The following is a 144179-nucleotide window of genomic DNA, read 5'->3' as shown; positions in this document are numbered from 1 at the left end:
AAAATCAAGATTGCGCCCGGTGCGCCGTATATATGTTTTTTTATGGGCACGGCACATATATCGAGCTTCCCGCCAGTTTGATAACATAACAGTTATCTACAGTGTTGCCACAGTTGAAAAAGTAATCCGACTACTGCTTACTCCCTGAAAAAGTAACATAGTTACTTTACTGACTACTTGAATTTAAAAGTAACTAAGTTACATTACAAGTTACTAGTCAAGTTACATTTCAGCTGACTAGAGTTCTCATCGCCTGAACGATATCCTTTATGTCGATTCTGAGGTTGGAGTTCATGGGGGTCCAGTGTTTTCCCATGTTGTTATATGAATGTAGAGTCAATGTTTTGCTTTGACACACTCCAACCTACTGCAGCGAAAATCACTCACAAAAAGCAACAAGCATGAAAAACAAAACAGTGATATATTGTCATTGATATAATAAAATGTAGGGAATGCCCCATTATATTTATTATTGTATTACTTGCTTTTTGTAAACTACAAGGCAGAAGTTTAAGTGTCAGTGTGTCATGTCTCCTGTTGGCCACCTGGAGGCAGTAGTTGCACTTCAGTGGCTGCTGTTACTTGCCTCTATGCGCCGTCGCGCCGGAGGATGATTTTATTTCTGACTTTCGAGGGAAAATGCAACATCAGTAGATCACATCAGTCCCGTTTCTTCTTGCACCAAATAAAAAATATCATAAGTGACACATTTGCGAGGCGACTTTATTTCACTCTCTTTAGCCGGTGATTTCTGTGCGTTGCTGCAGAGTTAATACTGTCATCGACAGTAGACACTAATTCAAAGTCGAGGCTGTATTTTCAGCAGGAAACCTGCGTCTCTCTCCTCACGCCTGTTATTTACTGCAGTGTAGCCGGTAGCTTGACGTGAGTTGCCTGCGTGTTGAAACAGTGAGTGGCGTGTCCTGCACAAGACGCAGTTGTAGGAAGCGATTGGTAATATTTCGCTTCCCGACAATAGCAACAATAGTAACACACGGTGACTTAGAAAAGTAACTTTACTTTGATTACTTTGTTTGAAGTAGATTACTCTTCCTGAAAAAGGTTGTGAAGAGTAACAAGGCGTTACTGGCACCACTGGTTATCTAGCTATTTGGAATCAGTTTGACAGAATAGTTACTTTTCCCTGTTGAAGACGATGAAGTCTCTCTGGACGTTGTCCAAGCGCTGCTGCAGCTGACCGTTCTGCAACACAAAACATCAACAAACTGTGAGGACAACAACACAATCGGCGGTGACTGATGGCTTTCGCGGCGCTGGAATTGCATTAACTTAATTAAAAGCAATTGAACTTGTGTGAACCTGCTCAGAAGTGGGTCCCAGAAAATTGGATTTCACAGAGAGTTATCCACGCTGTCTTCCCTCTTTCATAAGTTTGCAGGGGAAGAAGAGGGCCTAAATCTAGAGGACACAGTCTGGTACTCCCACCTGCTCATTCATACTTGACCCACTTAATCATGTTAGAGCATCCAGCTCTGTCACGCCAGGGCGTCCTCACACTCCCGAAAGTGCCCAGACAAGTAGACAGGTGCTTATTCATTCTCCCAAAGAGGCAGTTAGGAGAGAGATGATAGATCCATCATCATCAGGACAGAGAGTGCAGGAGGAAAAACTCTGAGAAAAATCATCGGTGAGCCGCCTGTGAAGGAGACAAAACAGTCGGGGGTTCGCCTGCTTATTGTCTTGAAGCCGACGCAGCTAATATATGGATTTTTACAGGCTAAAGCGCGTCACTCTGCCACAATATTGAGCCTTGTCACATCAAACTGATGAAATCACAGGTGTTTTATTGACCTTAAAGAGCTGAAAATGCGCTGTTTTCACCCTTGTGTCCACAGTGCCGCCCACAGAGCTGATCTCCTGGAGGACCAGAGGTGAGAAGCAGCAGCTGAGACCAGCGGTGGTGTCTGAACTTCGGACATGTGGCTGAAAACAGTGCATTTTCACCGCTTAAATGTCAATAAAAGATGTGAGGAGTTCAAAACACTGTCCCGTTTGTTTCATGAGTCAGTCTTCATGCTGGACCCTGTTTTCAAAACCAGTTTAGAAGTGATCCTCATGCATTTTTTAAGCCTTTCTACGGTGCACACAGCACCACTGCACCCTCAGCTTATAGACCGTTGCGACTTATGTGCGAACAATCTCTATTTTCCTTCTTAAATGTAATGGGCGTGGCTAATATTCCGGTGCCTTCTATTGTCCGGAAATGGTGTTTGTTCACTAAAACTCAATGTTCTGTCCAGCCAGAAAATGATCTCGAGGTCCCAAATACAAAGCTCTCTCTTTACTACTCTGTATGCGTTCCTGCTCTCGCTTGTGGTCACGAGTGATGGGTGAGGATCGCAGATTGAAGAGGACTTGAAGGTACAGGCTTGGTTATCAGCCCAGCTCCTTACTGGTGTTTCAGGTGATATATAGTCAAGAGTGACGTCGCCAAGGTAAATAGTTAAGGAGGATACAAGAGGGACCCAATGTGAGTGACACCCCAGACACTTATACTCCTGTGGAGAACCCTTGCTGTTTTGACAAAGGCTTCAAGAGAAGTCAGTTAAGGTGGCCGGGGATCCTGCCGGGATGCCTCCCGGATCACTCCCTAACTAGGGGTTACCGACATGTCTAATGGGGAGGACGCCTCCGGGTGCACCCGGGGCTCTTCCCAAGGAAAGGCACGGGAGGTTTCGTCAGAATATCTAAGGTGCATTTTAGTCGCAAAACTGTGAGAGTTGTTGGCGCCATTGATTCGCGTTTCGGAATGAGCTTTTGATAATAACTTGACTTGTCAGTGAAAAGATTCCCCTGTTCTGGGATGCCACGGTTGGCTGATGTTTAACTGCCTCAAGATTGAATCAGACCTTCCTCTACGATGTGTTCCTTAATTAAAACGGGTATTGACCGCGCCTTTCTCCATGACAGGAGCATCCAATGAGCTGTCCGTCATGACGTGCCTCTAACAAGTCCATCCCTCCACATTGACCTCACCATTGCATCTTCCATGTCTGCATCTAAACACGCTAAAACACACCAGTGACCTTGTCGATAACAGGAAGCGCTGAAGCCCTGTTAACTGTTGTGAGGTTGCTTCTGTCCTCTTATTTAATGACTCACAAAATCACACTTTGGGAGATAATTGTTTAAACCGCTAAATTGAACTTTTAATGAGATTAGCCGACTGGGATTGTTTAGCTGGGCGGGGGGCCAACAAGGACGTTTCTCTCTGTCCTTGGATGGGTTTACTTGTCTTCATGTCCAAGGACTGGGATTTGTTTTTCTCACTTCAAGAGCAGTGCTCTCATCCGATCGTGAGCTCCACGTGAACTCTTCACAGTACGCGCTTGTTTACACACGCGTGTGCCAAACTCTCAGGGTTGCTTATATGTGGACTAACTTGGAAGTGACTCGACCAATTATGAATCGAGTGCCGTCATTTCAACTGAAAAAAAATCTCAATGTCGGTGAGCAGTGCGGAAAATTTGAAAATAAAAGTGAATTTGAAATGAGTACTAGCTGCAGCTGGTACTCATTTCGACTACTCCACTGCAACACCAGCTACTGTTGCTAGTATTACTTCCTCAGCAGCAACATTTCACTACACTCCAATACTACAGTACAATGTTTTGTATTGCTGATACTGTACAGCTGGTACTACTACTCTTCTAGCTTGTACTGAATAGTATGTACAGTGTCAGTAGTGCAAAGACTACCATTAGCATTGTCACAATTATTCTGTTTCTTCTACAGCAACAATTCTTACAACCACTGTTCACAGTATTATTGTAGCTCTGTTACTGTTGCAATGCATAACTTATCACTATAACTTCCGTTTCGAGTACCACTGCTCCCACCACTAGCTAACTAACTAGTCAGTCTACTAACATTTACCAATGGTGCTGTTCCTACTTTGGACAAAGCTCTTAGAATACCTTTCCTACCGCCAGGATTGCTGCTTGTACAACAACATTTTTTCACTTTACGTAAAATAAACCTTTTCTTCGTTTATTTTATCTTGATCAGCTCAAGCAGGTTGCACAAGAAGCTTGATCTATAGTGGCCTGAAGTGAACAAAAAGTCTCACTGAAGAGGGATTCATGAGAGTAATATTTACAGAAGTAAAAAACAAGTGATATTTGACTTAAAAACATGAAATGAGCCTGTGCAACAGATACTTTTATAGCAGCCTAACACATGTACGACATAAATACTTCTGTCTCTAGTGGTATTTTTACTGCTAGTGATGGTGACTTGGTATCAGAGGCAAATTGCTCTCAGATTTAAGAGGTGAAGTCTTTTTCAAAAAGCCTTCGCACGTGTGGTGTTTGATTCCCGCAGCATCACTACTAACCCCTGCTGAATATCATCAGGGATAATTGGGAGAACTCTGCGCTCTACTCTCAGTCTTACGGCGTCTGCAGAGGAGAAGAGATAAAAGCAAAGTTTGAAAAATGGATGAGAGGAGGCGCGTAGCCTTTGTGACAGCGTGACATGCAGTCAGCGCGGTGGAGGGAGTCTAAGGACGAGGCGGATATGCAAGAAGCGTCAGCAGCAGCGGAGTCTGAACCTGGGTGGGGCACAAAGACGGCGAGCTTTGCCTCATTCACTATTGAGCCGTTGTCCTCCAGAAGAGCTGCGTTTCAGTCTGGGGCTCACGCACATCCATCGCTTGTGTTGAGTTTCATCACCTCATCATTACTGTGGTCTGACTCGCTCACGATACATGAACTGAACTGTTGGTGCAGTTCAAACTTTTCGCCTGAGCCAGGCTCCATGTGAGATCACACCTCGGTGCGTCGCTCCTGGGATGAGGATCAGCGCCTCCACATCGATGAGTCAGAGTTACTTCCTGTCTGTGACTACAAGGGACTCTAAGATTTGTGCGAGTCAGCAAATGAATGAGTCATCCAAGGACACGAGTGAGTCACGCCATCTAAAGCAACATCTGTAATCCCAATCCAGGTGATACAGAAAGAAAATAATATTCTGTGTGTGCTCTAAATAACTTGCCGCAGAGTCTGAAACATTGTGTGTGTCTCCCACGTCTCACGCGACTTGGCGGCGGCATTAACCTCCCAGCACTTAACCATCACGTACCCAGAGGAAAAGGCTTGATGTATGCAGCCCGAGTAGAAGTCTGATGGAGTGGAGATAAAATGGCAGCCGAGAAAGCGCTCTCTGGCCTTTTCAGTGTGAGGGAGGACAAAGCTCTTAAAAGCGTGTCCTTCATGTTCTCAGTGGCACTTCAGACGCCGATAAAAGGCAAACTGAAGACCCACTTATTACCTGTAAACGGATTTTTTTTAAGGGCTATTGATGAATGCGAAAGCTTGGTGGGCTTGTAGTGGCCACTGGGGGCGCAGTAACATGTTAAGTTAAATGCTTCCTCTGTTGGCAGGCCAGGAGTCGTACCTGAGGGGAACCGTCCGATCCTTGGTCCCGAGTCTTTCTGGCAAGTCTTTTCTTCTTCTTGTGAAGCGGCTTGGACTCCAGGATCATTTCCTCCAGTTCAAATGTGGGGTCACAGTTCAGTCTCCTTTTCTGTACAGAGCAACGGAAACGCTTCGCGTTATTGTGCCTCATGTTCTTGACATCATATTGCTGAGCTCGCAAAATGTTTGGAAGTATGCCGAGTTGGTCAGAGTCACGCATCTGACTCGGAATAGAAACTGTCAAAATGAGAAGCAAAGCTCATCCCAATGACTGGAGTGCAGTTGCCTCTGAGACGACAGGCTGAATTGAAGCCCCGATGGAAGGCGGCCATAAACAACCCGACAGTCTGAGCTTGGGGATATTAGGGAATAAAGCACAAGTGCGGAGGTCTCCCTTCGAACATAAATAGTCTAGAAGGGACAATAGGAAGACCATTGACGGCGAATTAGATCAAGAGACATTGTCAATTGCCTATTGATTCCTGTCTGCTGCGCCTGGCAGACTGACAGCGCAGTTCCAGTCTTTTACTGGAATTAGATGTTGTGGTTAAGGACTTCTGAAAACTGACATGATCGAGTTAAGTCAGCGACTCATCACGACTACAGCGTAGTGGCAGTTAGCTGACTGGAAAATTATTAGCGTCATCCATCATCTATTGTCTGCCACCTCATCCTGAGGGAAGCAGCGCTCGAACCTGGGATCATCAATAGGCAGAGTGAAAGCCTGGCAAGGCCTCGCGGAGCTGAGGCTGCCCCGTCCTTGTCTTTCACTTCACTGTAAAGGCTGTTCTTGGAAAGCCACTCTCGGAAAGGGGTGGAATACTAAAGGGCTGCGGTGGGTTGGAACAAAACTTTGCCTGTTCTAGGGTACGGTGAAGAGAATGGTTTGGATGAGGCTCAGACTTCGGCTGGACTAGTGTGGTAGCATCGGGAAAATATTCAAATGACGAGAGAATAGGTGAGACATATGTCAAACAGTTTAACCAGGCCAAAGTGCTTGCGCTTCGGTGGGAGCAAAGGGTAAAGACTGACGTCTTAAAAAGATACTTTGGTATTTTGACTTGAACGGAGTTAAAGAATGAATGAATGATGAATGAATGAATGAGAGGGAGCCAAGTGGACATGTGAAGTTACAGGATGTAGAGATAAAGAAGGTGGGAGGTTTGAAGTACTGAGGCTCAACTCTCCAGGGCAATGGAGTGTGTGAGAAAGAGGTGAAGAAGAGGGTGCAGGCAGGATGGAATAATTGGAGAAAAGTGTCAGGTGCAATGTGTGACAAAAGGGTGTCGGCAAGGATGAAAGGGAAAGTGTCCTAAAGGGTGGTGAGGCCAGCAATGTTGTATGGTTTGGAAACAGTGGCACTGAGGAAAAGACAGGAGGCAGAGCTGGAGGTAGCAGAGATGAAGATGCTGAGCTTCTCTCTGGGAGTGAGCAGGATGATGATAGGATCAGATGGACAGCACATGTGCTCAGGTGTTTAGGAGACAAAGTCAGAGAGGCTGGATGGAGATGGTTTGGACATGTACAGAGGAGAGAGAGCCAGTACATTGGTAGATGAAGATGTTGAGGTTGGAACTAGAAGGTGGAGAGGAAGGAGATTGATGGAGGTGGTGAAGGAGGACATGAGGTTTGTAGGTTTGAGAGAAGAGGAAGCAGAGGACCGGGTGAGATGGAGGAAGATGATCCTCTGTGGTCACCCCTGAAGGGAGAAGCCCAAAGAGAAAGAAGAAAAGTTAAAGAAAACTTCAGCTAAAGTTTGATCCTCCATCCAAAAGCCTTGCTGAAAGCAGGTGTGTGACTGGGACCTTGGCGTGACAAATTGGCTGATCACTTTTTCGCCAAAATACCATCAATGAGCAGATATAACCAAGTGAAAGATGAGCCATGGAGCTGCAGGGCGATCGGTCTTTTGCATTGATGAGACATTTCTAATCTAGACCCACTAGGGGGCAGTGTCTTAAAAATGTCCTGAAAAGGTTCCATTGCCTTGTTTAATGCTCCATAAGCTCTGGGGTCTGCGCGACTGAGCGAGGGAGAGCTGTCTGTTGCTGACTGAAGAGTCCTCTCTGCCTTCATACTCACATTGGGAATAAAGCCTGGAGAAAGGCATTTGCTGAGCACAGCATCCCAGTTGACATCTGACATGTAGTCCAGATCCTGCAGCTCCGCCAGACAGGAAATACGCTTTTGGGCATCAATGCTGAGCAGCTGAGGAGAGCAGAAAGCGAGATTAGAACCAGTGGGGACGAAAAGTTAGTGGCTCGTCCTGCTGAGAAACAGACCGCTTGTCTGAGAATAAGGACGCAGCGCTAATACGTGCAAACATTTGAGGAGAGGAGGCGCGACGGAAGGGTGGGAGCTGGATTAACCCACATGCATGGCGATGAGGGGACCTCAAGTGATGTGTGAAGGATGAAGGACAAATATATTGAGCGAGGAATTCTCCCCCCGAAATTCACTTTACACCAACCCCTCTCTCTTTAGCACAAACCCCTTCACATGCCGCCAGAATCCCAATGAGCTACGAAAAGTCTGAGCACGAAGCAATGCAACAGTTTGACTGCAGTGGAAGGCTGCCAGAGGAAAACCTGAGGATGTCGCCACTAGCATGTGCTACTAATCCGTTGCACCTTGTTTACCAAATGACCTGCTGCTGCCCGTATTGATGGATGCATTTAGGCACTCAGCAGGCGGCTGTTGCTCACTGTCGAATGCTCTGTGACGTCACCTTATATCACGTTGCTTTCTGGTTACCCAATGAGTTGCTGGTTAAACCAGTCACCATCAAGTACAAGGTTATAGATCAGTCCACCTGACCCCACCTTGTTTGAAAATGATCAGGAGGAGTCGAAGGATGCGAAGTGGCAGGTGGATATTATAGTCAGTACCTGTGAAACTGTGTGTAGTATGTAGAGAGGGGGAGACCGACAGGCTACACATTTGTGTCTTGAGATGGCAACGTCTCAGTGACAAGCACTTAACTCCCTCTGTTCACGCCTTACCACTCGAGTTTGAGGTAAAACATGCCCTTCATTTCTCTCTCAAGTCAAAGATGTTGCCTGACTTTCAGGATTTTCATGCCAAACTCATCACCAACACATCCTCACTCCCATATTGATGTTGGGAAAATGGACTTTCAGAATCAGCTTTACTGCCATGGTCAGTGGGGATCCCACCAATGAGGAAGGTGCGTCGGAATGAAGTGCTGTCAATAAAATAAAATAAAATAACAAAGGCTGATCATGAATTCAACAGTCTGACGGCAGAGGGTAAGATACTGACGCTAAAGGCAGCCTGCCGCGTTGCATGTTGATGTATTAGGTTTGCAAATGTTACGCCTTCTGCGGCAGTACAACACGTGGAAAAAAAGATGGGGGTTTTGGTTATGTAAGGTGGCGCTGCATTCATTCTACCCCCCTCAACGTGACGTCACATGGGAAGGAAAATGTTTTTTTAAATCCATTGTAATGCCTATGTATTAACATGCAACCGTGAAGGCTGCCTTTGTCGTCAGGATAGGACTTTCTCAACGTCAATATGAAATGCCATGGGAGTGAGGATTTGGTGCTTGGACAAATGCATGTCGCCAGATGGGTGTCCCTTATTTGGGTTTGAATTGTGATTTGGAGGAGCTCTTTCTAACACATACTTCAAGGGGCTAAAATTTAGAATGTCACCGGTTGAACCAGGGAGAAGGGAATGACAACCACTATGGTGCGATAACGTTGGACATGAAGAGGATAAATGTGACTAGGAAGGATGCACAAGAGAGGCTGGCAACCACTGATGGGAACTGTCAAAAGACAAAGAGGTCGTGGACTCTTGTGGATCTTGTGGAGCCTCTGGAATCGCTGCTCATGGGCTCTATGTATTTGTGCTTGTCTCGACCACACAGAAGGCTCAGTCTCAGTTCACGCTCCATGATACAGTTCCATTCTGAAGGTAAAGCACTGGACCATCACCCAGATGTGAGTGTCAGGGCAGTGGTTGCCCGGACCAGTGCTCCTCGGATCATCAACTCTCAAACAGTACTTTCTACATATTGGCCATCTTAACCTTTCTGAGAAGAGACTTCATCTCCAAAGACCAGGCGGCTGGAAAGCTGAGATGGACCTTGTGGAAGGTCTGAAGGATCTCGTTGGATGGCGTGCTGGATCTCATCACATACGGCCTCTGAAAGCAGAACAGAAAAGACCCATTAGCCTGGATTGATAGTGCAGACACTCGCCAGAGGCAGGCGGCTAAATTAGACGTTGTTTTCGTCCACTTGTGTCTTTCTGACGTTTAAAAAAGGACAGAGACTCAAACGGGCAGATTTCCTCTTTGTGATAAATACTTTAAATGCCAGCTCCGCTTCAGAGGGGGAGCAGCAGATGAGCGAGCAGCCGCTGAGCGGAGACTGTTCTTCATTCTTATTACATCTCTTTGAAACGCATGACAAAGATGCATGAAGATGCGTTGAGAATTAGATGACGCCGCTGCCGATGTCCAACATAGAGAGACGCCCTTCATTTGATGTCGCAGGCAGACGGCGATTATGGCGGAAACTGCTTTATTACAATATATTACTCTTCTTTCAGAACCTTGTAATGCATTTTCTCATTGAGGAAAATGGAGGCGGGATGGGAATGGGGTTTTAACATACTTTTAAGAGACAGAGAAATGCGAGCACCTGGTAATGGATTTAGAGACGCCTCAACAATAAAGCGAGATGTTTCTATCGCTATGGCTGCTTGTACTCTGATGCAATTTACATCATACTTTTACATCTACTGCAGTCATATCGTTCTCTGTGTAATGAATCAAACATATCTATTGTTGTCGAGTCTTGTAAAAACAAAGCACCTGGAATTAAATTCTCTGTCTCAGTCGGAAGTACATTGTGTGGTAAAGCGCTGGCAATTTTGCCACCACAACAACTGACACCAGGGAGTCTGGGTTCTGATTTGGTTATCGTGACCCAAATGCCCACTGAAGTCCACCTCGACTCCAATGTGTTGCCGTTGCACCCCTCGAGTCGCAGCGCTTCCCCTTCTCCTGTTGGACCGCGTACCTTCACCCTGACAACACAACCTCATGTGGTTCTAGTCGTTGTCCTCTTTCGACTGAGCAGTCTGATAATCGGTGTTGCCACAGTTGAAAAAGTTATCCGACTACTGCTTACTCCCTGAAAAAGTAACGTAGTTACTTTACTGGCTACTTGAATTCAAAAGTAACTAAGTTAGATTACAAGTTACTTGACAAGTTACATTTGGCAGCCGACTACAGCTCTCATCGCCTAAATCTTTTATGTCAATTCTGAGGTTGGAGTTCTTGGGGGTCCAGTGTTTTTCCATGTTTGTTCTCAGTTATATGAATGTAGAGTCAATGTTTTGCTTTGACACACTCCAACCCACTGCAGCGAAAATCACTCACAAAAAGCAACAAGCATGAAAAACAAACGTATTTTTGTTTTACTTTTTTGCTTTGGTGGAACCTGCAGTGTCAATACCGTCATCTATAGCAGACACTCATTCAAAGTAGTGGCTGTATTTTCAGCTCCTCACGCCTCTGTTATTTAGTGCCGTGTAGCCGGCAGCTTGACACGTGAGCTGCCTGCGTGTTGAAAACGTGACTGGCGTGTCCCGCACATGACGTCATGCTCAAAGACGCAGTTGTAGGAAGCGAATGGTAATATTTCGCTTCCCGACAATGGCAACAATAGTAACGCCGCGGTGACTTAGATAAGTAACTTTACTTTGATTACTTTGTTTGAAATAGAAACGCCTTAGATTACGCCTTACTGAAAAAGTTTGTGATAAAAAGTCTGCATATAAATCATAACAGAGCACTGTCTGATCATGTGGGGAAGTGTGGTTCAGTCGCGGTGGGGGAAGCTAAATGTCAAAATGTGAAAAGGAATTGTGAATTGAGTCCTAAGAAAGTGATAAGACGAGGTAAAGACAGGGAGGGGAATATGAATGTGCAGCACGTCGGCACACCAGCCCTCCATTTTCTATGCCAAAATAATGTCTGCCCAAGCAACGGGCCGTTTCTCAGCGCCGATTTATGCTTTATAGATGCAGTTGAAATGTGGCGGCGAGAGCAGAGGCGTTGAAGGAAGCCCTGCGGAGACAGAAGGATGAAGTGAAGAGAATTGTCTCGGAGAAAGTGAGGGAGATGAAATACATCCGGGGGGTGGATTATGAGCATGAGATTTCAGGGGATTTCCCCCCGCCCCAAAAAAAAGTGATAAAATGGTTTAGAAAAGTGGGCAAAGTCTCGGCGGAGCTGTTCTGCTGTGCCTTAGCGAAGGTGAGCGATGAGAGTGAAACAGCACCGAGCGCGTTTCAGCAAGCTTTAAGGTCAAAGTGAGGATGGAGTATTTTTAAACAAGGAGAAACGCCAGAGGGAAGACTGAGGAAGTTCCGGTGTGGGATCAGAGAGAGGGCAGGATTATACTTTTTAAGCCCTGATGGAAAATTTGACTCTGAAATAGAACTTTCAACGGTGCGGACGACTCACAACGTAGACAACATGGGCAGAGGCTTTGAGCGATGCTTCTGTTAGCAGTTACTCTGTAAGACAGTAAAAATTGTACGTCAGTGTTGCAGACTACCTACAAACTATTTGTTGGAAGGCTAGTGTCAGTTTTAACAGCCTCTCAATGAACTCGAATGAACTGGAAAACACTGCGAGAAGCAACACATAACGGCCGACCAAACCAACAAAATTGTTCGGGAATTTCCGATCAGGCTTTAGCTTCCTAACTGCAGCCAACACCTGCGCTTCTGCCCCAACACTGAGCCACAATTAAAAACTTTCATTCGCACTCTGAAATGTACGTTTTCGACAGGTGAGGCAACAAACTCTTATTCAATCAGCCGCATCTATTCCGGCCTTCACTTCGGAATCCATCTCCTCCAGATGGGTCGGGCCGGTAATTAAATAAATGAGAAAATCTATTTCAATTAAATGGCCGGTGAAATCTTCCAGACGATATTTCCTTCCCCTTCCTGCGGCGACCGCTCTGGCGCTGTGACTAAACACTTCATCGGAACTCAATTACAGCTCCCTTCCACGTTGTTTTGTGGCTGCAGCCGAACTGGCAGGTGACGGCCAATACCTGTCCTCGGAGCAGCTCGTACGCCGTGATGCCCAGCGACCACCAGTCCACCGAGAAGCTGTAGCCGGGGTGAGAGCCTTCGAAGACCTGGAAGAGCTCCGGAGCTGGAAAAAGTCAAAGAACAAAACAAGCCTTTTCAGCCTTTTTTAACCAGTCATCTTTAATCCCGAATCTTTCCCATAACTTTGCATTCCAGTACTGAGGCAGCCATTCCAGGTTTGCCCTTGGTTCAACCTGGATCTTTTCTCAGTGGAGTTGTGCTCATTTCCGCTCAGGTTTTCCCCCACAGTCCACAAACAGCGGTTCATTTATGACTTGAAATAAGCGAGTCAGTGTGTCCCCAGCTGTCCAGAAGTGACTTGAATAACCGTGACCCTGGAACTGCAATAAGTGGAGGGAAGTGAACCTGATTTCTTTTTTTTCACCTTTTGTTGTGTTCTCCTTCAGCTGAAAATGTTGGTAGTTTTGTTGTTCACAGTAAAATACATGTTATTGAATTCAATTCATTCTTTTTTTTGACAGTTATTGACATTTTTTTGGCCGATACCAATTGGCGATTTTTTTGAAAGTCCCGACGGGCCGACACAGATTTTTTGCCATTTTTTTTTTTTTTTTTCATTTTTTGTCTCCTCAACTAAATCACACACAAAAGTCACTTTTTCTTTTTTTTTTTTAGATTTATTACATTGGTTTGCTAAACAGCATTATCATTGAACAACACTGTATATAAAACACTGCAACTTTTAAAGCAAAAAAATAAACAATAAAAAGATGAAGTGCTTAACATGAAATACCCTTTATTCCCTTTCAATGAACAATGAATAGATCAAACTTACAAACAATAAACTCCATGAGCATTGGTTTTGCCTGCGGTTAGCTCAGGTTAGCATTGTTAGCATGTTTGTTAGCTTACGTTGACAATTATTGGAAAAAAAAACATCAGTATTTTACTCAAACTACAGAGTCCAAGTCTACTTTTGAAACATGTAATTTTCCATCTGCAATGTTGCCAATGTGTGGATTACAATTCCTGCTTTATTACACATTACTTGCAGAAATTGTGTGAACACGGATCCACACTTTAGGAAGCAGTCCTGCCTCTCCCAAAACAGCCCCTCTCTGCCTTCTTAAATCACTTTTATAGCGTCTTCAAACCAACTGATCCTTATTCCTCAAAAGAGCTCTGCTCTTATTTTGGTAGGAGAGTGGAAGAGTACTTCCTGTCAGTGGTCAGTCAGCCTCCACCTCTACATGTCGTCATACAGCCACAACTATTAAACTCCCTGTTACTTATGATCCGCTAGAACATTATGACCACCTCCGTGGATCTTCATTCGAAGACACCACGGAATCTGAGTGACTCCATGTATCACGGTCATAAACAGCCATTTACCTCCTATTGAAGGGACAAACGTCGTTCACTCACCCATATATGGTTTGGTCCCTGCGATGGACGTCGCCTTCAGATCCTCCTTAACTATGGCAGCGATGTTGAAGTCAGTTAAATGGACGTGTCCTGCTCAAAAAAAGAGGATTGAAAGAGCTCAGTGTCAAAAGCGTTGATATATATTTATAGAATGAAGTCTTCGCCAATATCTAACGCTCCTTTCTTTCCACATGAGTGAATAGTTTTTCCAAAAAACCTTGGCTTTGTCTTCCATCATACTTTATTAGCGTTAAAATAAATAAGAACTTTGTCATAGCAATTCACCTATGATTATGACCAGTGGCACATGATTTATTATAGTAAAGTATATTATTCAATTCATTTGTTTTTTTACCACTTTTGCCATTTTTTTGGCTGATACCAATTGCCGATTTTTTTGAAACTCACAACAGATTTTTTGCCAATTGTTTGTTTTTTTTTCATTTTTTCTCCTCAACTCCTCACACTCAAAAGTCACTTTTTCTTTTTTTTTTTTTTAGATTTATTACATTGTCTGCTAAACAGCATTATTATTGAACAACACTGTATATAAAACACTGCAACTTTTAAAGCAAAAAAATAAACAATAAAAATACAAAGTATGAGTGAATAGTTTTTCCTAAAAACCTTTGCTTTGTCTGCCATCATACTTGCGTGAAAATAAATAAGAATTTTATCATAGCAATTCACCTATGATTATGATCAGTGGCACATGATTTATTATAGTAAGGTACAGTTTTATATATATATATATATATATATATATATATATATATATATATATATATATATATAATTTTTTAATGGACGAAATAATGCTTTTATTCTTTTATTTCTTGGTTTTGTGTCTCAGAAAAGAAGTTAAAAATATATTTCCATTTAACTCTAACACACAGGTTTTGCTCAATGATTTCAAGTAAAGCTTGGATGAGAAGCCTAAAAGTGACTCCACTTCTATTATTAACCGCGGCTAACTTGAGCTGAGACTATCATCGTATGATGATCCCAGTATTTTCTCAGGTTGTGGGGGCAGCAGCGGAAGGACAGAGACCCAAACCGCCCCCCCCTCCCCTCCCCTCTCCAGGGCTCCATCGTCTTCCTTTGCTCATGATTCTGCATCAACTCACCTCCCGCATCAGGACCAGGTGGTCGCGCTTCACCATGCAGAACCCAAATCAATCCCTGAATGAAATTACTGCTGCGACCTTGTTCAAGGTCTCAGCCTCGCTGTGGGAGCTGGAGGCTCACAAACACCACAGAAAGTGTGTTGCATCCATGTTTGCTTTTCCTCACTTCAAGATGAGGTGTTAAAGAATGAGACGACAAACAGAGCCTGGGGCAGCTTGAGCTTCCTTTTCTTTCGTCTCTGCTTCAGTCAGGTCTGACGTACGATCTACAAACATCAACGAGTTTGCTTTTATAAAGATGTGGAAGACTGCAGTAACAACTACTGTCCTGTAGAGCTTCTCTCTCATGTTGCTGGTAGTCGGACGCCACAGTCATCTCCACCCCACCTGCACTCTCTTCCTCGCCTCCCTTCACCCTGGATGACAACTGTCATTCTAACACGTCTCTCCCCCCCTCCACTCCAGCTCCTTACTCTCATGACAAATCCCTATATCATCCGCAAACATCAGTCATTACTCAATAAATGATTCTCATCCCTTTCTGAAGTACTTGGCTCTATCATCTTGTTCCCTCACAGAAGACTTGTCTTCAGTTCTGACTGCTATTTCTATATACAACTCTCTGCACCTGAGTGACATCATCATCATAATCTCACTGTCACTCAGGGATTATCCGGCAGGGAGGGGGGAATCGACCCCGGGGTGATATCACGCCGCTGCGCTTTTTTAATCTCCTGTAGTCCGGCACTTAAAAGCAGGACAATCATGCAAAGAACAGCTGCAACATTATGACCACCTGTGTCTCTACACTGAGCCCATGGAACCTGCAGCTGAACATCTTGTCTGGTCATATTGTTTCACCATCATAAATTGTGTATCTATCTATCTATCTGTCTATCTTTCTGTCTATTTATCTATCTGTCTGTCTCTCTCTCTCTATCTGTCTATCTTTCTGTCTATTTATCTATCTGTCTGTCTCTCTCTCTCTCTATCCGTCTATTTATCTGTCTATCTATATATCTTTCTATCTATCTATCTATCTATCCATCGATCCATCTATCTATCTATCTATCCATCCATCCATTCATCTGTCTTTAATGCGAGCACAGAACCTATGCATTTCCTCTATAGCTCAGAAGGACCATGTGGTCATAATATGAAAGCATTTTCTCGGGCTGGTGCTTGCGGGCATCATTACAGCGGCACGTGGCCGCTCACATGGTGCGAGCGGTCGGGTCTGCGGGTCTCGCCCCTCTGGCATCCTGGGGCAGCCATATGAGACCTCACACATGCATGAGTAAACTGTTTTGTTGTAGATGAAGCTGGTCCCGCAGGGCCAACTGGAGATCAGGTCGATTGACACAAACACCTCTGACGTTCAGGATGACTCGACCTGATGCTCTGAGACAGAGAGAGACGACACTCTGGGGCTTCTCCTTTAAAAGCCTGATGCATATTTAAAACAGTAAAAAATTGGAAGGCAAGATGCAAGCTAGCAAGAAAAAAGAGTTACAGCATTAGCTATTTTGAGCTGTGGAACTATGGGCTTGCTTTTTCATCCATCTAGTTGCTCTGTTTTGTTATTATATATCGTACATATAGATTTATCCGTCTTTCTTGAAGTTATTCTCTTGTCGTATTTTGTTTGTTTAACAAAGATGATTTTATGTATTTATTTATTGTATTTATTTATTTTTATTTTTCTCCTAATTTAGTTTTTTTATATCTTTTTTTATTAAATGTTATTTACTCATCTGTATTTATTTATTAATAGATTTATTTAAAGCACTTTTTTTTTAAATTAGTTTCAATATTTTTCAGAGAATGAATGAGTCCAATTGATAGATATGTATGCACCGTTCTCGCTGAACATAAAAGGGTTTGCCACCATAAATGAACACCGTCCCAGCTATTCATTTTCTTGGTCACACTGATATAAAAGCTCGACTGATTCAATTGAATGAACGGCTGCGGGATGATTTACATCCACTTCTTTTCACTTGATTAAATTATTTCCTCCTGTATTCCACCGACACACACACACACAGATGTGTGTTTGGCGTCTGCGGTGCATTTTCTGAATTGATATGATCATGTGCACTGATCCCGGTATCCCGGTGCAGGTCTGAGCATAAATCAGCTGTGTTTTTATAGGTGATGAAAAGCTTCCAGCAGTTTGCTTGAGCTCTCGGTGGTGAAAAGCAAGCTCGACTTGTCTCACCGTGTTCGTCCAGGAGGATGTTGTCGGGCTTGATGTCTCTGGAGGAAGAAAACACAAACACACAGAATGAGTTCGGATGGTTTCAACATTGTTTTGACAAAATATCCAAGTTGGGAACAAGGACGATGGTATGGTACATAGCAAGACCGTGACTGACAGATCAGCAGCTCAGGTTGTGGTGAAGGAACCCGACTGTGTCAGTGCATCAAAGGCAATGCAAAGTAGCTCCAAAAACCCACGCCTCCGGTGGCCTGCAGCGTGATTCTGATGCGGTGACGGATCCGGCGGCGCCGGCTCAGGTGGGGGGCGAGAAAAGGTCAACCATGTCGCCCTTAATTAGCTGACATTTTCTGAACGCCTGGCAGATGATCATGTGACGTGTTATGATACGGGACTCTTTCTATCGATGGAGCGGCAGACTTCAGCCATCACTGACTGATTCAACCATGTCTCTCAATCCTGAGTCAACACTTCTTTCTCCAGTGCACTTCTTTCTTTCAAGCCACTTTTTACATAAAAAAACAACACAATTTATGTCCTTATTTTTTTTTTATTTTATTCATTCTATTACTTTCATTTTTCTTTTACACCAAATTTACACCAGTATTTTAATTCTTGACTCATAGACTAACCTTCTATCAAAAAAAAAACATGCCTTTGAAAAAACATTTTAATTTCAACTAGTCAAACCATTGTCCCATAATTATTTTATCTATTTTTATATTATATATTTTTTTCTATTTTTTAATCTATATTATTTATCTACTGTTTTGTTTTAAATCATTTGCATTGTAACATTAAATCTGTTTAATTTTAATCACAATCTTTTATCTCTATTTTTTCTTTCTATATTCTATTATTATTATTATTATTATTATTATTGGATTTCAACATTCATAAAAACCAGTAGCTCTCATTCATTATAATTTCATTTATATATTTGTTCATTTTAATTGATTTCTGTCTTTATTTACATATTTATTTATTTCATTCATTCTAGGATTAATTTATTATTTTTTTACACCAAATTCAGTATTTAAATTTTTGACTCATTGACTAACCTTCTATTAAAATATATTTTTATTACATAATTATAATTATTGAATAATATAGTTTTTTGTTTTAAATTTTCTACAATATTTTAGTAAATGAATTGCTTATATTTTTCATGTATTTATGAATTTAATTTATTTTTCCCCTTGTTCTTCATTGATTTGTGATTCATAACCACATTTAAAACATTTTCGTGGTTACTATACTTTTGTTAATTTTATTTCCATAAAATGTGATTTCATTTTACATAATTATTTATAATTATTTTATAATTCACTTTCTCCCCCCAATATCTTGAGCGAATTCATTTCTAATATTTTCCATTGCTTTAATTCCTTTTCCCCCTTGTTTGTTTCATAAACAGTTCCTCAACTATTACCAGTATTATTATATTGCTTTTTATTCACGTGGGATTGACTCGGTTGCTCCATATTTAATGACTCATTGATTTTTAAAGTGACTGGTCTCGAAGTGAAGGAGTTAAAGCGGAAAAACAAAGGTGACGGACGGCTGGGAAGGAGGCGAAGGGCCAGAGAGACTCGACGGCGATGAGTAGAGGAAGTGGGTTTTAACCAGTCCTGACGTCAGCGGAGGGGCGCGGCAGTGGTGCGGTCAGTGGAGTGACAGGCCAGAGCCCAGTCCCAGACCTGGTGTAAGTGGAGCCGCCCACGTGCTCTGAAGCTTGACTGCTCCAACAAGTCATTAGCAGGATCTAATGACCTTATTACATTAGAACCATCAGCGCTGCAACCAGAGCGGGTCATGTGATACTCATGTGACACTGGAGCTGGGGAACACACCTGAGAGACCAATTCACACACACAGATCCTCAGAGGGGAGGGGAAACTCAGGGCTCTGCATTGCTTTATCTTCATTTCTTTGTATTTATTTTAAGCATAAACACCACTTTTAGAGGCCAGAATGTACCGTTTTTAATTTCCTCTCCTCTTATTTTCTCACAATTTGTCTTTTCTGTTGGAGAATATTTTCTATTGAATTACTTTCCCTTCTTTGTTTTTTTTTTTAATCTAATGTATTTGCGCTTGTGATCTTCGTCTTTTTATTTATGTATATTTGGTTATTTATGGTGCAGTACTTTCCTTTCCTTTTCCCCCAAATATTCATGAAGAGTATTATATACAATTTCTGTAGTAACTTTTTCTTAGAACTCATATTTCAGTTGACTTTTTTTGTTGTTTAAAAATGTTAAACTGTGATGCCCATTTGGCCTTTTCTAATTAGAAATGATTAAAAAAAGTTTTTATTGCACTTTTTTTTATATTATTTATTTATGGCATGTTTTTATCTTATTTATTTATTTATACATTTGTTTAAATCCCATCTACAGGACAAGAAAATTACACTTAAATATAAAAGAAAAAAAAATCTTTTGAGGTGCTACATTTTATTTGAAATTATTTGCATTAGAACATTAATTCCATTTAACTTTATCTCTATCTTTTTTATTTCTACATTCAATTTATTTTTTTTAACTATTTTTTTATTTTTTATTATTATTTATTAATGGTGTTAGCTTAAGTTCCATAAAAGATAGTTAATTTTGCTGTTACTTTTTTGGAAGTTTAATTTTTACATGAATAATTTTGACTTTCTTTTCGCCTCAGGGGTTTTGCCTTTTATGAAAAATGTCTCAGGTTGAATCAATAATTTAGGTCTTTTCTGCTTTCATGTGGTATTAAAAAGCCTGAACACAATAAAAGAGATTTGTGTCGCACACGCACTCTTTACTCCAAAAACAAAAAGAGCTCAGTTTGTCTCCGTTTATTTGAGCCGAGCCCAACACCGGCAGCAGTTCTCCCTCTCTCTCAAACACATGGAGACGCTTTGAACTGAGCGCACAACAACGACAGAAAACGCCTCGTGCCTCCTTCCCGTTTAAGTAAATCAGCTGTGACAAGTGTCAGATGTGTGTGTGTGTTGACTCAGAATGTGGCGAGACTGTGACTATTTATCATCGTGAACTCGGCTTTGACAAATCCCTCATCACATTTGTTTCTTTTTTAGGGCGCGGCGGAATCAGACAACACTATTTCAAGTCTTGAATAATTCAGTGAGTCAGAAACAGAAAGAGGACTCGTCCTGCCTCCTAGTCAGAATCCCTCATGCATGTCAAGCTCTACTCCGCATCTGTCTTCATTTACCACAACCAGGAACCTCGTTGGTTCCTCTTCCCTCCGTCGCCAACATCCTTTGGACTGGTGAACAAACAAGTAGGAAATAGACTCGGAAAGGCTAATAAGACTGAGCTGGACTTGAAAGTCAGCAAAAACAAAATGAGTGCCAGTTATCACCACCACCTTTTGTGTCCCTTTCAAAACCTTGCCATACTTCAGGAACACTTTTGTCATTCACCATCCCATCCCACCTTTGACACCATTTGTAGGGAAGAGCTTTTGGCAAGCTCATCTTCTAACCTCTATAGAAGCCAACACGGACCCTTTCTTTCAGTCAAGGGGCCCATTAAGGGGACTGAGTTGGAGACCATGTGAACCATGACAAGTGGGCTCCACATCTCCGTGGGTCAGGGAATTGTTAAAGTGATAACAGCACTTGTGACTCAAAGAAGGGTTTGTGTCTCAGAGGAACGATATACCGTACCTAAGGCAAATACATGACCTCCAAATCTGAGAGTGGAAATAAAAGGAATTGGAAATATTAGACGGATTATCATCTGTATTGCATCGCTCTGGCTCACAGAAAAAAAAGTGTCTACGACCGGTGGCTAAAACCAGTCGCCAGCATCCGCAGAGACCTTCGGCCCGACTCTCCCATAATGGAACTATCTTGTATATCGACTGGTCTTTCCATTACGGGGGTTCCGGGCGATTCCAAAATGCACTGGGAGTTCGAATTTAGATTGTTGTCGTCAGAGACTGACAGCCAGACGCGCGCTAAGACACACAGCGACCTTCTACTTGTTTGGACAAACCTCTCGTCCCAGAAGACGGGATCTTAATTGAAACCTGCTCTGCTGTGAGTAATTCCAACTCTTGGGGGAGCTTCGAGTTAAAAACAGAAAACGGTCACCAACACCTAACGCGCCGTATTCTATCGATGATTCATATGAATGTTCCCGGTAAAAAAAATATTGACACTTTAAAAGAGGCTTGACATTTCAACCCCAATTAAAACTGCACTCCATCGCTGGAATCAATTCAAGTCGGCGTCACAATCCATGTCTCGTGTACGAAGCGCGCTGATGACACGGGGTTAACCGCTTTTGTTGAAGTCATCTAAGTGATGGAAAACGCTGAACTGGCATTTTCAGAAAGTGTAATGTCCATTTGGTGAAGAGTCAAATGGAGGACCACCGGCTCTGATCCGACAGGCCTGTGATGATGGTGAGTGCTTGGCAGAAGGCTCAGTATCTCCTGCAGCACCACGCTCCCTGCTAGCCGAAGAGGTCGCCCAGAGGCTTGACATGGCTGAGTATGGCGGAGGGTGTTTTAGCTGAGAACTGTCGCATTGTCAAGACCTATGCAAGACGCAGTGTCTGTGGCGTCAGGATGTGCCGCGGAAGGAGGAACGTGCTTCAATTGAAATTGTGTCACACTGAAGACTAGAGTCACATGAAGAGAGTCGCTATTGATGCTAGGGGACTATGCTGACGTCAAGGTGCCCATTGCTAGCTGGTAGGGATGTAAGAAGATATTGATACACTCCAATATCGCAATACTTGATGGCAGATATTGTATCAATATTTTGAGTGTGCAACACTTCAATTGCTGCTTCTTAATAAATACCTGGATATGTTTATGTTTTTGATTGGTACTGAGTCTTCCGCGCACCTTTCAAGCCCTGGATCGATCGAGTCAGCGTTAACTCACGTCCGTAATGTTCAAATCTGAAGAGATAAGAATGGAATTTGTGGAATTCAAAGGACAGTGAAAACATGAGCTGTTTGATAGATGTACCACCCGAGAATCAAATACTGTAATTCTCAGACTATAAGCCGCTACTTTTTTTCTTTTGGTCTGAACCCTGACTAATATTTTTTTTTTTACAGATTTTTACAGGCTAAAGACAGGCGTTTTATTGACCTTAAAGCGCACAAAATGTGCTGTTTTCACCTAAGTGTCCACAGCTCCGCCCACAGAGCTGATCTCCTGGAGGAGTGGAGACGAGAAGCAGCAGCTGAGACCGGCTGTGGTGTCCGAACTTGGGACAAAACAGCGCAGTTTGAGCGCTTTAATGTCAATAAAAGATGTGACGACTTCACAGTCCAAGCTCAGAACATTGCACAGTTTGTTTCATGAGTCAGTCTGCATGCTGGAGAAGTGATCCTCATGCATGTTTAAGCCTGGTGCACCAGGCCTTTCTACAGTGCAGACAGCACCACTGCACCCACGGCTTATAGACGGCTTATGCACGAACAAGATTGACATATTTTCCATCTTAAATTCACTAGGTGCAGCTAATACTCTGATGTGCTTATATAGTCTGGAAATTACGGTACTCATGGAACAAAATAAACCTGTGAGCTCAGCGCTGCAATGTCATGTGACATGTTTATCAAATGGAGAAGCTACTCAGACAACTTTGGAATGAATATTGCTAGTTTTCTGTATTTGTTTTTTCCCTCGAAATAATGTCTCTTATGTAGAAATAAAACAGTATATCGCCGTACTGACTGTGGTGCAATACATCACAATATATTGCATCGTCACATCCTCATCGGGACACGTATCGCTAGATCCTGCCCATACACAACCCCAGTATCTGGGGAGGCCAACAATCACTGGAATGTGTGGCCAAGATCAACGTCTTTACTCCAAACTCCACAGATGATTGAGGGAAACTTCCATTTCCATATAGATGAGATTCACCCTTGTTTCATTTCTGGATCAGATCAATGGGGATTGAAAAGATTTAGCCCAAAACAAACACGCTAACGTCCTCACTCAAGACCTCCAACACCTCACTGAGCTATACAGAGCCAAACAGATGACTCAGCAGATTAGGAGTCTTGTGGCGCCTCATGAGTTCCGAGCCAGCGGCCCGTGCCACTTTAACGGGTGTCATTTGTTATCTCAGGTGTTGATGAATGGGGGTCACCTGCCGCCGCTCGGGGGACCATTAGCATGCAGGTCCAGGCAACAGGAGCGATGGAGAAATAAGAGCAGGACAGGCTCAGCATTTGACTCCAGAGATTTGATGATATATCTGGCTGGTTTCAGAGGGTTAACTGGTGGACACTTGCTCAGATGAATCGGTTTGACCTGGAGCTTTGGATTAACCTGCGAGTCACAGACCTGATGACTGTTAGACCTTCAGGATGAGGAGGAATCATATGCTTTCTAGGGTCAACACAATGGGAGATGGGTGGAGACGAGGACGTTAGACCCCGACACAAGGACAGGATGCAGAGTTTGGAGAGTCAGAGACGAAGATACGGAGGTTGTCATTGGCAGAAAGGACAGGATCAGAAATGACTACATCAGAGGAGCAGCTCTTGTGGAGGAGTTTGGCGACACAGTCAGGGAGTGTGGAGAGGAGAGGCAGCGTTGGACCAGGAATGGAGACTAGGTCAATGAGGATAGGTGCGACTAGAGTCGGACGATCAAGAAGGTGGCGACACGCCGTGGAAACCCCTGATAGGAAATAACCACGAATGAAGAAGTGCCCTCATTCTGCACCACCAGGCAAATATGAAATACGACTTCTGGTCCGCTGCCATGGGATTCCTGGCCAGCGTTGGCTTGGTCTGCAACTGCAGCATGAGCTCCTGCCTAAAAAGCACTTAACATGCTTTCTAGAAATGAAGCACCCACAAACAACATGGAGGACAGACGTGTCCATTTTTGCCCTTCAGATCAACAATTATTTATATATATATGTAGTTCTGAAACGACATATATATATATATATATATATATATATATATATATATATATATATATATATATATATATATATATATATATATATATATATATATATATATATATAAATCTCCAAATCCGTGGATGGAGTTCAGGCAGTCATACACAAATGCATTTAATCCTTGTTTAGTTCCTCTATTGCATAACTGCGATTGTGTTATCTCATCTCTAAATGCAAGTCGCTCCTTATCTCATGGTTAGTGCTGAAATGCATGAATCCATGCTCCAATAGCTGGAGCACAGCGTCAACAGAGTGTAAAGGTGGACCTCTGCCACGGTTGTCCACCGTCTTTCAATACTCTAGATCATCCTCGCAAACACAATACACCCTTAAACCTTCAGTTTTCAGCATTTGAGTCACATCCCTGAGCTTCACTGGTTGTATACCTCTTCTTCCATTGTCACATTCTCCACTCTGCATGTCTAAAACACACGAGACGTCCCTCTGATATACTCATGTGTGATTTAGTCCTAGTTCTGGTCACCCCACAAGGACTCACATCTCCGACTCCTCAGTTCCATACATCTCTTCTTCTTCTTCTGCTGACATTTCCCACAGATTCGCAAGTCTTCCACCTCTTGCTCTCCTCCTAACATTCTCTGTTCAACATCTTCCCTGTCTCACCTCTATGTTTGTCCAAACCATCAGTCTACATCTCCAAACTTTGTCGAAACACAGATCTGCCCATCTGATATACCTGTTGCAGCTCTCACACCTAAAGAAAGCATGAGGATCTTCATGCTAACACTGCCGCTGCCTGCGAACAAGACTCACTGCTATCCCACAAAGCTTCTCTTCTCTCTCTTCTTTAGATGATGAAGTGTGGATCTGTCAAATATAAAGAAGCTTCTTACCGGTGAATGATGCGTTTGGAGCGCAGGTAGCCGAGAGCCAGGGCCAGTTCACAAATGTAGAACTTGACGGTGCTCTCTGAGAAGTGGACGTTCTGCTGCAGGTGGTAGCGCAGATCTCCACCCAGCAGCAGATCCACCACCATAAACATGTCCTCCTCGTCCTGGAAGGAATACCTGGGGATAGGGACAGGCTTTGTTTGGACTCATGTCAAATGACTTTGCCAGTCAGTAGGACTTGTATTTACATTTCAGACCGCGGAACAGATTGGAGTGGACTGTGCAATAACCCTGGGGCCACGTGTGAGACGCGGCGGACACTTCTGACAGCAGGCGCGGGGCACCCGACTGTGGCTGCTGCTCTTCCCCCAGGAGCATTTACATTATACATGAAACCCCTAAAAAGAAGACGGAGCAGCTCTTAACTGAACGCTGACCTCGATTTTTTTGCTTTTAATGCTGCTCTGCGATGCTACTTTTTTATGATCATATGGGTGAGAATCTCTGGCAGCAGTAGAAGAACAGCACGTCGAGTCAAGTCGCCCGAGTCCAGTAAATCATTTGAGTGACTGAGGTCATGTGATCCAATTTTACATTGACGTTAGATATGGATGAGTCCCACAAAACTGGGTCGCAGGAAGTGTGTCGGAGTCATGTTGACTGTAATTTAATGTTCAAGTTTTAAAAAATTCAAATGTTTTCAGAGGGTGTAACTGGATGAATCAGTCTCTCCAAGACCTTGAGTTGGACTACATACAATTCTAGTCAAACACGTTCTGTGAGCCTGTCAAGATGTGAGGGGCTCAGCGACTACGACCCACTTGCCCTTGAGCAAGTTTCATTTCCATTTTGTGAGCCTCAGCAGTTTGTTGTGACTCACCCATCTCCTCCCCAGGAACTTGAGCCTCACTAACTCAATCATACATGTGGGACTCAGCGATGCCATGACTTGAACCCACAGTCTATGCACCCTCCCAGATGTATATGACTCAGTTTGGACCGGGTTCCTCAGGTCACTTACTGTCTATGATGTGGAGTTTCACTTTTTTAATGTTTCAAAAGAGTTAAGATATTTACTTCCTGTCTTCCAACTTGAGTGACTCAATTACGTATGTGGGAATCAGCAAATCTACTTCCTGTCTGGTGAATTGATTCACCTGGACTGACTCAAAAATAACTGAGTCACTATAGAGGGCGAGAGCCATGAACAAGAAGCATACACTTAACCGGACCTAAGAAGGATCCAGCCCATTTTCACACCTTGTCCTTTTCTTCTATTTCTCTCTATTCTCCTAAGGACTTGATGCCTGCTGCAAATCACAGCAGTAAACGGAAACGCCAGGAGCCAATTGCGCTCACGTCAACGCGCTGAGGCAGAGTTACTCACACAGAAAGTGGCCGCGACCTCAACAAATAGTGACTGACGGTAACAAACAGGCAAACACCTTTACACTCAGAGTTTCCTCACACTATATCACCGACTGAATCGGGACATCGGCCAAAGCACATTTCTGAGTGTAAATGAAAAATGAAGAGAACTGTAACAGGCCAGAGGAAGCACTCGTCTGATGACAGGGAAGTCAGCACAAGTCAGCACACAGTCTCTCACCTTGAGATGTGCTATTTGAATCGGCACACAGATCATCGGTAAACCACTGAAGTGCTGGAATCACCGGCCACTGGCCAAGAGTTTAATGAAATACATAATAAACTATTTTAATTCTTTGCGCACCTTAGTCAACTCCCTGTGTTGGTAACTCAATCCAAGTCATTGAGTTCATTGTCAGGTGTTTTTGGGGAGGAGTTTTCAGTTGCGTGGATCTGTGTGATTGAGAAAGACTCACGTTACCAGACAGGAAGTGCTTGAGACTCACTCACCGTTCTATTTGGCTTAGCTATGCTACGCTATATGACTCACTCAGGTGTATTTGACTCATCAATTCCCTAAGCTGCAATAGCTTCTTGACCAGTGCTAGGGCTCTTATTGAGTTTACTATGTGACTACACAATGACTTGACAATTCCTGCGACTGTCTGACTCGTGAATAATGATTCCACTGCACAAAATTGCAGTACCGCAACTCCGGCCGTAACCTCACCTTGAATGATGTCTGCCAGCCTTGAATGGGGCCACACGACATCAGAGAAAATCTGTGTCATTACATTTGTCATAACAACAGATTAGATATTTTAGGATGTCACGTCCTCACGCAGCTGCTGAACTGGGTCAGAAAATGCATTTGTGTTTGGCTGGATTATCTGGCCACTTTTCCTGGTCCAGCTTGTTTCAGGGGAGTTTCAACACAGACTCCCAATCAGGCACTTTGCCAGTGAGTCAATGACATGGAGTAAGTGAGGCATACACACCTGAGTGAATCTCAGTGACCCAAAAGCATGGAATCACTGAATCACCTATGAATCACAGAAGAGTTGGACCCCGACACGAGTAGATGAGTTTTTGAGATTCAAGATACCTGAAAGTACCTGAGTCACAGCATCACTGAATCCCACAAATCTAAGCGAATCCCTGAAAAGATGGACCCAAACAGCGGAATGCACAGTTATGATTGGAGGCAGGTCCAACATTTCCGGTCGAGTTATTGAATCAGACTCGATGATATGTTGCCAGGCAGCTGCACTTCAGAGTCCCACCATCAGGGTCACATTTCCCAGTGAGTCCCAGTGATCACCTAGATCTGGTCTCTCTCTATGGCGAATCTGAACCCAAGTCCCTATTTTTCAGTCCCTTTGACTGAAAGCAATAGCAATGACATGAGTTACACTCACACTCAGTCCGACTTATTCAAGCAGGTCCCTTTACTTTTGCAACAGTTCTGACTCATGTGGCTACAGAGGGTAGCAAGTTCACACCCAGCTTGGTTGGACTCTTTGTGACGAACCCCAGTTCTTTATGGAGTTTCAATCTTCTCCAAATGTTTGTGTGGGTTTTCCCTGGGCCCTCCAATTTCCTCCCACTGTCCAAGAGTGGACGTGTGCCCTGTGATGGGTAGAAACCTGTCCATGGTGTACCCTACCTCTTGCTCCAATGAGCTGGAACAGGCTCCAGTAGGAGAATTAATGAGTGAATACGTGAAGAATGAGTGAATCTTAGCACATGCTGGTCAAATGCTTGGTCCATCCGACAGTAAAAGCAGTGCTTCAAATTGTTATTTGCACACAAAAGGCGATGCTGGTTGGGGGATTCTGGACAGGGTTTCCCAAGCTCTCAGCCTGATGCGACCCTCGGACGAGATTAAAAATGTATAGTGCTTAAAAATATCCGCACAGGATTCCAGTTAGCCACACAACGTCGCGGTTCAGCAGCTCCAGAGGATCCCGGGAGTTTTCTGGCTGCAGGTTTGTGCCACGCCACTGCGCCTTCCTCCTGGTTGCCCTTCTCTCTGCACTCACAGGGATTGATTGAGGCGACTCCGACCTGTCTGCCGAGGCTCAGATAATGCTGAGACCACTTTAGCTGCAGGAGTCCTAAGAGTGTGGAAAGACTATCTACGTCAAGTCCCTCTTCAGATGATGAACACGTCGTGAAAGTCAAGGGGCATCAAACAACGTCCTGGCGTTTAACATGTTTATATATCTAAAAATGAGGTCTGTATGAGACTCGACGACTGCTCACAAAGATCGTGTGTCAAACGCTTCAAGGTTGAAGGTGCGACAACTCTGCAGACACCTTGGTGACTCATTGTCAAAGCCTGTTCCTAACTTGGACAATATTTTCTTGCTATCTGGCAGCCGCAACATCGCAGCCATCGCTGTTTACTTAAGCCTTTTCACATCCTGTCCAGGCAAATGAGAAATCTTTACCTTTGTTCAGAGAGAGAGGAGCCATAATGAGAAGTGACAATCCTGTTTAAGCTCCGCCAAACACCTCACATACCGAGAGATTACCTCCACACACAGATTCACTTATGTGTTGATCCAAACACTCAGGCTGCCAACAGACTTCTATACGATCCATCGTCAATTCTCTGCGGCATATTAATACAGCGGAGGTCGAAGCTGTGGACAAACATGTGCAGTGTTTATTTGTATTCTGTCAACACCAACAGGAAGTCCGCTGCATCTTTATGACTCCGGGAGCAAATTTACAGTCTGGACAAAGGTCGTGTCACCATAGTTAATATCCAGGCCTCTCTACTGTACACCTTCCGTGGTCCGTGCTTCAGATATATATATTAAACTGGACAACAAAACCTTTTTATTTTGCATACATTAATGATTTATTTTTATTCAGCACCACGTTTTCCTCACAAGCTACTTCCCTTAATCACCGATCCCCTGCCCCCCGCCACTCCAGTCGGCCTGCTACTCAAAACAATATTTTATGCTGATTCAGCAATTTCCGAAAGGGTAAATTAGTCCCCTGTGACAATAAAAGTCAAATGGGATTGGGATTAGCTCGCTGCCCTGCCGCACCTCTGACACCGTCACGCGGCTCAGTCGCAGCTGTTAGAATACAAATTAATTTTCTCTGACCTGCTGCTTCAGTTCACTTCTGCTGATACGGTCGTTGAGCGCTGCTAAGTAGGCCGACTTTATTGAGAGGGCAGCAACTGAAACTGTCTGCAGGAGCTTGCTTGCTGTTGGTGATACTTCCCTGTGTGTGCTACCGCCGCACGTTGGGCGCCGATCAACCTGCCACCGTCAGTGCTCAGAGAAGAGGCAGCCCAGTCGCTGCCCTCTGCTTTGCAACTTGCCACTGCCCATGGTGCCATCAGACTCTGTCCCGGGACGTCTTCCGCTATGAATCACACACATCTAAATGATCATTGGGAAACAATCCCGAAACACTGATTCTCTGAGTCACCCTCATCTGTTGAATGCACAATGTGTTGTTATGAGAAACCTACTGCAGTTGCCGGTAGTACTTTCTCCTTTCACGTAGCTCGATGCTAATAAGGACCATATTGTCCGTGGGTCGGTGTGAGTCATCTCTGGATGCCACAGCAACATGTATGTCTACTTGCTCACATATCAAAATAGACTAAAAGCCCAAGCAGAACTCTGAGATCCATTTGCGGCTGCAGCAGAAAAGCTTCTGTGTCATGAGCCGAGAGCCGCAGTTGTCTGTCGATCGGCACCTGGACTTACCGACTTGTCATTAACCCCCTTGACATGAAGGCTGCATTTTCTCCAGATGGCTTTTTGTCCTTGCTCTCAGCCCCTCTTGTCCTCTCGCTGTCTGTCTTTGTCAGTGTTTTCTGATACGCAAGCTTCTGAATGGCCCACATTTATGGGCCTGCGGGTGGTCAGTCCGAGGGGAGAGCAGCCGGCGCGTATGGCTTTTAGTGGCCAGTAATGGAAGTCTCTGGAACCCTCCAGCTCCAGCATCTGAATCGCTCTTTAAATTAAATCTGCCTCTGCCCCATTAAACCCGATCACGAGCTCCCTGTGTTGTTTTTGATGACTAAAAATAGACAGGGAGGAAATCATCTAGCAGTTGAACACTTGCTGATAATGTGCTTTTTACCACCCGAAATGGACAACTCAGTCAAGTGCACCGGTGAAGTGTCAGGTCGATAGAGGCAGCCTTTCCTCACACGCCACCTCCTTACACCTCTGTCTGACTGACAGCTTCCATCAGTCAGTGTCTGGTGTCTTCAGAATATAAACGCTGAGGCACAAGAGCAAAGGCAGAAAAGATGATGCTCAAAACCACCTTAAATTGACGTAACGACACTGAAAACAAGTAATAACCATTCAGCAATATGTCGCGTCAAAATTGCACCCTATGCTCTCATGTATTTTAGGACAACCAAGACAAACCCTTGTGATTTAGAGGGGGATATCCTGTTATTGGGATCCAATGTGGATGCAGAAAGCCATCCATGGTCCACTCATACTTTTACATCAACTATACCTTATGGAGGGTATCTCACCTCTATAGGAGGAGAAGTCGTGGTCTAGTCGGACTGACCCCAAAAGGGATGCCCAATCCACGTTGGCCAAACTGAGGCTCACATGTTCTCAGATGGAAGAGAAGTACATTATTCCGCCAGGACACTGAGGAACAGGATCTTTTCAGGCTGACTCTTCAGATTCAGGTCTATCCCGGCTACACTGCTGAGTTCTGTATCTGGGATCTCTAGCTGGGAGAGTGGCAGTGAATGAATGAATTTATCCGAAACCTGTCATTCTGTGAGTCAGACAAGAATGTTTACACAGCTATAACAAGTGAAACAAACCAGAAGCTTTTCTTAAGTAGCTCCATCACCACACGTTCCACTGCACACGTATCACGAACAAAAGCGACTCAAAACCCGCCTCATGATACACAGATACACAGCGAACCTGATTTTTCCTTCCCTCCCTGGAGGAATATTCTTTTTATTCTGCTGTTGTGGGACATGGTGCCATTACACTCTCACTCTCTGAGGGGAAATTTCACATGAATAGAGAGTAATGTCTCGCTCCGCATGGAAATGAAAAGCTATTGTATTGAAACGGAGCAATAGCCCGATGCCTGCAAGCAACGCTGCCTTTTACTTTAGCAATATCTCAGGCTTGTTAATGCACGACGTCTTGTCGTGCGACTGTGATGCAGCGACTTTATTAAAGTGCCATTTCATTTCGTTCTGTGGGTAGGTTGAGACTGATGCTAGCAAATGAAGGCAGGACTTTTGTTGCAAACAGGTGACCAGGAAAATGAGAAGAAAAACATGTCAAACTTTTTGGTTCTTGTGTGTAACTCTGTCTTTGTCCATCATTGCCCTGATGATCGCTCACACACATGAGGCATAGTGTCTTAAATGACACTAAAAAGAAACAGTCTCAGACTGTTTCTGAGACTGTGTTTTCCTATTCACTCTGGACCTAAACAACTTTGTCATGAGCTTGTTATTATTGTGCTCATGAAGAACCTCACGGCCTCAGGCTCAGATGGACTAATCCCAAACTGCAGCTTCAAACACAGAAACAACCGCACATTAGTGAGACTTAAGTAAACAAGTGACGTTGTGTACATCAATTCTTGAAAGCCGTCTGGCCAAGAATTCTAATGGATTGTTAATGTTCCTCACATACTAACTTCATAAGAGCCGAGATAGAAGCGGTGTAAAGGAAATGACATCACTCCATCAGAACCCTGTAAATGTCCTTGCTTTATGTCAGATAACTGACCCATGCCTCCGTCCCTTGTGTTGGTAAATTTCAAGAAAGCAATAGCTGCGCTCTGCTGACTCGGATGTCCATTACTAACACCCCCCGTCCATTTCCTCCCTTGTTTATCCCTGGCACACACTTCAATGAAGGCTCCGCTTACACAGAGGGAACTAACACTTAGACGGGCATAACACGCCGTCCCACAGGAGCTGGCACATCAGTAAACTGACTGAGTGGCACGATTGGTGCCAGAGGTTGTGCAGTAATACTGTTAGAGGTCAAACCTAGTCAGGAAGAGAGGATGTTTATAAGAGCTGTCTGCTCTCAGTTAATCCTTTAAGACACATAGGAAAGTGAGAAAACAACAAGGATGCTGCTTGAATGAAAAAAAAAAACAGTGGCTGCCCATAGTCCAGTTTGTACCACTCGCTTATCCCAACCACTGACTAGCTCCTTACATGCCAGAAAATGTCATCGGGAGGACTCGATTAAAGAGGGCGGAGTTTTGTGGAGCAACTTTGTCCTGAGACGTAGAGGAGACGCATAGACTCTCTTGTTGATGATTAGAGTAAGGAAAGACCTTACACCCCCCTTCCTTTTTTAAGGAAGGAGCGACTACCCCACTTTCCTAGGCTTGAAGCCAAAAGGTTTTTAGAAAGGTGTTGAATATCCTCTTGATGTTCAAACTTTTGTGGAGCAGGACAACAAATGGAAGGTTCTTCTTTTGCCAAAAACAACACAAGTAACTTGTGTCCCATTACCCAACAGATCCGGACACTATGGGATCTCCCTATCCTAGCAGATTTCGGGTTATAGGGTGTGGCCTTAGGCAGACTTCGGAATAGGGGATACATTTCTGACACTAATAAAGGACTTCCCTGGTGTCCGAGCGGCTCCACTATCCACATTACTTTCCTTGAAGCCTTCTTGGTTATTGACCCCAAATATCAATTTCTACATGTGATGAAACCGTGTTCTCCAGATGATGGGAATCTGCTTCAGTCGTATTTTTGAGTCTTCAGAGCTGCTTGTGTTTTGCTCATTTGTGCCGCCTTGGTGATTTCCAAAGGGAGGCAGGACTAGCAAAGCTATAAAAAGAATGGACGCACAAAGGCCGAAGCACAAAAACGGCGAGCGAGCGCCAGAGGTCGACCAAACTAAAAGCTCATTTTCTGCATGGACTTGGCTCGGCGCTGTTCATCTGCCTCCAGGTAATCTCTCTGTTTCTGACATTGAGCGCTTACCTCAGGACAATCTAAGCTTGCGCCAGCTCAACACAACACCAGACACAGAAGAGCAGAGAGAGAGAGAGATTGGGAGCGTGGGCAGCGCTGACCCAAGCACATCTCTGGTGGAAATCACCCGTCCAAAGGAGCTTCACGCTGCATTACCCTCCGATATTTTTTTTGTCCAACACAGCATGCAGTCAAGCAAAGATGAGGGGATTGCCATTGTTTGTACACTGCAGACTTTCTTCTCTCTAATGAGCCTCCCTCCTTTACTTTTTAATTCCTCAAAGCAGTAATTAATAGACTGCTATAGCTTTCCATGGAGGCGAGGCCAAAAATATTCCACCAATAAATCAGCTTTAAATCATGAATAATAATGACTTACATTTATACAGCAGTTTAATGACACCTAAAGCGTTTTATAGAAACCATGAATCATACAGTGCCACAGTCCCACGCGTGGAGGCTAGCTAGCTGTAGCTGCCTGTAGCCACAGCCCTCACACACATTCACATGAGGCAAGGTAGTCTTGCTTAGGCAAAACACTCTTTTACTGTGCCACTGTATCACTTTTGACAGTACTTGTGTTACAAGTAAACGCTGCACAATGGTGGCCCTGTAATGGAGCCATTCTTGACCAACACATTTCCACTGTTGAGGCAGAGCATATTGACTATCGTCAACTGGACTACTGTGTCCAAAGGCGACTCAGAGGTCAGTCTTGGATGTTGCATGTTGATGCACAGGAAATTCAAGTACAAAGAATAGAATACCTTATGTGCCCATCAGCGCCACCCCATGTTCTTAACCCTTATCCCAACCTTTCTTTTTTAAATGTGTTGCACAGCTTGGTGATAAAGTGCCTACTGCATCAGGTTGCGGCAGTGGAAACGTGATCCAGCACGGAAGGCTGACTTCTGCGTCACCTTAGTGACCCTAGTCCACAAAACGCTCATCGATATTTGACGTCTTGTTGTCTGTTTCCTGAAACACTTTTTCCAGCTCGATGCCGACTTTTGGAACATTTTATTTTACGCAATGAAATCGCAACATTGATTAATAATACGAAAAAAAACGCAGACTGAAATGTTCAATGAGGCTTGGCTCGGGCGACAAGAAGATTTCATGTAATTGACTGCTACTTTGTACCAAACAGTTCAGTAGTAATACACCTGAAGTTGCAGGAGAGTAACTGTCAGGCGTATAGATACGACACACTTGGATGGAGGACCTCAGACAGCCCACACGTCACCCTTCAGCCGGACACTGGCAGCGATGACTGGTCCGTTCCTCTGCTGCCTCTCCGCTCAGGAGAAGGTGGCTTTCCTCTCAGCAGCAGGCGAGTGGGAGGCCCTATCAAGATTGAATGATGCCTTTCAACCCGGATCTCTATAAGCAGAGCTTATCAAGAATCTCAAGGCTTCCTGGTCCTCAGTCAGCGTCGACTTTCAAGTTATGACTGAATTACTTCACCGTAGCTGATGAGTCATAGATGAGCTCCCACTGTTTGTGCAAGGTTGTTCCGAGGAAAGGGAAAGTCCTTCTGTCCATAACACCTGATCGGTGAGCCATTTTACGTCGCGCAACATGTAAAGTGGGTGGATGATTTAATTGTGCTCTTCACCGTCATCCCTTCGCTCTGGACTCCAACTCTATCCAGAGTGAAGGGTTTAATGGGCTGATTCTCCGAACAGTCTTGCTTTCATTGTCAGGAGGCCGTCACCATAAAAGTCAAACGGGTGGCTCAGACTGCACTTCAGAATCATCCAGCTGGTTGTTAACGGTGGTAAATTCGGGGCAGGAATCGATGACATCATGCTCCAGAGAGTTTCTCTTTTTACATATTTTATACATGAGAGCGCATTAATAGTGAAATAAAGTGAATGTGAGAGTTTTGGAGGTGGGAGATAAAAGGTGTATAAGAGTGCGAGGTGATCGAAACCAAACAAGCTTTGAAAATAGTCTGTTGTATAGAAGCAATGACCATAAACATGCATCAATCGATTGGAGAAACATTTCACCAATATTCAGGATCATTTTACTCAGAAAATAAGCTCTGTTTTCCCATCGCATTACTGCTTCAACGTCCTTGTCTGAGAGTAGAAACTAGGCTCTGAAGGTCAGTGGAACATCCACATATCTCGTATGGCTTGGTCAGGTGACATGATCTTTACGTTACGACCATAGCCTCTCTGCATTTTGGTCGGCCGAATGGCCAAAATATACTTTTTTTTCCACTGTTGGCGTTTATGATTTACCATGTCACACGGCGTCCGAAGGCATGCAGTTGGTTGTCACAACAACTGTGTCAGCCAAGTTTGGGGATTTGACTGCACAATGCATTTGGGACTTGCCTTCACGGAGAAGAAGGAGGCAAAAGCACGAGCCTTGTGCAATGACTCCGCTATGTCCGCCTTTTTCACTCAATAATCTTCTCATCAGATTTGGATTCTGCTTCGACATATTCGTAAATCTGGTCTGCGTATCTTGGCTCCACCTTCCCTCCTCTCTGGGCTTCTTTGACGTGTTCGTGATCTCCATGGCAACGTCAACGGTGGAACCATCCGACTGTACCGACGTAACGACAAATGACAGGTCGGGAAGGATGTCACATGACACAACTCTCTCCCTGTCACTCTGTGCAACTGTTCGAAAACTGATCTGATGTTTGGTCACGACAAATTTGGGGAAAAATCGGACCGATGTCGTGTAATCTGACCAAGACATAAAAGCAACAGGTCGGGGTATAACTCTCCAGTCCTTTTCTCCTATGATGATAGTGGAGATGTGTCGGAGTTTGAGGGGGATGGCGGGTGGGCGGAGCATGACACCTTCATCGTCAGACCAGGAAGTGGAAGATATGCTTGGCAAATGACCTGAACATTGCAACTTTGCCACTCTACATGTTTTGCATGTTGTAGAAAACTCATAAAGAAGTTACTCATTTACTCATTAAAAAGTTGTAAAAAAATCTGATCCAGATGTGACATCACCGCTAGGACACATTCCACAAGCGGACACAACGTGTACCTACGGCGGCAGAGTCAAACTTGAGAGGCCTTGTGGGTGACTCACCAGAAGTTGACCAGGAACGGGTGCTCCAGGTTCTGCATGATCTGCAGCTCTTTCAACACGTTGCGCACTTCGTTTCGCTCCACACACTTCAGCTTGTTCATGTACTTCATGGCGTACATCTTCTTGGTGTCTTTCTTCTGAACAATGCACACCTGAGGGAAAAATGTATTTGAAATAAATATGCCGACCAAACCATAAGTATGAAGCAGCTTGATTTGAATCTCAATAAAGATGACAAACTCTGCGATACTAAACAAAAGCACGAGGTGAAATGAGGAGGGCGTGAAGGCTGCCAAACAGTCTATTGATCAGTTGTTTTTGGAGCACAACAGGTCGATGACTGGAGTTGGTGTGTTTTCTCTGAGATTTTCCATGTTCGACCGTCGTCTTCTGAAAGCTGCGATGATCTGTGGAGCAGCTGGCTCGGTTAATCAGCAGAACCTTGATCACATGACTCCTCTGTCCAACAGCTTGTCGGCGGTGATTAGATGTGGAATCTGCAGCTGGATGGAGCTCACGCTGGGAGGGTGTGAGAAAGTGTGTGTCCTGACAATGACGACGCTATTATTCTAGCTCATGTGTTATTCACCAAGCAGATTTACCGTCATGTATTTCCATATATCCTTGTATTTCTCTACTGTACACGTTCCTTTCATATATTTTCTATTATATACTTTACTTTCATTTTTCACTTTCTTTTCAACTTACTATTCTGCTGTTGAGCTCAACATTTGTTTCCACTTTCCATTGCAAGACTTTCTATACTTTATTATTTTTGCTTTTTTTTCCACATTTAGTTCTTTTTCATCCTTAAAATTACAACATTTCTCTATGGACATATTTATTTATCTACATCTACATTTTCAGACAAACAAGTTTCCATTTCTATTTCTATTATTTATTTTCATTTTCAGTCGTGATTTTTTTTACAAAATCTTGGCGTTATAGTCATTTTTTATTCATTTCTTTTTCTACACATTTCATTTATTTATTCACTACAATTGACTTCTCTTTCTGGTGTAAAAACTTTTTTCTTTTTTACGTACAAAATTGTCATTTTGTTGTTATTGTTATTAATTTTGTCATTTGGTTATAAACAAACCCGATTGTGTTTGGGTTTTTTTTCTTTTTCAGTTAAGATTTAACTTTTTATAGTTTAAACACTGACAAACTTTTTTACTACTAGCACTGAGCAAAATTCTAGAATTTAAGTCTTCAGTCTACAGCATAATCATTGTCCCTGCAGTTCAGATGTGCCACTTAGTTTCACATTTTTGAACATTTGTGTCACGTCTCCAAAGCGGAAGCTATGGAATCCTCAGTCGTTTGAGGCCAACAAATCCAACGTACTTAATCTACGTGGTGTTTAAAATGCATGCTGTCAATGTATGTCGCCACACACAGATTACGACAGTGGGATTAGTGAAACTGTGACTCACTTTTCCAAAGCTTCCTTTTCCTATCGCCCTCAAGATCTGGAAGTGGTCGAAGTTGACTGCGGAGAGAGAGCAGAGACACAAACATGACCGACTGTCAAACATCCTATTCGTCCTATCATGCTGCTAGCTTGCTGCTAGTTCTACTCTTTTATCATGTTTTGGAGCGCAGAGTCTCAGACTTTGCTCTCCCTAGCCAGTGGCTAGCTTTGCGACCATTGTTAGCATTTAGTCAGCTACATATTGTTATCGCATTTTTTGCCGCCAATTCTCACAATTTTTACTTGTAGCACTTGTAGCTGTTATTGTGATTTGCATATTGGCTACTCACCATTGCGCTTCCTCTTATTAGCACCTGTTGCTACAACATGCTACTTGTGCAACCATGCTCACAATTTCAGTTGTTGCTAAAATGACCAATAATGACGAATACATTAGCTACAATTTGTGTTTTTCAAGTGAAAACTTCTTGCTTCTAGGTAAAAAAAAAATGCTAATGCAATATTGTTAGTGTTGCTAATATTGCTACTCACATCAACAATTGTAATTTTGCTAGTTTCTTATATCACTTCAATCACTTTTGGGCACTGAATGCTGTAGCAACTATTGCTATGATGGCAGCTATATTAATAGTGCGCCAGTATTACTTTATTATTTATTATTATTAATGATTGAAAACAGCTAAACTATATACCGTATTTTTTTGTTTACTTTGAGTGGCTCAGTCGTATAAGGTGAACTGGTCCAAAATAAAAAAAATGAAAAGACATACTTAAGACGCGCTTCACTATAAGTCACATTTTTGGAGGGGAATTTATATTTAATCCGTAGCTTGAAGCAGTAACATCATGAAGGTCGTTCTTATCATGAAGGTCATTTGTATTCATCGCTACGAAACGTCGCCCTGAAGCGAGCGAGACTGACAAACAGGGAAGCAAGGGGGTTCCATTTTTTAACGTTACTGTCACTGCCATTTTATTATCACAATGTTTCTCTCTGGATGCATTTTAAAACACCAAAAACCGTCATCTAATCCAATTCAGTTTCCTGTTGTGATGTTTTATCGCATGTGAAATTTTAATGTACAGCAGTCGCACCTGACTCTAAGGTAGGTCCAGTGAAACTGTGACTTATAGTCCGGAAAGTACGGTCATGACTCGTCTTGACACGCTGGAATTGCTACGGTTGAGCGACTCCCGGTGGGAATTGTCTTTGAGCTCATCTGAACATCGCGACTGTCAGTCTCCGGGGCAACGGCAGGTCAGGGCTCCAGTCAAAGACATCTTGGATATGAAACAGATTGTTGCGGGTCATTTCTATGTGGCGGCACACACCACCTTGGTTTCTGTTTATTGCCAATTCGTAGCGGATAGAGCTGTTTGTTTCTGGTCGCCATGGCGACCAGAGCCCCAGGTTTTCCCCCGTCACCGTTGCCTTGAGGATGGAACAGCTGCGGCCCACTTTCCAAACTCATCCGGCCAAACATGTTGGATAGAAGTGGCCGTACACAAACCTCCAGCACTTCCCGGGGATATTGGATGTGACAGATGATGCCGCGCTCTGTTAGTCAAGAGACACCGGCTGGATTGTTTCCATTACTACTTTGATTACAGCCATATGTTTAGAAACTCTCGCACGTGCCTCGCACATCCATCATCTTCTTACTCAGCCAACCTTTACTACACAATATGAGCAACCTTCCGTTCATTGCCACAATTCCGCTCCCATCTCGACTGCCATTACATCGTAAAAGGATATTTTAATACTAGTTTTGGAAGTGCTTCGTATTGATCCAGAGAAAGTGAAGAGCGAGAGCGGAGCGAATGCCAGATTTAAACGGCGGCGTGGACAATGTTCGGTAATAGATGGTGGGCACTTGAGTGACAGAGCGTGAAATGATTGAAATCCGTGCATGAAGGGAATTGAATCATCTGAACGGGAAACTCATCTGCTGGTCAGTTTCGACATGACACTGTTAATCGGCTTGTGAGGAAGCAGACGCCGATGTTAGGTGCGGATGCCTGAACTGGTGCTGGAGCGACACTAGGTCTCCCCAGGTTTGGCTATTAATGGATGCCAGCGTGAGGGTCATTACCGCCACCAGGGGTAATTACGTTGAAGGGTTTCGATGAAAACATGAAGGAGAGTGATGAGAACTGGCGGGTGTTGAAGTTCACTGGACTGGTCTGGGGAAATGGATGGTGAAACCTCTCACGCACACATGAGCAAACATGTACAATGGATGAGTGAAACCTCGAGCTAGAGAGATCACGAGTGTCCTTCCTCCATCCTCAACCTCAAACCTCAAAAATGCAGGAGCAAGGACTGGCCCAATTCTTAGGAGGTTCAATTCAGGAACAAGACTGAGGACCTCACTCCGTATTGAGGAATACCCAGAATCCTTTGCATAGGATCAAAGAGACCAAGCTACAAATGTAAGTATTTTCTTGGTTGATGGAGATATAAAAGATGAAAGACATAAACACAGCTGTAGACGGCATTGATCCTGTCAATGCTTCTTGCTCCCCCCCTTCTTGTTCTTGTTCTTGTTCTTCTTGTTGTGGTTCTTCTTCTTCTTCTTCTTCTGAATTGACAGATGGAACGGCACTTTGGCGTAATGCTGCCACCAACATGCTGGGGATGTTGCTGCCTTAAGGAGTGTTGAGGGTTGAGGAATGAATTACAATTCACCCGAAGTCACTTGATCGCACATGTATGTAAATTTAACACGTACACTGTACATGAAGATTGTCGTGCACACACACCCAAAGCTTTGAACACACGTGAATCATTGAGCATCATGTTTGTATTTGACTCTCGTGTTCAATCCTGAATCGCACATATTTCCTTTACGCAAACAAAACCAACAGCACATGTATTCAATCCCCTGTACTCACAAAACTTGTCGTACACACATCTATGAAGCCTGTCACATGCACACAAACATTAGTGAACAGTTAGCTAACACACTCACATGCACACAATGACAAACGTGTATGACGTTGCCAGAGATATCACAAGTCCTAGTCACTTGTTCGCACATACATGTAATTTAACCACACACATACACTGTATTAGAAGACTGTTGTGCACACACACCCAACAATGAACACACATGTGAATCGTTGAGCATCATGTTTGTATTTGACTCTCTTGTTCAAACCTGAATCGCACATATTTCCTTTACGCAAGCAAAACCTACAGCACATGCATTCAATCCCTTGTACTCACAAAACTTGTCGTACACACATCTATGAAGCCTGTCACATGGACACACACATTAGTGAACAGTTAGCTAACACACTCACATGCACACAATGACAAACGTGTTACGTAGCCAGAGATATCACAAGTCGTAGTCATTTGTTCGCACATGTATGTAATTTAACCACACACATGAAACCTCTACTTTTGAGTATGTATTGCGCACGCACAACTTTTTAATCCACCCTCTTGCACCCACGCTTGTCAAGCAAGTACTCATATGTGACTACTCTTGCAGCCTTTGCAACCTTGCACACTTTGAGCACCGAATCGCACACATTTCATTTACACATATGAAACCTAAAGTACACGTTTTATCACCAGCAATCACAAAACCGCACACAAGTCGTACACAGATGCAGAAAACCTGTCGCACACCTATGAAACCAAGTGAAACCTTTCGTGCACACAATAAAATCTGGACACGCCTGAAACCTCTCTAAGACAATGGAAACCTCACATGCACACATACTCATGAAAGCAGTCACATGTAAACTGTTGCACTCAGTTGCCTGGACAACTCAGACGCAGAAAAAGCCAGCTCAGCAGTAAACACAGCACGTGGTATTAACAAGTCTCCCGGCTACACCAAAGTGAAACTGACGTGCCGCACGAGGGACGTTCGGTCCTCTGAGGAGAAAGACTTGTCTGGACAAGGTTCGCCCGCACGAGCACACTTCTGTGTCGAGTTATTGTTATTGACTGAAGAGAGATTAGAGCTAAAGGATGTAGAAGTGATCTCTGAGTTCTGCAGACAGAACAGTCGCAGGAGGTATCCACACCTCACTCATCTTTCAAACCGCAGAATCATTTAGCTCATTACATTTTTGTGCGCGCGCACGAGGTGCTGCTCTGCATCGGGGTCAACCATGAGGAATGGTCTGTTCGTGGTTGTGGAAATGGATAAGTGATGGGACAGTTGCAATGAGAATGGATGATGTTTTGAGGACATGAGGTCAAACAGGAAGACATGGATGGATTGACTGGAGAGAGAAACATTTTGCTTCCAAATAATATATATATTTGCTAGTGACTTTATATTTCATATTCATGTTGACTTTTCTTCAACATATATATATATATATATGTTTATTCATTTTTATTTATTATGTACAGTTTTTGCTGAAGTCCAGGTTATTGATTTTTTTATTTATCTGTTTTTCCCTAATAAGCAATATGATGATCAATAGTTTTTGTTTTAACTCTCATATTCATTTTAAAATACTAAATTCAATTTTATCTGTATATTTATAGACTTACTATTTTTTGGAAATTATTTAGATTTGAGAGGCCAAAGTGCTTCCTTTTTTTCCCAGCTTTTTTTATTATTATTTTTTATTATTTAACATCAAGAGTATTGGCTTTTACCTTTCAGTTCTGCTGCTTCGACCGTTCAGCTATGGCTAGCTACCGCGTGTGACAGAACAAAGATGGTCCACGGTGAGGAGGTTTAACTCTCCCATTAAGAAAATTGACAAAATTGTGGTCAAATGTGACTTATAATATGCCACAAAGACTATATTCTGAGATGCTCAGTCGTTCTGTTTCACTGCATTATCAGGTGCAGGTCACCACGTGTGCTGATATTAGGACGATTGTGCTGCACCACACCGACAGAATGACTCCATTTTAGTGAGTAAAGTTCATAAAAATCCTTGCTTGACAGTGGTCACTTCCTCTGGGCGAAGGAAATAGGTGGGAAATCCACTTGTGATTAAATTCACTTTGACTTATTGTTGGACGTCCTCCGGGAGGCGCCAGCCTGGAATTCATTTCCCAGACTGATTCAGATCAATAAACAGAGGACAGAAGTTTGAGAGAGACTCACCCTCGTCTGAGTCGTGAGTGACCGGAGCCTTGCTGGACTGTCCGAGCCCCATCTTGCTCCTGGTCAGATGCTCCGTCGGCTGCGCTCAGTTCTCGCTCATCTCACACTCGGGGACTGGCATCTACAGCTTGTCTTTCGCCGACTTCACCTCTCGCATCATCTCTCTCTCACACACATACACACACACAAACTAGGCTGTGAGTTTCTCAGCAGCGGTGGCAGCAGGCAGACGTGCGTCTGTGGCGGGAGGGAGGGCGATCTGCCTGTGACCCTCTGAGGACTGAGAGTCTAACCTGCTGCCACACAAACATGACACCACACACACACAGGGAGGGAGGGAGGGAGGGACAAAGAGAGAAAACACAGCTCTCAAGACTTGAACTGAACCACCATGCAAGGCCACTCAAAGCTGTCGGACTGAAACACACCTTGTGCTAATGGGCCCCATGGCATTCGATCAGGGGCCAGTGGCCCCCACCCCAGTTTATGTGTCTAGTTAGTCAACTCGAGGTTTTGAGTAGGTGCTTGTTTGTACTCCCCATCCTTCTGTCAGCTTCTCACGGGCACTCAGGTTTCCTCCCTCTGTACTCATATTGTGGATCATCAATGACTCTCACACACGAGAGTGTGTGTTATGATGGCTGAGAAGTGCAAAACAAAACTCATTTCTAAAAACACAGACACAACAAACGTACTATCACAAAATAAAACACACAATAACAGAAACTAAATACACATTCACAGAGCAAAACAATCGATCGATTTTTGTTTTGTGATTGTGTCTTTTGTTTCGTGAAAGTGTGTGACATTTTGTGTTATGTTTTGCACCTCGCAGCCACCGTAGTATATGGTTGTGTGTCGATACACTTCTTAGCTTGGGCTGGAGCGCTGTCCAGGGTGTCCCCCACCCCTCACACCAAGCAGCAGGGACATGGCAACCAAAGACAGTGAATCTCTCGCTGGATTAAATTTTAAGTGACAAAAACAGAAAGCAAAATCTCAAAACTGTGGCAAAGTGCACACAGAACATGAGGTCCAAAATATATATAATATAAGCATCATGCCAGATTCTTTCAATTGAGACTAGTGGTTGCCTCACTCACGTTTTCGTCAATTATTTCAGTGAATTTTTTTTAGTTATTCATGTTGCAAAAAACACAGGAAATGTTTCATTCTATGTTTTATATTTGGTAATGTTTGGTATATTACGTGACAAATATCTTGTGATTTTTTTATCAGAAATATGTAGAAATTACTAATGATCATGACGTTCAAGCAAAAATACATTGGAATAATATTTTTCTAAATATATCTAAAGACGCAATTGAGTTGGGAAATCCATTCAATAAAAAGTAACACTGCAAAAGAAATTTTAAAATATTATCAGAAATATTTTGGACCAGATTGGGGCACTCAAACGGCCATCTTTGGCCCATGATCCAGACGTAGCCCTCCACTGATGAAGGTGTTTTACGAGTTTTACACTGACTTGAAGTTTAAATCATTCTACTCGACTGTTTTGATTCAGGAGTAAAGTTCTTTCTTCCCATCTGAGAGGGTTTTTTTTCGACTAAAGTGGCGGTGGCCATGGCAACCCTCGTCACTTCCCGCCGCTACTCTAAGGTCACCGCTATCATCCGTGGACCCGGTGAAGCAGTCGAGCTCCCCGGAGAGCCGCGGTGCTCACCTACCTCTGGACGCAGCTGGCTGTCCGAACATGGGCGCATCTCCAGCCGGGCTTTGCTGCAGAGAGGAAGAGCAACAGCCACTTGTCCGAACGCCGGACCGGACCGGCTCAGGCGACGCGGATTCCCCGCGGATCCCAGACGGTGACAGCTGATGCGGAGATGGAGAAATGAAAGTTGGATTTTAGGGAGGAAGAGGGAGCGACTGACCTCCACGTTCCCGCATGTGTCCGCCACTGCAGGCGCGTTCACACGCAGCCAGACGGTGGGGGCTGCCCCCCCTCACCCCTCTCTCCCCCTCCCTTCAACTATCAATTCTTAAAAATACGACCGTTCTCTTTCATATTGTTGCGTCACACTTCCATTCCACGCTGGGTGTTGCTCCGCATTTCCTCCCGAATGTCAGCCCTAAGGTAGAGACACGTGATTAAAAAAAAAACAAAAAAAACAAGAATCGAACATCCTGCTGGAGCCGCGTTTTAATTCACGACTACAGCATGAAACATTGGCCATAATTTTGGGCAAAATTCGTGCAGAATTTGAAACTCTGCTGGTGTGACGGTTAGCTGGCCGACAGCTCCCTCTGGTGGTGGCATGCTGGAAATCACCGATCAAATTTTCTTTTTTTTTTTTTTTTTTTTTTTTTTTGCTAAAATGTATTTTTTTTTAATCATTTCGAAATATTACCATACACACATAAGGGGAAAAATGAATTTCACACAAACAAAAATACGATAAAAATAAAGGCTCTACAATAATACAGCAATATTAATTAAATGGCACATTTTTATCAGAATTAAAATTAAAGTTAAAAAAAATCCATAGACACAAACTAACATCAAATATTGAACAGCCACCCCATTGCTTCTCATGCAAACTTCAGACAAAAACAAAAGATTGTGGTCTTTACCAAGTTACAAAGTGCACCAAGAAACTTCAGATATGTGGAAAAGACGACTTGAAACTGCATTTGAGTCCCATTCACATGTGTACTTCCAAGTCTGAATCTTTCACAAAACATTTAAAAGGATTCTTCATCTTTTGAAATGTATTTTTCTTCCCTCTTAGTCCATATGTAATTCTTTCTAATGGCAAACAAGAGAACAATATTTGTATCCACTGGTTTATTTTCCACATTACAGCAATATATTCTTTTGCAACCAAAATATCAAGATCGATAAAATCATATCATATCATTATCATATTTAGGTTTTCCTGGGTAAAATCCTAATATAAATAACTTGGGACCTTTGGGATTTTTTTTTTTTGTAGAATATTTTCGAGATGATTTTTAAAAAATTTCCTCCAAAAACATGTGAACATTTACATTCCCAAAGACAATGAAAAAAATCCCATTATTAAATCCCTTTATTTAAAAAATTCCCATTATTTATTTTGTACTATTTTTTTTTTGTACTATTTTTTTTGTACTATTATTTATGTGTGTGTGTGTGTGTGTGTGTGTGTGTGTGTGTTTTTCCAGAAAAATAAACTGATATGTTTAATCCGTATATCGAAACCATAGAAAAGATGATGCTCACATCATCTGCTCTTCATTTCTTTTCCCTCTATCCACTTCCATGAGGAGATAAATCGCCATCACTGCCTCCAGAACAGCAGGGAAAACGTGAAATACTGCACCGCCTGCACATCGTTCATTGCGGCGTGACAGTCTTCTCTCAACCTCTGCCAACACAATTAACCTGGAGACGGAGCTGAGAACGAGGAGTGCAGCTCATCGCTGACTTGACTGATGGATGGCGACACTTTGTACTTTAGAATCCGTAGTTCACTTCAAAAATAAATAAATAAATATACGAGGGACATTTTTGATTGAGTATTACTGTATGAAAAACGTTTACAAATCATTCCTATTTTTTTTAATTAATCAGAGGTTTTGTCTTTTAAAAACAAACAAACATGCAAAACAAAAGTGAAGAAACTGTAAAACGAAATAAAATTATGTAAAAAAAAAGGGCGTGTAAAATATTTTTTTAGTCATATAGTCAGGCCTACTATATGTTTTTAGTTACTTACTAAAATATACCTTCATTGCTTGTCTCTTCATCCTGTTTTTATTTTGGAAGTAAAGCCAAAACTAAAAAGAAATAGCTGAAAGCAACAGTTTAAATGTGTAGCAGCTGATTGTCTAGAACAACAGAGGGCGCTGTCACATCAAAGTGCACTGACGATCCATTGTTTTTGACATAAGATACATACATAGTGGAAAATTATGTACATTGAATATAAAAAAAATGTTTTGCTGATAAAGCCACGGTTTGTAAGATACATTCGTTTAAGAGGAACGCAGTAAAAGTTGTCAGTGACGTTAGTGAACGCACCCGCAACACAAACCCGGAAGTCCTTTCCCTTGCGATAAACTACATTTCCATTACAAGAGAGGTGGGCGTCTGTGACGTCACGGCGAAGGCGTGTCTTCCGCATGCAGAGTAGCAACAAGTTGCCAGGCGCGAGTCACTTCACTGCTCCGTGTTTTCCTCCGCAGGTGCCTCAGCACGCCGTCGCGCCTCGCAACATTCTCAATGGAAATGTGACTTCTCCGCTTTGGAAGCAGAAATACAACCGAGGAATGGACGAAGTTGAATGATTTACCCGAGAAAACCAACGTGTCCGGGCGCTGGGAGGAATGTAGCGACCAGTAAAGACTCTTTCTTCTAAGTAGTTTATGATAAAAAAAAAAAAAAATGGCGCTCGCAAGGTTCAGCAAAATCCTTCGGCTACCAACAATTGAGATTAAGAAGAAAGTGAAGCAGTACGAGCACGTCCATCGAGACATCAACCCCAACGACTTGTGGGAGATAATCGGCGAGTTGGGCGATGGGGCGTTTGGGAAGGTTCACAAGGTGAGTGCTGCTGCACCTGTTTGTTCAGGACTCGACCTTAATGCTTTAATTGTGTTGACTTTGTTAGTTAGGAAACTCAATTAACCTTCAATATACAGGCTTGAATTTTCCTGACGACCGTGGTATTTCATTATTAATCGACTTAATTTTGGGTGTGGTGTAAATATATATAATTGGCTCCCATCTATTTAATTGTTTAAATTTAAATGTGTGATGCATCAAAAATGTTCACAGTGTTATTCAGGTACCTGAATGTTCTCACTGGATTGTCATCGTTCAATTCATCCTGTCAACCAAATTGCCTTTTATAAAAGTGGCTCACGGTGACCTGACTGGTAAAGAACTGTCTTCAATATGCGATTTACATTTTCCTGGCTCATATTCTGATTATGATAAACAAGAAACTTGAAGATGAATTGCCCAGTTGTGAGTTGCTCGTGTTGAAAATGTCCCATGGCTGAGCATGAGTTTGTGCAATTGTTCCCACACTGTGTGATATCAGACACCATAATAAATAGACAAACTAATGAAAATTTCACATGGTGCAATAGTTTTCTGTATTTTAAAACTTCAACATATTTATTTAGCTTCTGAATCTAAAAGAAATGCAGCCTTGTTGATCAGCAAGTGAAAGACAAACACTCTTCTACAACAGGAGTGTGTTAGTGATCCACATCATCCAGTGATGTAGCTTTATTTGGAATGACAATGTTTGGTATCTTGTCTGAGAAACTAAAAATTCTCTAAGTTAAGGTGCTTATTAGAACCTACAGCATAAATATGACTTATGCTTCCTGCAGCCCATGTATTTATCTGTATAATTCTTCAGAAATGTGGGTCCTCTGGGTCTTTCTAATGTTTGCTCCTACCAGTTCATGCTGCCTGTGATACCCAGGTATGGACCCAACATACCTGAAGCATCCAGTGTTATGACTAGTCCATTCAAATGACATCATCGGTGGATACACCGTTTCATAAATTTTAAGTTTGTCAAACACCCAGTGGTTCGCTTGTCATGTGAATCCATCCTCCTGGAATCCCAGTGGCAGAAGTTTGGCTGAAACAAAGTTGTTTAATCTGGCAGTGTGTGCTGGTCAGTTCCCTCTGCGAGGCGTGGCACAGTCCCTCTGTGTCCACACTGGCCAGCGGAGCACAGTGGACGTCTTTGACACCCTGCGGGCCTCACTGGAAGAAGTGATGCATGGCCCCAAAGTGTGCACAGAAACAGAGCATCCACTCTGTAGCTGAGTTTCCATGGTCTGTGTTGGCTGCGGCTGGTCCATCATAAAGTTGCTTCCATTACCTAATCCAGGTGTGTCTGAAGTCTTATCTTGGAGATGTGGCGGTGAGTCGCAGATTGTGGGGGCAGCAGTTGAGGTAAAGAATCCCAGACTTCTCTCAGTTGACTTGGCCAGTCTCCAGTCTCCTGCGTTTTTTGCCATGTCACTTTAATGTGCTTGAGCTAGAGGCATTCCTTGAATTTCTATGACCAACACCTCTCTCAAAAACTCTGAAATTCTGCAGGTAGCAACTTCCTGTCGCCCTGACAGGCTTCTCTTGCTCTGAGTGAAAACCCCTCATGTGGTCTGCACTTTTCCGTTGTTGCGTGGGGTCAAAGGCTATCGCAAGTGAAATCAGCTTCTGATCATACTGAAGGGGAACTCTGCTGCCGTCTTCCTTCCTCTGCTGAGGTTAGAAGCTGCGTTTTGTTAGTGGATGAAGGTTCAGCGTGTTCCTGCCAGCCACACTCTAGAGCAGAGGTGGACAATCCAGTTTCCTAAAGGGCCACCTTTGAAACGGTAAATGTTGTCAGGGGCCATCATCAAAAGAAAGGCAGTGATGACTACAAAACGTAACGGAAAAATATCCAAAATATCGACCTAGTAACAAGGACAAAATGAACCTAAAAAGTTTAACAGTAAGTAAGGATATTAAGAAGTGTAAATATGCCATGAACCCTATTGAAATATTTTATTTTATATGAACTTAATTTGAATATAAATCAACATAACTGTGGACAAAATGTTCAAGATAAAAAGGCAATTTATTTCCAATATTTTCAATATTCCTTTTGAGGAACAAGAAAAAACTCACAAAAATGGCCGATCAAAAGAAGAAAATTATAAGAACATGCTATATTTACTGTTGAAGCGGTGAAATTACAACATATCAGTTATAGTTTTAGTCTGACGTCAAAAGGGCCACCAAAGACAGGCATCGGGCCGCATATGGCCCCCGGGCCGCACTTTGCCCGGGTCTGCTCTAGAGGGTAACAAGCAGCTCCGGTCAGCTCAGGAGGACGACTCTGAATGTCTTTACACGCCGGGTGAGCAGGGACATGGTGAAAAATGGATCTGGCGTCGTGCGCTGTGCTTTCCTGACAACGCCACTGCACTTATCTGCGGCTGACTAGTTCAGCTCATTCAGCTGCTCTGAGAAATGCTGACTGTGCAGAAGTGTTCCCAAAGGTCAAGGTGTTTGAAGAAGAGATAAAGCCATTTAGTCTTGGCAGTTGATGCCCATGTTTTCATGTGAAGTCCTTCGAGTGCAGTGGATACGCTCAACAAACTCAAATCAAACATTCAGCATGGAAACTCTCCGCATCTCGACCAGTGCCGTAACGCTTGCGTAACGTAACGTTTATACCTTCAAAATAGCATATAGATGCATCACAAAACTGAATATGAATTGCATGAAAATATTAAATCACCATGTCATTAAATCAATGTCAGCCCTGCAACGAGACGGTCCCGTCTGGGAGTGACAGTAGCGACTACGATAAATCCATATTTCAAGTACGACTCCTAGTATTGTTTGTTAAAAACTTTCTTCTTCTTGGAAGTCGTATATCTCTTCTTCACAGAGCAATATTTCAAAATAAAAGTTGTTTTCAACATAAAAGATCCTTCAGACTCAGATAGAAAACGGAAATAATTATTTCTTGTTGGGCCTGGTACCAATTGATCCACGGACCAATACCGGCCCCCGGCCCTGGGGTTGGGCACCACTCACCTAGTGTGTCCCTCATGCTCAGTTTATAGTGTGAGTTTGTCTCGAATGTTGCCACAATGATGCTAAGGTGTTTGGAAATTCCCACTCATTCATGCGGTGATTTAAAAAGATGATAAACTTGCTTCACAAAAGCACTTGGCGAGGAGATGAAAATGACATTCAGGTGGCGCTAGCGTGTGCTCTGTGGTCTGTGTCGAGTGTCAACGCGTAAATAAAAGGAAAGTTAGGGAGGTCTGGCTCCAGCAGAAGCATGGAACTCGGCTGTTGTATAGTTTGACTCACTAATTAATGGGCCTCATGCTGCTGAACACATGGACCTGCTGCCGTCGGACCGGTTCCATAGAAACATACACACCGTGGCAACATAACACAGAATGAATGGGAAATTGTCTTGATGAGTGAGATGCTGATCTCCATCCTTGTGAGTTTGCAGACTGCGGGTAGCGGGGAGACGGTGTTGGACCAGGAATGTGGTCAGTGCAGGTCAAGGTTGACAACTTCCTGTGGCAACAACTGATGGCACATGACCTGAGGTTGACATAACTAGAGCAAGAAGACTGCAATATCATCATTTATACAAAACTTACAGGAAATGTAATGTTGCAAAATAGTATATTTATTATATATATTCTAAAAATGTAAATATACTGTAATATAAATATAAAATATGTTTTTATATGTTGAAAAAACAGGATTTATTATATTCACAATATGTAAATATTATGTAAGCTACAAAATATGCATTTATATTACAGTCAATTAAAAAGAGGAAATTACAAGAAATATGTATAAATAATTCTCTTTATTATAATGTTTATTCTGTTCACTTATGACGCTTATGATGGAAATAAACTACACCAAAGACAAAATGAGACGCAATTGAGCAAAAGAAAATCCTAAAGAATACTTGAAAAACAGTCAGTCATAAATGATTATGAGTGATGAGTGATGAATGATGAATGTGAGTGTGAGAGAGTAAATACTGATGTTTAGAATGTACAGAGGTGCTTACTGTGGTTAATCTGCTGGGACCAGCTGGTCACATGGAGGCTGATAAGAGAGCGGGGGGCGTGGTCTCATGTGTTTGCTTCGACCCAACAGTTGCTCAACACTTATTTCTTTTAATTTGTCTTAGATGACGTGCAAAATTATTGGCTGGAAACAGACTCACTAGATATTCTGTAAACAGAACAATAGATTAATAAAGGAATATTTGAGCAGAAAAGAGTTATTACACACCGGTTTCCAACATTGCCTGGAGAAAGAAAATCAAATACGTTTTTGGAATATTTTTGTAAAAGATGAAATATTTTACGACCAAGACGATCTGAGGGGAAAGAAAGCACCTGCCATTTTATGAAATATTTTAAGATTTCTTATGCAAAAATGAGTGAAATAATGATTGGGCTATCTGAAGTCTTTTTTTTTTTGTTGTTCATTTGAGTGTGTTATTTAAGAGATTTAAATGAATAAGTTGTTGTTTCAAAGGTTAACACTGAAATAATGGCATTATTTGAAACACTTTTGAAATGTTCTTTTGGAGAATTGTTTAAAAATACTCTGATGTTTATAGAAAATATGATTCTGAAAATAGAGTTTGCAAACATAAAGTTAGAAGAAAGGTGAATGTCAGAATGAAAGCAACAAAGCGGATGCATGCATTTTCAGAGCAGCATTTGAAAACCCAGGGTGTGAGTTTCAGTATGATCACACCCAGTTACATTCTATAAGCGCACAAATTCATACTTTCGGTCAGTCAGCCGGTTACGCAAGACGAAAACAAGCTTGCTGCAGTGCTGCCACATTCTTCTTCGGTTTGGGGCCTTCTTCCTCTTCCTCTTGAGCAGTTTCGAATGATCATCATGTCTCTGGAATTCTGCTGCCGTTTGTGTTTTGGGGAAACGGCTGAGACTTGGATGCCTCATACTGCTGCCAGTTGAGGGGGCAGGGAGGTGGAGGATGTGGGTGAGGGATGCCCTACGTGCTGTTTTGTGGGTTGCTGGTGTAGGAATCCTTTTGAGTCATGTTTCTTGACGTGTATAAACACGGGGGAAATGACAGACCCTCGTGAAAATCTCAGTGGAAGCAGGACTTCCTGTGACAAGTGTACGCCACACACTCTTTCTTCACTATTGGCACAGGTTCAGACTTCAGCTGCGATTGGTATCAGGTGTTGGCTTCTCTCTTTGGTTTGCAAGTACGCAGGGGTGTTGACAGAGCTTTGTGACGGGGCAAAGGTCGGTCATGGCTGCATTCCCCTGAAGGGAGTTGTGGGCTATTAGAAAAATACATTCCAAACATGTGGTTTGTCCATTCAACCTGAAAGTCACCGACCTCCTGTGAAGGGTCTTCCTCAGGTCACCTGGTCCAGGTCACCCGAGTCTCATTAATGGGGCATTATGTTTTGTTTTTATTGACTCCTCAAGCAAATTTAAATCAAAGTGATGAATAAGTGTATAATGAATGAATAAGCATATGCTCTTCTCTGAGCCTCTGATGGTTGCCTCTGTGAGAATTAGTATTTGAGATTTGTGAAAACAAAAATATGAGTTGGATTTGTGATGATGACATCATAAACACAACATAAATAAATAAAAAACATTGTAGAATAAATTTTATGGATTGTGTATTTCACTGTATTGGGGAGAAAATGTTTTTAACTTTAGATCATTTTTTTCAGAATTATCGTGACAGTTTAATATCATAATAACATGAAAATATTTGCTGTATTATTTAATTTGAAATGTATTGACTGGTAAAAAGCTTTTATTTTGATGGTACATTTTTGCATTGAAAACAAAAATCACCTTTTCACCAAACGTGCAGAAACATGGCATAAACACGGCTTAGAACAGCTGAAAAAAAAAACATTGTCAATGTAACAGATATATGATAGATATATAAGAGTAAAAATGATGTGATTTTAGAATAAATGGTCAAAATTCCTAAGAAACAAGTTTCATTTCCATTTCCACCTGGACCCACGGGGAGCCTTGCTCATTGTCAGGGGTACGTGGCCCGTGTTGCTTACTCAGTTGTGTTACATAATGTTGTATTGTTACATGTTGTTGTATTGTGGAGCAGCACTGGACCTGCTCCTCTGACAGAGACTTTGACCTGCAGACAGGAGTGACTCAGGACTGGAGATGCAGCAGTGTTGTGCAGGTGTGAATGATGAATTTGAAGCGATGGGAGACAGAAAATGGCTGTAAAAACACTGTTATAGTTTTGGAATCGCAAGTTCAATTTGATCCTGCCATTCTGCAACATAACCACTCGGGCTTTGAACCCTGCTTGTGGATCTCATGAAATGACCTGCAAGATGGAGGTAAAACAAGTCTGTCTTGTCGCCTTGGTAACCAGACCCCAACAAAGACCCCTCAACGGTGGTCTGAAGGAGCAGAGGCGGAGACACAAATGAATCTTGGGATCCGCAACTTCTGTATGGACTGGATTGTTTATTTGTTTGGGTTATGAAGTCATTTCCTGGACAGTTAACTTTCTTTATACTGTAGAATAGTTGTGTTCAATAGTAAGGCAGCGTAGGTTTTCCTCACCCCTGATAGGATGCACACACGTGTGTGTGTGTGCTGCGAGGACCCTCGCTGACGTAACACATTCCTAGAAGCCTGCAGACGACGCAGCAGTGCATGGTGATCATTACTCTCTGTGTACCCAGCGTGTCCACTCCCCCCATCCATCTGATGGCCGGAGGCACATTCCAGTCTCCTTCCCACTGGGATGAAGGTGTGTTTGTGCGCGTGTGAGAGAGGCAGGGAGCGCCGAGGGGTCGACTCTCTTGGGCTCAAGTCCTCACCGCGGCTGCACGTCTTGCGCTCAGCTGACTCTTGATGTCTCTATTAACTACACATGTACCGCCGAGTCGACTTCACGCTGAAAGGTGGTCACAAAAGTGAAAGTTTTAACGCCGCGGATCGACAACTGGTGGGTGTTTAGTGGACCTCAGAGGCCATGGTGAAAACATTTTTGATTTATTTAAATCTTAAAGTCTTTTTAGTGATTGAATGACACTTTATTTTTAAGGTTTAAACATATTTTATTACACATTTTTACCCACTAAAGAGACTTGTGGATCAGTCCTGCCTGGAAAATAAGTCACTTGCTGATGATGTCATGGTTCTGTTGTCTGAACAGATTCATACCAAAAGTAGAATAAGGTTGTTGAGTCGTGTCATCCTGTCACCATCGACTGTATAAAGTCGGTTCCGGAATCACTGGGTTCGGTTTGTAGACAACCATTTTTGCCGACTGAGTCTGTACATGTAACATCCGACTTACGGTCGTGATCGGTTCCGACCAACCGATCGTAAGTTGGATTGGACGCAAGTCGCATGCCATTCAAAGTACCCGACGCGAGTGTTATAGGTGCTACTGTAGTGTCGTACTGAACTGTGGTGGACGTAAGTCGAGCAAGTCGAGCAAGTCGTAAGTTGGATTTTACGTCTACTGACTTAAAAGTTTAAAGTCTTAAATTGTACCGTTCTTGACATGATTCCATGGATGATGTCATCAGTCTGGGCCATCCCTACCGATGGAGTCTACCAGATCCTATGATGACATAACTAGCCCTCCTCCTTAACTTTGACTTTGTTCTGGATGCCACTTTTATTCATTCAGTTCGGTCGGTTTCCGTATGTTTAGCGAACACCAGCTTGTTGTGTCAACACAGCAAGAAGCTGAGACCTTCACAGCGGCGTGAAAGTGTGTGCGTTGACTGTCGCCGCTTGAGAACTGACTGATGGTCCTGCGGCTGCAGGAGACGGCTTGTTGACTCGCACCGTGGGGTCACCCTGCTGGGGTGGATGTGTGCTGAGTTCGCACGCTCGTGTCCAGGACAGCAGAGTGTTGTGAGACGAGTCTGTGTGGTGTTCTATTTGTTCAGATGTTTTCCCGCCGCTCCTGTAAAGCTGTCAGACCACACCAGACTCTTTTGTAGGTCAAAGAGGGAACCCACATTCTTGCATGCAAGAACACACAAGGGCATCCCGACATTGCTCAGCATTCAGGGCAGCAACTAGCAATTATTTTGGTAGTCGGCTAGTCACAGACAACTTTAATGGTTATTCAACTAGTAGGCCATGCCGCCACGATTGTAGGGTTGTAAACAGAATATAGATAAATGTACATTTTAAAAATGTACCTTAGTGTACATAGTTATAAAGACTTAAATAGGGTTAAACACAGTTTTGAAACTGTATTTTAATTGCTAAAAATGTATGTCAAAGATATGTGTCCTTTGATGTTTCCTACAATGTGTCCTTTGATTTTTGACGTCGTACTTCCAATGTTTTGGATCGCGATGGTCATGTTCCCTTAGCTATTTCTCCTCTTACTGCGGATTGAGAATGGCCAACGATGACCCCACAACTAGTCGACTCATGAACCTGCCCACGACTAGTTTAATAGTCGATTGTAGTCGAGTGTGTCGACAAGTCAATATACTGTTTTATGCTTCATGATTCCTTGTGTCATTCTTCAAAAGTTTACGCAACTCAAAGCTTTTGATGCCGAAGAATAAATGAGCGAGGGCCAAAGGTCCAGGTAGTTTTTTTCCAAGTCTTTGCTTGTGTTCAGGTCCGTTCGGAGGGTGCAGCCACATCACTCTGAGGTTCAGATTGTCTCCTGCGAGTCAGCCAAACAATCGTGTTTACAGTCACCATCTATTCTTACTCTGCTGCGAGGAATGCTCCTTGTGTTTGTGTGCTGTCGCGTGTGTGCTGTCGCGTGTGTGTCGGTTCAGCCAAACTTTTGTGGTTCCTCCTCTTCCCCCCAGATGCTCGTGAAGGGTGTGGAGGTTTCCTTCCTGTTTTCTCTCCAAACGTTAGTCAACAATTTTGTTTGCTTTCAAGTGGAGTTCAGCTGGAGGAACAAATGAATTAACCTCAGCTCGCTTCAGGATTTGTGGCTGATAAATCTTTTTTTTTTTTTTTTTTTTTTTTCACTGAACTGTTGAACAGTTGTAAAAGTTTTACAAGGGTTGTTTGTGTTCTCAACAATTTCCCTAAATGAAACCTCAACTTTCACTTTCACTGAGCAGAGAATATGCTCAATATCAGAGAAATTATTTAGCAATTTGACATGCGGTCCCTGACAACTGAGGGATTCATGAAAGCAACTTCAAATGTGCACATTAAATTAGTTTTAATAAAGGATATTCATACAGACATTTGTTAACGTTACACCCATTTATTTCTCACCTATAATATTCTAAACTGTTGGCGCCCCCTACAGGCTCGGAACAGGGAGACGGGGGCTCTGGCTGCGGCCAAAGTGATCGAGACCAAGAGTGAGGAGGAGCTGGAGGACTACATGGTGGAGATCGACATCCTGGCCAAATGCAACCACCACTACATTGTCAAGCTCCTGGACGCCTTCTACCACGAAAACAAACTCTGGGTGAGTAATGACTGTGACGCCACATGTGCCTCTCACTTAGTCATTGTCTGTTTAATGGAGAAAACATCTGATTCGTCACTGTGACTGTCTTCTTGTGGGGTTGTTTCCCATCAGGCCACTGCACGTCCTCCACCTCAGTCCTCATTCTCACACCCATCTTCCTTATGTCCGTACTCACCACGGATATTCCTCTTCCTTCCATCTCTAACATTCTTACTTTCTATTCTACTGCTGTCCATCTGGCCTCCCTGACTTTGTTTCCAAACTTCTCATATAGCTGTGACTATATGAGTGGTTCCAGCTTTTATAGCTTCTTTATTGGCTTTTAAAGCCATTGCAAATCCAGGAGCTAAAATTACACTACATGACGAAGTGCCACATGTTGTATTTACGCTGTGAAATACACAGCTTTCAACAGTATATGCCTTTAAAAGTTGCTGTTATCGTGGAGCATACATAGTCTTTAGTGGTAAAACCCTATTGAAAGAAGCTAGTTATCTTTGTATAATAATGAAAATTGTGATTTAATTTGATTGTTATTGTGTATTTACTGATGTAATTTACTTTAATGAATTAAAGTTAAAGTGGTTCAATGAAGATGCTGTTAAACAGTCTGAGAAATATCGAATAAAACACACTATTTTAAATAGACTTACTTAAGCTTTGGAATATCGTTCTCATCATGAAGATTTCTATGTAAACTGATGGCTAGCTTATTGCATAGAAAATTGACACGTTTGATTTGAGCTTTTCTTACAAACAACTTGAAAGAAAATTCATAGGACTTGAAAATCCACAGCATAACATGACAATTGGGCCTTTGAAAGCTGAAGCTGAAATGCATTTAGTATTGGGCTGTAATCTTCCTATTGTGTCACCGGAGACTCAGCATTTCTCACCAGACTTACTTGTCAAGTTCATGTTCATGACAAGATGTGACTTGTTCATCTTGTAACAAAGCTCAAAAGCACATGGAGACATTGAGAATTCTTTTGATAAAACCAACAAGTGACACACAACAGCATCATTGTTTCACCCACTCATGATTCCTCCCTGCGCTTTGCAAAATCAAAACAGTCTTAGGTCTGCTTTTGCCAAAAAAATACACAGAAAGTAATGCCTAAATATGGATGGATCTCTCTCTCGACACACACGCGGCTGGACCCAACTTTTCAACTCTCCATCTAATCTCTCGGTTTATGCAGCCAAGAAAAATAGTGACCTCATGCTGGACCCTTGACCCCGAATAACTGGAGAATTAGAAAACATCCCTCAAGCTAAAGATAGATCTGCTCATGGGCGCTGGCCACTGCTGGACTCTCTCTGTATTACAACAGTTTTTGGACAGGTCTGGCTTTTCATTTTGCTCTCTGTGATGCATTCAAGGTAACGGTACAATGGATAGCTGTGGGCTGGTCATTAGCTGGTCCGACGGGAGGAGACCATGACTATTTGAATGGAGATGAACATCTTAGCTTAGTCATCATGTGCATCATGCTGCAAAAATCACTTGGCAGATAGTTCTCCTTGTCACGGAGACAAGATCGTGAAGTGAGATTTTCATTTCCTCAAACTTTGAGTTGGTTTTCTTGTTTTGTATCTAGATGATAACCTTTAGCTGCACTTAGCCAAGTCTCACACTTTGTCCTCGTTCTGTGGTCTGAAGTTTGAATACCTCTTTGAATGTCGCGACATCACTCATCTCTGGATGTTTCACTTGCATGCTGACTAACACCCCCGCTTTCAAACCACATGCTTCCTGTAGGTGTGTTTTTTTTTCTCAGTTTTATTGTCTCGCTATATCCAGTCGTTCATGTTCCCTTGTTGCTTGAAAGATGTAAAGATATTTATTATAAGTATTTTGAAATTATGCTTTGAAACGCCTGTTGAACATTATTTAAACTAAAGAAATTACAATAGTGGATCAATAAATATGTATTTATTGGTGTATATATGCATAGTTAAAGCATGTTTTTATGTATTTTTGAGTAAAAAAAAACAACATTCATACATATACGCAAACATCTCAGACAGCTGACTGGAATGTTATGCACATGTTAAGGACATGTATAAATGTGAAGATATTCAGGCCAATATCCAGCTGGACTGGACTTGATCAGCACAATCCAATTTCACATGTCCATGGATTTGTCCCTGAGAAAATATTTGTAAGTAAAATTAACTTCAACTTGGATTTTTGCACTTTCATTTAAGAAGTAAAGTTAATAATTCTGATTGTGAAAGCATACGTGTCTTACAGTTGTCTTGTCTTGTTATTTAATGGTGATTTTAACTGTGCTTTATGTCAGCCATTCAGTCCCAAGTCATCACACTTTTAGAAGTGCTTCAGTCATTCAAATGGGTTGAAAATATTGCCTAACTCTGAGCGGTGTGCATTCCTGTGTCGACCTGCCCTTCCCCGTCTCTCAGTGCGGAACAAGAGGACGGTGAAAACCGGAGGGAGAAGAGCTGTTTGTTCTTCTTTTAGAAACGCTCTTGAGCCCGACGTGGCACCCAGTGTGGGAAAACGGCGGCCTTTACCGTTTTAGTAGCAACGCTGACATCGGCATAAGAAGATCAGAGCGAATCCCGGGGTGAAAAATAAAGAAGCACATGAAATAAAGCAGCTTTGGCATCTGAGTTCATCTGTTTGTGTAGGATGAGGACGATTCCGAGTCAGTGGAGTCCAAGTTTTCTCTCTGCCATCTTTAGTTTCCTACCCAAAGCTTGTGACCACAGCTGAGAGAAGGATCAAGACTGTCTTTTGGCTCAGCTCTGTCGTCACCTCGGCACAACCTATTGCTCCGTTGCTTGTGACGGAGGACTGTGTCTACATGGTCTTCAAGTTTACAAAGACAGACTGTAATATCAAAGTTCAGACGCACAAAAGTAACTTTTTTTGGTTCTCCTGAAAGAAAGTTGAAGTTGAAGGTGACATCAGTCAGACGGAGGCTAATAAAGTGCTATTAAACTCCCTCACTGCCGACTCAAACGGACTCTACTTGCAACAGCTTGTCGAACATACAAGTCTTTCTATGCTTGGAACAGTGCTGAATAGAGTTTTAACCAGCTATGTTGTAAAGCTCGAGGACTGATTTGGCAGGCCAGAATTGGCCCCGGGGCCATGAGTTTGGTACCTGACATCATCCACTTAGATGTGTTGATGGGTCGGAAAGATTCCGGTTTTACTTGGGTTTGGTTTGGGAATTTATCTGTCCATATTAGGTGAGGCAGCGAGCGGAGACGACCAGGGTCGCTGCTGTGTCGACCGTGACCAAGACCGCTCTGCTCCTAAACAGCCTGATGCAGTTCATGATTAAACAACACCAGACTTAAACACGTGATCTGAAACTAAAACAGTCACTCTGTTTTACAACAATCCCTGAGAGTTAAGAACACAATCACCAGTGTGAGGTTACAAGCTGAGAAAGGCCGGCGAACCCGGTGCTCAGATTAGTGTATGAGAGTGAGCGGTTCAGCCCAACGTGGGAATGTTTAATATGAAGCTTGTCCTGTTGCTCCGCATTCTTACCTGCGGTACAACACCTTTCAATCACCTGGAATTCCAACTGGTCTAGAACACTGTACGCTTGCAGGTGTTGCCTTCTAGAATAATCATAATCTGTTCAATTATAAATGGGTCAGTTAAGCAGCGGACGTTAGAAGAAGTACAGTGGTACCGGACCTGCGGTTCCCAAATGCTGGGTCGAGCTTTTATTTCATTAAGCTACAATTACACTGCTGTGTTGTGTAGTATACAGTCACTTTACTTCTTCAATATAAGCTTAAGTAAACAAAGTCTTATTAGTTTTCTTGTTCCTGATGATGCCGTTTCAAATAAGCGTGTTGCGTGCGTCCTGAAGACTCTGGTTTAGTCGACCTATATACCACAGTAATTCTTTGCCTATTAACAAAACAATGGAAGGAAAAAACTTCAGAGTCAGTGTGGTTCAGTTTTATTTCCTTATTTTTGGAATGAATGTAGCCTGGCACACTCTCCAAATTAAATGTTTCATTGCAGATATAATTGTAGCCTCCTTTCCAGTGTTCCGTGATGTATTTGGAATATTTAAAAAGTGCGCCTGCTCTGCCAGCAGACAAAAGGTTATGTAGGTCATCTTACAATAAATGCAATTTAACTCTATCAGAACTCTATTTAGTGGCATATACTTAAAAAAAGCAAGATTCATGTGTATAGTGTATTGATTCAAAACAATATTTAATAGAAGAGAGTGCTCTATTATTTATTTTAAAATACTTCAAGAGGTCAAAATGAGTCTTTCAATTGCCTGAAGACGATGTGTGACTTCATACATTCTCGAAGTCATGTGTTGAACTGGATGGTGTTGATGGGTCGTGACTCTCGATTCCTGTCGCTTCCAACGGTTACGTGAACTCTGGCGTCGATTGTTTATGAGCCTCCGTGCCACTGTCACATTCATCTTTTTGACGGCCTCATCGAACTGGAACTGCGGGGCTCACCCCGCCGTTTGACTCCGACACGTCAGCGGCAGCCGCTTTAGCATGAAATCATCTGACAAGAATGCGACAAACCAGTTTTGTCGTTCTGAGCGATACAGTTCATGTTCATTAGCGACTACTAATCAACAGAAGCCACTTCCTCTTCTATAATAAAACTTTATTAGCCAGACAGTCATAATGCAACAGCAGGGTGTGTACAGACGTCTAATTATTTTAGTTGACGTCTGCTGTTGATTTTTTTTTTTCCTGTGCATCCATATTGAATTATGTTTTGTTTTTTCCAATACATTTTTTCTTTGTTTTTCTGATTTTTTTCTTTTTTTTTCCCCATTATGAAGTTATCGTTCTTTCCATTGGTATATTTAGGTTGTTTATTCATATATATATATATATATATATATATATATATATATATATATATATATATATATATTTGTTATTTATTTTGCTCTAAGTTGAAAATTGAGTCTCCTTCTCTTCCCTCTACAGATTATGATCGAGTTCTGCCCCGGAGGAGCCGTGGACGCCACCATGCTCGGTACTCACCACAAACCTGGACACACCTGTTCTTCCGCTCACTGTCTAAACATACAGTCTTCCTCAATTGTGTCCATCCATCCAGTAGTGAGAGCACTGGCGGTGTGGGAAACCCCCCCCTTTCCCCCTCTTTTTTTTTTTTTGTAATCCACATCCTCATAACTCAGTTCCTGCGCTGCAGCTAACCAAACACAGACCCGCTTGAGTAAAGTCTGCAGAGAAAATGTGTGTCAAATCTTGTTTGGTGAAGCTCTGTGGAATCCTGCGCTTGGCAACGTTCTCTGATCAAAATTAGCGCCCGGCTTTGTCCACCTTCTTCCTTCTCAGAGTTGGACCGCGGGCTGACGGAGCCGCAGATTAAGGTGGTGTGTCGGCAGATGCTGGAGGCGCTGACGTACCTGCACAGCATGAAGATCATCCACAGAGACCTGAAGGCGGGGAATATCCTCCTCATGCTGGACGGAGACATCAAGCTAGGTACTGATGTAGAACCATGGAGGAGGCTTTAAAAATGGACTTGTCACCTTTTATCCAAAGGTCAGAGAGCTGTATTTGCTATTATGATCTGGATGAAATAGACCCTACACAAACCTGTTTTTTGTAACCCATGGTGGTGCACCGCCACGACTTAAGTGAGAGCTGCCTTCAGATGAAATCTCAAGCGTATTAAATCGAAGTGGGAACACTGGAACAAGTGCATAACACATAACACATCATTGAGCTGGAAGTGTTTATGGTTGTTTATGGGGAGATTTTAACAAAAAAAACAACTATAAAATAAACATTATAATAATTATATGACAAGAAAACCTCTGTTGCTCGCAGAGATCAATGACCTGAAGTAATATTGGGGCAGAATTCGGTCATTCCACTGCTCTCTAACTTCGAGGACGCAGTTGAATCCACCTTAACTGATGAAGGAGAACATAACTCATGACCATGACCATAACTCACTGACTGACAATACTGTGAAGACCGGAAATGAAGTAGCTGTCAAATCTGAGCCTGTGTGGCTACAAACGCTACAGTCCTGTTTTCCTTGTTTCACAGCTGATTTTGGGGTGTCTGCCAAAAATACCAAAACCCTACAAAGGAGAGATTCCTTCATCGGAACGCCATACTGGTGAGTGAGGCCTTTCATCTCCGCAGTGGTCTCCAGTCAAGTTTGGTATCAATAATGTAGAGGAAATTTGACTCGGGAAAAGAATTTGTTCGTGACTGGTTTATCGGAAATGGGTGAGATGCGCCGCGTAGTTGTGAATCTCTGCGATGCCTTGAATGTTCTGGTTGGTCGGGAGGTGGATTGTGACATGAAAACAAACTTGCTTACTTGATGATGCAGTGAAATTCTGTGGAGTTGTCATCTCAACGGGCTTGCTGATTTAGCTTGTAGCATCTTCCACTGACCTCAGCTGCAGACGACAGGTTTTCACAAATGTATATCAGCTTTCAGTTCTCTTCCATCCATCCGGTTTTTGCATGGTCCAGATGAATTTACATTTATAATCTCCTGGCTGGGGTCGCAACTTCGACATGCTTTGGTTGTGATTTGTTTTTAGTGATATTTAATTGAGTATTGAATTTAGTTTGAGCCAAGGATTCCGACTTCAAACTGTTGTGGGCCACTTACTGGGTCAGATTTGGTCCCGGGGCCTTGGTTCTCTTGGTTCTCTCTTGGTTGGTTGTTTCTGGAGCGTTGTTGCCAGTGGTCAAAGTTTGGTCACGAGCGAGAGAGTTAACTATTACCCAGAACAAGTTCAGCACCCATCAGCAGGTTCCTCCCAGCGCAATAAAAAATGCCATGTTACACAACACTGCTGACAGCGGGAGGAATGCGACTCGACAATTTAAGTCGATGTAACTCTTCCTCTGAACAAGAGCAAACACCCTTTTTTCTGGGTCTGACTCAATCAGGTCTCTTCAGATGAGAGATTTTCTGCAAACAAGAGTCGGCTTTTGAGCTTAGAGGGCGCTGAGTTTTACCGCCGCGGCACCTATCGCGTGCGCTTTTAATGATTAGCTCTTTGTTGTCTGTGACCACAGATGCCATCATACCCAGTCCAGAGTCGATTCAAATCTGTTTAACAGGTTGGTGATGTTAAAGCTTCCAGCAGAACCCAGAACAATAATTGGGGTTGGTGACCTCAGTCACTGCCACTTCTCACTGGAATGGTTTGCATCTGAGGTCTTGGTTCTCAGGGTCAGTGTCCTAACTTCAGCTCTAGGAACTGTCACGGTGAAGGAAACCAAAGCTCTCATCTGTGATCTTGTAGTGGCCGAAAGAACAATCAGTTGGACTCTGCCTTAGATCTATGGTGAGGAGCTTTGACATCAAAGTAGAAATGTTACCTGAATGTAACTTCAGTTCTAGGAATACTTGCAACACCCTCTAACTGGCTTATGCATGTATGGCATAGAACCACTGCTCCAAGACTAAAGTGAATTTGCTGTCATGAATTACTGTCCAATAAGTTGCTCTGGGTATGGTCAGCTGGGAGGAGGCCCTGGGGCTGATCCATGACTTGCTGGAGAGGCTGTACCTTGCAGTGAGCCTGGGAATGTCCTGGTTTCTTCTAGAGGATCTTCTGATCAGAGATCTTCTGCTGGATCTTTGGCTGTCTTCTGTGAAAATGTGTGTTTTGACCATCAGGATGGCCCCGGAGGTGGTGATGTGCGAGACCATGAAGGACGCCCCGTACGACTACAAGGCGGACATCTGGTCTCTGGGAATAACGCTCATTGAGATGGCCCAGATCGAGCCGCCGCACCACGAGCTCAACCCCATGAGGGTCCTGTTGAAGATCGCCAAGTCGGAACCCCCCACCCTGGAGCAGCCTCACAAATGGTAAGCCAGCGGGGACTCATGATCTAGTGAATGAGTCATGGCCTGTCCATGTAAACTGTTATCTAGCTGGCTATTGGTTATACATTCATTGAACCAGAACATTTACACAACGCCGTCCTGCTGCCTGCAAGGAATCGCTCCCAACGTTTAATGGAAAAGTTTGCACTAAGTGATGCTACTGAATGGCTGACCAATGGATCACGAAGTTCTTTCATGTTAATCAATGACCTGTTTAAACAAGTCACTCAGTTCACTCAGTCACTGCAAGGCTGTGAGTACTGCTGCTTTAATACAGTTTTTTTTTTTCAACCAGCCGTGAGAGACTGTCAGGTGTGTTGTGGGAAATGATCCAGTTTCTTATTTTAAATAGATAAATCATGATGTACTTGTGTCATATTGTCCACCCCTTCTGGAAAACGTTTTAAACACGTTTTAAATTTTATTCCTGCAAACAGCATTCCATAATCACAGTGTGTCAGTTGCTACAATTTTTCACAAACTAAAAGGGGTTTTTGTACAGGACTTACGACTGAGCCCTCAATGAACGAAGTGTTCTGTGGCTTGAAATAGGTGGAAAAACAGTGGATTCATGTGTAGATCTGTGTGACTAATGCGCTAAACACTAGGCAGAGGAACAACAGGTGTCAAAGCAAATACAAGATACAGATTCAATGCACCAAAGTCTGGAGATGTAATTGCTAGAATCGATGATCTGGATCTCAGCAGGTGCTGGGAGCGGATCTGGGCTGAGCAGCATTGCTCTCATTCCTCACACAGCTGCTCCCAATGATACCCACATCAAGTATTGCCAATTCCTCTCTTCAGGTCAATGGAGTTCAAAGATTTCCTGAGGATATCGTTGGATAAAAACCCGGAGACCCGCCCAACTGCAGCGCAGCTCCTGGAGGTGAGCGAGGAAGTGTCGCACTTTGATACACGACAGAACAATGTCCTCGAACCGGCCTTATCTCGCTCCACCACATATTTGGAGCCCTTTTTAATCTGCTATTTTAAGATGTGAATGGCCTGCTCCGTGGGGGCGGGCAGTGCCCGCTGGCCCTGGCCGAGACAAAGAGGGCATGGAACACGGCAGCTGTGGGAGCAGGGCTGGGACTCCGATGAGCTCAGAAGAGAGTCCAGCAGCTGAGTAGACTCTGTCGTCCTGGCGCTCATGGCTGCCAACTTCACCGAAGAACGTCCTGGGAATCCTGCATGTGCTGTCCCCTCATGAGGGTGCGGTTTGCTTCTGCATTTCTGCCAGTCCTAGATGTTCTGTAGATGCAGAAGTGTCCGCATGTATGAGGTGCTGGAGTCCAGAGTGATGACAGTGGAGCGCTAAGTTTGGGGCCGCGGTGATAAAAGTTCCTCTGGCTTCCGTCTGATTCTGGGAATGTAAACACAACAAAATGACACTGCGTCAGTGGCTGCTCCAGAACATCTGGTGGACTCCCTCATGCTTTACTGGTTCCCACCCGTTGTCTCGTGGTTATCAGGGGCAGCAGCCAAAGTGAAGAGGCCCACACCTCCCTCACCCCAAGGTGTTCCCATGGAGACACTAGACCAGCATCAGTGTTTTGTTTTGGAGAGCACCGACTCGCCTCTTCTCACCCCTTTGATTTGCCAAATCGAGTCTTTAAAAGGCAGATAAAGTCTCCTCCACAGGTAACCGGGCCCCTAATGGGTTCACATTTAACCTTTCACATCCAGCCATGCATGGACCACTTGCTTTCAAGCAACAGGAGACCCAAAAAACAGGACAGGCGCGCCATTGTTCCTCAGCTGAACCTGCTATCTGGATATGAAAATTGGTGGAATTCTCGCTGCCTTGAAATCAATAATTATTCAGTGAGATCATTTTATCACAACCAGTGTATTTGTATATAGTATTGAGCATGCATGAATTCCTTATTGGATATTATTATGAATTACTTTATTTTAAAAATGTATATAAATTTGATATCCCCAGCCAAAATCAATTCATTTTTCTAAATTAATTAATTTAAAAAACACAATAAAATATTTTAAATTACATATGCCGACTCATGATATTTTATTACACTTAAACCTGCGACTTTTCTACTTGCAAATGTCAGTGACTTCATGACGGCGGTGCTGAGAAACCATCCAAAATGTCAATGAGGTTCTTGCAGTGCTGAGTCATGGTCATCCGTCCGGTCCTCGGGTCTCGTTCCACTTGTGCCGAGCATTGTTTGGGTGCTTCCTCCTCACCTGGAGACCGTGGTGGCGCCTCATTAACGCTCCCGCTCGCTCCCCTCCGTCTGATCCGCCAGTTATTCCGCCCTGCAGCGCCTCAATAATTGATGATCCCTCTTTTATCTCTGCTGCAGTCAACTTTTAATTGAACTCCTCATCCTCTCAAGGCCAAGCAATAAGGACGGTTATTTTAGGAGCTAACATCCAGCGGGACGCTAAGTGCAGCGCTTTTATTGCATCGAGCCGTTTTATTGTTGTTGCGGTTCAGCAACTGATAAGTGGCAGATTAAATTTCCTCTCAGCGCCAGTGAAAGTCGCTTCCTCTCGTGTGCTCCTCCTTTCTCAAGTCTCTCTTCACAGTCGCGTCCTCCTGCTCCTCGGTCTTTGCTGGTCCTTTTGTGACGTTTGCATTTCTTCCCCGCAGCACCCGTTCGTGAGCTCGGTGAAGTCCAACCGTCCGCTGATGGAGCTGGTGGCCGAGGCCAAAGCCGAGGTCATGGAGGAAATCGAGGACAATAGAGAGGAAGGAGAGGAGTTCGACGCCATGGAGCTCACTGTGGTACCAAACAATTTCATCTTTTAGAGTCTAGAGCAGTGCAGATGCAGCATGATGGCCACTACATGGATGAGGATGAACTTCTTCGACAGAGTTTGAGCTCAGAATTTTTGGATTATATATCATTTTAATGTTCATGACCTCAAAGGAGCCATTGAGCTTTCCATGTTATTCTCACAGAGAATGTTAGCCGTGGTAAATACGTCCCATTTTAATGTTCGCCGATATGATGAATTTATTGTTATGTCACAGTTGAAGGAAATGTTTCTTGTTTTGGAGATTCAAATCTGCACCTTTTCATTTGCTAAATGAGCGAGTGTGGTTCAGTGAGGATGCCACTAGGGGGAGAATCTTGAAGAAGCCTTAAATCCATTCACTGCTGGCTCTTTGAAACATCCCTGTCTGTGGTGCTGGAGTTTCTTTTTAACTCCTCATAAGGTCAGCCGTCATCTCCGCACTGCAATATGCAGTTCACTTCCTGTGTTTGTGCGGCTTTGGCTCAGTAAACAACCTTCCTGCACGAGTGTTCGAAGTCCGTCCTCTGATGATTTGACGGGGCTTTCGGAGGAAAGTGTAGTTTCAGGGGGAACAAAAGAACAGTGAGCGGAAGAGCCAGCGCTCGCCGTCCCAAGGTCGCGCCAGAGCGCACTTTCCTCGGCGCCGACTCCCATCCAGTTAATAATTTAGGATGATGCGCTGTTCTGCTGCTGCGCTTATTCTGCAATGATCATCCACCAGCTGCTCTCAGCCAGTGAGGACCAGCACAGGAAGTTCATATCCGGTTACGAGGACCTGGACAGGAAGTGTGAGAGTCCCATGTGTCGGTACTGACCCTGTGTCTCTGTCCCTCCAGTCTCCCGATCAGGAGCCTTGTCAGACCAGTCAGACCAGTTTGGAGGGGGACCACTTGTCCGACTCGCACAGCCCCACCACACCCTCCTCCCCCACCTCGCTGTCCATCCCTGAGAAGGAAGAGCAGCCGGAGACGCCGACAGAAGAGCAGCCAGGCTCAGCCATGGTCGCCCCAGTGCCCCTGCCCAGACAGCTCCTCCCTCCCCGAGACCCCATCGTGGACGACGGAGGCGACACTCCTGAGACGGAGAAGTGCGGAAGTGAAGCTTCTACCAAGACCTCCAGCTCGGATTCTGGAATCGAGGATGGGAAGATGACCCCGACCTCTGAGGAAGAGAAGGTATGTTAAGGTCAGTCAAGCCGACGGTGGGCTGGATCTAAGCCTCATCTCTCCTGTAGGTGACGGTAGAGACCCCACTGAGCGACCACCAGACCTCTCTTGCTCCCTCTGAGGCGTCTGACGAAAGTGAAGACCTGTCTGTGAAAGAAGAACCGACGGTCCAGGTGACCGAGGAGGAACGTAGCGAGCCGGTCAAGAGAGAAGAGCCCAGTCCTCCTACCACTCCAACACCTTCTCCTCCATCTTCAACTGCTGCTACCCCAGTCCCTGCTTCACGCTCAGGTCTGGATGGAGACCTGACAAGGACGTCTTCACAGAAGGAGCGGACGGAAGTTCCTGCTGAGAACGTCTCCCCTTACATCAACGGCGGCATCATCAACAAACGGTACTCGAATTCCAGCAGCATGGTGTCGGAGAGCATGGATCTGTCTGGGAGCAAGGACATCATCAGCCTCTCTCCACGGGTCAGTGTTCACTCCTCCGATTTCATACGAGTGAGATAAACTTTGACTCATTTATACATGTTAGTAGACTTGTTTGGTCACAAGAAAGAACTATTTTTTCCCCAAGCTTTTTATTATCATCATTACTATTAGAAATATCTCTGTTTTTATGTGGCGATTTTGACTTTGCGTTTTCTCTTTATTTTCCAATTTGACTTTAAGTCTTCTACTTGTAATTCACATGTGTACCGTGTATATAACATATAATACTTTTTGTACTCTTGTCATGATTCTATTTTTTTTTTAACTAAAGATGATATTTTTAATTCCTAAATATTTCAATTCCTCAAAATTCTAAAATCATAGTTTTTCAAATAGCATTTAAAGTTAGTATTAAAAATATAACAAATATATTTTAATAATTGCTTAAATACAGCGTGGGACCTAATTATATATATATTTTGGAATAAATAAATTATTCTGCATTATTTCATTTTTTTTCCATTTGAAAATTATTTTTTTCTTCATTTAATATTACAATCTAGATTTTTTAAAAATAATACATTTTATGTATTATTTTTTCATTATATATATTATATATTATTATGTGTACTATTTTTGTTCCATTTAAAATAATCCTTAAACGACCCTGTATCACAGCATAAATATTCATAATTACTTTTTAAGTCATTCCTAGTCTCCATCTGGTTCCGTACGAGTTGAGACTTGGAGCTGGCTGTGTCCCGAGTTTCCTCCTCTGTGGAGACGTTGCAGATGAATGGCCTCTCTGATATGGACGCTTCCCTCTTGAAGCAGCTGCTGGTGTTTTGAATGCGAGCTAAACATGTGTTGGAGGAGCGCGGAGAGACGCGGGGCCTTCGGAAGGCCCCTCCTTGGAAAAACTACCTCTCAGCATCTACAGGGGAACTGAAACTGCATTGTGTTATGGTTTGGGGTGTGGGTGTTCGCCCAGTGGAACAGTGGACGGACTTCACAAAGGCTTCCCTCACTTTTCCACACCCACAACACGGGTTTAGCATGACTGCGCTTCAAGTTCAGACCTTTAAAAGTCGGAAATAAAAAAGTATTAAGCAAGTGTGACACTGAAACAGATTAGGGCTTTGTGTTGGAAGAAGATTAGACAGTTATTAATCATAAATAAGTCTTTATGTTTAGAAAGGTCTGAAGTCTGTGCCATGCTTTTTTGGATTTGCAACAGTCGGATCTAGGCGCAGAACTTGTGGAGGCAGATTCTGAACTGCGTTTCATGCGCCTCCTCCAGCGTGGTCTCTGTGTGAGTCACAGTTCACATTCGCCAGCGATGAGCTGCTGCTGCTGCCGCTGAGGGCTTCATTGTGGCGCGGCAGGCAGATGGACTGACCACGATTGAAGTCTGTTTGTGGTATTTCGGGCGACAATGAATGAGCCGTCTTTGTCTCCAGAGAAGCTGTCGCCGCCTCTTTTGCTCAGAATTCTGCTGATGGAGGTCACCAGCGTGTGCGAGCGGATGTGCACTCCAGCGCCAGGGTGTCATTCTGTGCATGACGACGGACGACATGTTGAAGTGTAAACAAAGCCCCATAACCAGCCGTGGATTCACAGAACAATGACATGTTGTTGATTCATATCTCATGAACATGTCATCATCAAACTAAAAGAAGCATGAAACCTCCTGTCAAAATAACTTTTGTTTTCGCTCAAACAAAATGTTTATCTTATTGTGTTGCTTGATGTAAATGAGCTTTATACGCTGGTGTATTTTCCACATTCTACATATATAACATGCAAGTCAAACTGTCACTTACTATGTGGCTGAATATTTTAGTTCATATGAGGGCTGCGTATCGGCTGGTGTCTCACGATACAGGAGTCGTGATACGATTATATGGCAATCCTGTTAGTTCTGCAATATATTGTAATAAGAGCCATTTTAAGGTGGAAAATGAGACAATGGAGTACAATATTATGTGCATGAAAACATGAAGGTTTATTGTTATGACGTCAGTCCAGTTAGACTTTGGAATGAGGGATGAATCGCTACCTTTTATCTATAAAATAACTCATTAAATTAAACGCGTCACCAATGCAGCAGCATGTATCAAATATCAAGACTATATTGTCAATTGAATGTATATATATTCTCTTACACACCTTGTTCATATATGAGGCTTCTTCAGAGGTTAACTTTTAGGTCACTCGAGGGTATTTAACTTTATTCAAATAGCATTTAGAATTAGTATTAGAAATATCAAAAATTATTTTAATAATTGCTTCAGTATTGTGTGGGACCTAATTATATTTATTTGATTTTTTTTACAATTATTACTTTTGTAATAAATAAATTATTCTCGATTATTTCAATTTTTTTAATCCTTTTTTTTTTCATTTAAAAAGCTAAAATACAATCTAGATAAAAATAAAAAAAATTAAATAGACCAATTTTTTTGTGTCCATTTTCATTTCATTTAAAATAATCCTTTAACAACTTGGAATCACAACATAAATTTTCAAAATGACTTTTTAAATTCAATCAAATTCTTATTTTTATGCTCATTTTTTTTTGTTTCTTTGCGGCACCACTTCTTGCCAGTCTTCATCTTCATCTTAAACTCTGTCATATCATAAATATTAAACATATCACATGTATTTGAGGAGTTCATGAAGCCTCAACAGTAGCCGCTTGGTGGAGATCTGCGCTCTCTGAGTGCGTTTCTAGTGAAAGCAACCTGGCTGTTCTTCATCACTCTCAGTTGCAGAGTAACCAAAGCCAGTGTAGCTAAAACTTCAGGAACTGCTTCTGTTTCCTCTTCTGTGTGTTCCACCCTGTATGTGTTTGTGCTCGTGTGTAACTTCTTGGAAGAAGTGCTTCCACTCAGGCTTTGGTTGGTGGCGAGTGCGTATCACTTCAGCAAATATTGTCCATTGATAAGGCGATTTGAAACTTGACCACTTGTTCCACTCCGGATCAGTGGTTTAAACGCTCTGTAAACAATAGTTTAGTCAGGAAATATGAGGTTTTTTTTAAAGAATATTCAGGAACTACTTCAGATGTTTACTCGCTGTTATGAGCAGTGTTTGTTATTGAAAGAGATTTCCGCGGCTTCTTCACTCTCCTCTCTCTGTTTTTCAGGCCCATTCGAGGAAGACCTTAAAGAGGACCCGGAAGTATGTCATCGACGGGGTGCAGGTGAGCGTCACCACCTCCAAGATCATCGGTGAAGACGAGAAGAAAGATGAAGAGATGAGGTTCCTCAGGTATGAGGATGAGTCGCTATCATTCACTGCAGATGGTTTGTTTACTTAGTTTATTATCAGCCTGAAACCCAAATGTGATCAGATCTCACTTGACTTGACTCTTAGAACCTGGAGCCGTCACGCTTCACGCACATTTGCTCATGATAAATGAACGGTTTCTGTTCATTTGAGAAGCTAACGTTTGTTTTGGAAATGTCTGATGCGCCTCTAGCGCCACCGTGTGGTCAAAACCAAGTATGACACCTCCGATCGCCTTTCCTCAATGAACACGCTGTTCAAACTGAGGTTTCCCCCTCTTGCGGTTGCTTTATAGTTCACTGTGTAAATGTGAGGAAGGAGCAAATATAAAGGAATTCAAATGTTTATAAAACAGGCGACAATAACAATGTGGCTGATGGTGTTTACGGGTCCAAACCGTTTTTTCCTCCGTTAGTCAACGGGTTTTATATCGGATGATGTCGAGGATGAGGTGAAATGAAGGTGAAATGACTTTAGCTTGGCTTGTCTCCAAATTTAGAGCCTGTGTTTTTTTTGTACAAATGGAAAACGTTTTTTCCCCCTAAGATTAAACAAAAAAAATAACAAAATGAACAAGAATGATAATAGAAAAGGAAGGAAAAAAACATCTGTTACTGCGGTCAAGACAGATATTTCAAGATACAAAACTGAACCAGTGACGGTTTGTCGTAATAAACTATGAGGATAACTGAAGATATAGATAGAATTGAAAACTAACCTGGTAAAGAAGTCAAGCAGAGTCTTAACAGCAGGTTAAAAAATGAGCCCCAAACCTTCTCAGATTTATGTAACGTATTTCTGGGCTTTAAAACGCTGCCCGTCTGTGTTCAGGCGCCAGGAGCTGCGTGAGCTGCGTCTGCTGCAGAAGGAGGAGCACCGAGCTCAGGCCGTGCTCAACACCAAGCTGGAGGCTCAGCGCGAGCAGATGCAGAGGAAGTTCGACCAGGAGATGCATGTGAGTGGGACTCGGGACTCGCCGCCGAGCGACTGGCCTCTGCAATAACGCGTCTCTCTCGCCCCCCCGAAGGCCAAGAAGAAGCACTTTGACGTGGAGCTGGAAAACTTGGAGAAGCAGCAGAAGCAGATGATCGAGAAGATGGAGGCGGACCACCATTTCAGGTTGAAGGAGGAAACCAGGCGCATCAAGTCGGCGCAGGAGCGCGACCTGCAGCGCTTCCACGATCAGCTCAAGCACAAGAAGAAGGAGGTGAAGCCCCTGCGCGCCAAAATAAAAGTTTTTTATTCATTTCTTATGTAGCTTTATTCATTGAGTGATAGATTTTCTGTTGTCTGACTGGGAGTTGGTTTTATGTTGATGTGTTTGTGTGTGTTTAATGGTTTTGTGTGTTTTATTTTTAAAAAATAGATGATTTACAAGAAGAAGATGATTTAAGTATTTTTATTGAAGTATTTCAGTAGTATTTCAAAAATATATTATTACTTTTATTAATATTTAATTACATTTATTTATTTATTGTAAAAACAGAAATATACATCTATTTTATTATTATTATTATTATTTTTTGTAATTGTTTTATTTTTCATTTATTTTTGGCCAAATTTAGATCACTGCCCAATTTTTTTTTTTTTCACCTCAACATTTTTCGTATTAAGAAAATATTTTTTGTGTTCTTTGCAATATGTTCAGCATTTACATGTAAAGAATTATTATTTATTTATTATTTTTATGTCCTATACGTTGGTAATGTTTCAGTAATTGAGTCACGTTCTGGTTATTTTAGTCTTAAAATAGTATAAACTTATTTATTTATAAACTTAAAATATTATTATTAACTTATTACAAACTCAACTCAATTTTCCTGATCTGTTTGTGGGTTTAGGTGAAACATTCCGTGGACAAACTTCCCAGGAGTCAGCGGAAAGAGTCTCTGAGGCAGAGCATGCACGCGTACCAGGAGATGAAGACCCGCGAGGTGAGCGCTCTGTGCCCCGGCCCAGTTTCCCCCTCTCACCTTTGACCCCCTGTGATCCAGGAGGACAAGTTCCTGCTGGCTCAGAGGAACCATCTGGACACCACGCTGAAGAAAATCATCTCCAACAACAAGCAGGAGATTGCAGCGATGGAGAGGACCTGCCTGGAGAAGAAGCACCAGCTCATCCGAGGTCAGCCCCGAAATCTTGCCGAGTCAAGTGTTTTGTCCAACCAATACAAACCATTATTTTTTTTTATTTTTTTTACTACTTTTTAACTTATATTTATTATTATATCATACCATATGTCAGTCAAAATATTTCAAAATATTGTGGGCATTTTCGTTAGCTTGAGCTTTGTTACTTTTTAAGTATTTCTGTGACTTGAAATTATTATTTTTAAATCACATTATTGATATTCAATATTTATAAGAAACGTGAAAAAAAGTCAAATTTTCTTTTGAAACAATTTACTAATTACTCGTGTGGGTGTTTATTTTAATTTATCAGTGAGTATTTGTGCACTTTCTATTTATTTTTATTGTTATTTTTGTTACTTTTATTGGATATTTTCTATGTGGATATTTTTTCCCTCTGTGTTTCATAATTTAATATTTTATAGATGTTAATAAAATAATTTTCACCTCAAATGTTTTTTAAGTGTTGGACTGAAGATGAAAATAAAATATTTAAAATGTGTGTGAAGCTGGTGTCGGAGCCCAGTCTAACCTCTTGTTGTGTGGGGACAGACCGCGAGGCGGCCACCTGGGACATGGAGGAGAAGAACCTGCACGAGAGGCACCAGCTGCTGCGCCAGCAGCTGATGGACCAGCACTTCCTGCAGAGGCACCAGCTGGTCAAGAAGCACGAGAAGGTAGCGCCGCCTGCTGCGCTCCACCTGGACCACCCGCTGACCCCGTGACCCCCTGCGTGCAGGAGATGGACCAGATGCAGTGCTACAACCAGAGGATGGTGGAGATCCTGAAGGCTCGGCAGCAGCAGGAGAAGAGCCGCCTGCCCAAGATCCAGAGGGGAGAAGCCAAGACCCGCATGGCCATGTTCAAGAAGAGCCTGCGCATCAACTCCTCAGGAAGCTCCTCGGAGGATCGCGAGAAGATCAAGCAGGTACTGAGCGCGGACGGCGACCACACATTTAAGCATGTGTCTTGTGTGTTTTATTTCAAACGTACACACACGTATTGGTGCTTGAATTTGTAGGAATATTTTTATTGTATATGTATGAAAAAACATTATTATATAATGCTATAATAATTATTGTATATGTTTATATCTGATAGCTAGATAAATATTTTGTAGCATAATGTTGATTCCTAGATTATATAACTTAAAATATTTGTAATTATAATTTTACTTTAGTGTCGTACAGCCATTTTAAATCTTTGTGATATAGTTTCATTGGTTCAAATGATTTTTTTTTTTGCTTTCGATTTTTCAGCAATGCAAAAATAATTTTCCCAAAAATATTATGAATGATGAACTATAGAAATAAATGATAAAAGATTGAAAAAAAACAAAAAAAGAAAATTATTTTGTGAAAATAAAACAAATGTTAAAAATATAAAATATTTTAAATATATGTACATATAATATAATGGAAATAATTTAAAATTTCATTCATATAAATATGTGAATATATATTTTAAAAAATATATAGACTGTTTATATATTTAAAATATGTAGGTATATATTATATATATATATATATATTTTTTTTTTATTTCTGTGATTTGAGTAAAAAAATACCTTTAATTTAATTGGAAATGAAAAATGATGTTACATTGCAAAACAGAATTGTTATGTGTTATGGCGAGCGTGAGGCTGAGGCGGCGTGTCTGCAGTTCTCCCTGCAGGAGGAGCGACGGCAGAAGGTGGAGCGGCAGCATCAGCAGCAGAAGCACGAGAACCAGCTGAGAGAGATGCTGGGCCAGTGTGACGCCAACATCCGGGAGCTGCAGCAGCTGCAGGTGACCTCCGACCTCCGACCTCCGACCTCCGACCTCCGACCCCCCCACCTCCCTGCGCTGACTCCGCTCTCTCCGCCGCAGAACGAGAAGCGCCACCTGCTGACGGTGAACGAGACGCAGCGGCTCAAACAGCTGGACCTGCAACACAACCAGCTGCTGAAGGAGTGGAAGGACAAGCTGAAGCCGCGCAAGAAGGTACGGACGCCGTGTTGCTTCCTCACCAGCTGAACACGCAGCTCGCCTTCGTCTGAGAGCATCTTCCACCAACACAAGTTACTTAGTAGTTATTAAATGATCTTCAACAACACGGCGAGTTGCTGCAACTTCAGCTTCAAAGAAGAGTTGAAGAGAAATTACAGAGTCATTCTGCCACAACAAGTCTGACACATCGGGGGAGGGAAAAAATGGCAGATTAACTGGATTCTGACGGACGTTCTTTCATATTTAAATATACGTTTTCCACAATTTGTGTATGTGACACAATACTAATCAAATTTTGTCCAAGTATTAGTTTCCCATATAGAGAATATAATGTCTTAAAATACTTTTTGGATTTTTTTCAAAATATGGATTTCACAAAGTAAAGTATTAAAACTGTAGAAGCTATAAGATATATTTTTGTATATTTCATTTATTTTCAACAATTAAAAAATAAATAAATAACACTTTTTTGTGTTTCATAAGGTCCAGACTCAAACACACTTTGTTGATCTTTGTTGTTTTTGTTTATTGTTTCCAAGTGAAACTATCAAGTTAAATTCTTCTTTTTTTGTGTGTTTATAAATATTTAATCGTATTTATTTCATGTAAAAATGAAATATAAATACAAATTATTATTTTTATTATTTTTTGCCAAATTTATTTATTTTTTGCATAGCGCGTCAACATTTTTCGTATTTATAAAACACTTTTTTTTGTGTTTCATAAGGTCCAGACTCAAACACACACAGATCTTTTTTGTTTATTGTTTCCAAGTGTAAATTCTCCCCCCCTCCTCCTCACCCTCCTGACCAGGCCCTGGAGGACGAGCTCACCATGACCAAGCGCGACCAGGAGGCCTTCTTCCGGATGAGCCAGGTGGTCTCCAACCCCAGCTCCCCCAACAAACTCTCCAAGTTCGTGCCTTACCAGGAGCCCATCGACACGTAGTCGGCTCCCGCTCGCTTCCCCTTTTAAGTATTTATGTTTTAACTTATGCCCCTTTTTATTTTGGCTGTCGTTCTTTCATAATGAACCAAAAATGATCAAACTAAACTGATACATATCAGTGACAAATACTGCCTTAATCATTACTTTTCATTCGTCATGATTCATTTTTATTCTCCCTCCAAAAAAAACATTTTATTTCATCAAGTATGAAGGATTTATTTTAATAAAAGGGACGTGTGGTTTACTGTTATTATTATTATTTAGGATTGTGTTTTCTTCTTTATTCTACTGTAAAATCAGCGACACTGGATGAAAGTGACAGAAGCCAAAAAAAGGCCTGGGGTTTTTCCAGCTGCTGCGAGGACCTGCCCACCAAGTGCAATAATACTGCTCTGTCTCTTCTGTCCTGAAACAATGTCGGCACTCGGGTCCAGCTCAGTCCAACGGTATAAATGGTGTTTCCTGTCGTCTTCCGGCCTCGTTTACATGGAGTTTATTTTGTTGTACAGAACTAATAAATCATATTTTATAAAGATGAGCTCCTCGTCACGTTGTTTTTGTGGAGGCGGAGCTTGGAAGTCGACCTCTCTCGGTAAGTTCTGTCGCGACTGGATTTTACGTCTCTTTGTTGGGTCTTGACCTGTTTTTCCTTCTGCAGCTCGTCCTGCACAGAGGTGTTTTCCAAGTGTCTACAGGACACGAGTCTGCTCAAGTCACTCAGGTCGGTAACAATCCACTCAGACTTGGGGATGGTGAGACTCGTGACTGGCTGAGACAACACTAGACAACAGTGGTCCGACAAGTCTCTGCAAAGTGGCCGTAGAGTCGTGAGTCAAAGACTTGATGACAATTGACACTGTGGTAAAGACTCGTTAGAGTTGAATAATGTGTCACCAAGCGAGTCACTGATGAAAGAAGTCGCAGACAAAGTCAGACGAGTCATGACGTAGTGACTGGTGCAGACTTGTAGAGGATGACTAGACCGATTCTTTAGGTGGCGATCAAACGTACAGATAAGGCAAATCCTAGTGCGCCGATTACACAAGATGGTTGAGACCAAGTCACTCGTCAAGTCCCCCTACTGACTGGACAACCTGTTAAGCAGATGAGCTGTGGAGAAGAAACACTTGGAACTGACTCGAGTTAATTTCAGAAACTTTATTGTCGTAAGCAAAAATAAATTGACGTAATAAAAAAATACATCGCAAAAAGAACCAGGTGATATAATACTGCAGTGATGACATCATCAAATGTCGCTGTACCGCTCCAACCATCACGTCACTACTCCACGTCCTCTATGGGAAACATCTTGTGATGTTATTTCACTTCCTGTCGCTTCCTTCTTCAGCACAGCTCTAAAAAGCTAAAAAAAAGTTTGGACTCGTGTCCTGTACAATAAAATACTTTGCTCTACTGACCGAGCTTGAGACCAGTCAAGCGTTCGTGTAAAACCTCTACAACCTGTACATCGGTCGATCCTTCCGTTTGGAACAGACTGTACTCGCTTGAAAACGAGACTCGCCTTTGATCTGCTTTTTTCATCTGCTAGCGGAAAACCATTTGTGGTTCTGGGGTGTTTGACAGCGCGTCTACTTGGCCTCACATGATTGGCACAACGTTAATATAAATCCCATTTGTTCATGACGGCAGTAAGAAGTGTCTCGGGGCTGCACAGTATCCGAAAATGTAGCGTTCACATCCTAGCGACGCTGAACAGGATAACACGGCGCCCCCTAATGATGCGGCAAGTATCTGTTTAAAATCGCTAATGTGCAAAATTAAAAATGAAGTCTTCCGACAGTTCGCTTTGCGACTGATTTGCGATCAATGTTTAGCTGATGAGTTCGCGATAGCTAGTGCCACGCTTGAGTTTCGTCGGTGGTGAAATGTTACGAAGCGTAACTCTCCTTACTCATTTACAAATGCCATTTGTGCTAGCGACGTTTTTTAAAGATGAGAGTTGATTGTCTACGATGAACAGTAATCTGTACACAACGTGAAGCGTGTTTTGAAATCGCCTGAACAACTAGCTAACATCGCAACACAGGTCGTTACGGGGTGTGTCTGGGTATTGTGCAGCCCACCGTTGTTTTGTTGGTCAACAGCTGCGGTGGTGAAGAAAGCGCTTCGTCTGTGCCGCCACATGGAGGCACCATGTTTTTGAAACGCTACGTCGAGCGGCGATCACGTCCACTCGCACGACTACTTTGAAGCTTTGATATAAACGTAAACATCACGTTACTGCTGGTTCATTTTAGGTGACACGTGAAAAAGTACCGAAAAATTGAACCACGTTTTTGTACTGCTTCACACCCAAAACAGAAATCAATTACTAATGGTTGTTTTCATATTATTCTTTTTTTACTCGAACAAAATAAAAGTTGTTGGCGTCAACTGTTTTTTTGTGGCAACTTTGTGACAAAAAACGGCCAATTCTCTGTTTGCAAAACATTTTGGATTTCGTACTGGAGCAGCGTTTAAGTACTTTAGGGTTTCTTGCTCAAGTAATTTGAGGGAATCCAGCCCTCGACTTCGGCCCCCAGGTTTTTGCAGAACCACCAGCCGCTGTTGTTCCTCTCCAGGACCTCGAAGACGGTACCGACCTTGAAGCTGGACGTGGGGTCGTCCCCGTCGAAGTCGGCCACGGCGAGGTAAAGCTCGTCCCTGCTGCTGGCCTCCTTCAGGAGAGGCGGGAGCTTGTCTTTGGGTGGCCCCGGCTTCTCCGTCTTCAGTTGCGGTTTGGGTGCGATGGGGATTTTGTTGACCTTGACGTCGTCCTTGACTGGAGGCGAGAACCCCTTTGGTTTGGGGGGAGCGGGTCTGTTCTGTTGAGGAGGCGCCGGCTTCGGGAGGTCCTGGAATGGTTTAAGAGAAGGGGGAGGTTTGGGATCGGTGGGACTTGAGGCATCTGCCTTTTTGGGAGGAGGGGGTCTCCGTGGGGCCATGGCAGCGGGTCTCTGGGGCGGCTCTTTGTGGGGGGGCACTGCTGGCTTTGCTGGTGGTGAAGAGCTGTCTTGACTGAGGCCGTTCACCAGCTTCGGCGTGAACTTGGCTTCCTCCGGGAGCTTGCTGGGTGCCGGGATGTGGATCGGAGAACTTGTCGGGGAGCTGCTTCCTGAAGACCCGTTCTGGTGATTGGCGTCCGGGTCGGCAGGTTTTGAAGGCCTCAGTTTGCTCCTCAAGTTGGTGATGTCCAGTTTGTTCTCTGCTGGCGGCTCAGGTTTGGCTGCGGGTGCTGGTTTGGGTCTCAGCACGGGCTTGGCTTTCATGAACGGCGCTGGCCCGGGTGCCTCGGCTTTCTCCTCGGCGGGTTCCAGCTTGGGCTTCGGGGGCTGCTTGGGGACTGGCTTCAGGTTGAACTTCTTCACCTCTTTCGCCGAGATCTTGTGTCCGCACTCCAGACCCATTTCATTCCGCAGATGAAGAACCTTGTTCTTGTCCTCTTTCTTTGGCTCCGGTGACTTCTCTGCTTTGAACGCCGCGGTGGCTTTGGGAGGAACCATTGGCACTATGACTCCGGGAGCCGGGGGTTTGGGTGGCAGAGGTTTAGCTGGATCTGCTCTGGACCTCTCGGCCACCTCGATCTCCATGCTCTTGTTGATGGACTCCCTTCGTGGGGGCAGCGCCGGCTTCTCCTCGGCCGGGGGTGCGGCCGGGGCTGGTGGGAGGGGCCCGGAGAAGGCACTGGCCCCCTTGCTGGCGCTGGACTTCCAGTCCCTCAGCTTGGGCCTGGTGCTGGACTCGGGCGAGGCGGTGGGTTCCTCAGGCAGCGGTTTGGACCAGTTGTCGCTGGGTCCTGGGACGGGGGCGGAGCCACAGTCTTCCAGCTTCAGCCTCTCCATCTCGTTGGGCAGCGGCGCCAGGAAGTTGGGCCGCACGGCGTTACTGGTCTTCTTGTACTTGTCGATGAAGGTGACGGGGGCCCAGCCCTCCTTGTCCTCGATCTGGATGTACCACCAGCCGCTGGAGTTCTTCTCAATCACCTGGGGAGTTCAAGAGGACACGGAACGTCCTTGGATGCTCGCAGAACTTCTGTGACCTTGGTCCACACTCACCTCCACTTTGACTCCGGCCTGGAAGCTGATTCCGTCCTGGATGGTGGTCTGGAAGTCTGCGATGGTGTAGAACTCCTCCTCCACCTGAGGGGGCACCGGAGGCTTGGGCAGGTTGGTCCCTCGAGGCTGAGACCAAGAAGGACAGGTTAGGACGCGTGGCCAACGGCTGCGACCTCGGTGGCGCCTCGACTTACGATGGTGAGGTCTCGGCGGGGCGGGGGTCTCTGTCTGGACCCCACCTCTGTGGAAGAGCTCAGCGTTAGCTTCCGGGGAGTTGGAAGGTCTGGGCGGCCACTCACTGGTTTTGTTGCTCTCAGAGAAGAAGGAGAGTCGGTTCTCCTTCTGGTTGTTGTCCCGGGCAGCGCTCTGGTTCTGCTGCCGGCTGAACCCGTCCAGGTCGTTGGTGCTGGCGTGAGCCGCCACCACCGGCTTCTGAAGCTCGCTCTTCTTCAGGTAGGAGGCCGGGGCCCAGCCCTCGCGACCCTGGTACCTGAGGAGAGGAGAGCAGGCCGGTGAGGAGAAGCGCTGGCTGCCGTTCACAGTTTAGCCGCCAGGTGGAGCCCTGAAGCGCTTGTTCACACTCAGGCAACAGCTCTGAGGCTTTTCAGTTCCAGATATGACAAAATATGATGCCAAAACTTCACATGAATAATAGTTTGTATAATTATCTTCCTTTAATTTCTTCCTCATAATTACTTTATTCATAGAATATTTTATTTATAGTGACTTATAAAATGAAATTATTTGTTTTCAAAATAAAATAATTTAGCTTTTATGTATATCTTATGTAAGTTAGCATTTAAATATCTATATTTTAATGAAGATTATTTTTTAAGAAGACACTTTTTAAAATAAAAATATAAAACAGTTCACAGTGTCACATGGTTTCATTGTTACATTTTAAGGATTGTTTTTTTGTGACATTGTTATTGACGTCAGTGAGCGAGTCAAGTCTGACCTGATCTTCCACCAGCCCTCCAGGTTCTTCTGGATCACCTCCACGATCATCCCTCTCTCCAGGTCTATCTCGTCCTGGTCCCGGGCAGCGTACGGGTAGATCACCGAGTACTTCTCTTCTGCAGCACAGCCAGTGATACACAGTCATTTTCCAGGTCTCTGGACGCCCATCACATCCCGCAGGTCTCGGCTGGATGAAGCACAGAAGCAGCTCGGCCGACTCACCTGGACTCCACCAGTCCAACAGAACTAAACAACAGTTCTAACTGAAGGTGTCAGTATGGAGAGACAGCTCGAGACACAAAAGACTGACGTCCTCCGCTAACTTTGAGTTTGGAGCACCTCCCTGTGGCCAAGGGGCGAAGTGCATTCAAAAATGCATTACATCAAAATGTAAATCACGTTATTATAAAAGGTTATAGCAGTTAAACCAAAAAGATTAAACGCCTTTTTTGAATAAAACATTTGATTATTTTTACTGGGTGGCATATTTAATTGTTTTTTTAATAAAGTAACTATCAGTCTGGTTAATTGTTCAGAATAAATCCTTGAAAGCGCGAGTGCGATGGGAAACATTTTATATTTAAATATTAAATAAGAACTGGAAAATATTAAGGACAGTTAATTTTTTTTCAAGTGTTGAAACAAAATTGTGTTTTACTTAAATATGACAATGAAAGGAACAATAGTTGCATGAAATTATAAACAAATATGTAGCTCATAATAATTTAGAAATATTCTGTGAGGAAACACAAAAAAAAATATACACCTGGCTGTGCTTTTTTGGGGGGGGTGGATTTTGTGGGGAGGTCAAGGGTCATTAACTCTTGGGGGGAGGAGGAGCATCAAGGCAGGCAGGACTTTCCTTCTCATGCAGGACCTCATGCAGCTCATGCAGCAACACTGGCACGCACACACACACACAGGAAAAGAGAAGAAGAGAGGCTCCACCTGGCCCGAACCCTGTGCAGAACAGATCCCCTAAAGTTCTGCGGCGGCCCACGTGCCTCGGCAGTGACCAGAACCTCCGAGGCACTGACATCCCAGCGCCAGGGGTGAGAACAGGAAGTGGAGTTACACAAGAGTCGTCATCTCACACAGCATTTCGGATGTTTCAGACGCGCCACGTCTTTATTTTTAGCGCCTGTGGAGGGCGCTATAAGTACATTTACACTGAATTTTCAATGCAAATTCATTTAAATGCATTATTATATTAGGCCTGTTTTGTGGAATCACAATAAACCTGTTCCAGCCAACGCAGCAACGGACACGTAAAACTTGAGTCACGACGTACCTTCTTCTCCAGGGATGGTGAAGTCGTCGGGGTCGTCCTGCGCCTCCAGGCAGGTGGCAGGGACCCAACCCTGGGCGTCCTCCGAGCTCACGAACCACCAACCTGAGGACGACGGAGTGGTGAGGTGAACCCATGAGCCACTTCTGGAGCAGAAATCGCACCCACCTGACTCGTTCTTCTCGATGACCTCCACCACCTGCCCCACGTGGAGGCTGATCTCAGAGCTCTCCTGCTTCTCGTAGTCGGTGACGGCCACATACTGGTCCAGCAGCAGCGGGTCGGCCGACGTCGAGTCACCTGTGAGGCGACACACAGCAACGGTCACTCTTCATCTCCCGCCTCTGACGGAGGAGTCATGTGGAAAAGCCTCGTTCTTTGCCTCCAGAAGACTGCGTGAGGGCGACTTTAGATTTGGGGCTGAGTTGAGCGAGGCCTTTCCACATCACTTGAGCTCCATGGAGACAGAGAGCAGAGGATCACAGACAAGTGAGAAGAGAAGTGAAGGCGACAGGAGGAGCTTGGACACCAGAAGGACCGGCCACCGATGTTAGCACCAGACTCACACCCTCGTGCTACACGCGAACATCACATCAGAACCAAGTCGACTGTGTCAAATGTGACCTGTGATACCGTAAACAAGTGATTCCCAGAATATTTATAGTTGATTTCAAGCAGTTAGATAGTGATTCGCAGGTGAGGCTTCATGAAACAGGTCAGTCCTCTGCTCTCCATTATAAAAATGAAGTGAGAACCATTGGAATAATGAAAATAGCATCACTGTTTCATGAAGCCTCACCTGCCCACACTAGCACTTCCTGTTTTTGGATCCTAAAAACAGCATTTACGCTTCAATGACCAGAGACTTGGGTGTTAAAACACTGACCCGGACACCAGCACCTAAAAGAGCCCGCAAAGCCACACCCCACCTGCCCACACCAGCGAGAGGCCCGCCGGGCCGCGCGTGTGTACTACCTCGCTTTAGGAAAGAGGCCGCTCGCTCCACAAACCCTGATGGAAAGGACAATGAATGGAGAAGAAAACTGAAAAAATGACACGAATCAGAACATGGATGAGTGAAGACCAGAGAAAGCAAAACTTCACAGTGGGGGTCCAGAAAGTGCCCTAGCAACGGAACAACTTCAGGGTCGGCAGGTCGCACACACGCTCTTACCAGATTTCTTCTTCCCGGCCGGCTCCCTGGAAGACAGGAGACGAGTCACTCAACACAAGGCGGACACGGACAAACACGTCACTTTTGAACATTGTAGCGTCACCGCACATGTATTTATTAAGGTCATCATCTCTACCGCCAGGGGGTGCTATTGCGCAACACACCACAGAAAGAAACACACTTGAAAGCCCTTCAAAATGACCATAAAGTTAAGTTAAAGTTGCGAGGAATTTTAATCATCTATTCGTCTAACGACTACCGATGTCCACCTTGGTCATACATCCTGCCTCTGTGACGCGCAGTTTGTAAAATTGAATTCAGCGTCCGCCATAGACACTAGCCAGACGCACAATACTGACGCTCCACGCTGTTCAATAAGGGTTTGTGTGTAGACACAGAGCAAGAACAGGATTTAAACGGGTTGCAAGGCCAGGATCAAGCATCTACTTGTGAATATTGAATAAGTTTTCATCTGTTTTGTTGATTTTCAGAACAGCTGGTTGGTTTCAACACAACTTGTGTGTGTAAATGAGTCACAATCAGAAAAGAAAAAGCTGAAAAAAAAACCCTTGTCATCCAACATCATTTGTCGAGAAGTGCTACCTCACCAACACGTCCGCTACAGTCCTGTCTCCTAGTGAAGTGGAGAACCTCATGAGAGGACAGAACACCCTGTTTTCTGATGAGTCTGTGGATGACCTGCCTCCTTCTGTGGCCCAGCTTCTCAGCAGCTTCCTTCCCTCACACACACACACAACCTCCCTCTGTGACATCAGTGCTGCTCGTGAAACAAGTCATGTCCTCTTACTCACCAGGAGGAGAGGATTTACCGGACACAACATGACACCTTCATCTAATTTAAACACCCCCGTCACAGAGTGCAATGACTCCATGACACCAGGCCGTGTGAGACACTGAACACATACACTCTCATCATACGCCTGAATAAATCACTCAGAACCCAGAAAGGGCAGACAATGTTTCCCAACTCCCCAGTTGGTTCCAGTGAAGATGCATCTGCCTTCATGGAACACGACAGCACTGCTGATGAATCCGGACTCATATGTGAATCCACTTGAGGATTTTGTTTTATCAACTTCTTCAAAAGCCGAGGGTCTCTGCGGGTTTTATTTTTCACTGACTTGGCAACAACAGAAAAGACGGCGGCTGTAAACCAACAATCTTAAAGATCAGGACAGGTGGATCGGGTGGAGGGTTGAAGTTCTCAGATCCTCAGTGTGCGAATGAATCAGATCAAGATTTGGAAAGTTGGAAGTAACAGATGTGAGGAACCAGGACCACTATCATTCTGACTCCGACACTGAGATCCAGCTGAGGTCTGCAGTCAAAGCAACACAATTCACCTCTCCAAACATCTAAAATCGTCTCTGTGCATCTACAAGAGTCGCCGTCACGTCCTCCAGTCTTGGCAGGCGAAACACGTGCTCCACACTTAACAGCTCACTCAGCACTAAAAGGGAGCCATTAAGGGCATTTTTCAGCTTAAACCCCGCCGGGACGCCATAAACCAGGTGAAATCATACCTATTACATGCTGTAATGAATGTTTATCACGGGAGGGGCGGAGTCAGGACGCCACGTGGTTTTGTGTGCGAGTAGTTCTTCACTTACTCCTTCGGCGGGTTCAGGTCTTCCGGTCTGGTCTCAAAGAAGACGCGGACCTCCTCGCACTGAGAGATGTACACGGGCAGCTGGATGAGCGCCTGCAGAGGGACACAGTGTCAGTGGACTCAAAAGGTGCGGGCTGCTCTGGTTCTGCAGTGGTCAGTGGCTATCTGAACGCAGAGAAAGTGGGTCATCAAGAACGGCTACACAACGTCCGAGTACATGTATCATACTGTCACTGGCTTTTACGTGGCAGTTAAGCCCATCCATTGACTCCTCCCACCCATAACCTTTGGAACTCATCCTTGCTCTCCTCCCTGTCTGCGACGCACCACTCAGAGGAGAGAGACAAAAGACAAACAAGTCCAAACACACAAGTGGACACACACATGGGTTGTTCAAAACCCTTAAAGGGCAGACCGATCTATCACCCCCCAAACCTGACTATCCTCTCCCAGCCGGATGAACACTTTACCAGCTCCTCGAGAGGCGAGCTTCTCCCTCCACACCTCTCTGGCAGACAGACCCCAGCGCCATCCATCACGCCTCGTCTGCTTTGGGTTTTAATATGCTTAAGTGTTTGGACTCTGTCCTTTAAGAATGAGGTGTCTCTCTCTCGCCGACCCACTGACGTTCCATTAGGAATGACAGAAATTGAGCAGCTAAAACGTCCTTTCTGGAGAGCTTTCGTCATGGGGACGTTCGGACCAAACCACTGGGTGGTTGACCTCCAGTTCACATCTCACACCTGAGGTTAAGGAGCACCCAGCACCCACTTCCTCTCCCTGGATTTATTTCCGCTCCACCTATCGGCTCGTGGCTGGCCGACTCATTGCCATTCTCCCCAGGGAGCAGACAGGAGAGCGGCCCCGCTACATTACTGCAAATGGACTTTATGGGTATTCTTTACAGCGGGCCACATTAAGATAATTGTGTGTGTGTCCCACTCACTGTGTGTGGAAGAAAAAGGGATATGGAGATGTGCTGTATTGTGGCGGTGAAGTCTTTGGGAGGATGATAAATATGGATTCATACGGAAGATGAAATACTGCTGCAGGAATTCATTAACAAACCAAGTAATGTACTTCTTCATCCCGACAGAGATCATGAGTCAAAACTGTGAGCAGAACCACGATGCAGTTCCTTGTTGTGACTAATGTCATTGTGCCTACATGACGAAAGATATTATGGTCTGTTTTAGGCGAGCCGTTCCTTCAGTGACTGACACAGATTGGATTATTTGTCCTGACAATTGAATTTGCTGTCGTGTCAGACCATGTGGGTCAAAAGAAACCGATGAAACATATTGGGATTGTGGAGTAGGGAGCGCCTCACGAAACATGGACGGAAAGCAAATCTTGTGTTATCTCACAATGCTAGAGTGAGATCGTACGCAAATGAACCATTAATCGCACAGATATCATCCAGAGAAAAGGATAGAATTATTGCGCCTCTCAAGATAATGCTATGCATGTTCTTAGAAAGACACTGCAGTATCCTATTTAAGCATTTAAATTTTTCATTTTTTTGTTTAAACAATGACGCAGCGTGATTGCTAGAGAGATTCTGTAACCTGTCATGCTCCAAAATAAGACCATGGGGTGTGACATGTTTGGGGCACTGGGTTACAGGTTCACTGTGTTTCTATAGAAATGTTCCAGGCAAAAATTGTTGCTTCAAATACTATGAACGTAAACTCTGGCGACAGGTCATGGTGGCATTAGTCAAGAGCAGGTTTCCACCAGGTACGGTGGCGGAGGGAACACTGAGTTGACTCAGAGCTGCAGTGGAGTGGCTGTGATCCACTCTGTCACGGTACTTTGCAGATTGAAAGAGGTGATGTCTTTATAGAGTTTATGACGATGCTCGACCTCAAAAACTAACAACCTGTCATCCACGTGCGACGTTGACTGATGGTGCCTTGGAAGGATTTGAAGCGTCCAAATCTTTTTTCTTCCACAGTAGATACAAGGCAACAATTCCGCCTCTTACATCCGCCATGTTGGTTCTCGCTAACTGTAGACCTGCCCCCAACAGACTGACCTACTGTTTTCTTAATGTGAATTGAGAGGTAGGGGAAGTTGCCTCGGTGGCTTGAAAAACATGGAGTTGTAAGGACCTGTGTGTGACGTAGTAATGTATCCACAGATAAACATAGAGAAGGTTAAAGATGCCATCAAATTTCTTTCTCCAGAAGTTTACGGACCAAAAACTATGTGGTAAGATTTCCCACCCATCACACTAACTTGGCATATACCTACTTTGGAGGGCACTTTTTTTGGAGAAAACCCCAGAGATAACTTGGTTATAAACTAAATAATAAATGCGTTCTCAATGATATCTTTGCTGTGCTATTTCCAGTGGTGTCTAAACTATACAATAACCCCACAAATAAAGGGAATCAGCACTAGCTCCAATTGCTGGGTTCTGCAGCGTAAATAACTGTTAATCGCAGCGACAAGCCCAAATCTGTCTGTAAAAATAGCGTCTTCATCCACCCACTTCTTCAGACATGTTGACAAGGTGAAGCATGGTTCATGTGCGGCAAGTTTTAGGGAAACGCTGACTCAGCCCTTTTCCTCATACAGCTGAGTTGTTAAACTTGACTCGTGCGGAATTTCCCACCCTCCACTGGAAAAGCTTTTACTCAAGTCAGGAATCACAGTGAAAGAACATGCTTGCATAAATGAAAAGTGCTGAGCTGGACAAACAGAGCAGGTCCCACAGCTGGATGAAATGCTCAGTCAACGGCGAGGAAAACCCTCCTGGAAAGGCAACACTAAAACAGCTACAGTTACTTGAGCAATTGCTTGTACTTTCCCAGGAATCTTTGATCTTAAAGATAACTTTTTTTTGGTCGCCATTTAACGTTCCTCTTGGGAGATGCTACCTCAGGCTTGTCTCTATCATATCTTGCCACAAAACAAGCTGTCAGCCCAAGACTGCTTATGGAAAGTCAGCCTAAAATAAAATGCAACTCAGGGAAAGGTTTAGAAGAACAAAAACGACCTCACATTTCCTGTCTTGGTGGCCGGAAAAGGGAGTTTTGTGTGGTAAAACCTAAGAGCAGCGGATGTGCTGACCAGCTCAGCACCAGTAACCACCACAGCAGCAAGGACCTGTGCTTCCTGATAAACTGTTAATACAGAAGAGGGGACATTTTCTTCCTTGAGAAAACTGAGGAGCTGAAGAGCAGAAACATGGAGTACAGCTACACCTTAAGCTGCATGTTTATACTTCTACTTTGCATCTCTGTGGGGAGGATAATATCCAAATGATAACAGCAGATTCACTCTGATTGATAAGAGGAAGGGTAATCCTGCATTTTATGGATCCATGCAGCGATATTTCGGAAGCACGCGGCAGAAAACCGGGTTCTTTGAAGGTCCTCAGCAGCGATCAGCTGCACACATTTGAAGGATATTGCCGTAAAATGGCCCCAAACAGATTCATACGCCGCTCTTGTTTAAGTTAACGTGTTGTTTCAGTCTGTCAGGACATGAGCTAATTTGTGTAAAAGCTTCCATAGCGTTCGGCCAAACAGATCAATGATGCTCAGATACTCACTCGGCAGTATTCATTGATGGGTCTTAACCGTTTCATGGCCACGTCTCTGATGTGGCTTCTCCTGAACAGGATCTTTCCTGGGGGAATAAGAGGAAGAAAATGGGTTTCAAGTTTCACTTTGACATTAAGTTCATACAAGGAAAAGCTTCCCGCACCCAAGCTTGTTTGCGCTGTGATTTAGAACTGAGTCTTGGAATCTTGGTGTTTTCATGGAAGGAGATTGACTCCATAATGCATTGAGTAGCTACGGACCTGCCTTGGTGAAGGAGGCATTTCACCAGGTCACCCTGCTTAGTGCCATGGTCCAAATCAAACCACAGTTTGACTGGTCAAATTTGTAGAGGAAACCAAGAAAGAAAAGAAATGGTGGCACTATTTGTTTACAGGTTAACGGTGCCTTGCCATTTCAATATAAAGATGGCCTTTGAGTGGCTTCTTCTCTCCAGTTGTCATGAGGTTTGTGTTACTGTTTACATCTGAAACAAGAATCCATGTGATTTCCTGCGGCTGTCACTGGTGTTACGACACACTGGTCACATCCTTAAGCAGTGTTCTTGTTTTCTGACCACAGCTATCAACTCAAAACAAAGTGAGTGTACGGCCATTCCAGCTTGTGGTAATGGAGTTCATTCTTTGACCAAATAAGAGATAACTAAGGACGAGCTGGAGAAGAGATCTGAGCTAGATAAACTTTGCAATGACCTGCAGCAAATTGCTTTTGATTAAAAGAAGGCAACGACAAGCTCAAAGACGGCGAGCTGACCCATACGTCTAGATAAAGGCGAGCCAAGTTGAAAAGGAAAGACGCAGCGTACTTCAGAAAACAGCATGGCCTGATCTCTCTGAAGCATAAATAGGCAAACAAAAAAGAGACACAAGAGTTGACAAATGAGCTTTGACGCCCTAAATTTCTATCCCATTGGTCACATATCGGCAGAGCAGCCAGCGTCTGGACAGTGACAAACAACAAGACTGAGGATGTCTGAAAGTCAGCCTTCACCCACTTTATTCTTCTCCCATACTCGTCACTGCTCAAACAGAAAGCTTTCTTGACATTCTTCCAAATCTCTGCGGGGTAAGGAGAGAACCACTGGCTCAACATTGGCCACTCTGTATGCACGGCAACCTGTGGGTGCAGCCCATGAAAAGGCCTTGTGTGGAGGCACTCAGAGGGGAGACTTTACGGCACGTCCGAGGGCACCACTGCTCAAGGGCACTTAAGTCTGCATACTGTAATCTGATAAATACCAAGCACTTTTACGGTGTTGCGAATACAGATGGATTTATTACCAACCAGCATTTCCATAAAGAGTATCGAGCATATGCTGAGAAAAAGCCCTGCTGCGTGTGTAGCATTACACACATACAAACAAATAAAGTGAGATGAAATATATAGTTTTAATACTCTACAAAATATGTGGTGTTTAAAGTTGCATCAGAGTCCAAGAGGGTGATGAAACATTCAAGTAGTTTGCATTCAGGAAACAGCAAGCAGACACAATTTATTCAAGAAGGTATTCCTTCTTCACAATATGTTGCGACAATACTCCTAGGAAGGGTCAACCGGTTCAAACGACAAGCTTGACCCGCTTTAAAAAGCCATCGATCCAAACAAAACCACACTCGGAGTCAAAACGTATCTGAAAGAGCACACATGGATACCAAAGGAACGCAGGAAAATGTGTTTTCCTCCCTCTCCCTCCTCCCCCTCCTTCCACTGACTCATCAAACGCTCAGAATGTGTACCCTCTCAATGAGTTCCAGACCTGCCCAGCCTCAGAGAAATCCTATCCCCCGTCGACCCCGAACTTGGCAGGAGGGGGTGTGGGTGGGGTGTTTTGGGTGAAGCTTTCCAATAAAACCATCAGATCCAAACATTTTGGAGGAATCACAGTCAGAGACAAGACTCTTCAAAGACACGTGTTGGATGTCAATGAGACTTTACAACACAAAAAGAAGTTACAAAAGTTGTTGCAGGTCTGAGACACATCAACTCACTGTCTTCAGACCATGGTGTCCCAGAAAACACTTCCATAAATTAAAGTAAAAAAAAAAAGAGTTAAGTATAAACAGGCCTTATACAGTGTAAACGTTTGATTTATTTAAACATCAAAGATGAAAGAGAATGGTGAGCCCTGTAAGGGTTGATGGTGAGGTGATGAAATGTTCCATAACTGACTCATTCTGAAGGATTTCGTTTCAGAATCGTGTCTTAAATTTTGATTGTGCTACACTTTATGTGTGTTGCTCAGGTCAAACAGGGGTCAGAGATCGGATATCCCTAACCACGAACCACGTTTTTTCAAAGTTTACAAACTCTTACCTGGAAGAAAAGGAATAATCCTGCGTTTCGGGTCTTTCTGGCCTCCCTCCACTGGGAATTTATCCAGCAACTCCATCTGCAAGCAACAATTCATTAGGTTTGAGCAACCACAAAAACCAACGGTACATCACTTTAGGCACTTAAAGACTGCCGGTCACGTTTTTATAAATCAGCACTTTCTACCAAGGAATTTGGTCAATAAAGTGACAGCCAGCCAGTGACTTGGAATGTTGGGAGCAGATGGTTTGGTTTTTCTTCCGTCCATCGCAACATGCCGCTGCAGCGAGGAGCCACTGACACAGTGGAACATTTCTGTTTCCAGTTCCACATTCAGATAGGAAATGTTCCACCTACCACTGGCTCGCTCTATTCATCCATCCATCCATCCATCCATCATTATGTAGAAATCTACCTGCCATCAAAGTTCCACACAGCAAAACAAAAAAAAAATTGAACATTCTTTGCATGCTTTCACTTTGTCAAGTGAAGACCAGGGAGAGCTGTGACGTTCTTGTGTGAGTTAAAGACCAATGCCAGTCTAAATGCTTGAGCTCCTAGAAGTTGAATTTGGGTGTAAAGTGGCGCTGCTCCTTGGCACTATATCTTGTTTAAAGCTGACTGGAGTCACGTCAGGGAATGCCGGAGAGATCAGATGAGATCAAGTGCATGACACAACTTGAATGTTTACCACATTCACTGACTATGTTGAGGTGGACAACACAAATGGGTTGAGAGACGGGGGGAAGCCTGACTGATGTCTTATGTGATTTAACTTACTATATTGCAGCTCATAAAAATTAGCTTGAAAAATACACAATGAAATGAGATGTTTTTTTTCTTGACTAAAGTTATAATTTATAGTTATGACTGTTTGTTTCTCCAAGCGAGCGCATTCAACCAAACCATAAAACATTGTGGTTTTAAATCAAGCTAAATCATATATCCGTTGTTTAAACAACGGCGCAGTGAGTCATAGCTTCTAAGAGGTGAAAAACACATTTGAATAAAAGCATCAGTCCTCCACTCTGACACCTTAAAAGGGGCAGACAGACACGAAGACAAACAGAGACGAGTCATTACCGAGTGATAATTGCCACCATGTGTGCGACTACAGACACACAAAGCCAGTGTCTACTGAAACCCTCGACGTCTGCTCTGTAATCAGAACCACTCTGAGCAGAATCAGCATCTGACTGGACTGGAGATGTCTCCTCAAAACACCGCTTACATCCTCAGCACAAGATGCCATACTTTAGGTGGAAGAGGAGGACAACTGATGAGGATAGGTGTGGCTAGGAGGGATGATCTAGACTGGTTAAGGTGGAGGACTTGCTGTGGCAACCAATGTTCAAACTAAGAAAACAAGATGCTAAACAGGTTCAGAAGTCTAAAAAATTCTCGAGAAAATAAGCCTAAATCTTATCAGGCTTTTTACCATATTGGGCAGGGAATATTGAAGAAGGTTCCTCTTTGGTATGAGTGTACCAAAACAGTGGTAGGTCAAGTCAAACCAAAACATCCACCAACAGAAGATAATTTACATTTTCAAAATTATCTATGAAAAATTCCTCACAGATTAAGTCCAACTAACACAGGCTTTTTGCAAACAAAGTGTCCTGGTCATGTATTTTACAGAAAATGGGAAGCTGAGACACCGATTATTTTTCCTTCCACTGGTTTTGTGGAAATAACATTGGTGAATGTGATTAAAAAAAGATACTCCTTGCAGTCGCTTCATTGCCACCATCGTCTGCGGCTCAAACCTTCTCACAAGTCTCATGAGTCATATTTCAAATGGTCGCTGCTAATAGGTTGAATAACGGACGGGAGGAAAGCGCAGGTAAGCTTGAAGATTCTGGTGAACTGAAAGCCTAGCCCAAAGAGAAGAACCTCCACAAAGACTTGAGGTTATTGAGGATTTATGGAGGACAAAATCATATATACATGCCATATGTGTCAAAGGTTAATCAGAACCTTCAGCGGTTGGATGGGAAATAGTCCTGACTCCTTCTGATCCAGAATATAAGGGTTACATCGACAGACCCATCATCTTACAATAAGGCCTAGATCTCTTTTTAATAACAATACAAACAATAGCAAGACCAATAAGTATCTACTTATTTAACATAATAATAAATATAAAAACATAATAATTTACAGAAATAAAGATTCTTTGACTACATTAAATCTGTTACACCAAAAATAACAGTACCAATCAAGACGATGAGTAGTCAATATCTAATACAAAAGTGACAACAACATAAATGAAGAAGTAAAAGGAACTTAATTGTATTAAATAGCAGCATGACAAACCTAACAATGGATGCTCTCTCTGCAGCAACTGTGATTCTCCCACTTGGTCCACTCCACATTCTTGTCTGAGGTCATTTTTAACCCTTCACAGTTGCGCTGGGGGAAAATGTGAGCTACTGTCCGCAGATAGCCATGAGTCCCAAGCGCACATCGCAAAAATATGATTTTAAAAACTCATTACAGCGTGTCTTGTCCGTGGACTTGAAGCCACCAAAACTAAATTGCCTCAAAGCAAGTGGGCTTTCCTGGATTATTTCACAGTGGAATGACGAGGGGATCTCAATCATTTTAATGTGATAGCTAATCCCTGAGGGGCTATTCTGGTATGCGTCCGTCTGTCTTCAGGGGAGGTCACAGCGCAGATCTGGCAGACCCCAAGGGCGCGGTTCACTTCGGTGCTACGGTCAGAATCCCTAATCCAAAACATCGAACCAAAAATATGTATTTAGCAGCCGTCACAGTCATGCGCTGCGAGCCTCCCTGGACATCTTGTTCTTCTAGATGACATTTAAATTTTACCTTGAGGGGCATGGCTGTGTTTGGATTTGGTTCATTTACAGCAATAATGGACCAAAAGCAGTCAACTGCGATAAATCCTTTTGGCCGGAGAGCATGACTAATCCAAATCAAAGCTGGCCATTTAACGGTCAGTTTAACATGAGCCGATTGAAGCAAAACAAAACACACGAGCGATATTACATCTGAGTAAAATGATGTTTTGGAGATCAAGAAATGGGATTAAAGCGCTCTTGGAGTTAGCACTGAGCTGCAGACATTGATGGATTTACTGTATTTTATTGACACAATGAACTAGCTTGAGTTAGCATCACAACTGACTTGGCTCCAGAAGACGGTGCTGTGCTCAGGCAGTGGCATTCACCAGTGAAGATGGTCACTATTGCGTACCACCATACAATCCATAATCTATTATACTGAATCAATACTGAAAAACAAACCACTGAGCAGCTGAAAGCATTAAACTGTGTTAGTCCAGTGTGAACTCTAATGAAGTGGCCCATCCTATTAGCATCCTAAACCCAGCCATTTCATTCTTCTAGAAGTACTTTATGCAGACCAGACATCGCAACCACATCAGACACAGCTTCAGTGAGACAAAGGTCCAACCTCAGGAACTTTCAGGAAGTGTTTGCTGACGGACGACATGTGATCATTAGCGAGATGTTTGAGCATGAGGTCATTCTTTCTAGATAAGAGCAGTAGTTGATGTGGCGGGAGCACAACTACCAAAGTGTTTTTCACATATATCGTCTGGAAGTGCAGCAGAGCAGAGAAGCTAAATTACAGTCACAACATCTAACTCCAACGAAAACACCACGACTAGAACCATTTCAGCCTGAAATAACTTCCTGCTCAGATCTTGAAAACAGACCAGAGATCTCTGTGTATCTATTTGTATCAGAGGCTAAACACAGCCACAAGCCAGGGTTTACAGATTCACGTCACCAACCTCTAGGATCACGTCAGAGCATAATCTCAATGATAATTCAACACCGGAGCAGCGAAAGACACGTGTCATCCTTTTTTCAGCCAAAAATTCCAATGCTTATGAGATGTGTGTAAGCTTTTCCTCTGGTTCGCTCATGAGTGACAGCAGAGTGGAGAACAGTGAAGTGATATAGTGGTTGACGATTTCCTCGAGTAAGAGCTCACGAAAACTTAAAACTTCCAATTGTTCTCCGGCAAGTCTCTTATGAATGACTGAGCTCTTGATTCTATCCTGGACCTGGGGTCTCTGGACATCGTGGGGACGCCCTAAATGTCCATCATTGGTGCCCTCATCGCAGCGCCATCATACTGGTTTCCTTGAAAAGACTGTATATTCTTTGCCATCTTTGTTTTCATCTCATCTCATCATTCTCATCTCACGAGTTGCGAAACTCTTATTTGATTGGTCGACACAGCATGGAAGAGCGCCGTTATTGGTGGATGGTCTGATGCTGTTGATGGGAAGAAAAGGCTGGCATGTCGTATATCCATCCCAGTCACCGGACATATGGATATCCTATTCCAAAATCCTATATAAAAGCCTTATCCCGCCTAGAAGGAAGGGTTGCAAGACCACCTTAAACTCACCTCTAAACTAACCCCTAAACTAACCTCAAAATGCTCATAGACATTGGGAAGAAACCAGAGTACACCAATCAAGAACGCTTATCCTGCAAGGCACTTTTCCGCCCGCTTGTAAGGTCAATCTTATTTTCTCTGAATGCTCACTGCTGGCTGACTCAGCTCCTTTTGGACAATGCCATGCTTTTAATTTGAAGCAGACTACGGGACTAAAGTGTATCATCTGAGAGGAGCCGCCCAGTCCAGCTATGACATGACCACCTTCATGTCCACTTAGTCTTACTAGTGTAGTAATAACAACCCCCTCACATCACAGACACCTTTGCACAATTTTGGCTTCAAGTGCATCTATTGCACAACTGTGCAACATAGGACGCTCTAGAAAAATGCTTTGTCAGCACATCTACTCTGTGCACGTGTAAAGATGTCACACCGTTCGTGCTAAGATAGACAAATGGTGTTTAACAGGCATTAAAGCTCAAATCAATGTTTAGCTTTCCTGGAGTCAGGGCTCTGTAAACTCAGATCCATTACCATCAAAAGGGGAAAGGAAACTGGGGCACTAATGAGATTCCCTTCTTGTGCAACACCAGTGCCAGCGTGACATTGGAGGATGATTCAGACGTTTTTGTGGTCATCGGTGCGGTGGTCACATTCATCACTGTCCTCTATCGGCTTCACCGGGACACGCAGTATAATATGATTAACTCTGTCACGAGGGAGGAGAGGACAAGAGCCATGGTGCCGCCGGGGCTGACTCGCTGCCTTACCTGCAGGTCGAAGAACTTGCTGTAGCGTCGGTAGATGACTTCCGTGCTGCCATCGCTCCAGCACACTTTGATGATGTAGACCTTAGAGAAGGAAGCAGAACAGAATATTAACCAAGAGGACGGCTATGACATTGACTTGATGTTTCAATTCCCCTTGTCACTTTGGAATCATTCCAGAAACCTTTACAGTCACCATTGCGTGAGCAACCGAAGGGAGGTGTGTAGGACGTGAGTATTTGAAACTCAAGGCCAAAGCTTGACCATGAGTCAAAGCTTGAGTGGGACTCAAACTTACACGTAACCATATATTTGTTCTCCACCAAATAGAGTGGGATAACCACAGCTATCTTTAAGATTTCAGTCATTCAAAAGTCATGGAAGAAGGGTCATTCACTCACATCATGAGTCATGACTGCACAAAAAAAAACAAAACGGATCTACACCATCAACTGAAAAAACAAATTAGAAGTCACCAAAATAATTTTGCCAAATTGTGGAGTCAATAGCGTTGGATTAGTTGGAAATTTACTCAGTAAATATTTGTTGATTATCATCTGTCTACAGTAATCCATCGACTCTCACTGCAATATGGGGAAAATCCAAAAACTCAACATCTTATACTAATTTTTAAAATATATTTTCAGTCTCAATAAACCAGCTGAATGCACACATAAACCTTTACAATGCTGTAGTTGAGTGGTACGGCCTAAAATGATTGTAAATAGAATTTATGTGTAATGTTATATATATCACGGTATAAAATAACATCCGAATCGAGTCCAGTATTACATCTCTTAAAACTTACAGAATGTTTTGAAAAACCAAGCGCTGCAGAGGAAGACCATGTGTAGCCATTATATGTCGATGAAAACAAGGGAAGCTGTTGAGATGAGGTGCCCATTGATGCCACAGCTGATGCATCGGTGCTCAGGCCATTGAACAGTGAACTCTGATATTCATGTCTCATCTGTGAGGCAACACTGTGCCATTTCAAAAAAAGGTCTGGACAAACAAGCTCAAGCAGTGACAGCTTGTAAATAAAAAGCTAATCTGTGATAAATCTTTACATACAGATACTAAACTTGAGGAGCCAAGAAGCTGCACACCATGGAGGTATAGAAAACCATGACCGCTGAGAGGAATTAGACTGTAAAGTCAGTGAGTAGTTGGTAATAGTCAGAATAGCTACAGAGGACATGACCAAAAAAGGAAGTGCCATTTTCCTGGTAGACTCTAGTGAATTCTCAATTTTGTAAATAGATTATTCTGAGACTATTCAGCACACCAGTGAAATATTGATGCTAATAGGAGTCAAATTATCTGTGGAATTTCACAGGTAATAAGTTTGACTTATTATACCTGGTAGATACGGAGGATATGCCGAGGAGATACTTCCTCGCTTGCTACCCAAACAGATAAACTTGGTGACTGGGGTTGTGTCTCGATTCAAACAAGCCATTTATTTCCATTCCCTCAAGACAGACAAAGAATTGGAGACAGACGGAGATGTGAATGGAAACTCCCTGGTGTCTCACTCACTGGGTCTGTGCTCTTGGCCACATTCCCAGACGATCCCAGGTCTGTCTCTGGGTCACAGACTCTGGTAGAGTTATTGATGACTCAACAACACAATGATTATTCAGATAAATCTTTGAAAATTCCAGTTAATAAATGAACCAAAACAATCTGGGAAGAAGCCTGGACCACACCACGGGTTTCAGGACACAGATGGCAAAGACACAGGACTGTTGTTCTCGGTGGTATAGAAGGTCTGGTGGCCATCAAATACCATATGTATTCCTCTCACATACAAAGCAAACACATGCAAACACAACATGTAAACGGAACCAACACCAGACACCTGCCATGCCTTTGGCAAGAACTGTTGTCGGATCCGATGATGTCATGCAAGGAAATATGGTCCCCATATGCATGTTCAAAAGACAAAGCAGGAAATATTGTTCCTATTGTTCATCATGTAAGCTTTTGTCTTTTAACTTTAACACCCACTCTCTCCCTGCAGTAGCAACGGGACAACACAAGTTTTCTTTCACTCATTCAGCAGCTGCCAAATATTTAAAAAGCTGATGATAATATTTATCTCTCACAGCTTTCTTTCAAAGGTGTGAGATGGTCAAAAGGATCAGTCAGGGTCTTCAGCCGTAAGGACTGAAGGCTGTGACAGTTTGTCTTGGTGAAGAAAGAGCTGAGCTAAAAGACAAGGCTCTCAGTGACAAAGCTTTCGCTAATGAATGAAAGGGCGTATGGCAGGTCCAGTAAGAAGCTTGTCCACATCCAGTGGAGCCTCAGAGTACAACCACAGCTCCTCCCACGTGTAGAGACCTGGCGGTTATATCTCTCTGTTGACCAAACCAGAGGGCAGGTGCAGCAATAAGTCCGGCAGGGAACACAACTGTGCATCCATCATGGTCCTCCTTGAGGCCCTACCTTAAAGGCGGAGATCTACCTCACTGACAGTGGGGGAACACTCACGTTGGAGTCATATTTCACAACATTTTGACCATAAAAAAAGCTGAAAACTCTCCCTATACACAGCGGTTAATGTGGTCTAGAGAACACTGACACCTCAGCATCAACACTAAAAACCCTGGAGCTGATGGAAGTCTGGGCCTCTTTGCTTTGGGGGCTGCCCCCGTGATTCAACCTTCAATGAGCAAAAGAAAGCAAATGCAGTGAAAACACACAACAAATAAGGGTTGCATGTGTGTAGTGAATCAGATGTTGGGAAGGTCACTGGTTGCACTATAAACAACACTCAGTGACTCCAGTTAAAAGACGGTTTGTTTAGAACTGTAGACAAGAATGTCAAACTAAACACTAGCAGTTGGAATTAGCTTAGCAACAGTTGTGGCAGTTCAAGGTTCCAACAGTTATTAACAACTGTATGAGTGGGTGGACTGTCCAGAAGAGCTGGAGAGTTTCTTGAAGTGTAATTCGACACTCTTTGTTTTACTTCAACCTCTGCAAAGGAAACGCGAGGGGGAAACTGCAGAAATACATGTATATAAAAGCGTTGCTCTTGAAGACGACTTACGTAGTGTTTGTTGGGATTCCTTCTCTTCTGGACATCTTGGACTGTTACTTCTTGCACGGTTCTCCGCGGCATGGTGTCCTTCTACAGTCCGATAAATAGGACAGAAACGGAGCAGAAGAGTTGTTCTCAGGAAGAAACTAAACCCGGCTGACAAAGTTTGAACCGCGACGGTTCTTTGTCATGAGCGCCGCTGTAACCCGAACCGCTGGAAGAAGTCTGACTTTCCGGCCGAGGTCCAGTTTCCTGCCCAAGATTCAGCCGCTTGTGAGGCAGGAGTGAGCAGTCGGCGGCTTCCTATTTCCCCCCTGCGCGTCCCAGCCTATCCCAGCTCGCCCACTCCCAGTGCAGCTCCCGGGACGCCGGAGGAATCGTGGAGCTGCTCCCTCCAGCGTCAGAGCGGCCACACTGCGCATGCGCCGCGGTCTGGCTCCACTCGGCATTACGTAATGGTGTCTGTGACATTAAAAAATAAAATATAATAAAACAGAAAACGGCACTATTTTATACGGAAAACAGAAGTCAACGAATTGGAATCACACACTCACTATTAATTAGTAGTTAAAACAAAGTAAATGGTCAGTATTTCATTCGTGATTTCAGAACCAGTTCACAATGCTCACGCACTTAAATATAAGTCTAAAACCCACGTGACTCAGGACAATATCAAACGTTGTAAGTAAATCTCAGTGGACCACTTTTTTAAAATTCGCTAAGTTTTACTTGTAATAGGTTTTAATGGATGAGCAAAGACGATCCAGCAAAAATATCCTTCCATCCATCCATCGTCGCCGGCTTATCTGTCGCCGGGTCGCGGGGGCAGCAGCTTCAGGAGGTCACGCCAAACGCCCTTCGAGCGACATCCACCTGCTGCGACTGGAGGATCCCGAGACGCTCCCAGGCCAGCGTAGAGATATAATCCCTCCACTTGGTCCTGGGTCGACCCCTCGGTCTCCTCTCAGCTGGACATGTCTGGAAGACCTCCAAAGGGAGGCGTCCAGAGGGCGTCCTGATGAGATGTCCGAACTACCTCAACTGACTCCTCTCAATGTGGAGAAGCAGCGGCTCTACTCCGAGCCTCTCCCGAGTGACAGAACTTCTCACCCTATCTCTAAGGGAGACGCCTGCCACCCTTTGAAGGAAACCCATTTCAGCCGCTTGTATCCGGGACCTTGCTCGCTCGGTCATGACCCAAAACTCATGACAGTAGGTGAGGGTCGGGACGAAGATTGATTGGTATATAGAGAGCTTTGCCTTCTGGCTCAGCTCTCCCTTATGGACAACAGTGCGGCAAAGGGATTGCAATATCGCCCCTGCTGCCCCAATTCGCCGACCAATCTCCAAATCCCTAATCCCCTCACATGAGAACAACTCCCTGAGATACTGAAACTTCTCCACTTGAGGAAAGATCTCAGTCCCAACCTGGAGAGGGCAATCCATCCGTTTCCGATTGAGAACCATGGTCTCGGACTTAGAGGTGCTGATCCTCATCCCAGCCGCTTCACACTGAGACGCAAAGGGATCCAGTGTGAGCTGTAGGTCACGCCATGATGAAGCCATCAGAACCAAATCATCTGCAAAGAGTAGAGACTGGATCTTCATGGCACCAAACCGCAAACCCTCCTCACCAGAGCTGCGCCTCAAAATCCTGTCCATGTAGACTAAAAACAGAATTGGGGACAAAGCACAACCCTGACAGAGGAAAAATATTATCAACAAAAAAAGATAAAATGTTTGTCTCAGTACATGTAGAGTGTTGATTTGCCTGCAATGGGCAAAAAAAGAGTTTACTAAATCTGGGAAGCAAGTGGAAAAATGTGAATTCCCACAGACTGAAAATGTTTTTTTATTTTTATTTTGAGGAGTGAGATATAAATTAAAATAAAACGAATATAATGGTGTTCTTATTAAATAACACGTGTTCATATATTGAGACTATTTTCATCGTATTAATATGTTTAAATAAACATTAAATTACGGCATAGATTCTAGTTTTTCAACTAGAATCTATGCAAAGCATATGTTAAAGCAACAATAAGCCCCTTGGAAAAAGTCTTATTAAACAGCACTACCTGGTGGTCGTTTGCCCTCGTTACACTTTAACTGAGACGTGGCTGTGAAAGAGCCATAAAAATAGTACTACAATCATCCAGATAATCAATAGCGCAGAGAGAAAAAAAAAAAGTCCTTCAGATAAAAGGTGACGGGTCAGAGCCGTCACACATCTGGAGCTCCAAGTGTGAGGTGATCCCGGACACACGGTCCTGGAGCGGCAGCACGTAACCCAGAGGTTCCCCCTGAACCACCGGTCCCATGTAGCGCAGAGGTCGGACGTTGAAGATCTTCACGCAGTGCTCTGTGTACAGACACCAATGTTTTAAAACAAGATTATATTATGTTTGGCTCACATATCATTCTAAATAATACAGTTTTTGTTGCTATAATACAATGACATTTTATTAAAATGATGAGTTTGAATAGCAGAATATATGTAATTGTATTTAATAAAATGAAATGGTTTATTTTATTTTATTAAATACAACCCTAAAGCCATAGGGGGAAGTAAAATGTTTTAAGATAGTAAAGCTTTCATACGGCTTCATGTGAAAAAAAAAAGACTATATATATATATATATTTATATATATACATACACCTACAGTGGTACCTCGGTTCTCGACCACAATCCGTTCCAGACGGCCGTTCGAGAAGCGATTTGTTCGAAATCTGAATCGATTTTTCCCATTACAATGAATGGAAAAAGAAACAATGCGTTCCATGTGGGAGGGGTTGCCGAGTGAGTGAGGTCTCTCCAGAAGTGAAGAGGTGCCCGGTGCGTGTCCAGCTCTGAATGTGTGCTTCTGTGCAGTTTGGCTGTGACAAAGTCATAAACCAAGTCACGCTCTGTCCCAGACTGGCCTCATCCCTGTCCCAGCTCCAGCCCACAACAGGACATCAAACCCTGGAGTGAGCGCTCCAGCACCTCCCCTGTGACACTCTACCACGGTCCAGTGTGGAGACAGGAAAGGTTTTACACCTCAGTATGAAGAAAAAACAGTCAGTAAATGGAGCTAACGGGACACGTCTGCATACAGAGGCTGCGCTATACACAATAACAAAGCGCCTCGTGGGTCAGCTGATCGGTCCGTGCACGTTTTCCACCTTTTCCGGCTTATTTTGGGGGTATTCCAGTTCTGGATTTTGTTTGAAATCAGAAGCAAAAAAATCTCAAAATTTTTGTTCGAACACCGATTTGTTCGAAGTCCGCGGCGTTCGAAAACTGAGGTACCACTGTATATATATATTAAATAAAAATTTCTTTATATATATAGTTAATTTTTTTTTTTTTCATCTGCACGTCCTCTCAGGAAGCGAACGTCGGCTGGAGCATCATTATTGCAGCATTAGAGCCTCAGCGACGTCTGATCATCTCAGTTTGGGCCAGAGATGAAAGCAAGTCGGGTTCAGCCAGTGGGAAGCTAATGATGTTCCCATCAGTGAGCAGCTCCTTCACAACGCAGCATGTTGACCGACAACAACATGCAGGAGCGGGTCTTGTTTGAAGACCTCACTGGGGGGTCATCGATTCTCCCGAGCAGCTCGTGTGCCAATCATCCTTCTGCTCATTAGCTCCTTTGTTCTTCTTTCACTCGAGACCTCCTCAAGATTGATCCGCCTGTTGCGCCGAGCAGTTCAAGTTTCTCTGGTGAGCCACGTCACTCGTGAGCAGACATGAACACACTGTTGTTCACCGTCACTGATGAGCTTGACTCCATCGTACTGGACCCCCCTGTGATGCTTGTGGCTCACAGGACCAGCCAGGGCTCCTGAGAAGGGGGCGTTGACCACTCCATAGTCGTCACACACCAGGTCCACGGCTTTATGAAGACCGTCGCCACTGAAGGAGGAAGACAGTACGGAGAGGTTATGGTAGATCAGACAGGTGGTCATAATGTAACGGCTGACTGAAGACTGTTAAATTCACCCTCCTGAGTTGAAAGCTCCGCAGCCGTGAGCATCGCAGGCCCTCACTCGATTGTTGTGGTGGCCGGCGCACAGGACGCTCCATGCCCCGACTTCACAGCAAACAAGCAGACACATCACGCACTGTTGTAAAATTCACACCATTAAATAGAAATGAAAAACATTTTTAGCTGTTGTACTATATTCATGTTTTGGAAAGTAGTCTTTTTGAAAATATGATATTACATGTCATAACATTATTACAGATTGAGAATAAATAAATTGCTAAAATAGTTATCTAATTTCATTTTGTAAATGTGATAATAACCATCGAAATGTTAATTCCATTTCTTTTAATTTTTTTATTTGATTACGAATTAACAGATGAGCATTGAATGTATTTATTCAGAGACACAAAATATTTAAGCCGAAAATGTCCATTTTCTCCAATAATTTGGTTAAGAAATTTATATATATATATATATATATATATATATATATATATATATATATTTATTCATTATTTTTTTAATTTTAATCTCTCAGTATTTGGGAGATTTTATTAAATTTCTGAATTAGCTTTTTATTTTTATTATTTTTGGTGTGAATATTTTGTGTCTCTCAATAAATACATTCAATGTTCCTCCGTTAATCCGTAATCATATAAACAAAGTAAATGATATTAAATTAACATTTTGATGGTTATTATCACATTTACAAAATGAAATTAGATAATTTTTTTAGCAATTTATTTATTCTCAATCTGTAATAATTTTATGACATGTAATATCATTTTTTCCTTCAACAATTGTTCAAAATATATTACTATTAAATCATTCTGGAAAAAATATGTTGAAATAAATACATTTTAAAAAGCAATATAATAAATATTCTTTTGATCATAAAATAAAGAGCTTAATAGTCAATATGCAGCAATGAAAGAACATCTTCTGACAGATACTATAAAGGTGACCAACAGTAGTTTTGTGCTCAGGGACCTGGCAGGCAGCACTTGCGCGTCTTCCCTCCTCCACACTTGTCACTCAGGTATCGGCCCTGACAGATGAAACGTGTCGACTGGCAGATTCCACCAAGCCGAGTGCAACTGGTGTCATGTCTCGCTCCCATAAAGGCTTTCTTTCTTCTCGTCGTCTTGGTGCTCAGCTTCGGCGTCGCCGTCCTGTCATGTTCACTCGTGTCATTCCTCCTCACTTCCAAAGTTCGCTCCCTCTTCCTGCCGGAGCTTTGAATCCCTCCATCTGTCGACTTGTGGCGCTCTGATGTGGAACAGAGCAGGACATCTGAAGGTGAGATGACAGATGCAGAGTCAGAATCAAGAGCGTCTGACTGCTCACCCCAAAAAAATAACACCATTAATGAATGTTTGCAGTGTGTTCAGAGTTTGGAGAAACTGGCTTCCCAGTCATGAGCAGTGATTTATTCAACATCTTTGACCAAAGCTCACTCCAACATGCAGAACTGAACCAGTGAGTCACAAGTTCTGATGAGGAAACTGAGAAATTATTGGTTTAATTTTGATTCTCTGGTTTTGAAAGAAAATTGACACATGACAAAAGCTTAAAAAATAAAATAAAATAAAATAAAAAAAACATACAGAAAGATAAAAAACAAGACACCAAATGAATAACAAATACACAAACACAAAAATTATTTACATGAGCAAAAATAAGATTAAAACTCACAAAATCGAAGCAAAAATAAGTGAATTAATTAAATAAAACCAAATAATATTAATAAGAATAAAAATAGTTTAAAATGACCACGGGACGTGAATAAATTATCACACAAATTTTCTACAAAGTTGGAAAACAAAAGAACAAGCAAACAAAAACAAAACTAAAACAAACGTTGATATAAAAGGCTCAAAATACAAGTTGGTCATAAAAAAAAAAAATAACAATAATGAAGCAGAAATAGATGAATGTATCTAATAATAATGATTATAATACACCCCCCCCAAAAAAAGAAAAAATAATAGGTAAAAAAGGAAAAAATGTGAATGAAAAGGCGGACCATGAGTCCTTGAACTAAGTGTGAACCCGACTAGAGTTCATCCATCATAACACGGAGACTCGAGTTCATTTACATTCTGGAAGCTCAGTGTTTGTCCGGTCCAGACGCCAGTGTTGGTTAACTTCATTAACCCCTGGACACAAAGATTCCAGTCACGCTGCTCCGGTCAATCCTTGATTGAAAAGGAGCCGCTTATCAATAGAGGACAATATTGGCCCGAGGCAGAAATCCATATCAACAACAAATGAGCCAGATGTCAACAGGCTGCGAGAAAAGTTGGGCTGTTTTTCGACATATTTGAGGAGAAAACATTGTTAATGATTCCAGCTCCGGCTGGTTGGTGCGTTAAATGGGGTGATTTTTATTTGATTCGCCGCAGTTGTGCTGGAAAGTTTATGTTCCAGCTTTTAGGAGGAGAACGTTGTTTCCGGCCGGAACATTATGACCAGCTCAGATATTTACAGCGGCGAGCAGAAGGTCAGGAGGTGGTTCCGTGTTAGCCACGGTTTGTTAATGCAGGTCGATGTAGAAAAGGTGCCTGCAGTTCAGTTTAGTAGCACTTTTGAAAGATATTTTAACCCGAATAAAAAGGTTTATCTCCCAAGTTAAGTCAGGGAACTAGCTGATCTTTTGTCCATGCAGTTGATCATAACCCTGAGAAACACTGACAGAGACACTCGAACTGACACCTGTTACAAATGCAAGAAGTAAACCATTAAATAAATAAATAAATAATAATAATAATAATTGTCAAAAAATGTGCCAAAAAAACTATTTAATACAAGTTAAAACTAGGTGAACAACACAACAAAATCTAGAAGCCTCCATAAAATAAAAAAAATGAAAATAATAACAAGAATGAATGAATAAAAATACTGACACCACCTTAATGGTTTAAAAATAACAGCATTTAACTACCAATAAATATTTAGTAAATTAATTTTACCAAAAATAGCAAATTAAAACATAGTGATAAAGAAAAAAATAAAAACAAATAAAAACAAAAAGAGCCAAAAACAAAGTTAGTCCTTAAAATATTTGTGATAATTTTTTTTGTAAAAAAATGTACAGATTCATTCAATTTAAAAAAATGAAAAGGGAAAAATGACCTAAACATGAATATATTTGGCCACTAACTCACGTAAACAAAGAACTCGCAGCCCGAATTTTGATAATCCATCATCAATTAATGCTGGTTTTTGGACAGTGGGAAGAAACCAGAGTGCACAGGGAAACCCACAGTGGCACAAAGAGAAACAACAAATTATACACAAAATAGATTTGAGCCTAAATCCTGGGGAAATAACAGAACAAAACAGTGTTTTGGGCAATTTTAAATGGGTGGTTACAACTTCAGCTCACATCGTTTCACTCACTAGTTTCACTAGTTTTGTGAGACCCTGGAAGTTTGCAGCACGTTTTCAAAAAAAGTACTTACAGCAGAGCAGAAGAGCTGCAGAGAGACAGACTTGCATTTTCATCAGCTGAGACCTGAAGTCGGAGCAATGTTCCGGGCTCGACTGGACTGTACCCACACCAGTGCTGAGGAGGAGTCCGGCACACAAAGCAGGGACTGTGAGGAGGCTGCAGACCTGACCGCACACAGGGTCAATATTAGTATTGACTTTGGGAAAAGTTCACCGCCTGAAGAATTTGTTGCAGAGAGTTTTGCTCTGGAATGAAGGGCACAGATTCAGTCACATTCAAAAGCAGATTCATGAAATCTTGGAAAGATCTCATTCTGAGTGGGACCAACTCGACAATTTTTTTAAGAGCCCCAAAGGTGGCGCTCTTTTCCAGACAGTATGATTTTTGCACTTTTCTTTTTTTCAGACCAAAACAGGAATTATGAATCCATTTTTTGGGGGGCAATTTTTCTTTGTTGTTTATAAAAAGGCCAGTCACTTTTTTACCCTTGAGGTTGAGTTTTGATTTATTTATTATATTATTAATATTTTTATATATATATTTTTTCCCCTTCCTTTGCTAGTTTTTTTGGATGGGCAATTATGTTTTGCTGTCAACTAAAGTCTAAAATAAAGTTAGAATTTCTTTAAAAAAACAAAACAAAAACGTATTTAGTTGACAATTTTAAAATAAAATGCAATAAAAAATTCTGACAAGTAAATCGATAAATACATTCAACAAATATATTATTAAATTAAAACATCAACGATTTGATTTTATCTTTTAACGTGATATTTGATACTTGTTTATTCTTAAATTAAAATGTTCTATTTTCTCCCAAAGGGCTTTATTTTTCTGCTTTGTTTTGTGCTTGATAAAGACAGAATAATCTGAATAACAAATTCCAAGTCTGAATTCTGTATATGAAGCAATGTTCACACAACGTTCGCACATCTAAACCCTAAAATATATTAAATATATAGTTAAACTGAGGCTGAAACAAGGCTGAAAACAACTGAAATCTCAGTCCATATAAAACCATGTCTTCAACCTCTATAACTGACCTTGAACAGCATCTCAGCTGAAACATCTGCAGACATAAAACCAGCCTGCGGTGTGGTTGAACACAGAGCAGAAGAACAAAAGTGCGGATCATAGCTGGCAGGTATTTAGCCAAAGACTGAAGAAATCAAATTGCTCCAAGGTTACACGGCGGTAACACGATCACAGGGCCGTCTAAGTGTCACTACTGGAGAATAATCGCACGCGTTCTGTCCTCAGATGAGGTCACCAGCTTTCATTCTGATTCCATGCAGGTTGCTCCGTCAGTAGGGAGCGAGAAAGTCTGGGCCTGAATACGGTCGCCGTTCATACTCATCTGCATTACACTGAACGGTTCGGAATGTGAGAAAAGAAGGGAGTGATGGCTGGAAAACGTGTTGCAAAACTCCTCCATCAGCTTAAGTAGAAACACAAACTCCACTCCGGCATCTCAAGGAGACGGATGCCACAAGTGTTTCCTAGCAACCGTCCTCCCTCCGAGCTCCTCCGCTGCCCCTCCCTTGTTCCCACAGATAGCAGCAATGCAGCACTTGCTTCTGTGCTGAGATACATTCTAATTCTCCAGAGTCCTTCCATCTCTGCACCAGGTGCTTCTCGTGTGTGTGTGTGTGTGTGTGTGTGTGTGGGTTATCTGAAATTTGCTCATGTGACTGTGAAATGTTGATCAAAAGCAAACACGTAACTTCACAGTGGAAGATAGAAGCAGCAGATGTGAATAACAAAGTGGTAAACAACAAGCTTCAAACACTGTTTTCCAATTCAAGCAAGTATTTCCAGGAACGAAGATTAAAGCGACTCCCTCTTCTCATCTATTTTCCTTCATAATGTCTCTCGATTTAGTTATGATCTTCTCCATGTTCAACTTATTTTTCCTTTTCTCTGATTTTTTCTTTTCTGATTTCCTTTAGCTGAAATATTTGCTACCATTTTTCACCCAACCTTTGAAGCCACAGATGAGTTTTGATGATCATTTGTTGACTTTTCTCTACAGTGCAACACATTTTCTTTATGTTCTTTTTGCCTTTAAGTTCTATTTTTAACAGTGGCTTCATTTTCTGCCCGGTATTTCATGATCACTTATTTATTTTATTTTATATTTTTCCCCTGCTTTATTTTATATATATATATATATATATATATATATATATATATATATATATATATTTTTTTTTTTTTTAATTGCGTTCAACTTGGTCATTGTGAAGACCTTTTTTTTCTTCTTTTAAAATAATTTAATAAATTAATAAATTATTTATTATTATCATTTAAACCCAACAGTCAACAGTGGTTTTATTGGTTGGTTTAATTGTTTTATGTTCGATTTAAATGTTTTTTTTTATGCCACATTCATGAACTGCTGTTTTAATTTTTTTTGCATGGCATTTTTTTTGTCAAATTTTATTGATGAGGGCACATAGTTTCTTTTAATTTAACCTCTCTACTGGTGGGTTATCAACCATAAGGGGGTGACACCGCTGTTTTCACTGTGTTGAGGGGCTTTTCTCGTCTAAAAAAAATCAACTTTTAAATTATTAAATTATAATAACACTTTTATATGTCAGGTCTTAACTCACATATAATAATTATACAAATATTATGTCACTATTATGTCGTGATTTGATTTGTTTTCAGGGGCGAAAGTGGGTCCCTTAAGTCAGAGCTTTTGAGAACCACTGGTCAAATTGGTGTTCGGTGGATTTTTAAAATATATTTTTATAAAGGCAGCCTCCCAAAGACACTCAGCTTGGCCTGCAGTGCAGGTGTCTGCAGGCAGGGGGCTCCACCATCAGCTTAATGTTCTACTAAAAGCAATTTCATGTCTCAGTAAATGACGACTTGTCTGCCGCGGCACTCGGGTCTCCTCAGACTTGTCTGTTCTCACTTTTATGGTCTGCCGGGAACAAAGTAACGACATTTAGACGGCGCTCATACTTTCAGATACACAAATGCAGAGTCATGCGGAGCCTCAGGAAATTCTGGGGCGAGGGAACATTGCCAGTTGGAAACATCAGCAGAGTGACTGGAAGCCGAGAACGCAGATGATGCCAGAAACAAAGTGACTGGGAAATGTCATTTGAATGTTGTAAATCATTTGGATCAAATTTATCAGCTAAAAAAATGAAGGTAAATAAAAACTAAATATTGAGAGGCAGATGCTGGTGGCTCAGCTCTAGCTAGGGATGGGCTTGTGAGGCTTCATGAAACAGTTCATTCTAGATGGTACTGTCTGCTAAAAAAATCTGAATCAGATTGAACAAACATTTCAATGAAACCGTGCACCTACTGACCTCTGAAGAAAAGGCTGCTGTTTCACAAAGCCTCATGACGCCCATCACCAATTCTGGGCGGAGCCTAATTCTACATGAAATCAAGTTTTCATGGTGAGAAAGAGGAGCTGCGAGTCAAAGAATATGACTTATACTGCTGTTCATCTATAGCACACGGGGGCAAAGTGCGGCCCGCGGGCCACATGAATACAGGAGTGTGGCCCCTGCCACATAACTATTACTGTGTTGAATGTTAAATTTAAGTAAGCAACTTTACATTACTTCCTTCTGTCTCTAGTCTTGACGGCGCCTCACAACATTCACTCTATAATGTGGCACATTGGAGAATGGAATTGCTCACCTCTGTTCTACAGTTCCTGCAGTCATTTGGACGGAGACAGGAGAAGAAGCAGGGAGGAGAACTCTTTGAACTGCGGTGGGTATGAAGGCGGCAGCGGCGGCGGTGACAGGTCATGAACGTTACGGACGATCATCTGGTGATCAAAGAGGCCTGATGGAGTGAGTATCAGCCGTCGCGGAGCGGTGGGCCGCATCACGCCTCGGCTTTGATGATGGAGGAGAGGAGGAGATCAGACGGTGGAGTGGCGGCTGAAAAATATGGCAGATCTTGATGTCAGCCGTGCTCTTGAACACATCCCAAATATCGCCCTCCATTGTTCCACTTTTAATTTCAAAAGTGAGTGGAAGAACTCCTAACTTCTCACTGCGAAATCTGTGGCTCAGACTCCCTCTGCAAGTTCTCCCGTCGAGACCGTGACTCCCACGAAGTCTCTCCGCGACTCAACTCCGGCTTCCATCGCGGCAACATCTCATTTAAAGTCTGTTCATTAAGAAAGTAGCTAATTACAGCCACATTATCTATAATTACACAGTTTTTACATGGTGCCTCGGAGATGGAAGCAAAGGATGGAGCCACAGCATGCCATTAGTCTTCGCTCGCACCTTCTTCATTCGTAATTATAAAGAAATTGGGGCTAATACACCTGTCGGCCGCGGAGAGGAGGAGTCGTCGGGACAAAGACTCGCAACAAATGCTTTCTATAATTCAGAAATGATTATTGTTCAGCTGGAGGCAACTGCACGATGAGGAGACTCTAGGAGAAGTTTGACTGGATATTTTGACAAAATGTGAGTCTAGAACTTTAAGTTATTATTTTAATAAATACATCAATTAAATGAGAGACATAAAAGAATGTCAAAAAAACTATGTTAAACTGAAAAGGAACGGGGGGTTTAAAAGTCAATATGCTTGACAATACAACACAAGAAAACTACAAAATAAATACAGGACAAAATGTATGAAAACAATTTTTTACTTTATGATTATTATAATTTTTGGTTGTAATAAACGGTGAAATATTTAGAATGCTGATAGATCCAAATGAAACTATGGGTCAGTGTCAAAACCGGATCACTTGCTTTGGAGTATGACATAGTTATGTTGCTCAAAAAAATAAAAATAATTACTACAACGCATAAAATAAAAAAACAATACAATAAAAATAAATAAAAAACATTAAATGCCACACAAATAATAATAATAATAATAATAATAATAATAATAATAATAATAATAGTGTGCTATTTATTTATCCAGTAGAAGAAGAAAATTAAGCGTCATTTTTCTATTCAAATGCTTATTGAAGGGACCTGTAGTTAGAAGACAAACTTGCAGCACACTGAAGAAGGCGAGCTCGATAAGTGACGACTTTGAGGGGTTAATTTTGAGGCACTCAGAGTGGTTTTGAACAATTTAACCTACAGGAATGTGAGCACTCTATTCTCCGCGAGCAGGCGGATGGTTTTATCATCTAACAGCGAGCAGCAGCCGTGACCTGCTTGTCTAAGAGCTCCACCTGAGCCGCAGAGAAAGTAAATACATTACAAACTCATCTGAGAAAAGTGCAGCCGGCGGCCGTGTGTTCCATTATAAAACTAACTGTGTGAGTGAATCGAGCGAGTGCAGAATCTATCGACTAGATTATGTCATAATAATAACCAGGTGTGGCCTCCTACTGTCCAGAACATGGAGAGGGGTTCAACGGACTACGGACAGACCTATGAGGGTCGCCAAGCAGCTGAGACAGACTCCAGTCCTGAACCTCAGTTCACAGAATGAGCACATGAATATGAAGCCAGATTTTTGGGATTGAATCGCTGAATGGAGCAGGAAGACAAAACTGATTTTCAGGGATTCACTCCCAAGAAGGTCAATCAGAGAAGGTCCATATACAGTGGTACCTCGGTTCTGGACCACAATCCATTCCAGACGGCCGTTCGAGAAGCGATTTGTTTGAAATCTGAATGGATTTTTCCCATTACAATGAATGGAAAAAGAAACAATGTGTTCCAAGCCTTGAAACAGGCTTTTGTAGGAGTGAATGTAGAGTGTCTGCTGCAGGTGGCTGTTCCTCTATGTGTGTGGCCGCTGCATGTGGGAGGGGTTGCCGAGTGAGTGACATCTCTCCAGAAGTGAAGAGGTGCCCGGTGCGTGTCCAGCTCTGAATGTGCGCTTCTGTGCAGTTTGGCTGCGACAAAGTCATAAACCAAGTCACGCTCTGTCCCAGACTCGCCTCATCCCTGTCCCAGCTCCAGCCCACAACAGGACATCAAACCCTGGAGTGAGCGCTCCAGCACCTCCCCTGTGACACTCTACCACGGTCCAGTGCGGAGACAGGAAAGGTTTTACACCTCAATATGAAGAAAAAACAGTCAGTAAATGGAGCTAACGGGACACGTCTGCATACAGAGGCTGCGTTATACACAATAACAGAGTGCGTCGTGGGCCAGCTGATCGGTCCGCGCATGTTAGGTTTTTTTCCGGCTTTTTCCAGGGGCATTCGATTTTCGTTCGAAATCCGAAGCAAAAAAATCTCAAAATTTCTGTTCGAACTCCAATTTGTTCGAAGTCGAAGACGTTCGAAAACCGAGGTACCACTGTAGATATATATATATATATGTACATACATACATACATATATATATATGTATGTATATATGAATTATATATACATACATATATAATTCATACCATTTAAACTGCCTAGAAATGACCATTGAAAGCCCGTCAAACTTTTGTCTTCCAGAACGTGATAATCTGAGCGGCTATTTCAAGAGACTGGAGTTAGAAGAAGTCCTGCGGTTCGGTTTCCCTCCTGTAGATGGCAGTAAGTCTCCACCGCAGTAGCGGGTCCTGGGCGGGTTAATTGGTGAGAACTCTCATGCTGGGGAACGTGATCATCCAAACACAAACCAACTGGATGGAAACAGAGTCGGATGAAAGTCTAACACAAGGGGAGAGAAGTGGAGATTAGAACCAAATGTAAATCTTTGTTTTACTCGACTATAATTGAATCATGATCATCATCTTCAAACACCTCGATCGGACTCTGTAATGAACATGACAGCCTCAGGAGGAGCGGAGAGGATCTGCACTTTTCTCCTTCCACAGCTCAGAAACCGAACCACAGGGTCGCCCATTGTACGCCGCTAAATGAGTCTGAGGCTCGGGAGGATTACGGCGAGGATGGTGGGTGACCTAAAGCAGATGTAAAACTGGCTACACTGTGGAGCCAAGGACGAACCTGAGCACCTTGTTAAACTGGCTGCCAAACTTCTGCTTCACTTTGGAAAATAAGACGGACGTTATTTCACAAGAGTGAAGTGCAAAACAGTCCAGAGAAAAACACGGCAAGACAGTGTTTATAAGGAAATGTTTTGCTCTCCCAGAGCAATAAAATGGGCCACTTGCATCTGAAGTCGGAAAGATGACAGTCATCTGATATTCCATCTGTAGTTTTCTCAGTCTAGTGTTCTGTTTCCAGAAAATAAAGAGGAAATATTAGATATTTTTGGTCTGAAACGTCCAACAATAACCTGAAGGTTGGGCCATCGACCTGAGAACGCTTCATTCAATTGCTTTTGCTTTGTAAAATAAAATAAAAATAAAAAAATGAAAACATAAATAATTGAAAAAAAATGTTAGTGTGAACAATAATGGAAAACTTGATGTGTGGAAAAACAATTGCAAATCCAATATGGTTCCATTATTAATGAAAACATGTAATGTAATTGGCAACACATGAAAAATACAAATATGCGTTTGAAAAAAATATATTATTGGGAAAAATTACTGGGGTGAAAAAAGTGTGCAAAACAAAGAAATTTGTGACTAAAAAAATTATACAGGGAAAAGTCATGGAAAATATGAAAAAATAAAACTGATGCAGTGAAAAAAATTAGAGAAAAACATCAGAAGAAGAAGACATAAAAAATTATAACGAAAAAGCAATGTGATTGTTCATAGAGAGAAATACCCAACAAATATCTGGGCGCTCACTGACGGGGCCCATCAACTTTCAAAACACACCCACTCTCTCCTCACTGACCTTCAGTCGCTGCCAACTGGAATAATAAATTGAATTATAACATCACCCCTGTTAATTGCTCTCTGCTGTAACCAGAAAACAAAGCACCCAGATACATCTGCTTCCAGTTAGCGCCATCTACGATTAAGTCTGCCTCCTGAAACTGCTGCCTTGAAGACAGAATTGCGACACAAGCCATGCGTTTTTCCTGTGTGGTGAAGGAATCGCTGAGGGGAACGTAGGGACGAGAGAAGCCGCCCGGACTCCTCGCTCTGCAAAGAGCTCGAAGGAGTCTGGACATTGTTAACTGCAGTCATTAGTGTCACTGCAGCGACATAAACGCTGTCAAGAATGCACCGGGGTGCCTTTAGGGCCAGTTAGTGGCGGAGGCAAAATGTGTAATAGTGTTTCCCCATTACTGTCACGGTGACGGCCGATCCTGAGACCAGCCGGAAAAATAACTTTACCACTCAATGGTAATCCTCAGTCACAGGGAAAAAACACTTGTGAGAACAGCAATGATCCGACAGAAACACCTCTTAAATAAGCAGAAGCTCGGCGTGTTCTGGTGGTAGGGTCAGGACTGCAGACTGCTGGCATTTGCTGGCAAATTTAAATTATGGGCTCCATGCCTCGGTAAGCTTGTGAGCCTCCAGGAAACAGGATCATGACATTTTTAGAGGCCACCCCCATGATGTTACGGGTGGAAACAGCCTGCGGACATTAAAAGTTCTCTGATCGGTATTGGGACGGAAATGAGAGTGTTCCCAAGCACCAGTTCTGCACACACCGCCCCCATCTGGTCAGAGTGAGTACTGGACAATTGGGACAAAGCTCTGCAGGCAGGGAGGGCCCCCTCAGGCCAAACGCCACATCATCATAGATGACAGATGCAACATTGTTTTGGTAAATATTTCAAAAGTGTCTGCAGCGTGCCGCCAGTGACATATAGATGGTCGTTGAAGATGCCTTCTTGACAGATATTCAAGTGCACAACAGTCAAAGATGCCCACTATGGCACCTTGAATCCGAGAAAATAAGAGCTAAACTAATAAACCATGTAGAATTAATGCTGTAATAGTAATTTAATACAGTGGTATGTGGGTTCTTGACCACAATCCGTTCCAGATGGACGTTCGAGAAGCGATTTGTTTGAAATCTGAATGGATTTTTCCCATTACAATGAATGGAAAAAGAAATAATGCGTTCCAAGCCTTAAAATAGTCTTTTGTAGGAGTGAATGTCGAGTGTCTGCTGCAGGTGGCTGTTCCTCTATGTGTGTGGCCGCTGCATGTGGGAGGGGTTGCCGAGTGAATGACGTCTCTCCAGAAGTGAAGAGGTGCCCGGTGCGTGTCCAGCTCTGAATGTGCGCTTCTGTGCAGTTTGGCTGTGACAAAGTCATAAACCAAGTCACGCTGTGTCCCAGACTCGCCTCATCCCTGTCCCAGCTCCAGCCCACAACAGGACATCAAACCCTGGAGTGAGCGCTCCAGCACCTCCCCTGTGACACTCTACCACGGTCCAGTGTGGAGACAGGAAAGGTTTTACACCTCAATATGAAGAAAAAACAGTCAGTAAATGTAGCTAACGGGACACGTCTGCATACAGAGGGTGCGTTATACACAATAACAAAGCGCGTCGTGGGTCAGCTGATCGGGCCGCGCACGTTATGTTTTTTCCGTCTTGTTTCAGGGGAGTTTGAGTTCTGGATTTTTGTTCGATATCCAAAGCAAAAAAATCTCGACATTTCTGTTCGAACTCTGACTTGTTGAATTCCGTTTGAAAACCGAGGCACCACTGTATTTTAAATGCATGCAGGCATAGCATATCGTCGAAAAGAAGGCACAAGTTTGGTATTGGCCGGTTCTTTTTATCTGCTAGAAAATAGAGGCAGCCAGGGATGTGATGTGACCCTGTGGCATCGGAAGCAAACAACACAGCGGGTCGGGAAGCAGCAGTTCCTGCTCCCACAGTCAGAGTGGTTGAGGGAGAGAAGTCACATTAGAGCCGACAAACATCGCTCACTCGGAGACGAGTCCGATCTGATTCTGCCAAACCTCATTTTCCGCAGCCGCCTCCAACAATTGTAGTTTGTTTGAGCGCGATTTAAATGCTAATAAAAATACCCCGACAAAGAGGGAGTTTGATCTGTGGGGGGGGGGGAGTTATTGGAACTGACTGGTAAAAGACACCCAATGAGGGTGATCAAGACAAGTTCAGGGAGAGGAAGAAGAGCTCGGCGACCACGATCAGAGATCCGAGCCGCTCTTCTCAGACGGATTCAGAGAACGACTCGGGGCCGTTGGACCATGACCAGGATTAAATAAGTCTGGGCGAAATTGAATGAGGGCGAGAATAAAATGATACACAGACTAAGAGGGCTGGATTTCAAGCATCATAAGACATCAAATCCCTCGCCGGCTCTTCACGGTCCGGAGTGCATCACGAGAGCTAAACGCGGCTGCATGTGTTTGTGCACACACAGACAGGACCTATCTCTGCTGCTCACCTTGAGGGTCGCTTTCATAAATCCCTGCTTATCTGAAGTCTCAAACAGCTGTCGGACCGTGGAATCTGACTCAAATATGAAGCATCTTTGGCTGCATCATGCTACATACACCCACACGTACTACTATCTTTGAAGGGACCTCACGTTGCAATGACCCTTTCCCCAGCCGATCACCCTCCACCTAACCCTCCAAAACACACTAACCTGAACTAGGACTTTGAACCAAACTTAAATGAAATCGTAGTGACACAGTTACTTTCAAGTTTTAACCCGCAAACGTGAGGCTTAAACTTGTGGGGACCGGCACAAATGTCCCCACAAAAGCAGAAGGTTCCCGCAAGGAGGTGTGTTTCCAAGAAGCAGTCCCCACAAATACAAGTACACACCCACACACTTGTATTTCTATCCTTTGACATGGTGAGATTTCTCACTGACATAACCCTTTCCCCAGTCAACCAAAACAAATGCCTATCCAGGAATATCAACCACACTTAACCCCAATTATAATGACCCAGTTATTTTGACTCAAAAGGACAGAATTGGTCCCCATTAAGAGGGATAGAGAAGGCCAGACACTCAGACACCGACACACGCTGCTTAGTAAACAAGGAACGGACAGTGGTTTCTATTTTTACGTGAAGGACATTTTGCAAAAGCTCATAAAAGCAGAGGCAAAGTTAAAACCAGGATATTAAGAAGTTGAAGAATGAGTCGTCGCTGCCGCCTGAATGTTGCGTTATCGCTGCCTCAAAGTGGGTCGCGGCGCTGCATTTGTCAGAAGTGACACTTCTATTAATCATGACGAGGGCACAGTTAATGCCCGGTGGCTGGGCTCAGCAGGTGGTTCGTCCCCGTGGATGTCAGAGCTCAAATTTCTGTGTTCGGCCCCGTTTTTTTTTTTTTACCCCACCCTCACTGCTTCCCGGCGAAAGCTCTTCACACGCTCCCTCGACATCAAACTTTCACCTCTTTGTCACTCTCTCTGAAGAACTTTGAACAAGTCCTGGATGCTAAAAACTCCAAAACACGTTTCCCTAAACTTCTTTTTTGCCTTTCCTCGATTCCTCTTCCGACGACAGTTCATCTCCACTCATCCTTCTTCTGCATCATTTCCTCCTGCTCCAGTCCCCCGACGACGGCTGGTGTTTTAACACACTCAGCAAGACCCGCATCTGCCAGAGAGCACTCAAGCCCTCCTCGAGGTTTTCAGGAACCCAGGTGTCTCGCTGTGGCACTCGCACATTCACACTCACTTCTGTCACGAGACTTTAATACCTTCTCTCAGGGACATGTGGAGCTTTCTAAAGTTATCTCCAAACCTCTGACGGATTGTCATGCAACATCCAATCTCAGAAAAGTCTTGGTGTCGAGACGGCGATGACGAAAAGTAGTTTTCCCGCAGTCATATGCGCCTTGAAATATGAGGAATAGAAGGCAGCTGTAGTGCCGACGTCCCTCTGATGGATTTGAGTCATGAGGAATGGCGGGTTCTGACATTTGCAGTAGCACGTACGGGCGAGCGCCTGCAGAGCTCGACCCCTCTGCCATCGGCCCGTGGGGACGGCACAGATGGGGCCGCGTATTTCATGAGTCATAACTTGAGAAACTTTCAACAGTTCGGATGCAATTCTCTGAGTTCCCTTACAGGACCGAAATAAAATCTAGGCCACCATAAAAAAAACACAAAAAGTAATTACCATATTAATTAATACTCACCTGCGCAGGGGTCTCAGGAGAGTTGCTGAGTCAAAGGTGAGTTGTATGCAAATTGGGCTCAAACCTCAGCACTTAATCTTGATAACGCCGAGCAGAACAAACGCATTAGGAAGGTCAAGGTCAGTTCTGGTGTTAAAGACACCATATCCTGAATGTTACACTTGTGTTAGCAATGAGCTTTATCTTTTAGCTAACAGGTTCCGCCTCTTTAAAATTCCTTTCAATGTAGCAGCAAGCAGAACAATGCGCCAAAACGTTCTCACTCACAAGGCGTCAAATATCGGACGCTGTCAATGAGGGACGTGCTGATGAGGCTTCATGAAACACTGCGCGCATTTTCAGACCACTCGCTGCATTTAAGCAGCCTTATGTCATTTAAAGGGCGCCACCTACTGAACTCTGAAGAAACGGACGCAGTCCCACTATTATCAACACGTACAAGTACATGAATGCCAACTGCTTGGACGCAAAAGTCCACTTGAACAGTTGATATTTGAACACACTTTTTTCTAGATTCTCCAAAAAAAAGGTTGAAGGGAGATAAAACCAAAATCTATAAAAGAAAAAAAAAGAAGCTAAAAAAGCACTCAGGTAGTCCAGACATCCACCCTGCAGCTCATTTCCACCTATAAGAGTTTCAGTCAGTACTACTGCCATATTTTTATTTTACAAATGCATTTGGAAAGATAGTCAAATTCCATTGACTTACACTGGACAACAGGTGGCAGTAGTGTTCCAGAACTTACTTGCACAGCACACAGTAAAAAAAAAAAAAAGCTTGTGCAGCAGCGTTGTTGGCAAATCCTTCAGAAGACAAGTGAATCCATTAATACACTTTCAAATTTCTTTGAAATCCTACTATTTTGGTGTCATTTCTCTAATAGATGGACAGAAAAATGCATTCTTACAGTCAAGTTTTCCTTGACTGAAGAGTCAAAATTCAGACTTCGAAATGAAGTTAATCAAAACAAAGTGGATTTTCTCTAGCTACAGTGGAATACTGCAAAATGATGGTTGATTTCTTTCTGCAATTTTTTTATCGATATTTTATCTCTGTAGTGGTGGCTCGGAATTCGAACAAAAATTTTTTTGCTTAGGATTTCGAACGAAAATCCAGAACTCGAATGCCCCCGAAATAAGCCGGAAAAAACATAACGTGCGCGGACCGATCAGCTGACCCACGGCGCGCTTTGTTATTGTGTATAACACAGCCTCTGTATGCAGACGTGTCCCGCTAGCTCTTTACTGACTGTTTTTTCTTCATATTGAGGTGTGAAACCTTTCCTGTCTCTGCACTGGACCGTGGTAGAGTGTCACAGGGGAGGTGCTGGAGCGCTCACTCCAGGGTTTGATGTCCTGTTGTGGGCTGGAGCTGGGACAGGGATGAGGCGAGTCTGGGACACAGCGTGACTTGGTTTATGACTTTGTCACAGCCAAACTGCACAGAAGCGCACATTCAGAGCTGGACACGCACCGGGCACCTCTTCACTTCTGGAGAGACGTCACTCACTCGGCAACCCCTCCCACATGCAGCGGCCACACACATAGAGGAACAGCCACCTGCAGCAGACACTCTACATTCACGCCTACAAAAGACTGTTTTAAGGCTTGGAACGCATTATTTCTTTTTCCATTCATTGTAATGGGAAAAATAGATTCAGATTTTGAACAAATCGCTTCTCAAATGCCCATCTGGAACGGATTGTGGTCAAGAACCGAGATACCACTGTATACAAACAACATGCCTGCGCAAAAAAAAAAAAAAAATGAAGGACTTGCTGGAATGAAGTCATGAAAGAAGAGTGAAATACAGAAGCCGCTGCTAAATATAGCCTGGGCTTTTGAGACTGCGGCTCCTCAGCGATGACACTGAACATCATTTACACGTTTCAAGCCTCCTCTCCCCCGAGGTCACGGGTTCGAGTCTGACTGGGGATTGACATCTTGTCGACACTGTGTCATACTCGGAGAGCTCCGGTGAGTAAAACCAGAGCGTGAGGAATAGATGGCAGGGAATTGTAATTGCTCATTATTATGGCTGTAACCCCCGTTTGTGACCCCAATTTTCTCCCAGCAGAAAGATCCAACAACGTGAAACGCCCATTGTAATGAAACTAATTCTCATGAACGACTCCCTCAGCGTGTGGCGGCGCTGCACCCAAGAGTCCGCGTGAAGCGTCTCATTATCATAGGGTTTTGAAGTATTCAAATGTGTCCTTTGCTTGCCTCGCGTGTTGTGTACACACAGATGCGCGTGCTTGTTCGTCCTTCTTCGAAGAATCAAGTCAGCGATGACGGAGCGAAGCGGGTGTAATCGGCCTCAACATCAGCGATCAAAGACAGGACGGAGGATGAGACGGATGAGCGCGTCGGTGCAGTTCAAACACAAATATTATGCTGTAGCCTTCATTCACTCGGAACAACAAAGCAATGTAAACTCCCACAGAACCAAAGCGTACTGGGAAAACATCAATAAGTAGCTCACGTGTCATGCTAAGCTAGCGAGGCTAACTAGGCTACGTCATTAAATAGTCTAAAAAATACACCCGAAAACTTTCTATATGACCGAAGAAATATTTTGACATGGACAGCACAATGTAACAGTCGATATTATCATTAAAAAGCAGCGATAAAATGCTAAATAACTTGGAATAATTAAACTTAAACTCACCCAGACGACAAGTGTCACAGAGCAGATATGTTGCATTCAAGTGACACCCAAAAAAATACGACAATTTGACACGTTATTAAAAAAAAATACACAAAGGGCAAATTAGAAATTAAAATTACAGTCAGGATTTAGATATAAATTCAACCAAAATGTGACACCCTGAATACACAAGACACACCCACAGACTCAGACAAACATGACCTGGGACGCACACTTACTCCTGATACACTTTCGTGCATCATAAATCTTCCTGCACCACCTTGAACACACTTCAGCGTCTTAAACAACACCTCAAATACTTGAATTTACAATTCGCAAGGACGCACGAAAGGCATGTTCATATTTGTCTCTAGTCCTGCTCTTTCTTCTTGCAATTATATTTAGAATTTTTGCTGAATTTATAATCACGCAAGTGAAATTTCAAGTCGGTAAAAATAGCATTTGAAATAAATAAAACCCCAAGCCTTTCCAGTCCAGTAAAAATATAAATAATAATAATAATAATAATCAATTTGTTTTTTTAGCTTCATTCATTTTCTACCTCTAGCCCTGTTACTGGGGTCTGGATGGAGCCTCCGCTTCAGGGGACACCCTGGACAGGTCCCCAGACAGGACATATTGAGACAGACAGCCACTCACACACGCTCATGTCTACTGACTAGAGTCTTCAGTTAACCTGCATGCTTTTAGACAGTGGGAGGAAACAGGAGTGCCTGGAGGAAATCCATCAAAGTGCAGGGAGAAGACACAAAAACTCAACTGAGGATCCAGATTTCTGCTAAAAGAGTTGCCTCATGCTGGATTTGAACCGGCAACCTTTGTCGTATCTTGCTATTAATCTTCTCACACTTCATGTAGCTGTCAGTGTCTTTAGAGTTTGCAGTGAGTCAAGCAGGTGGAGAGTCATCACGGGACAGAAGCTCATTCTGAGCGGACCACAAACCTGGGTGTCAGAGGCAGTGTTTTGCTACTTACAGAGATCCCGAGTGTCTGACGGGGAAGTGGATCAGATCTTTGTTGATTTTAAAAACGACATGGAAACCTGTGTTTCAAAAAGAATGAATGTGGCCTGAGTTTTGCTGCATTTCTTGGACGCACGATCGTGTGCTACAACTGTTGTCATGGCAACATGGAAGAGCAGGGAATTAAAGCTGCCATGATGTCATTATTTCAGTGTTTCAGCAAGACTGAAAAAATATTTCTAAATAAACATGGCACTTTTCCTAGTACAGTAGTGAGTCTGAGCAGCAAACACAGCATATATTGGTGTAAATACACCGGCAGTGAGCTGGAAACCACGGTGACATTTAATCTCAGTTTACATCAGGAGTCAAACACCAGTGTGGAAATCTTATCTGGAAGGAAAGGCTCCACGCCTCTGCCTCACTTTCAGGGGTCAAACACCGCATCAAATCTGTGAAGTGAGCTTGCTAGTATGTGTTTGTACAGGTGAGACGGTCACATCGCTGCTGTGCTTTACTCCTCTGTATATGGAAAGGCATAAAACATCTGTTAGAGGCCGGCAAATATGAACATACTGGAAATATGATTCCCACTTTAGCGGTTGCAAACCAAACCCAGACATTCTAGTCTCAGTTCTGTTGCTCCGCCTCCACTGCGCTCCTCTCTCAGGCGGGAAATGACGGATCGATCAAACCTCCTTCCATGTGCTGCTGGTGGTTAAGTTGGTTCGGTAGGAGTCTCCTCCACTTGTAAGACAAATGAATTATGGTTAATTCCGATCAGACAGGAGTGGTTGAACAAAGGCGGAACATACAGGAAGAGATGACTTTGTCTGTGTACAATGTTGCGATTCAGGAGTCTCTGGTGAGTCAAACCCATCCCATCGAGTCAACCATGAACGCTCAAATGTGTATTGCTCTCACGAGTCAAATCCGTCTGGAATCCATACTCACTTGGAATCAAATCCTGGTCGACAAGGACATCTCGAACCAGCAGGACTCTCTGAGATGTGTATGACTCAGGCTTCTGTAACTGATCAAACAACCATGTAACTGTGAGTCACATTTGGTTTACCTAGTCTCTGAGTCACGTTGATTCCAGTTTAATCTGCGAGTCACACTAACTAAATTGGGTGTGTGAAATTTGAAGTCTCAAGACTTGAATCAGTCGCTTCATATGCTTGATCAGATGACTCCACGAGTCTTTCTCAGGTCGCCTCCAGTTGACTCATCGGGATTCATGACAAACGAATCCTCATACAATGATCACGTCCGCTGATGCCCTCTATTGGACGAGTACATTTGATTTGACTCGGTCGATCTTTCTGACTTAAAAACAGTAAATGTGGAGACACGTAACTATTGATCAGAGTCGACGGTACTGATACTGACTCGCTCGCTTCTCAGCCCACAGGTGCATCAAGTTGACATTTTGACATCAATTCATTCCATCAGACGCAGAACCCTGCGGCTTTTCACCGTTTCCATAACCGGGGTCAAAAGAAAAGAAAACCAAATCGAGGAAAATCTGTCGACGAAAAACGCTATCGCTTATCAAAAGCAATTAACCCGACAAATGGGAGGCAATTGGATGCGGCGCCTTTGTAGCTCTGCTTGACTGGCGTGGTGCAAGTCGAGTGTGATGGCGTGCGCATCCAGGAAGCGTGAGACCGGAGATAAGAGGCGACACTGGTTTTTATACGCCGCTTTGATTAAAGTCCGCACGGAATCTTACAGAACTGTTGCGCGGAGGTTTGCCTTTTTAACAGGTGAGTGATGTTCGCTGCAAGTCAAAGCAGGAATGAAAAACAAGATCAAAGGAAACGCCAATGGATGTAGTCTGAGAGTCTGTACCTCTCAAAACCTTTATACACCCCCAGCAACAACATACTGGTGTGATACCGACTTTAAAAAAATATATAGGACTGATAAGGAGGTGCTTGTGTCTTCGATGTATATCAGTTTGACCGAGGTATTGCTCGGTCGTATGCACATAACAGATAGTGTATCACAAAACCTGTGAATTGTACCATCAAACAAAGTACTGCAGGAGTATGAACGTTGAAGCTGGTTAACAATTTAAATCTTTGTTGTAGATCCCCTCAGTTCCAAGCATAATCTCGGGTGGTCGTTATAGGATTAGATTAGATTAGATTACGAAGCATCGTGAAACAGTTTCGTCATTTTCTGAGCCCGCTAGATGGTACTGTTTGTGCAAAAATATTTGGAGTTGAACAATCATTTCAATGCAACCTCACATCATCTTTAAACCGAGTGCGCCACCGACTCAGCTCTGAGTACAAGGACACTGTTTCATGAAGCTTCATCAGCCCATCACATGATTCAACAATTTGAAGCAAAACATTTTTCTTCATCTCTTGAATTGTCCTCACATGTTTGCATTTGTATTGAAGAAACAAAACAAAGATAAACAAAGTACCAACTAATGTAACTGTAACTGATGAAGCTTCATGAAACTTGAAGTCATTTTCACGCCTCAGCAGGTGGCGCACTTGATTTAAAAATGATGTGAGGGTTCGTTGCAAAGGTCGTTCAAAAGCAAAGATTTAGGAGCAGACAGTGCCATCTCTAAAAATGAGTGCACCGTTTCATGAAGTCTCATAAGGCAGTTTAGTATAGCATCATGCTAAATAAAGCTCCGGTTTTTCAGAATGTAACTGTCCCCATTGATCTTTCAAAAAGTTCTCATGAAGAACATTTTCGTTGCTTGCTTTAGAAGCAGATGACGGGAGCATTCACTCTGTACTCGACTCTGTGAGACAAGTGCGACTCAGAAACAACACAACAGACGACTGATGTCTCATCTGGAAGCATCATCATTCCGTTTTTTTTCCTCCGAAACACAAAATCCACTGGGTGGTTCTGTCAAACGCCTCACATTTACATGTCGAGAAACACTCAAACTGAACACCTGTTTTTCCACACGTGAACAATAAAGCTGTCAGAGCCGATTGTGGATCAACCCCAACCCGGACAGTTACATTTGATATTCTCCCTCTCAGCATCTGTTACGTGAGATTAAACTGCCATTCTTAAGAGCCGACAGCCGCGAGAAGAGTGACACGTGCAGCGGAGAGGAGAACATTAACATGCCGGCGGCTGCCATGGATCACCGCGTTTTCACTCACTGATGAATTGTGGTGTCCCAGTTGTTCTCAGTGCCTCTGAATTTCCTCCACCTTCTTACAGTGAAATATAAGGCAGTTCATGCAATAAAGATCGGGATCAGCGAGGGGAGTTTTCTGTCTTCTCAAATGTATGACTTACTCATACATTTGCCCCAAAAAACAATTAGCTTTCTGATGCTGTGTATTAATTTTCCAAGCAAAATAGATGGCGGCGTCAGTTTGAAAACCCAGTGCCTTCGAATTGCTCGCTCTGTGATGGACAACACAATTGTCTAACAGCAGCAGCAACATGAAGTTTACTTTTCCCCTCACTTGACAGAAAAATATGGCTTGCTTTGGTTCCAAAAACCAGCTGTTAGGAAATAAATGAGAAAAAAAAAATAGAAAAACATGGAAAAATATGAATAAAAATATGAACGAATAACGAAAATAATATTAATAATTAAAAATTAAATAAATATGTAAAAATAATAATGCTAAAATGTGCATTTTGAGCTTGACAAAAAATACATAAATAAAATAAAATTCACCAATAATGATGCTGAACATTCAAATACAAAAATGACATTATTATTTCAGTTAATTGATTTAAATCAAATGAATCCCAGTCAAAAATAAAAGCTCTTCTTTGTGCTCTTTGTGTCCTGGGTCTGGCCCAGGGGTGAATTTGTGAATCCTAGTATGGTAGGGGAAGGCACCAACCTTCTTGCTTCTGATTGACTCTGCTCCCCAAACCTTAACCAATTCAACTTATTTTGCTGAACAACCGACCAAGTATCTCAAAACATTTGCCAGTGATCTGCTACTTGCATCAGTTGCTCATCTCGGGGTGAGATGAGGACTCAGCTGTTTAGCTTGCTCTGAACGTGAGATGACGTTGTCAATGGAGGAGAGCTATTCTACCTTCCCCTACTATCCTGGCAGTCCTCTCACCTGAGCCACCTCAAGTGGCTCCTCATAATGAGGGGTGCAACACTGAGTCTCCCCCGGATGACTGCGCTTGACTCCAACACCATCAGCCCGAAACACCCTGGACATTAAAAGCACTTCAATAAAACCCCCTCTGCGAACATAAACAAAACTCAGCTGCTGTGAAAGTTGAACACAAGCCGGCGAGGAAACTTCATAAATGTCTTGTTGGCAAAAACAAGCAGACGGTGCGACGCTGACTAAAGATAACGCTGCGATGAATTCATCACGCCAGCGAGCCGCGGGAGAGATAATGAAGAAATACATTAGTGTGTCTTTCTTCTCGGGCTGCGAGCGGGGGATACAGATACGCCACCGTGCTGGGGAGAGAGAGACGCTGGCTCTCACGCATGCTAACTCCCACGTGGACACCCAAGAGCATCCGTCTCTGTGCTTGGCTGCTGAACACGCATTCTTGTGCTTTATCTCTGGAGCACCTTTCACGGGCGGGGAGGGCTGTCTGGCGTCGCCGCCAGCCGCTTGACGGCTCTGTGCCTCTCTGCATACAGCGATATGACATGGAGAGTTGCTGCGTCACCTGAAACAGGGACACGCAGAGAGACAGCTGCCAGCAGACGCACACATATGTTTACCATACATCACGCGCGTGCAAGGCCTTGTCTGCTCGCATTAGCATTCAGACATACGCGGCACTGGCTGCTGAACGAAGAAGGCTGGGAATGTGTTGTGATGAGTGGAGAAGCTACGGATAAGTGAGATAAAGTCTTGAACTGAGCTGAGAGTCGTGTGTCGTTTTGTCACTTACAGTTGCAGCGCAGCACCGGACGGTGATGTAGAAGGTCCAGGTGAACCGGGTGGTGACCACCTGCAGGTGATGCGGCCCCCGATTTGACGAAAAGAGAAAAAGACGGGAATAAAAAAAATAATGAAAAAAACTTGTGAATATCAAAATAGAAACACAAACAAACAAAAAAAGGAAATTGTTTTCGCTACAGTGAGAGTTTTAGTAACTTATGAAGCAGTTAAAGATCAGGAAAAAAAAAAAAGCTCTTCTGAAAAGTCAGTTCACCAAATGCCAAAATAACCAATATAAAAATATTTAAATCCATCAGCCAATCAATCATTCACGACTGACAGTTCTAAAATCAGTGATCAGCAAGCAGGTACGAAAAAACAAGCGACCTAAAATGTGGTTGAAAAGTAAATGGACATAACATTGTTATTTCTGATGATTCCACTCAGTCACATTTTCAGTCTCAGTTTCCATTTTAACAAAGATTTTTCAGTTTTGTGGTCTCTGGTCATTCCACATCCGACATACGAACATGATAATAATCTCGGACTAACAGTTTTTTTTATTGTACAAACGTAATAATTATCTCGTACAAATGTGTTTTTTTTCATATGAATGTGCTTTTTTCTCGTATGAACGTGTTTTTTTTCATACGAACATGATAATTATCTCGTACGAACAGGTTTTTCTTGTACAAACGTGATAATTATCTTGTATGAACGTGAGAATAATTTCGTATGAACGCCATAATTATCTAGTACAAACGTGATAATTATTTCGTACGAATGTGTTTTTTTATATGAATGTGCTTTTTTCTCGTACAAACATGATAATTATCTCATAAGAACAGGTTTTTTCTTGTACAAATGTGATAATTATCTTGTACGAACGTGATAATTATCTTGTATGAATGTGTTTTTTTCATATGAATGTGCTTTTTTCTCGTACGAACATGTTTTTTTCTTGTACAAACATGATAATCATGTCGTGTGAATGTGATTTTTTCTTGTGTGAACGTGATAATTACCTGTACGAATGGGTTTTTTTTCTCATACGAACCTGTTTTTTTCTCGTATGAATGTGATAATTTTCTCGTACGAACGTAATAATTATCTCGTGCGAATGTTTTTTTTTCATATGAATGTGCTTTTTTCTCATACGAATGTGTGTTTTTCTCTCGCACGAACATGATAATTATCTCGTACGAACAGGTCTTTTCTTGTACAAACGTGATAATGATCTCGTACGAACCTGTTTTTTTCTCGTACGAACATGATAATTATGTCGTATGAACATGTTTTTTTTCTTGCACAAACGTAATAATTATCTGTACGGACAGGTTTTTTTTCTCATACGAATGTGTTTTTTTTCTCGTATGAACGTGATAATTTTCTTGTGCGAACGTGTTTTTTTTCGCGTACAAACGTACATTTTTTTTCATACGAACGAGATAATACATTAATAAAAATAACTTACCATGGCCGTAGAGAAAATAGTAAAACAACTAAAATAATTGAACAACTTATGGAAACATATTAATGAGCAGTGATGGTTTTTCCAGTGGATGTCATTGTTTATAAAAAAAAAACAATCAATGCATTGTTTCAGCAGTTGAAACAGAACTCCCTCAAAGTGCACTGGCTAATTCAAGCGTCAATTAAAAGTCAATTAGCGCCGCTGCTTGCCGCCATCAAAGACCGACCGCGGCTTTGTAGCATCCCAGAAATAAAAGCAGCAACTGTGTCAGAATAATGAGGATCGCCGGCTCCGACTGGCAGCAGCGAGACAGCAAACAGAATAGATAAAAGGTCACCACCGCTCAAAGCTGGAACAATCTGTTTTTCAGGATTTTTCCACTGGAAGGACAAAACTTTCGCTCGTGCGCTCTCATTAGCCCAAACAGAAGCAGCAGTGGCTACGACGCGGAAGCTTCAATCAACTTGAGCTCAAAAGTCGCTCTGCTTATGGAATGAGATTCCGGCTGCCAGAGCAGAGTCGGAGATGATTCATGGGTACAAGCGGCGCATGTATCGGCTGGCACCCGCTTGACGGATGGACTTCAGCGGCCGTGCACACTTCATCAGCATAAGGCCAGTGATTAGAGCGCTTGTCCCGCCGGATCAATACGCAGTATCATTAGCTTACCTGTTCCATCCAGAGTGCCGGGAGCCGTTATTACTCTTGTGTGTTCGTGAGTCTTAAACTTGGAGAACATGGTGACATTTTTCATCTCTGAGAAAGTGAACGATTCGTGTTCACGTGGCCTTGACATGCTAGCTGCAGTGTCAGCGCCTGACTGACGGGTGGCGAGCCGCCATGCAGGTGGAGGAAGGGTCAGCTGCTCATCCCGAGGCGTCGCGCCTCTGCATGACAGGATCAAACGCAGGTTGCTTGCGCAAGTTATTTCAAGGAGAAAGAAGGTGACTTGGCGATCGAGGTGGTGAGGCGCAGTGGTGCTTCTACATCTTCATGTCCCTCCACTCTGGACAATTGCATTTGGCCTCTTTGCCAAAAAGGAGATGCGAGTGTTGGACGTTGCAGATGGAGAGACAAGACAAAATGAATGAGGACGACAATAGAGAGGCTCATGGGTGTGTGACTGAGTGAATGATGATCAAGATCAATTCAGTTGCTGTGGAAATGATGTGATTTGAGCAGAAAACCTAGCAGAACTGCTATAAAGAGTTGTGTCTCCTCTAGTTGTCAGCAGTTGCAGCAGAGAACCGGAGGGTCATAGATGGTGAGGAGTGAGGAACGACTTTATAGTGAGATATGTTGTCCGAAGATCAATACAAGTGAAATACAAATATGAAATTTCTTGTCATAATGAAGGACATAATGAAGGACAAAAAAAAAAAAAAAAAAAAAAAAAAAAATATATATATATATATATATATATATATATATATATATATATATATATATATATATATATATATATATATATATATAATATTTCATATATTATATATAATATATAATACTGTTATTAATCAGAGGGAAAAAATATAGAAAAATTCCCCGGAGTAAAGAAACACCAATACAAAGAAAAAGACAAATGTCCCAAAAAAGAAAATTGCATTAAAATAGTATTCCATTTTTTTCTGACAAAAATTTTGAAGAAAAAAAAAGTGGAAAAACCAAGATCAATACAAGTGAAATACAAATATGAAATTTCTTGTCATAATGAAGGACAATAAAAAATAATACAAGCCTCCAAAAAGTGTAGACTCGGAACAGTCAACAATCCATGGATGCAGTTAGTGTTTCACACTTCAGTGTGTGAGTCAAAATGTGTCCGTTATAAGTGTAGGTGACCACTGATGTAGCGCCTCTATTAGCTCACGCCTAATGCTGACGGATGCATGTGTCTCTTCCTACACACATTAACTCACCTTTTCCCTTTGAAACGCGCCTCTTAACATTTCATTTCTTGTGCATGAAATGAAAGTGAAGCCTAATAGATTTGATGCACTAGAGTGAGTTCATTGCCTCATCGTTCATCCCTCCATTCACATCCAACATTGAATTACGCCGCATTAAAAGTAAATACATCCATTTAAAGTCGCCAGTTTTAGAAAATCCGCATTAAGATTCATGAATCAAAAGCCACGGCGTGGTGCGTGGCCGTGTCGCACCCTCCCACGTCTCATCGCATCACGGAGCAGACGCACCAGCTCCATGCCTAATTTGCAGATGATCTCTCTCATTAATCTGAAGTCTGCAGATGTTGTTCATCTATTTCCATCGACTCGCCGCCTGTCGCCGCAGCTGCCGGTGGTGGCGCACGTCGCGCCTGTGCTGGTTAGCTGTTCTGTAAATAGGACACGTGTTCGCACTCATTTGGAGACGGGCGTCTTGACTCCCTCCCTCTGACTCAGTGGATCTACACCGAGTCTCTCCTGGATGCCACATGATGAAAGTGCACCTCAGCGGAGCCGTGGTTTTGATATGAGTCTCTTCCAGATGACTGAGCTGACGATGCTCAAATGTCTTCAGCAGGTCTAAAGAGAGTGGCTTCACTGTCTGCACCGTCTAAAAGTGTTACATTTTCTCAACAAAAAAAGCACAAAAACGTCCTGAAAGCAACACATTTTGACTCTGGTATTTTGTCTGTCGACTCAGTCTCATCTCTATCGAGTTAAAAAAAATCAAACTTTTTGAAGTCCAGCGCTGTATTAACCAGTCATTTACATACTGAATTTCTCTTCATCGATCCTCCAGACCCGCACGACCTCTAAATAAAAAGGTTAATCAATGTCAACATTGATTTTCCGAAGAGGTTAATTGGGTATCACTCAATGAAAAATGCGCTCTTTAGCTTCACGAGAAGACGCCGCTGACATGGCGGAACAAGAGACTCTCCAACGCCTCATCATTGTCTCCACAAACTTATACTTGGAGGCTCCTCACTGGTGCGAGGGGCCTCACCACAGTCAACACCAGCGTGAGCGCAACTATCCAGGACTCTCCTGGCGGCTCCTGCGCGACCATCACTGTTTTGAAATAACAACTCTCACATCACTTCCTTCTCTCAAGGTCGGACCCTGTTGCTTACTGCCTTCTGTATGGAGCTTATGGAGGCTCCAGTTAAACAGCGATCATGTTGGACTTCTATGTTTTCTGGGCTCCATCGTACAAGAAGAGGGTTGATCTTCCACCAGTCAAATGTCTGGGCAACACATTGGGTGAGTGAGTGGGACTCACTGATTCCTTCCCCACTGCTCCATCCTCACTATCTTACTCAGGTCTGTTGGACTCCTATTCTGTAAATCAGGCTTCTTCCTGTGTTGCAGTTCAGTTGAGAGAGTGGGACTGTCCTGAATCGAGTTGCTGACTCTCACCTTCTCACTCAGTATTGTGGGACTCAATACCGTCGCAAGTCTCAGAATCTGGGAAATCACAGACCAAGTCTCATGTTAGGAGTGTGGGACTCATGAATCAGGCAATCCTTCTGTCTGGGCAGCACATCTCCTCTGGGTGAGTGGGACTCTCATATGACCTGGGTGACTCACTTCCTTCCCACTGTTTGATCCTGACTATCTCAATCGGGTCTGTTGGACTCCTACTCTGTAAATCAGTTGCGGGAGTGGGACTGGAGTTGCTCACTCTCACCTTCTGACTCAGGATTGTGGGACTCAGTACCGAGGAGAGTCACAGTGTCTGGCAAATCACAGTCCAAGTCACACGTAAGGAGTGTGGGACTCATGAGACAGACAATCTTTCTGTCTGGGAAACACATCTTCTTTGGGTGAGTGGGACTCACTAATCCCCAGAGCAATTTAAACCTTACCATATGACCTGGGTGACCCACTTCCTTCCCACTGTTTGATCCTGACTATCTCAATCGGGTCTGTTGGACTCCTACTCTGGAAATCAATTTTTAGACTGGGACTGTGTGATTTCCTGAATCGAGTTGCTGACTCTAGCTTTCTCACTCAGTATTGTGGGACTCAATACCGAGGAGAGTCACGGTGTCTGACAGTCCAAGTCTCACGTTAGGAGTGTGGGACTCATGAATCAGGAAACCTTCCTCTCTGGCAACTTGTAGTCTCAATGCACCATGTGGAACTTGGAGATTCGAGGAATTGTACCTAGTTCCTGACTAGAACACAAAAAACAACTCTATTGGTATTTCATCTTGTGAGTCTGTGGGACTCACTGAGTCATTTGAATGATGTTGCGGGGAGAATCTCCCCTCTAAAAGTTGACAGTTGCCAACTCACCTAGGTCTGTTGGACTGTCACAAGTCATCACACTGTAAGTCCCAGTCATTATTGGTGACTGCGTGAGTCAGCTCAACATCCTGTCAGTCAACTGGAGGAATCATTAGCCAACCAATGCACTAAAGCGCCCTCCACTGGTCATAGATATTGTCCCATATACAAAACCTTAAAGAGAAAAAAAGAGCCTGACCTCTGCTGCAAGATAAATATTTATGCAGCCCACTCTCTCTGTGGTCCCTGCATGTGTTTACTGCGCGACTCTTCTGGAGCCAAAACAGCCGTCGGGAGTCAGTCAGAAGCCACAGCCTGGCCCCATTCTTCCGTCCGGCCAGTTAACCAGGTGAAGAATATGAAATGATATGAGGAGGAATTATAAGCAGCATCACATTGTGTCTCAGTAATAGACTGAATAATCGAGATGCCGGCTCGACTGGCGGTCATAATGACTCGGCTGCACTGTGGAACCGCTCTTTTCTGAGACGTGTGCGGGGAGAGCTGAGCTGAAATTGTTGTTATTCCTTCGCCACGGCGCCATTTGTGCGGCACAGCTTTCACCAAAATATCTTTTCCGTCATTTGTATGCTGCGGGGAATTGCCATATTCTCGTCGTCCGCCTCTCGTCGCACTTCATAAATATTTTGTCCGCAACTTTTTTATGATGATGCAGTTACCGACTACATTTACATGGAGGAAAGGGAAAAATCAGCTGTATGGTGTGTTGCTTTTGGGGCATGAGGTTACGCTGACCTCTTGTTTGAGTCTTTCCCTGACCTTTGCACGGGTGTCATCCAGATATTGGTGGAAATGCTGGGCAGAGGAAAGGATCCCAGGACAGAACCCTGAGGGACACCAGGATGTAAAGTTGTGCCTGTTTTAGTTTTGACTTTAAGCATAACTACAGTTGCTATATATATTTTGTTTTGTGGACAAACCAAAGAGCAGGGGCCCGAGGACGGAGCCCTGGGTGACGCCCCTGAATCCAGGCGACATGAAGCTTTGAAAAGTTTTTGATTCTTGAATCAGACACATCTTCTGGGCTCTTCAGAAGCGTGTGAGACGTGCCGCAACTTCATCTCCGTCCTCCTGGTCTCCGTTAGAATGCTGCGCTCCTCTCAGACTTGCTAAATTTAAAATGAATCAAACGCGAAGAATCAATATTTTCTCAGCTGTTTTGTCCACACATTCATCCAAACACCCTGAAATATTTAAGCGGCTTTGAAAAAAACCCCCAAAAAACCAAGAGGCAGCGAGTGTTGCAGCAGTGCCATGGTGCGGCTCCACATACATAAAGCTTGTGTTTGTTTGTTTATGAAATTGAAATGACCAAACAAACTTGAAGTCACTCTCTATCGCCAGCTTCTTTTCATTAGCCAATCACATTCAGGGTCTTCCTCCTCTCCTTTCTATTTTGGAGTCTCCAGCTCCAACATTCTGGGTCTAATAGCGCCTCTCTCTAGAGTGGACTGAGGTTGTGTTCAGGCCATCAATGCTTCTTCCCTGACTCTGGATGAGCTTCTCTCAGACGTGACACAAATTCCACTTCCATATTTTCCAAATGCCATCTATGGATAAAAAAAACATTTTTCATACTTGAATTAATTTGAAAAAATCCACTTAAAATAGGACATTTTGATACTAAATAAAAAATACTAAATAAAATAACACCAAAAAAGTAAAAAACAAACACTATTATTTCAACATTTCCTTTATTTGTACCTGCATGATGATGTAAAAAAAAATCCTTTTTCCCTCGCCTTTTAATAATGATGAAAAAGGAGACGTAAAAAGCTTCTTATGTTGTGTTGCATTTCTTCTAATAAGAATTTGTCAAGAAGTGTATTGGTTCACTTTTTTTCTCAGACACCTTCCATAATTGAATTTCAGATCGGAGCAGGTCCTTTCATGCACCTGCTCTCCTTGTTCGAGGTAATAACTACGACACTCCCGAGTCTTCTCCGCTGCTTCCATGCCCAGCAGTTCCACGTGTGAAATTAAAATCAATGGAAATTTGTAACGGCTGAGCTGGTCAGGCTCTGCCGCCATCTTTATTAAAGGAGCTTGTCGGAGCAGGGAGGGGACAGGGCGGACAAATCCTATTAATCTAGAGAGGTTGGTGCGCGCACCTGTGTCAGGATGTACATTTTCGTCCCCTTTGTCTGAACGCTTCTGTGAGGACTCAGGGGAAGGTGGAGACACGGGAGTGGGAAGTAGCAACTGGAGCAAAGTCCAAATATGCACAAGTTATTCAAGCAAGGCAAAAAGCCAACACAAATGGGACACGGCCCAATGTCCAAAAACAAGAACCAAGAGAGTCTCCAACAGAGAAAAACGGGGTGATAATGTCCAAAAAGTCCAAACAGAAATTCACTCGACAGGTCAGGCACAAGGAATTAATCCTCAAATTTTTCATGCACCTGAGGAAACACAATATATAAAACACACACACACACACATATATATATATATTTTTTTTTTTTTTTTTTGTGCGCTGAGATCGTATCAGCTGTGCACATGCGCAGCTTAGAGGGAACATTGCGAGGAAGTAAGATCAAGAGAACAGAAATTAGAAAATGAATCCACCAAAATACTCCAATTCCAGGAAAAAAACAGAAAAGAAATAATCCATAAGTAGCGAAAGAACGTGAGCATACACTTAGTTTGGGATGAAATATTTGGCGCTGCAACACCTTCCAGCCAATCGCTCCTGACACCATCATGTGAGAGATAGAAACAAACAGGAAACTGAAAATAGACTAAACCAAGTAAAAGACTGGTGGAAGGTGTCGTGACAACTTTCCTTATATTGATACACTCAGCTTGTTTCAGAAGACGACGTGAGGAAAGAAACTTCTGTGTGAGCTTGGATTCGTCTCTCTCTCCGCTGACCTGGCTGGACTGTCACATGGGCGGCCGGGGACCTACCGAAAGGTCATGTGGTGGTCAGCGGCGAGGCCTGGATAATGGAGAAAAGCGCAGCCCCTGAGATTAAAATGACCTCTGACCTTCACAGGGCGGCTGATGAAGACGAGAGGTGCAAGTGTGGGAGCTTGTTCATGTGCTCTAGTTAACACACAAGCAGAACCTTCTCAGACATGGTCAGCTGGGAGTCCCTCGGTCCAGTCTGTACTTTCAGTCTCACTCAATACACTGCTAACTTCTGCACTGCACTAAATATCAAGTATAAAAGTGTTTGGTTTTAGTGAAATTATCTGTCCAGGCATTGAGTTATTTTTTTCTTGAAACAAGCTCACCACAAGTAAGAAGAATTCTATGGTGAATGCATGCCACCTAAAAATAAGCCAAATCATATGCCGAATTCCAGATAATAAATACTTGAAATTTGCATGCAAGTGAGCTATTGATACTAGACTCAAATATATATTACATGAAATGAGTCTCTGTATCAAGACTGGACGCAAGAGAATGGTAGTGAATCGCAAAATCAAGGGGAAATGCCTGGATATTAGTTTCAGTAAAATAAAGAAAATCTGAAGCAAGTTTCTCATGATAAAATAAGTATTTTTCAAAAAACATACTGCATAAAAGGGACGTAAAAAAAAGAGGATAAAACATTCAAAGTTGAATCGACATGACGACAGAACACAGGTGCTCTCCACACGTATCCTATAAACTTACTGTATTTGTAAGAAAGGGAAACATTTACCCTGCTCCCATCATCCTTTGCTCCAGTGGCAGCCTGGATCTCTACAATATACTACATTTAAGCATAAAGCATCTGGTCTTAAGACGGTGAAATAAATGACAGTTGGTTGATGAGTTGTGATATGGTTGTATCTCAACATGCTTGGAACTAACATCAATGATAAACACCTGAATGAAGCAACACGATTTATTTTGATAAGACGGGAGTAAAATGTATGTGTGTAAAATATAATATTTTACCAGTTATTGACCTCATTTTAAGATTTCTAGGAGAAATACTAGAAACACTAGGTTATGCTTGAGATAACATTTTTGTGACAACTTGAAAACCAGAAATAAGAAATCCATGTTTAAAATAAGATAAATTGTCTCACACTTCTAAAGCTATGTTTCTATCTTGTTAAGAAACACAGTCTTTGCAGTGTATAAACTCTTTTTTCCGACTCTCTCTTGCTTCCTTTCCATTTCCCCTGGACATAGGAAGGTAGCAAGGGTGGAGGGATATGAGTGTCGTGACAGAGTGTGTAGATAGGAAGGTGTCATGAGAAAGTTAGCAAGGAAGAACGAGGAGGAATGAAGGGGAAGTGGAGAGGAAGAGGGAAGTGGAACTAGGAAGCAAATGAAGGCAGGTTGGAAGTGATGGTGAGGGAGAGGTGTGAGGGGAAAGGGAGGATTGTCGGTGAGGTAAGATGGAAATGGAATGTTGCGAGGAGGGTCGTGCTGTAAGGGAGAATGGAGGACGTCAAGGGAGGATAGACGGGTGAGTCTGAACATAGGAATGGTGGAAAGGACAAGACAAAACTGCTGCACGAAAGGAGAATGACTTACAGTAGGAGGGAACCAACGTGGAAGGGTGGTGGGGAGGATGGTGTAATGGTGAAAGGAAGGTGATGAGAAGAGTGAATGGCAGCGAGGAAAGGGGTGGTATGTTGCAAGTGAGGGAAGAAATGATGGCTGTGGGGGAGGAAAGAGGGATTGTGAGGGTGTCAAGATAGATAGGAAGTCAGTAGAGGAGGAGGTAGCTATGAGAGGTGGGAGAGGAGGATGGGAGAGTGAGGCATCAAGGAAGGAAGGAATTCAAATGTAATGAAGATGGTTAGCTAGGGAGGATAGGAAGGGGAGGAAGGTGACAAGTGGATATGCAAAGGTAGTGAGGGAGGGAGATGGAGGGGGATGAAGGACCAGGAAGGGAGAAGAGAGTCCTGGATGACGTGGCGTGTCTTCACCATGTTTGAATGTCGCTCCCTCTCCGGGACACAAGACCTGGGCTCTGATCCGCCCGGCGATGAGCGCCTCCGCACTCGGGCCGCTCTCACGTCTCATGTTTGTGCCAGTGATATGCCCACTACTGTGGACGCGGCCAGCCGGGACATGATGCCCATGTTGAGATAGCAGCCGGGAGAAGACGGTGAGATGATGTGACATTTAGCGTTCCTCTCCCACTTCGCCGATGACTTCACTCCCAGTCTCTTTAAATACCACTTTTCCACGCCGACCTAATTTTCCGCCGTCTGAATGAAACGCAGCTGATGGTGGAAACCAGCCATGTGCGTTTGCTGCACCTTCATCCGTGGAGTTCCCAGATATGGAGAATGTAATTGGGCTGTTTTGGCTGCGTCAGGCCGGTGTCATGCCTCCCATTATGGAAGGTCTCTTTGTAGTGTAAATATGGCCATTATTTCAATCGCAGGGTGTCAGGGTCGTGCCACACCTGTGAGAGCGCCGTTGAAGCGCTTTGCCTCCGCTGTATAATTATGGAGTCACGGCGGGCAGAAGGTGGCCAGATACATTTGCATTGAAATGAGCTGTTGGGGATTAGAGCTCATCAAGTGTCTGTGGGGCGGTCCTCAACATCATGACGCCAATAGATGTTGACTTCATACTTTCAAGTAGGTTTTACAGGCTTTTAAAGATCAACTGCTTTCTGCCGCACAAGGGAGGTGTTGAGCTGGGGTCAGATTCAAGGTCAGGTTCAGGGCCAGGGCTAGGGCCAGGGCCAGGTTTTGGGTCTGGGTTTGGGTTTGGGCTTGGGTCAAGACCAGGATGAGGACCAGGACCAGGACCAGGACCAGGACCAGGACCAGGTTCAGGGTCAGGGTCAGGGTCTGACTAGCCACTGACCTGAGTCTGAGTCTTCAGTTTATGACTCATGAAGTTCAGCATGTCTTGAAAAGACAGCTGGAGGAAGAGTGAAGACACAGGGTGTAGAGCAGGGGTCTCAAACTCGACTGACTGGAGGTAAAACAGGAAAAAGTCTAGGGGGCCGGCGGAGTGAGGGGTCACATGATTTTACCGCTTGTCATTGGTTATTTTGGCCTTGAGGGGGGCCCTCGCAAGGCTAAAATTGGGCACCCACTGGTGAGCTGTGAAACTGCATTTTGAGGGTCACAAATGGCAAGTTTGAGAGCCATGTTCTGGACCTAGTGAACCCCAGTTTGGGGTCGATGGACTGAGATGTAGGGAGGTGAAGAAGAGAGTGCAGGCAGTTGTGGACAGGCTCAGGAGGCGGAGTCAGAGAAAGAGTCAAAAGAACAAGATCAGAGAGAATGAGAAACACCTGTGTGTCTAAGAGAGAAGTTTGGAGGACAGACGGTTTGGTCAGGTTGTTGGTCTTGGAATGAGGTGTGACCAGGACAGGTCATCCTAATAGACATATCGCAGTGATTCATGATGGAAAACCACCAAAAAAGAAGAGAAAATATCTGTATTCCGTCACGTTCAGGTGAACTGTATTGATCCCTGAGGATAGTTGACTCGACTAGATCACACCGATACAAGAATCCGACAGACGAAATCCTGAAAACAGCAAATCATCCGACACGCCTGTAGAGGTGAAAGGATTTTCAAAGACAAGCAGGACGTGGCGTCTCAACAAGCGGGCGGCGTGGATGTAAATTTAGAACCAATTACGATGCAGATCACAGGAGTATTTGGGAAATGAGCCATTTGCGAAGACAGGATAATAAATTCCGAGCGCCGTCTCCTCTCAGGCCGCCGCCGCCTCCCTCTAAATCTGCCGCCGTTTCTGTGGGCGGGCTCCAAAGTTTCTCCAACTGACAGTCCATTAGTTCTCTGTAGCATCCATCTCCATCTCTGCAACCGGAGCTCCAGGAATAAAACAAGGCGCGCTGGTCTAGTGGATGGACTGTCGCCGTCGCATAAATCGAGGGGTTTAACCTCGTCAGGATCCATCGGTGTAAATAGAACCAGCTTGTGACGGAGTCTTATTGGATGAATTGCCTCGAGAAATGAGTTTGGTAAATTTTATTGCAGCTCCCACACGGTTAAACAGAGAGAGAATTAAAGATGCGTCAGAAAGCTTTTATGGAAATGTACATCTGGAGGGGCGATGGCCGAACGCAGGCGCAGAGGACTAATAAATGTTTTTGTTCCAACCCAACCTTCTGTCTGGCTTCTCCTGATCTGGACCATTTTCTGCTTCGGGATCTGTGATCTCAAGGCTTGACTCTCTTGTTGGTATCACGTGTGCTTGAGGGGCAGTGATGCAATACTTTTACCATCAGTTTTCTCTCCTTCAGAATGTTACTCACTTGTTGTACTGCAACCTCTGAAAGCTCTGGACACTCCAACCCATTTTTTGATTTTCTCTCTATCATGTTTTGGCATTAAGTGTCTGATCCTTGTGACATTTTTAAGGCGACAGAAGAGTGATTTCTTTATTGATTTGATGTCTGATGAAATGCAGGTCTCGCTCAGGGATTACACGTCCTTCCTCTCTGCTTCACCTTCGCGCTGTTATAAACAGGACACAGCTCAAAACAACAGCAAAATGACTGTAATTTCTGGACTATAAGCTGCTACTTTTTTTCCTCACAGTCTGAACCCTGGAGCTCAGGCAAGGTCGCGACTAATATATGGATTTTTACAGGCTAAAGAGCGTCATGTTGCCCAAATATTGACCTTAAAGCAGTCAAAATGCGCTGTTTTCGCTGTTGTGTCTGCAGCTCCGCCCACAGAGCTGATCTCCTGGAGGACCAGAGACGAGAAGAAGCAGCTGAGACCAGCTGTGGTGTCAGAAGTTTGGACAAAAACAGTGCATTTTGAACGCATTAATGTCAATAAAAGATGTGAGGAGTAAGCAGAATTAAAAGTCCTGTTTGTTTCATGAGTCAGTCTCGATGCTGCACAGTGTTTTCCAAACTAGTTTAGAAGTGATCCTCATGCTTTTTAAAACCTTTCTACAGAGCAGACAGCACCACTGCACCCGCGGCTTATAGACCACTGCGACTTATGGATGAACAAGATCTAATCTCCTTCTTAAATTCAGTGGGTGTGGCTAATATTCCAGTGCGCTCTGTAGTCTGGAAATTACGGTACACAGCAAGCCATCCCTCAAGTGCCTTTCTGTTTTAAACTAAAACCTGACTTTGGAATCAATATTTGCCAACCATAACCATGAAAATAATTAGATTAATTCAACGGATAATTCATCATCAGCAAGAAGCAAGATTTTTTTTTTGTATTTCAGAGCTGCCATCCATAAACACTGACTCTTCTTCGTTCTCTTTGGGCTTCTCCCTTCAGCGGTGGCCACAGCAGATCATCTTCCTCCATCTCCCCCTGTCCTCTGCTTCCTCTTCTCTCAAACCTACAAACCTCATGTCCTCCTTCACCACCTCCATCAATCTCCTTCCTCTCCACCTTCTAGTTCCAACCTCAACATCTTCATCTACCAATGTACTGGCTCTCTCTCCTCTGCACATGTCCAAACCATCTCCATCTAGCCTCTCTCACTTTGTCTCCTAAACACCTGACATGTGCTGTCCCTCTGACATACTGCTTCCTGATCCTATCCAGAACCTCAGCATCTTCATCTCAGCTACCTCCAGCTCTCCCTCCTGTCTTCTCCTCAGTGCCACTGTTTCCAAACCATGCAACATTGCTGGCCTCACCACCCTTTAGGACACTATCCATAGACGCTGACTGCTTAAGTAAAACAGCCAAATGTCTCTGTAAACAGTAATAACAGGAGCTTTATTTGGATAGTTTTCACCTTTGAATCTGGGTTGCGACTAAGTGACAATGCCTTTGGGTCAGTTATGAAAATGGAAAAAATGTTGTTTTCCTGAATAATTTTCCAATTCAGTTTCCTACAAAGGTGTCTCAAATGAAATTCAACATGTCATTTTCCAATCTTTTATTAAGTACAGTGAAGTACGTCACAAATAAATGATGAAAATAAAGTCTCAGGAAGACGATGCAGATGTTCTGGCAGACAGGGGGCACCACATTAACTCAAACCTGGCGGTAACCTCGCGCTGCCAACTGCGCGATGACGTTGCCAAATTAGGCCCTGAATGGATTTGAGCCAAAAACACGCGGAGCTAAAGGAGACGCTGCGACCGCTGCCGAGCGGGCGGGAGCTTAAAGACCTCAGATGAAGACTGATTTGGACGTTTGAAAGGCTTCTGGTTGTTTTAATTGGATTTGTTTACATTGATTGCTGCCGTGCTCCGAATAATTAGAGTGATGATGATGATGATCTCTCTTCATCATGGTGATGCAGCTGGTGGGGTAGATACCGGTGTTTCACTGGGAGGTTTGTCTGCTTGGAAAGGCTGAGCTCGGTCAGCACAGGAGCTTTGCCTCACAAGCTCACAAGCTGGATTTGAACCTGAGGTTCAAATCCAGCTTGTGAGGCAAAGCTCGACGTGAGTGTGTTCACACGATACCGCTATGACTTCTGGTTTACGTCACGGCTCAAGGCATGAGTCAGTGTGATGTACTGGAGTCCTTTCCAGGGTATCCTCTGCCTCACAGAGACAGGCTTTATATGTGATGAAAAGGAATGTAAAGTTAAAAATAAGTAAAATACAGTGGCACCTCAGTTTTTGAACCAATCGGAGTTTGAACAGATATTTCGAACAGAAAATCCAGAAGTCGAACGCCCCTGAAAAAAGCCAGGAAAACCATAACGTGCGCGGACCGATCAGCTGAAACCACGAGGCGCTTTGTTATTGTGTATAACGCAGCCTCTGTATGCAGACGTGTCCCGTTAGCTCCATTTACTGACTGTTTTTTCTTCATATTGAGGTGTAAAACCT

General features: G+C 43.3%; 4 protein-coding genes across 9 annotated transcripts in view; 1 reads left to right on the top strand and 3 right to left on the bottom strand.

The window, feature by feature from the left end:
- Positions 1–44983, bottom strand: part of stk32a (serine/threonine kinase 32A) — a 48324-nt gene extending 3341 nt beyond the window's left edge. The window contains exons 1-12 of one of the 2 annotated variants that reach the window (XM_053846926.1): positions 44767–44983; positions 43076–43371; positions 37987–38042; positions 36548–36699; positions 25129–25302; positions 17318–17355; positions 13970–14059; positions 12544–12647; positions 9495–9611; positions 7521–7646; positions 5419–5547; positions 1139–1203 (exon numbers count right to left, since the gene is read on the bottom strand). In XM_053846926.1, coding sequence (XP_053702901.1) covers positions 1139–1203; positions 5419–5547; positions 7521–7646; positions 9495–9611; positions 12544–12647; positions 13970–14059; positions 17318–17355; positions 25129–25302; positions 36548–36699; positions 37987–38042; positions 43076–43127 — 1103 coding nt within the window. In that variant the 5' untranslated portion in view covers positions 43128–43371; positions 44767–44983. The remainder of the gene's footprint in view (positions 1–1138; positions 1204–5418; positions 5548–7520; positions 7647–9494; positions 9612–12543; positions 12648–13969; positions 14060–17317; positions 17356–25128; positions 25303–36547; positions 36700–37986; positions 38043–43075; positions 43372–44766) is intronic. The other variant, XM_053846927.1, reaches the window with a different exon arrangement.
- A 2256-nt stretch (positions 44984–47239) lies between these two features.
- Positions 47240–78212, top strand: stk10 (serine/threonine kinase 10). The gene is made up of 20 exons (XM_053846572.1): positions 47240–47624; positions 56889–57053; positions 62025–62073; positions 62400–62549; positions 63123–63195; positions 64723–64917; positions 65743–65824; positions 67556–67690; positions 68541–68879; positions 68939–69343; positions 72453–72577; positions 73427–73550; positions 73623–73802; positions 74437–74529; positions 74590–74719; positions 75277–75401; positions 75464–75652; positions 76387–76512; positions 76594–76707; positions 77527–78212. The coding sequence occupies exons 1-20, from the start codon at positions 47466–47468 to the stop codon at positions 77659–77661; spliced, it is 3093 nt and encodes a 1030-aa protein (XP_053702547.1). The 5' UTR covers positions 47240–47465; the 3' UTR covers positions 77662–78212.
- Positions 78213–78804: 592 nt separating this feature from the next.
- On the bottom strand, positions 78805–101260 carry sh3pxd2b (SH3 and PX domains 2B). Of its 4 annotated transcripts, XM_053846573.1 has the most exons (15): positions 100880–101260; positions 97825–97905; positions 92654–92729; positions 90331–90407; positions 86770–86861; positions 85139–85164; positions 84940–84975; positions 84133–84264; positions 83968–84069; positions 83625–83708; positions 82675–82792; positions 82016–82206; positions 81911–81957; positions 81717–81842; positions 78805–81644 (listed from the first exon to the last, which is right to left on the bottom strand). In XM_053846573.1, the coding sequence occupies exons 1-15, from the start codon at positions 100949–100951 to the stop codon at positions 80148–80150; spliced, it is 2757 nt and encodes a 918-aa protein (XP_053702548.1). In that variant the 5' UTR covers positions 100952–101260; the 3' UTR covers positions 78805–80147. The 4 variants fall into 4 exon arrangements, with proteins under 4 accessions (XP_053702548.1, XP_053702550.1, XP_053702549.1 ...); XM_053846575.1 differs by lacking the exon at positions 83625–83708; XM_053846574.1 differs by lacking the exon at positions 84940–84975.
- A 1522-nt stretch (positions 101261–102782) lies between these two features.
- On the bottom strand, positions 102783–123016 carry LOC128748606 (uncharacterized). Of its 2 annotated transcripts, XM_053847533.1 has the most exons (7): positions 122892–123016; positions 111969–112216; positions 108310–108463; positions 105836–106138; positions 104860–104950; positions 104627–104772; positions 102783–103232 (listed from the first exon to the last, which is right to left on the bottom strand). In XM_053847533.1, the coding sequence occupies exons 2-7, from the start codon at positions 112080–112082 to the stop codon at positions 103066–103068; spliced, it is 975 nt and encodes a 324-aa protein (XP_053703508.1). In that variant the 5' UTR covers positions 112083–112216; positions 122892–123016; the 3' UTR covers positions 102783–103065. The 2 variants fall into 2 exon arrangements, with proteins under 2 accessions (XP_053703508.1, XP_053703509.1); XM_053847534.1 differs by lacking the exon at positions 122892–123016 and having other exon boundaries at positions 111969–112349.
- Between the last annotated feature and the right edge of the window lie 21163 nt (positions 123017–144179).

Source organism: Synchiropus splendidus, chromosome 17 (genome assembly GCF_027744825.2).
Source record: "Synchiropus splendidus isolate RoL2022-P1 chromosome 17, RoL_Sspl_1.0, whole genome shotgun sequence".
NCBI classification, from domain to species: Eukaryota; Metazoa; Chordata; class Actinopteri; order Syngnathiformes; family Callionymidae; genus Synchiropus; species Synchiropus splendidus.
The sequence above is the reverse complement of the archived record's forward strand: the minus strand, read 5'-3'. Positions and strand labels throughout refer to the sequence as shown.

Coding starts and splice junctions, on each gene's coding strand:
- sh3pxd2b (XM_053846573.1), bottom strand. CDS start 100,951: ATGCCGCGGAGAACCGTGCAAGAAGTAACAGTCCAAGATGTCCAGAAG. Junction 84,976..85,138: donor GGCCGGGAAGAAGAAATCTG/GTAAGAGCGTGT, acceptor CCTTTCCATCAG/GGTTTGTGGAGCGAGCGGCC. Junction 84,265..84,939: donor GGCCTCTTTCCTAAAGCGAG/GTAGTACACACG, acceptor GTCGCCTCACAG/GTGACTCGACGTCGGCCGAC.
- stk10 (XM_053846572.1), top strand. CDS start 47,466: ATGGCGCTCGCAAGGTTCAGCAAAATCCTTCGGCTACCAACAATTGAG. Junction 74,720..75,276: donor GAAGCACCAGCTCATCCGAG/GTCAGCCCCGAA, acceptor GTGTGGGGACAG/ACCGCGAGGCGGCCACCTGG. Junction 76,708..77,526: donor AGCTGAAGCCGCGCAAGAAG/GTACGGACGCCG, acceptor CCTCCTGACCAG/GCCCTGGAGGACGAGCTCAC.
- LOC128748606 (XM_053847533.1), bottom strand. CDS start 112,082: ATGACCTGTCACCGCCGCCGCTGCCGCCTTCATACCCACCGCAGTTCA. Junction 104,951..105,835: donor GCGCAAGTGCTGCCTGCCAG/GTCCCTGAGCAC, acceptor TTTGCTGTGAAG/TCGGGGCATGGAGCGTCCTG. Junction 104,773..104,859: donor GGAGCTTTCAACTCAGGAGG/GTGAATTTAACA, acceptor TTCCTCCTTCAG/TGGCGACGGTCTTCATAAAG.